The sequence below is a fragment of the Cantharellus anzutake genome (genome assembly GCF_015039405.1).
Source record: "Cantharellus anzutake strain C23 chromosome Unknown EI90scaffold_98, whole genome shotgun sequence".
In the NCBI taxonomy this organism is placed as follows: Eukaryota; Fungi; Basidiomycota; class Agaricomycetes; order Cantharellales; family Hydnaceae; genus Cantharellus; species Cantharellus anzutake.
In genome coordinates this window covers 162,344-301,378 of record NW_024067048.1, presented here as the reverse complement: position 1 = coordinate 301,378, position 139,035 = coordinate 162,344, and the positions used below count along the sequence as shown (strand labels likewise).

At 49.0% G+C, this 139,035-nt stretch overlaps 19 protein-coding genes across 19 annotated transcripts; 10 read left to right on the top strand and 9 right to left on the bottom strand.

Moving 5' to 3' along the window:
- The first annotated feature begins 21,745 nt into the window (after positions 1-21,745).
- Positions 21,746-23,042, top strand: EI90DRAFT_2709147 (uncharacterized protein). Its single transcript, XM_039053496.1, has 4 exons — positions 21,746-21,886; positions 21,939-22,467; positions 22,533-22,598; positions 22,652-23,042. The coding sequence occupies exons 1-4, from the start codon at positions 21,864-21,866 to the stop codon at positions 22,703-22,705; spliced, it is 672 nt and encodes a 223-aa protein (XP_038909757.1). The 5' UTR covers positions 21,746-21,863; the 3' UTR covers positions 22,706-23,042.
- An 8,640-nt stretch (positions 23,043-31,682) lies between these two features.
- EI90DRAFT_3083512 (uncharacterized protein) lies at positions 31,683-32,808 on the bottom strand. Its single transcript, XM_039062067.1, has 2 exons — positions 32,326-32,808; positions 31,683-32,269 (listed from the first exon to the last, which is right to left on the bottom strand). The coding sequence occupies exons 1-2, from the start codon at positions 32,647-32,649 to the stop codon at positions 31,724-31,726; spliced, it is 870 nt and encodes a 289-aa protein (XP_038909756.1). The 5' UTR covers positions 32,650-32,808; the 3' UTR covers positions 31,683-31,723.
- A 6,346-nt stretch (positions 32,809-39,154) lies between these two features.
- On the top strand, positions 39,155-40,573 carry EI90DRAFT_2706658 (uncharacterized protein). Its single transcript, XM_039053495.1, has one exon. It carries the CDS (start codon positions 39,346-39,348, stop codon positions 40,426-40,428), a length of 1,083 nt encoding a protein of 360 aa, XP_038909755.1. The 5' UTR covers positions 39,155-39,345; the 3' UTR covers positions 40,429-40,573.
- A 64-nt stretch (positions 40,574-40,637) lies between these two features.
- EI90DRAFT_2978840 (phosphoribosyltransferase-like protein) lies at positions 40,638-42,346 on the bottom strand. Its single transcript, XM_039055959.1, has 6 exons — positions 42,092-42,346; positions 41,989-42,028; positions 41,604-41,925; positions 41,500-41,547; positions 41,289-41,383; positions 40,638-41,229 (listed from the first exon to the last, which is right to left on the bottom strand). Exons 1-6 carry the CDS (start codon positions 42,123-42,125, stop codon positions 40,800-40,802), a joined length of 969 nt encoding a protein of 322 aa, XP_038909754.1. The 5' UTR covers positions 42,126-42,346; the 3' UTR covers positions 40,638-40,799.
- Positions 42,347-44,933: 2,587 nt separating this feature from the next.
- Positions 44,934-46,672, top strand: EI90DRAFT_3293256 (uncharacterized protein). Its single transcript, XM_039067366.1, has 10 exons — positions 44,934-45,301; positions 45,390-45,422; positions 45,490-45,506; positions 45,559-45,608; positions 45,676-45,720; positions 45,771-45,809; positions 45,860-45,929; positions 45,979-46,107; positions 46,175-46,206; positions 46,269-46,672. The coding sequence occupies exons 1-10, from the start codon at positions 45,173-45,175 to the stop codon at positions 46,586-46,588; spliced, it is 864 nt and encodes a 287-aa protein (XP_038909753.1). The 5' UTR covers positions 44,934-45,172; the 3' UTR covers positions 46,589-46,672.
- Positions 46,673-54,659: 7,987 nt separating this feature from the next.
- EI90DRAFT_3147290 (peptidase S8/S53 domain-containing protein) lies at positions 54,660-56,018 on the top strand (the record flags this gene model as incomplete). Its single annotated transcript, XM_039065517.1, has 4 exons — positions 54,660-54,784; positions 54,841-54,947; positions 55,005-55,288; positions 55,353-56,018. The coding sequence occupies 4 exons, from the start codon at positions 54,660-54,662 to the stop codon at positions 56,016-56,018; spliced, it is 1,182 nt and encodes a 393-aa protein (XP_038909752.1).
- An 18,301-nt stretch (positions 56,019-74,319) lies between these two features.
- Positions 74,320-76,170, top strand: EI90DRAFT_3133168 (uncharacterized protein; the record flags this gene model as incomplete). The annotated part of the gene is made up of 3 exons (XM_039064557.1): positions 74,320-74,659; positions 74,721-74,797; positions 74,869-76,170. The coding sequence occupies 3 exons, from the start codon at positions 74,320-74,322 to the stop codon at positions 76,168-76,170; spliced, it is 1,719 nt and encodes a 572-aa protein (XP_038909751.1).
- A 7,152-nt stretch (positions 76,171-83,322) lies between these two features.
- EI90DRAFT_3083444 (uncharacterized protein) lies at positions 83,323-84,094 on the bottom strand. Its single transcript, XM_039062066.1, has one exon. It carries the CDS (start codon positions 84,024-84,026, stop codon positions 83,436-83,438), a length of 591 nt encoding a protein of 196 aa, XP_038909750.1. The 5' UTR covers positions 84,027-84,094; the 3' UTR covers positions 83,323-83,435.
- A 3,511-nt stretch (positions 84,095-87,605) lies between these two features.
- EI90DRAFT_3257805 (uncharacterized protein) lies at positions 87,606-88,073 on the bottom strand (the record flags this gene model as incomplete). The annotated part of the gene is made up of 1 exon (XM_039066610.1): positions 87,606-88,073. A coding segment is annotated over exon 1 (207 nt), but the record flags the coding sequence as incomplete, so codon positions are not given.
- On the bottom strand, positions 87,963-88,280 carry EI90DRAFT_3257797 (uncharacterized protein; the record flags this gene model as incomplete). The annotated part of the gene is made up of 2 exons (XM_039066609.1): positions 87,963-88,210; positions 88,262-88,280. Coding segments are annotated over 2 exons (267 nt in total), but the record flags the coding sequence as incomplete, so codon positions are not given.
- A 2,194-nt stretch (positions 88,281-90,474) lies between these two features.
- Positions 90,475-90,890, top strand: EI90DRAFT_3133165 (uncharacterized protein; the record flags this gene model as incomplete). Its single annotated transcript, XM_039064556.1, has 3 exons — positions 90,475-90,507; positions 90,557-90,673; positions 90,738-90,890. The coding sequence occupies 3 exons, from the start codon at positions 90,475-90,477 to the stop codon at positions 90,888-90,890; spliced, it is 303 nt and encodes a 100-aa protein (XP_038909747.1).
- A 4,174-nt stretch (positions 90,891-95,064) lies between these two features.
- Positions 95,065-98,056, bottom strand: EI90DRAFT_2706512 (uncharacterized protein). Its single transcript, XM_039053494.1, has 2 exons — positions 96,540-98,056; positions 95,065-96,481 (listed from the first exon to the last, which is right to left on the bottom strand). Exons 1-2 carry the CDS (start codon positions 97,959-97,961, stop codon positions 95,078-95,080), a joined length of 2,826 nt encoding a protein of 941 aa, XP_038909746.1. The 5' UTR covers positions 97,962-98,056; the 3' UTR covers positions 95,065-95,077.
- Positions 98,057-100,498: 2,442 nt separating this feature from the next.
- On the bottom strand, positions 100,499-101,034 carry EI90DRAFT_3021010 (uncharacterized protein; the record flags this gene model as incomplete). The annotated part of the gene is made up of 2 exons (XM_039057596.1): positions 100,499-100,695; positions 100,794-101,034. The coding sequence occupies 2 exons, from the start codon at positions 101,032-101,034 to the stop codon at positions 100,499-100,501; spliced, it is 438 nt and encodes a 145-aa protein (XP_038909745.1).
- Positions 101,035-101,553: 519 nt separating this feature from the next.
- Positions 101,554-102,400, top strand: EI90DRAFT_2978810 (uncharacterized protein). Its single transcript, XM_039055958.1, has 3 exons — positions 101,554-101,911; positions 101,961-102,118; positions 102,201-102,400. Exons 1-2 carry the CDS (start codon positions 101,777-101,779, stop codon positions 102,075-102,077), a joined length of 252 nt encoding a protein of 83 aa, XP_038909744.1. The 5' UTR covers positions 101,554-101,776; the 3' UTR covers positions 102,078-102,118; positions 102,201-102,400.
- Positions 102,076-102,400, top strand: EI90DRAFT_2941807 (uncharacterized protein; the record flags this gene model as incomplete). Its single annotated transcript, XM_039055272.1, has 2 exons — positions 102,076-102,118; positions 102,201-102,400. Coding segments are annotated over 2 exons (243 nt in total), but the record flags the coding sequence as incomplete, so codon positions are not given.
- A 3,558-nt stretch (positions 102,401-105,958) lies between these two features.
- On the bottom strand, positions 105,959-107,309 carry EI90DRAFT_2706444 (uncharacterized protein). Its single transcript, XM_039053493.1, has 4 exons — positions 106,594-107,309; positions 106,381-106,520; positions 106,192-106,330; positions 105,959-106,134 (listed from the first exon to the last, which is right to left on the bottom strand). The coding sequence occupies exons 1-4, from the start codon at positions 107,200-107,202 to the stop codon at positions 106,045-106,047; spliced, it is 978 nt and encodes a 325-aa protein (XP_038909742.1). The 5' UTR covers positions 107,203-107,309; the 3' UTR covers positions 105,959-106,044.
- Positions 107,310-109,200: 1,891 nt separating this feature from the next.
- On the top strand, positions 109,201-109,630 carry EI90DRAFT_3133161 (uncharacterized protein; the record flags this gene model as incomplete). The annotated part of the gene is made up of 2 exons (XM_039064555.1): positions 109,201-109,311; positions 109,364-109,630. 2 exons carry the CDS (start codon positions 109,201-109,203, stop codon positions 109,628-109,630), a joined length of 378 nt encoding a protein of 125 aa, XP_038909741.1.
- Positions 109,631-110,307: 677 nt separating this feature from the next.
- On the top strand, positions 110,308-111,154 carry EI90DRAFT_3257783 (uncharacterized protein). Its single transcript, XM_039066608.1, has one exon. It carries the CDS (start codon positions 110,448-110,450, stop codon positions 111,126-111,128), a length of 681 nt encoding a protein of 226 aa, XP_038909740.1. The 5' UTR covers positions 110,308-110,447; the 3' UTR covers positions 111,129-111,154.
- Positions 111,155-122,818: 11,664 nt separating this feature from the next.
- EI90DRAFT_3083408 (uncharacterized protein) lies at positions 122,819-123,864 on the bottom strand. The gene is given in 5 exon segments (XM_039062065.1): positions 122,819-122,987; positions 123,113-123,274; positions 123,332-123,590; positions 123,696-123,754; positions 123,765-123,864. 3 exon segments carry the CDS (start codon positions 123,578-123,580, stop codon positions 122,922-122,924), a joined length of 477 nt encoding a protein of 158 aa, XP_038909739.1. The 5' UTR covers positions 123,581-123,590; positions 123,696-123,754; positions 123,765-123,864; the 3' UTR covers positions 122,819-122,921.
- Between the last annotated feature and the right edge of the window lie 15,171 nt (positions 123,865-139,035).

The window sequence follows — 139,035 nt, the reverse complement described above, 5'->3', positions numbered from 1 at the left end:
ACTGCCACTCGCCTTCATTTTGTAATTTTGTATTTTGTATTTTGTTATTTTTATGTTCACTTTTTAACCACCTGAGAGAGGTGCAAGGACTCGAGGGGTTGGTTGTTCTTCCTCCAACTACAGCGTTGTGAATTGCCTCATTGGACCGTCAAACTGGTGCAGCATGTGCGGCTAGCGCCAATTAGTCGATGCTGGACGTAGCTCAGTTTATGTAAGCAAACGATGCGCCAATGAACACTTGAACCTCAGTGACTGAGTACATATTGTATTCGCTGCATCATATGAATTATATAGATTCACAGGATAGATGAGATGTATATCCAACGCATGGAGTACGGCTAGGCAGGATCCCCGCCTCGGCCCTCTAAGATTTTCCTAGACGCTAGTACTTAACCTGCCCCAAGTCTTGCCGATCTGATTCAGATTCCAGTGGGGATCGACGTGGGCCACTTGTGTGTATTGTCAATCGAATAACAAACAAGTGCCATTGCACATAGAAATAGAAATGGCTGTTTGAGGAACAGGGAGGCAGTTCAGGCAAAAATGCCAGCCGGTCGATTCGGCCAATTCCGCTAGTATAAGTCAGATCGTCGGGAGTCACGTGGCCGTAGACTCTTCAGCACTTCTGCCCGTCATGCAAGGTCCTCCAAACCGCTTAGGATTAGGCTTGAGGCCCCCAATGTCCTCGTATGGGCAGGGCCCGCCCATTGGATCTCTTCCGCCTTCAAATGTTATGTATGGGTATCCCCAACCAGGCGTACCGCCTTCAACAGAAAAACTCACGACTTTGTTCGTTGGAGGTATATCTGCTGGCGTTACGGACGATTTTATGAATTCCTTACTTTCTGTGAGTCGAAAAGGCTTCAATGAATGCTTTGAATGGATGGGGGGATTCAGTGGTGACCTTCTTTAGGCCTGTGGTCCTCTTCAAAGTTTCAAGCGATTGACGAATCCAAATGGCAAGCCTCAAGGTTTTGGCTTTGCGGAATTCGAGGAGCCAGATTCTGTCCAGCGCGCATTGACACTTCTTCATGGGAAGACCATTCCCGCCGTCGAGCCGGGTGCTCCCAATAAGAGTTTGGTGGTGAGTGCACCCAGTTGTCCCTCCCGGAGCTCACTTCATCCTCTTTGTGCTACCACTCGGCCAGGTGAGAGCAGATGATAAAACTAAAGCTTATCTGCAAATGTATGAGTCACAAAGAATTAGAACCGATGTGAGTTCATGATTTTTTCTGTACTCATCGCCTCCGCATTACTTACCTCAACCTTTCAGCAAGACGATGCTGCGGATATGACCGCCGAAACTCTTATCTCCTCCATCATTGACCAGTCGGCTGCTGCTGCAAGAGCCAGTGGCAATGCCGCCCTAAATGAGGCACAAGCTGCCGTTCCACCCCATCTGCGCGACCTGCAAGAATCTGATCTACCCGAAAACCAGCGTGGTCTTGTCATTTCCGAGATAGCCCTCTTCCGAGATAAGGCCATGAAGCGAGACAAAGAAGTCCCAGACACGACCCGAATGGCGTCGCGTGCTGCTGGGGTAGGCGGTTTCTCTCGTGGTGCAGGCCCAATCCCCAGTGGTCCTAAGGAGCGAGTTTGGGGTAAGCCCCAGGGAAAGCCGGCCCCGGAGCCCAGCCAACCGAGTTCGCGCAAAGGCAGTTGGGACAGAGGACCCATTTCGCGTGATCCCCGTCTGCCAACTGGGTTCGTCAAGGGTCATGATGCAATTCCTGCAGAAGATGGTAAATCTGATGAGGAGCTAGAGAGGGAGAGAAAAGCTACGAGAAGACGGGAGGAGGATGAGTCATTTAGAGATGTACGCAATTTCCGTCCCAAAATGGCTAGAATTAACAGTATTATCCCTAGCGTGAGCGACGGTACGAGGCACGTGAAGATCAGCGCCTTGCCAGCTTGGAGCGACTCATAATGCGCACCCAAGCGGCTGCAAAAGCCAAGGAGATCGACAGGGTGGAGATAAGAGAACGGCTGCACGTTTGGGATGACGACGAGAGCGATGAACTGTTCTACACAGACTGGTGAGTCTTCAGTCACGAAATTTCACGAGATCGAATTCGGACTTCCATCCAGTGCTCGATGGCGCTCCCAGAGAACACGCCACTTAGCCATCGAGCGTGCAGCTGATGAACGATCACGGGAGATAGAGGCCCGCCAAGCGGAACATCTCCGAGTCGAATCGGAGGCTTTCCTCGCGCGACAGAATGCTGAGATACAAAGTCTTGCAGAAGAACAACGCAAAGCAGGGATGCTTCTCGACGACAAACCTATCAAATTATCTATTGGCGGCACTGCAACAGGGGCAGGTAATGCCAGTGATGCGAACAAGAGTGGTCTGGCGGCTGGTGCGAAACCTAAAGTCACTGCTCCTGTGTTTGGTGCCGAGGACGAAGATGATGACACAGTGCAGAAAAAGAGGGCGCCATTACAGAAGATCGATTTTGGTGGCGTCGAGGCTTCTGGAAGGCAGGAGCGCTTGGAGACACTCAAAGCGTCTGTCAAGAAGGACAAGGAGTCCGTTTTCAAGGCCAAGATTCGCTGGGACGGTATTACTGATGTATGGAACTCTTTCTGCATTGGTAACTCCTGTTCTGATCCTCACCTTCATTAAGGAATTGATTGAGGGCAAGTTGGAACGTCTGATAAAGCATAAAATGATCGACTATCTTGGCGAGCTGGACGATGATGATCTGGTTATGTTCGTTATAGAGCATCTTAAAGACCACAAGCCAGCCTCTAAACTTGTCGAAGGACTGGAGCCGGTGGGTTGCCAACAAACTGTTCTTGGATGCCGTACTAAGTGCAATTTCCCAGGTGTTGGTGGAGGAAGCCGAGGAATTTGTTCTCGTCATTTGGCGTCAGCTCGTCTTCGAAAGTCTTTCGTACAGCGAAGGAATGGAAACAGACAACATCATGGTGGAATGAACGAAACGTGGCCAATGACGTCGCACCAGTCCGTCTCTTATCACTCACATTTCAGTTTGCTTTGTACATTACTGCCACTCTTTCCTCTACGTTCCGGTCGGTTCCTTGACCATCCCTCCAGCTAGCCCCTAGGCATCCAAGATTCCTGGGCCGCAGTGCCATCTTCATTCGAAATATCTCAGATGACCTCGCATATAGTGAGTACCGCAATATTATTCCATGCTCCGTCAACTACCTGTAGGAAGCACGCGTCCCACTAGGGACAAGGACATGGTGTTTGGCATACTCGTATGCCATCCTAATTAGGGTATTGCGATGCGGGAGGTTTCACCTGTAGTCCATACAACGCATACTATTGGAACAAATGCTCTCGTAGCTCTCTAAACGACAGTATTATTCAATTACATTATTACGCAGCATGAGTTTTGCTGTGGCAATGCGACTGTGGATCAGGATGATTCGAGTGTCGAGGCTCGGAGGACAAACCTGCTTTGCCTTCTTGTAAAAAACCTTGCTGGATGCACTCAATGCATTTGATCGATCGACCAAGTCGTCAAGTTTGGTACCTCTTTCCAGGACGGATTCGATTGTCTTGTGCTGTGCATCCAGGCGCTTAGAGTGGATTGTCCTAAAGTTTCGAGAAAAATACGCACCAGGATAATCTTTGTCTCATCCAATTCTTGCTGAACTCTCAAAATAGAGTCTGCTTGTCTTGGGTCCTGATATTTCTCAAGGTACGCCTGCAGCTGAGGAAAGGAAATGGATGATGGATTAGAGTATGCCGTTTTCGGAATAGTGGTGGCGAATTCATCCAATATTTTCTGGAGCAATGAGAACGCTGGTCTAACAGGGTATTCCTGGTCCGCAATGATGGTTGCTATTTAATAATAGGTCGGTTCTCAACAACTTCAGCGAACGACGCGTTGCTCTCCTCAGAGTCAACAGTGCAGTGGTGGGGAACACATCACTTACCAGCCAACTGCTCGGTACCACCCCTATTGTAAGCATGGAAAGTATACGAGCCCTCCTGAACACTCTGCCGTTGGCCCTGCTGGGTCCGTTCGACGACAGTCTTCGAGAAGAAAGTCATAAACTCTTGCACGCTTCCTTTCTGATAGAATGAGTACGAGGAAAGATCGGAGACTGTTGCCAACGAAACAACATTCCCCTTGGGAAGGGCTTCAAATATGGAGATTGAATAAATCTTCATGATGATCTGCGTGAACGCTCAAGCTCAACGTTGGAGGAATTGCGATCGACTAAGTGGGCAGTGCTATCATCGGCGGAATTTTGCTTCCGGCATGAAATGGTTCGCTCAAAACTACGCAAACATGCGCGCAAGAAACTGGAGCCGTCAACTTTTGATGCAGAGAGACCTGATCGAAAGAATCCCTCACTTGCCATAGATCAGGATGGTTCAGATGATGAAGCTCCAGAAGCCGTCGGAATCTCCGCCGCAAGAGCTGATGCCTTGAACCGGGAACAAGAAGTGCAAAGCTTTCACGTACAGTAAGCTGTCATAGATACCTGCGTATGTACGGAAACAATGATTATGTTCCCTAGAGCTGCAAAAAAACGTAAGGAGGCCAACAAGGCACGCGCTCAAGCCCTACTGGCTAATGCTCAAAGGCGAAAGGCGGCCACAAACCAACGTAGCAGACCGGACCGTAATGAGGTCGAAGAGGATCCTGACACACTTCGCCTTCGAAGTCGGATGCAACGGGCTATGGAAGAAGCTGACCTGGAAGCAGAGATTTCTGACGACGCCTCAGAGTTCGCCACACCAGCTGATGGACCCCTCAACCTCTCGGAACGCTCAGGACATCCGAATCCAGTTGCTGAGTTCATTGATGCATATGGAGAAGGCGATGAAGATGGCGAAGCGTCTCACATGAAAAATTCTGAAAGTATGGACGACTTGCCAGTTATCCCGCCCACATCATTGGCCCCAAAATCTCTCTCTTCCCACTACCGAATGCCATTAGAACTTCCTGACTCGGTATTCGCTGAGGCCGCTGCAGAAAGGACACGTCTTATTACAGAGAGGGAGAGGGATGAACAACTGGAGCGTAGCCGAGCCGCCGCGGCGGAGTCCAAGATAAAGCGAAGAGCCACTCGGAGTAACAAAGATTTGATCGTAGGGTAAAGTATCTGACCATGATACCCAATTCTCCCTCTTATTTAACCTCCCCATAGTTCTCGAATTGTCAGGACGCTCCCAAACACTTTACTCCTGGATCCGGCTCCGGCAGCGGAGTCTGTCAAGAAAACTGCTGGAAACTGCCAATCAGCCAAGGCCAAGGGCCTTTCAACGGAAAGCAGGTGCGCTAATCTGTATTGTCGCCGGGGGACATGTCTAACTACGCGCTCAACCTTAGCTTATCTCGCGGCGGCAAAACGAAGCACCACTCTTCGCCCCGCATCGAGTTTCTCAATCTTGATCGGCGATGAGTCCTCCGCACAACTTTCATGGCCTGCTGTGAGACTTTGAGCATGTGCACCTTATTGGGTTCTAGTTCTTATGCTTGAACATGAGTGCTCCGGGCTGGGATCTGAATACAATATGATGACCAGTTGTTGCTCAGTGCAATATTTGGGGCTGCCGGGTTGAGACGCGAGTCTCTAGTGATAATTGACACTTCTGTCCATACCGAACATAAAAGGCTGCGATTGGAAGATCTGCGTAACATTCCTCGGCGGCGGTTTTGTTGATGAGGGCAATGTGCTAGGTGCGAAGGTTGCTTCCTGAATGGTTAGTACACTGGCGTGGGAGGGGTTCTTCCACAGGGAATGAGCTGTGATGCATTGAACATAGGCTTCGGATGAGAACACACCTATGGAATCTCATTGAGGCGCATAAGTTAAGATCAGTGACCATAGTGTTGTCACCTGAGGTCAAAGCGTTGTATCGGTCGATCTATTTCTCTGGACGTCAGCACGAATAACACCCCAGTGTTCCATTGCATGTGGCGGCCAAGTCGAGAGGAATGGACCGCAACGTGCCATGCTAAGTCTGTGCACAGCTAAGAAATGGGCGTATATATCATGTTCCTGACAATTACCATGCAAATCTATGTATCCTAAATACTACCGAGCCGTAATGTGCTACCGACAGAGTCCGATTTCGATTACAATGAGGGTGGACTCAGGTGTATTATTTCTAATCTTCTTTTTGCTCCGCGAGTTCTGCTTTTGGCCTTCTCTAATTGCTCCAGTCGCAGCTGTTCCGTCCGCCTTTTTTCTCGCCGCTTCCAACCCTTCAGAACGATTGGTTTCGTGCGAGATCAGCAAAGAAGGCTTTACAAGCAACTTCGACCACCCAACATCCTGCAAAATCAAGGATCATCGCGGTGGTGAGGCTGAACTTGAACTATACCACATAAGCATTAGTCTCACTCATCGTCAATCAAAAGGACGGGCTCACGGAGTTTTGCATTTCCACGATCTGCAGCCATCTATTCAGCTCAGAATGAAATCTGTCGCACCTGAGAAAGCGACGGCTGAGGCACCGACAAGGCCCCACCACAGGGCACTGTTCTCCTGATGCCTTCACGGAAAGGACGACCCTATAGCACCAAACATCAACAGTTAAGAGGTTCGGCGACAACGCTATGCCAGCGCTTACCTGGAAAATTAATGGCAAACGTTGAAACTTGTTGCGAGAGGCTGAGGAGGTATATGGCAGTGTTCAGGAGGTTAGGCTCAAACTTGGCATCAAGATCGATGGGTCCTCGACTTATCAAGAATCAGAGAGACCATGTTTTAGGAGATGCCTGTTCGCTACACTTCGAATAATTGACAGATTGGTGATATAAACCAACGATGCAATATGGATCGCAAATTGAATGAGAACGGAGAGAGAACATAGAAGTTGAAAAATGTTTCCGAGAGGGCGCTCGCGGGAAAGCTGCTCCACAGGCTGAAAATGAGACGTAAATTTCCGTTCCGGCACCAGGGAAATACCAACAGACCTTGGCTCGCGATATGCAAAGGAAACACACAGACATCAAAATCCCCGTTATCGTCACTTGATAATCACCGAACTTGATTCCATCTAGTACTGGAACGCTCAAGCTATACGCGGTGATGAGACAGTTCAAAGCCAAGATCTTATACATCTGGATAGTAGCAACTAATGTGCAAGCGGCCTTGGCGAATTATATTTGTAACTGATCCAGTGATGAGCAATGTTGGGTCGAGCGATGGACGATCCATACTCACTAGCCGAAACATTGGACAATTTGGAAGTGAATGGAGCAGCGCAAGAAGCATCCCCCAGTTTAATTTTGGGAGCTCGTTATCGTCATCTAAATCAGCCATTGTGTTTGTAATGGAAGCCAAATCGAACTTGCAGCACGAGTTGAGCATACAGCCTTGAAAATGCTAATGAAAACTTACTTTCTCCATTGGATTCTTCTTCCTTGCGTCAGCTTGGGCCTCCTTTGCTTTTTGCTGTGCCGCAACAAGCTCGGGATAGAGCGAAGCGATGGCTGGTGGAACAGGGGGAGGTGGCTGGTTGAATCGTTGTGAGATCTTGAGTTGACTCTCGTAAACGGACTTGACGCGCTCATTTCTCTGGTGCTCAGCAATCTTTTGCAAGTCTGCTGGAGTGCCATCAAGCAGTGCTACACCAACATCGGCCTGTTTGAGGGCACCAACGTCATTCGTTCCGTCTCCCGCCATGAGTGTAGTGTAACCAAGATTCTTCAGCGTGGTAAGGATATACTCTTTCTGAGTAGGCGAAACGCGCGCGTAGACCCAGGTATTGTTGACGAGATCGTTAATTCCCGCCCTCCCTTCATACTGCCTGAGAGCTGCACCAGTGACACAGATGTCGTATTCGTTGAACAACGACACGTCTATTGGTTCCGATGGGTCCACAGAAATGATCTTGCTCTCATCAACAGTCCCGCCATTGCAAGTCTATAAGAACTAGCTGTATGGCATACCAACTTCAGTCTACAAGTCACTAACCTGTGGGATCAGTTGCACCCTCCCGAACATCGAGTATCAAGCATCCCGATCGACGATCTCGACTCTTTTGGCAACGTGCACGGCGGTGAGAGGGTTATCACCTGTAATCATGATACACTATTATTAAAGTATGTTAGACCCAGCCTAAAGTATAGAATAAATCCCGGCATACCCTATGAGACGAATCCGCCAGCATTTTCAGAGACACTACGGCATCCTCCTTGAGCGGGCAGTGGAAGACCAAAAATCCCGCGAACCTGAGCTGGGATTCAACTCGCTCCCTCTGAAGTCGGTGGATCTAAGCAGAGATCATCAGGAAAGACCAGCTAGACGAAGTGGCGCAAATCACTTTATCAGCTCCCATATTTGGTAGTTCCTTCGTTCCGAGAGCGAGCACGCGACTCCCTCTACGAGTGTACCACTTGAAGGTCTCGTCGTAATCCTTGGAATGCTGGAAAGCATACTCTTTATTGTCTCGGGGGCACCTTTTACAGCAACGAGGACTGCGCCGGTGGGCAAATGCGAAACAGTGGACATGCGCTTCAAAGCAGAGGAAAATTGGAAGCGTCGACGGATTGAAATAGACGTCCGGTGTGGCGCTGTCTTCTCCCTGGCAGTTACCACGTCTAAACGCAACGCATATTCAGTTAATGTAGAGAAGAAACCCAAATGCATACCCCTAGACACGGCCCAGTCGAGTGACTCTAAGGTCGTCTTCTCCATAGGGTCTCCAACGATGGTTCCATCATCCAATTGCACAAGGGCGTGGGCAGCGGCTAAACATAGTGTTGTGTCACGGCTTGCCTCTTTCACATTAACCAGCTTCCTGGGATTAGATGGGCTACATGGCGCAGTTAGTCATTGCACATCAAGGTGAGGCAGATGCAACTTACTCGACCCCTGCCACTCCTTCTAACACGAGATTTTCCGCAGTTATCGTACCAGTTTTGTCAAAACAACAGACATCCACTCTGCCTGCGAATGGAATACGGAACGGCTCGGTACAAAAGATGGCTGTGGAGATGGGACAGTAAAAAACAGTCCAGATAAAGTGAGTTCAACTTACCAAACTTAGACAATGCCACTAGAGACGCATTGACAGCAAGTGAGAGCTCCATAGGTAGCTCCGGAGGGACAACACTGGTGACAATGAGAATGCAATCAAGGAGCAACTTTGACTTCTTCAAGCCTCGTTCAATTCCTGAGCCAAGCCCAGAATCAGAACTCTTATGCGCGGAGACAGAGACAGTGGCAATGATCAGTAACTGACCTCGGACCCAGACATACCAGCTTGCAGCAATAGCGAAGATGAGCAAGAAGCCAATGAATAAGAAAGACTCTAAATTATTTGCCGACACTCTCTCTGTGGAAAAGATCATCGTTCGAACGAGTTGTCCTTGTGACGTCCCAAAGCCAGTCCTTAACACAACAGCAAAAAACAGCCTCCGTCTGGTGTCGTGATCTTCCGATCTCCAAGACTCGTGCCACCACTAGCTTGAAGAATTTTAGTTCCAGAGAAAAGAATATTGCCCTTGTCTGAGAATCAACATCGAGCCTTTCATCTCCTTCTAGGAGCTCAACGGACTCTTTGAGCAGAGGAGTGGGATTCTCCGGAAAGCATTGCTTCGTTTACAATCACTGTGCCTTGGATGAGAAGTAGATCGGCTGGGACTGTGGTCTCTTCCTTCACCCCTCGGACTAAGTTAGGTCACATAAACAAATTAAATAACGCCTTTTGACAAGTGAGGACGCACCAATAGAAACGAGATCACCTGGAACAAGCTTGTCTGTTTGGATCTGTTCCCATTTGTCATCCCGCAGAACTTGAATAGAGAATGGCGTGATGGACATTGTACGGAATTCAGTTAATGTTCTTACTCGCTATAGAATTTGATTGAGCAGTTCCCTTATAGCAGGAACACGAAGAAACACGCACTTGCCAAACAACGGTGCATTCAAACACGACGAGCATGAAGGCAGTGAAGAGACTGTAGTACCAGTACTCATCCAAACACCAAAGTGCAACACAGAATAGCTGGAAGACGAAAAAAGGGGCGGTGGCAATGTTCACCGAATAACTCCGTGAAGGAAGGAATAGGGATATCGAATTCATTCATCCCATAAAGTTCCCTCAACGAGTCTACGCTTGTGCCCGCCACACCAGAAGGTGAAGCGAAAGATGAAAGAGGAGGCCGAGAGTCGGATGGATAGGGGCGTGCTTCGAAAGAATTTGTGGTTGGGTTGTACACATACGTGTCTCTTGATAGTTGAACGAGTAAGCCGGTATGAGCGAACCTGAAGACTGGCATAAAGGAGCATGAGTATGCCATATAAAAGGCCTAGCTTAACACCCTCACCCGCTTCTTCGTTATGTGTACAATCTCTCCTTTACCTCTGTGTTTGAAAGGTACCAGACGGATGAGATCCGCTTCTTCAACGTTCTGTGCCTGCAGTGCATGTCAATGTCAGCGAGAAGTTGCCGTTAAAAGAAATATTGTCCATACACTGCCTGAGGTTATAAGTGCCTTCGCACCAGCACTCCATCTAGTCGCCAGGAAACTGAGCGCATGACCGGCACCGAGGGCCACGCATCCGAGGAACGTCCATTCCTCGCTCTTCACCCAGTCATCATATTTAAAGTAATACGCATATGCCCAAATTGGATATAGTAAAAGGAAAGGAACGGCGTAAGCATGCGCCCACAGTGGCCGGGAAGTGTGAAGCGAGGCTCGCTCGATGTCTTGCGAGGAGACGTGTATCGCCACCCTACGGAGCAGGCATTGAGTTTAATGAAAAATGCGACAAAGAGATGGTGGGCGCACATGGTTGTAAGCCAGAGGAAACTGCAGCAGTCTCTTTTAACGGTGCGTGAGTGCAACTATGTGCAACTGTCAGAGCAGACACGCAACCACAATTGGGATAGAATACAATCTCGGATGCAAACTTGCTAAACTAGCGCCTGGGTGGAAACATCCAAGTCTATGGGAGGAACGAATGACCTGCTATGGTCGCTGGCGCTCTTTTGGGGGGTAACGCACCTTCTCAACCGCCTTGTCATCTCAAAACGATCGAATGCATATTACAATGTGCTTCCTCTCACTTCTCGTGACAGGACATCGGCCCGTCTCCATTTCGTTTCTCCCTCGTTTTCTGGGCACAAATCTATTCTCGCTTGGGCTTTTCACCCTTCTCGCACGACAGCTATCGTGCATGACCTGAGGATAACTATACACACGACTTCCCTGAACTCTTTATCCCTATCACTTTCTGAAAAGCTATCCAATAGCCCAACTGTTCGTGCATTTTATGACGCCGGTTCCTTACTTTGCACCACTGCGTCGTTCTTATGCTTGGTGTGGCTATCGTGGTGCGCTTTTGGTACAATATGCAGTCTTGTTCGCGGAGCAGAAGTTCCCAATATTATACCACCAATGGGTGGGCTTCCCGATTCGCTGTGTATTGATCTCGATGGTCCCTTCAGCTACTTGAGGCTTGTCGTAAGATCTGGGACATATTTCCGGATGTCCCTCCACTCACATCGATTCTGCTTGTAGATACCAGGATTAACTGTTCCCCTATACCATTTTCCAGTTCTAATATCTGCTGGCATCTCTTGTCTCCTAACCCACGAAGCCGGACATGTGATAGCCGCGTCGCTTGATTCCATCCAAATAATCTCAACCGGAATCGGAATCGTAGTTGCCGTTCCGTGGGCTTACGTCTCCTTGCCCCCGTCATCCGTCTCTGCCTTGCCTCCGCGAGCGCGTCTACGGATAGCTACTTCGGGGAGCTGGCATAATTTAGTTGCATTATTGCTACTGTGGCTCGGGGCCTGGAGCGGAATCAGTGAAGCGTTGGGGAAAGTCATAGGGTGGCCATTATGGGAGTACACTGGCGACTCGGCTGCAATTGTGGCGGGAATTGATTCGGTAAGCGTTTGGTGCAAAGCTCTGGAAGTGGAATGCGACAGTTATTGAACAGCGTACTGGATTCAAATCAGGATTCGTCTCTTGTACAACATTTGCCCATTAGTTCGTCGATTGTAGCCCTCGACGATACCTCAATATTTTCCCCAGAATCTTGGCGAAGCTTCTTTTCTGATAAGGCTGGAAGCGCGAGAAATGACAGTGGCTGGTGTGTGATGGACCAGTGGTCAAACGGTCAGTTCGCTCCGCAACCAACTTTGAATCCCCGCACCAACTCACTATTCCTGACAACAGCTCACGCTTCCTCTTGCTGCTGGGATCCAGACTTCAATTCGAAATTATATTCGTCTATCGATATACCTTCCAACAAAAAGCGCCCGCAATTTGCCTGCTTCTTCCAGGGACCGGATATCCCCGGTATTCCAGGAGTCTGCCTTGACCCACTGCTTATTCTCGATCCAGCAACCCCACCTCCACTGCATCGAACTCTGGAGCGATGCAACCCACAACGTGCTGACTCATGTGAGGAAGGATGGTCTTGTGTTCGCCCTAGTCCGAAAGAACAACTCGTGAGGATATCTGTGAGGCCCCCGTCGTGGATCGACCCTCAGACTTTCACGATCGTGTGGAGGGGGCCCAAAGAGGAAGTGCTTGATCAAAGTAAGCGATTTATCATAACCCCATGACCTACCATTATCCCTATTTTTCCTTTCTATCGGGTATGGGAACCGTTCAACGCTTTGTTTCAGAAGCAGTATTCAGAGATTTCAACTGATTGCATCGGTCTCTAGTAGTGATTGGTAAATTTCAACCGCGGCACTGGATTGTCCCACCAAGTATTCCGTTAATTGTAGGCCTCTTCCAAGCGTGAGTTGTCTCCATTCAATGCCTTATGGAATGGAGCCTTCTCCATTTGTCCACGAAGATGATGTTACCATTTTTGTTAAAAACTGCCCTACTATGCATCACTCGCAACTACCTTGCTCACCAGATTATGCTTTCTTCCGTAGGTATGCATTCGCGATATCACTTTCGCTCTTCGTTCTCAACCTCTTGCCCGTTCCAATACTGGATGGTGCACAAATCTGGGAAGCCATTTGGGAATTGGCAGGAAATAAATCCCCCACACATCGTAATCCGATCAACAGAGACCTCCAGGAGGAAGCGCGCGAGACGGACAGGAGCCTCTCCCGTGTTGCAAGTCTACCCCACGGTGGCAGGATAAGACCAACAAGTCGTGGAGGGACCCGGACGGCTTGAACAACACGGCCAGGCAAGGGCTTCTACCTCCTCCGCACGTTAGAAGATGTTTATGGCCACTGGAGTGCGCTGTCTGCACTCCATCACATGATCTTGCAGCCCCTCCATCCCCATGAACAAAATCCGCTGCACAAACGTTGCCAGTTGCTATGAAACCGGAGCTTGTGTCGTGGCCCATTGAACGAAGTCGACTACAGATAAACTGGTGCCGCACCCGAGACCCCAACCTCGCGCCCTGGATTCGGGCAGCCGGAATCAGAAGGCTCGATTCTTTGAAGGATACCTGATACGAAACAGCTGGCCCAACTTTGCCCGAATATTTGTGATTGACACAGGCAGCCCTGGGAAGATTTTTGCCTATCATCTGTATATGCAGCCAAATTATCAACCTTTTGAGCTCGACCAGGAATGTTGAGAGAATGAAATATGGGATGCAGCTGTTTTGCACTGATTATCGACCGAGAATTCGGGCACTCGCTAAAAATCAATTCGTCTAGAGACCAATTATCGTATGCTCGTATCTCTCTGGTTGCTTCCTACTGTCACAGCTGAGCTTATACCTGGATGCACCCGCTTCATTTCCCCACACCCTTTTCGGAAGGATCTTGAACCAGTCGCTCGCACATCCCGTAATGACTTGCTTCAATGCAGCTGCTGCCGTCGAGGGTTGTTACCTGTTACCTCAAATCGAAGGACGGAATACGAGGGAGCTGATGGCATCATTCAAGCATAGCAACACCCAGGTCACACGCACCAGACAGTGTTAGCATGAAACTAGGCAGAAGAGGCTCCCCAGAAGGAAGCAAACTCTAGTGATGCCAACACGAAGCATGATCAGAGTATCACGAGGGTGTTGGCTTCTCTCTTGCCCTCCCTGCCCTGTAGTGCCTTGATCGGTTCAAGCGGTTCACCATTTGCTATCAGTGACACCTTGTAATAGTTCATGCTCGTAACGGATCAGCATCATGATCATGATAAGTGCAGACACCGACGCTAATATATTATCCCCCTGTGCCAACACACGAAAGTCATGCAGATCACACACAAGATGCTTGAAGATTGCCATAAGTTAAGGCAAGCAGCAGAATCATAGCGGGATTGTGGGCGTAGCCATAGAGATCTTTGATGTCAGAAAAGGAGAGTTCTTAACCACGATACCAGAAGTCAAAATGACATAACATTGCTCATCCAGTCAAGAGCAATACCCCACCCAGCGACGTGATAGGGCCCAGAGGACGGAACCTATTATATACGTATTCACAATACGGAACCACAACATGGTTTCCAACAAGGACAAAGGCATCAGTATGGCCAATCGCACACCGGTGAAAATTGCATCTCGATCTGTGGCTCAGCAACGGATACTTCACCTTTTACGATCGAGGGTGAGGAATCATAGGTCCCAGGGAAGAGTATGGTCCCAACCCCAATAGAGGGACCCGCAAACTTGTGAACGCTGAACCAAGGGTGGCGCCAACAATCCTAGTCCACGAATCAAAAATCGCCATGGATGGGTAGGAATAGACCAGTTATAGCGTAATTAGACGCTGTGACCCAGCTGTCGATCTGGGTAGGCGTGATACCCTTCACCAACCTCAAGCCATGAGCTAAAAAAGCACTAGTTGCGGTGCCTAGGAGAATTAGACTAGCATCACTTTTCCACAGCAACGTTGGTGTGATAGTATATCAGGACAATTATCAGTATAGAAGCAAAAGCGGTGATGGACCATGGCTGATGTTGTGGATGAGCGTGACATCGCGGGAACTATGCACCATTACAGGCAAACTGAATCACTGATTGCACACTGCCAAGTTACTCACGCCCTCGGGCCGCCGAACGATTCTGCAGCCTTGTTCACGAGCCTCTTCCGTTATTGGCACTTGCTTGGAGAGCTTCCTATTTAGCTTGGTAGAAGTGTTGGACGCGCTCACCAGGTAACGCTCATGCTATAAGTGCTGGGATAAACTCTCTTCACCCAAGCTTGCAAGATTCGGACCTCGAACACTCTAACCAATACTGTATGATGAACACGGTAAGCCGTATAGAACGTCCTGGACTCGGTATCCATCCACAGTGGGCAGACCTGGACAGCATATTTCAAAACGGCTAGGTCCGTGAACCAGCACGTAAAAAGAAACGCTAAACAACCTGCATCGACACTGCCAAGTGGTTGCTCACTATCATCGAGTCCCAGTGCAAGTTTAAGTAGATTTGCTGAAAGGCAGAAAACGCGGACGTGGATTGCAAGGATGAGTAGAGATATTGTAATCATAGCTAGGCTAGAACCTGGATTGTTGATTCTTGTGTCAGAACAAGTGGGAAGTATGCCGCCAGCATTCTTCACAAGACAAAGCAGTACCGAGAGTGTTCCAAACGATTCGACTACAGGGAACGGCAGCCAGACGGATAACTGGAGGCACTCTGTGTTGTCATTCAGGGCTGGAGGCAGCAGAAATAACTGGTCCAATGAGTTAGCAAGGTATAAACGACAACAAGGGGTGACCGGGAGGCGGAAGTGGCATGCTCAGAAGCATCTAGTGTGATTGAGGGTGAAGTCCAAACAATATCATTAACGCTCTTGTAATCGTGAGCCTCATTGTTCTCAAAACGATCACTAATCTCTAGGCAGGACCCAGCTCACTATTGGAAGATAGAAATGATCTTAGCCTTCCGCTGTAGAATTGAGAAACTGGAGGAGGTTCGCGCGCGCTTCCTCCATGTTATCTTTAGGTGGCCTGAGTTTGATCTGGGTAATGAACATCGGGGTTAACGAGAGCTATTATGATGTGAATGAACGGGCGCACTCTTTTCCCTGTCAGAACACTCCGCCTTTCCTGTGCCTTCGGGGACCTCCGTTCTTTGTCACGCTTCCTGTCTTTTTCCCTGTCCCTGTGATGGTCACTTTTTCTCCTCTTGGCATCTGAGTGTCGGTGATGGCGCTCGTGACTGCGACTGCGACTGCTGCTGCGACTGCTGGTGCCAGTTCTTCCTCTCTTGCGATGGTCAGAACCATGCCGACGGGCGCGTGAACGTTCATCATCCCGACTGCTAGAGGCAGGATGGCGATGGCGATGGCCAGAGGACTCAGTTGATTCTGACTCAGACGATGAACCGGAAAGGGAAGGCGGGCGGTTGGAGCGTGAACGGCGCTGCAGAAGCTTCAGGGAAGCAGTTCGTGAAGCAAGATAAGCCGCACTCACATGATGACGATCAGCAGCCTTTCCACGGCTTTCCCTTTCATGATAAGAGTGGCGACGTGAAGGAGATTGGCCTCGGTCTTTATACCTCAAGCTGCTCTCTTGTTCGTTCTCTTTGGCGGTAGTGCGCGAGCGGCTGTGTGAGCGGCCCCGCGCGGAAGGACTGTGATGGCGATGGTGGTAACGCGATCTTTTACTTTCGGGACTTCGGCCGCGTTCGCGTTCGTGAGTGTCACCATGATGAGGACGCTCACGCCTTCGATGATATTCATCACCGTAGTCTAATCCACTCATGTTTGCCATGAATGAGAGGTTTTATTTTTGTCGCAGATGTTCGGATGGTTGAGGAATTTAAGCATGATGATCACCACCGATAATCAGGAGAAAGAATAGTGTGAGTCTAAGGTCGAGCGATGGAGAAACAAACAAGCAGCTCACCGTGTCCCCTAGAAGTGCGGCTATGACTGTCGCGAACCCTATTTCCACCGCCACGCCCGTCGCGGTCGCGATCCATGCGGTACTAGTCAGGTTTCAATTTGGCAAGCAAAGTCCAAGTTGCTTGTTAGCAACACGTGATCCTCTCGTTTCATCCGTCACTGCTTAGGTTAAACTGCAGCACGCTCATCGTCCACCGTCCTCACTGGGCCACCCCCCGAGGATCTCTGCTGCCTTTTCTATGACTTCAGGACGACGCTAGATGTTCTCAGTGAACCCTCTAACGCTCAAAGCGGCTGTCTCCCGTGGCTAAATACTCGCCTTTATGCTATTCTCAGGCTCGAAGGATGTAAAGATGTTACAAGGCGCTGGCGAGCGTCGATGACTCTTCAGAAAAGGGTTCTGTTATGTACAAAGAGAGAGAGAGCGCCACGACACAAAGACGAGAGGAACAATTTCCGGAAAACCGAGTGATACGAGGATGAGCTTAAAATATCGATCAAACAGTCACTGCGGCTGTACCATATTTGATCACTAGGATTCCAGTACGATCAAGGTCGAAATCGCTATTAAGTTTCTTCGCTGCTTTCCTCCCCCCAATTGCATTTCCGATCATGCACTCCAGCGCCGCGTTCAACGTAGAAAATTTGATCTGGTATGCTGGGTCCAAGAGCGTCGAAACGTACTCCAAGACTTCAGCAAGGTCTTTCATCTCTAGTTCGCCAAGGTCCTTCCCATGCCAAGCTAAGAGTGGAGATGAGTCGACCACTGGAATTGCTATTCCAGGCACTCCATTCATGACGTGGAACCACATCTTGCACTGGTCGGGCCTTCGACCTTGGGACCAAAGGCCTCTGAAAGGTGATATTCCGGCGATGCACACAAGCGCACGAGACGTTGAAGGGGTCTTGGGAGGTTGAAATGTGGGCGACGAATTTACAAAAGAGATGAGGCGTCCGAATATGGATTTGAAAAAGCCGACGAGTTGAAAGGCTAGGATCTGGTCAGCAGCGATGATTGGCCCGCGGAGTTGAACGAAGGAAATCTGGCGAGAAGAAACGTGAGATGTGTTCTCTCCGAAGGGGGTGCAGTGAACTATACCTCATTGATTCGTGACACCAAAGGTTGACGATGAGTGGAATACACGTAAGGGCAAAACCAACCCGGACCCGTGGAAACAATGCCCTTAGCCAGGGTCAATTTGCGGAAAGATGGCATACGAACAGGCTCCAGCTTCGCATGTTCTTCAAACAACTTGTGACACACGCCGAGTTGGAACTTATGAACTGCCGTCGTCTCGAGTCCCCGGAAACCATCGGTGCTAGGGTTGGCAACATGCCATTCAACAGGTGCATTCTGACGGGCTTTTCCATGTGCCTCGCTGGCGCGAGCCACGAGTGTACCCAGACCAATATTCACAATCATGTGTGCTCCGTGAGTTGCCAGAAAGCCATCTGGATCCACATGTGCAACGCCCCCGATTATCCCATTGATTACCCCATCGACTGGGAGCACATCTGAGATACCATCGACAAGACCAAGCGTTAGGATGTCCCGCCCTCTAACGTTCACCGGTTCAATGGGATTATTGTCCCCTTTCCAACCCAAAAAAAATATCGTCAGGCGGCGAAAGACGGCGAAGCACAGGACTTAACACACCCCAATGGGAGAAATTCATCGGAAGTTGTACGGTAGCCACCGTTCCTCGGACTGTGGCAATTACGGCTTTGACGGGAAGCTTGTTGCCTGCGAGGCGTTTGAGGGCGTTCGATTTCTGCTCTGACATCCTGGGGGAGGGATGATTGATGCCTATGGTTGCCCACCCGATTAAGTACCAGGAAATCACAGCCTGACAAGATATACACATGGGTACGTTCATGTGTAACCCCGTTCGAATGATTACATGTTTGGGATGAAAGTTTCTTGCAACGTTCTTCCGACACAACCAGACCTGAAATGTTAAAATCCTATTATAAAACATAGGTATAAAACTCTACGGTACAAAGATAGTTTCTCGATACTCTTTGATCGTATCGCTAGTTCTGACACGTGCGCCAAGTAATTGCATTGACAAATTGATCCCGACGAAGCAAACGCCAAAACCGTTTAAGTAGTCTTGGTACGTATCCACGATGAGATTTTGATACCACCCTCATTTTTGCCACGTGCAACAGTATCCAATACTCTAATTTTTCCCAGATGCCCACACTCATTTTTTTGAACTCATCATGTAGGGATTCCGTGCAAGTCCAATTCGCTACCTCAGTGGCTACACTCGCGAGATCAGATGTAAGCTTAGGGCAAAAACTGATGATTCCTGTGAGCGTCCGTCTGTGCGTATTTATGTACAAAGTGAAATGCATTGTGGAGTGGTCCCATGTGGGGTGACTCCTGTGCGACTACGCGATCAGTGATTCCCTCCACATAAATCTTCCACATAAACACCAGCTATGTGTATATATGCCCGGCTTCGGTGATTCGTCATTACAACATATCTATCTGAACTATTTTGGTACAATGCTTTGGTTTACAAGCGCTGAAAGGAAAGTTTACCATTGAGGCATCAAAAATTGGCGTCTCAAACTGTAATAACTCTTGATTTGTACGTACGCTGTAGACTGCTCATTGAGTCCTATGGATTATACGGACATTTCCCTACAGGATTCCCCGATGCTTCCGTTTTTGAAGTCCATGTTGATGGACGCAGTCGAGGATGGCTTACATAAAAGCTACTTCAATTTTCTTTCCTCTCTCCTCAGTTCACATACTTGGGACTGAGCTAGGTGAGATCCGCTTTATTTCTTGGAACGTAGTCTTCACATTTTATATATGTACTTGTATAGGCCGCCAGGTAATTATGAATCATACTAAGTTCACATACTTGCGTGGAACCGAGCACTAGTTATACACCACCGCTTGCTAGTTCATAATTCTAATAGTAACCATCAACTAACGATCGCAACCCTGTGGTGGCTTAGGGACTGGGACTTCCCCTGATGTGATTACACGTATTGTCCTAGGCAGGTGACGTCACCAGCCTAGTATTGTCCACGGGAGAGTTCCCAACGGACAAGCGCCCAACACTGAATGGAAAGGATCTTCATAAGATCATGATCGAATGATGGGTGTTCGTGCATTGCGATGAATACTTGCTCTCATATCACCCCAGTTTACAGCCGCCGTAACAAAAAAAAAAAAACAGCGCATCCCCGGTTTGAGTGGATATATCGCGCGGGCAACAACTGATCCGATTGATGATTTAGGTAAAAATTGAGCGCCCACCGTATCCCAGTGGCACCGACAAAAATATTGGAGATCAGGCCCTTAACCACATGCCCATCACAATGGGCAAACACCGCAAACCTGCGGCCAGGGACCTTATCGTTACAATGTCTAACTCGATGAGCACACAGGATATCTCGACAGCAACACAAGTGCCTGTACACACCATCCAGGATGTTCTCCATAACCCACAAAGGCACCACCGTGAGAGACGCGTGACCGACCACACTCTCTCAGTAATGCACTGCTGAAGTTCCTAGATAGTCTGATTGGTATGAAACCAGACCTCCTAGTCTCTGAGCTACAAGAAGCTGTCGATGAAGAGTTCCATCTTCAGACCAGTGAAAGCACAATTCTCTGTGAAATGGAGCACCGTGGCCCGTATGATACGTGCGCTGTTGAATGGTACACGTGAAGTAGGATAGATCGAGGCTTCTGCAATAGCTGCGAGCTTGAAGACCCCGGCACACGGAGCGCTAAAACGTCTGAGATAATATACTGTGACTTATCTCAAATTTGACCCTACGAGACCCACCTGGCTGTTTATTTTTGACGGAGGCCGTGAGGTTGAAGCCGGGCAAAGATATGACAGAAAAGACTGAGCCCTCCATTCGAGATCAGCAGCGCTCCCTATAAAGGGAAGCCCTTGGGAGGCGGCGAATAAGATATGCGTGCAAGCCCCTCACTCAGCATGCTTCTAAACCAAGAAATAACGTAGTCATAAGGCGGGGGCCCTCGTGGCGCAACTAATAGTGAAGCAAAATCGATCCGCAGACTCGGGCCATCAGGAAAACAACGCCTTCAACCTAGCAAAGAGTAGCCGCACAAGCCTGATTCGTAGTAATGGGCAATGGGGAGGAACCGAGTGAGGAAAATACAGAAAAGGCCAACCCTTCCTAGTCAGGTTGAAAGCTAGGTTCGAAGTAAGTAAGCCTTCATAGCCATGAACAGAGTCCCTCAAAGGGAATCGAAGGGTTAACACCAAGGAAGCCGGAACTCTGGTGAGAACAGTGTCCGAGATAACGCTAAGTAGCAAAGTTTGTTGTTTTCTCCTGTTTGGTTTTTCGGCTCTTTCCTGTCTTCTCATCACTTTCCTCTCGTGTGTTGCTATTTTTTGCGCTTACCCGCCACCATCCCCTGTCTCCACCTCAGTATATTTCGCCCGGATCGCTTGCAAATCCATAGGCTTCGGTTGTCGGGACCGTGGCTGGTCGCACACACTCCATCTGCACCAAACTCCGTCATACACCTCCAATCTTTATCACCGTTTTAAAAAAAAAAAAATCGTTCACTCATGACCGCCCTGTAAAATAGAAAAGGGAGCAAGGAAAGCATATGAGCCTGAGGATGGTGATAAAAGCGGGGGCACGGTACCAGAGCCTTCGGGAACTGCCGTTTTGCAGATAATCAGCACGATAGCGTTGTACTTTGAGCCCTCCCAAGACCAAGGCTATCACGAAGTTTCCCTTGCGTATCCCTACCTCTGCTGCGATGGTTATTCGCACTGGCCCCAGTGCGGTTGCGCTAAACGGTGACATCTACTATCATATTATAGAGCAGCTCGCCGCATCACCATTCAATTCTCTTCTGTCTGTTAGTCTTGTCAGCCGTGCCTTTTATAAGTTCACTACCGTTATCCGGTTTCGGGTCATTCAAATAGGTGGCTCCCAATGGGGCCCAGGGGGTGCGCCGGAGTTTGAACTCCACCTCCTCAAGCGATTAGAAGACAATCCATCACTCCTCTCATACGTCCGCAAAGTAATCATCGATCCTGCATACGTGATTGATGAGGACGGTGAGGAGGTGGAGAGGCGAATTCTAGAAAAGACCCTGCATCTGCTTCCCCGCATGATATATCTGACGGACCTTTGGTTCGTTGTGTTATCTTCTTGTCACTCCTTTTCCAATGCCAAAAACAATTAGCTTTCATATTGTACCTGACATTGAGCGCAACAACACACTTGAAGAAGGACAAATCCTCTCATCCCTTCGGAGACTTTCTATCGACAGTGTTCACACCGATGAATCGTGGCGTCATGGTATCCCATGGGATAGCCTTAAAGAATTACAGTTCACATACTTTTCTGATATCCTCCTTGACGTGGTTGATCAAATGTACTCCCTTCGTTCCATCAAGCTGACGGGTCAAGTTCCCCCTTGGCAAATCATGAGTGAAGACCATTTGGGAGTCAAACGCCGCATTGCTGAGTTCCTTCGCGAGGTCCCTTCTGCCCTGGAAGAGCTCGACCTTGAGGAACTTACTGGAGATATCCCTGTCTCTATCTTTGCCCGGTTTGGCCGCTCGCTCAAAAGGCTCAGGCTCTACAACCGCGGAAATGATGGGAAGGTGGGGTCGCGATCAGTTCTTTCCCCAGAGCAGCTCGATGAGATTTGTACGGGCTGTCCACACCTGGAAGAGCTCCTAATTGACATCAATCGCGATGGTGATTGGGTATGTACGAGGAACATTCATTCTTCGGTTGTTGAACGATTGAAATGGTCAAATTTAAAATTCAGCCACACGAGATCTTAGACAAGGTAGCTCAATTTCCTCGAATAAAAACGGTTACTCTATGCCTCGAGGTTGGGCCCAGTGCATACAAATGTGTCAAGCCTTACCTTAGCCATTACACCAGCATCCAGCTCTACAAATACATAGCCTCGCAACGGACATTCGGTCCTCTGGCTGAACTCCTCGTCACGGTGGATCCCCATGGCTACCGCGCTTATCCAGGTTTCTTCCCCTTCAAGCCAGGACAATACATGAGGACGTACAAAGTCGTGCCATGTCGGCGACTCAAGGATGCTCATGCAAGGGGACTACTTGATGTGCGCTCGTCAGGGATTGAGGGCTGTCACGATGATAAAGGCACCGAGGCCTTCTATGGACCTGTAGGTGGGAATACGGAAGATGACAACGTGATTGCGGCACTTCATGAAGATCGTTGCGAACGGCTTAGTGCAATGTGGCGTTCGAATCGTGTCATCTAGTGGTGAGGCTCCAATATGATGTAAAAATTCGAAATATTGGCTTTAACATACGTACGCCGTGACGACTCATGTTGTTGAGCTTGCTGGTATTCTTGTTACCAAGCTTGTGCTTCGCTTGCTAACAAGCAGAATTGTTTGGTTTTACATATTTCCTCAGTTCACGTGCAACAGAACTGAGGTGAGAAAGTCACTCCCCCTTCTCTTGTCAAAGTGTTGTTCGTTAGCTCCTGTAACATGCTAGGTAAATATAGTTAATGGTGTCCAACTTGTCCAACTTGTAGGACCCAGGATGCCTCAGGTTGTGATGTATAGGCCCTGAGTTAACGGGGTTGAATTCGGCTGACCTGAGCTGTATAGCTACACATCGTATAGTCAATTCAACAACCAACCCCGTTTCTTGTCTGGACGGGAATGACGGGAATGACCTCGCGGTCTACTGCCTACTGGCGTGGCGGCAGCCTTAAATATCTTCGTATCTGAAGAGGCGCATGATGAATGATTAAACCTGCAACAAACACGTTCTAGATCGATTACTGCGTCATGATTTTTGAAGCGTAGCAGCCGCATTGCTGATAAGCCCCCAAAGAGCAAACTTTACAACTCAACTTGTGAGGACCCGTAGAACTGATTTCGGGCCTTGCAATAGCCAGAAGTGAATCCAAACACGGAAATATACGCACCGGAGGACGGCGTCACGACAACGCACGGCACAAAGCCACCGGTTGTACCACACGAGCCGCCCGGATCAGGGAGAAGCAAGGGAGAAACCAGCCCATCCTTCAGCTCTCACAACAACTGGATGCGGTTCGGTGCCTCCTCACTTTCGATTCAAGTTACCGACGGACAGATAATGAGGGTGTACTACAGAGGCAAAGGAAAATAATCGGGGAAAGTGTATAAGACATGGAGATCGGTTTCAAAGGGTAGATAGGCCGAGTCACCATAAGCTTGCGCTTGCGGCGCGATTGCAAGCCACGCCAAGAGAATTTTTGATCCGGTGCCAAGAAAAACCAGAAAGGAATACAATTGTAGCCACACACACTCCCTGAGCTCCGCTCTGGACTGATCCGTATTTCTCAAGATACATCCTCGATCCTATAATTCGGCTCTGTATTGTTGACTCGCTGCAGCCAGCCGCCCGCCCTTTTCTATATATAATATATGTAGCGCAGGCATCAATCCACATGGCCGTCGAAGTTCGCTGTCGTCTGTGACCGGGAAGGAATGGACGAATGAAAAAATGCACTCGGTCTTCGCATTGTTCACCTCCGTCAGGCTAAAAAAAGTCATCATCACCAGTGAGTCTCCCAGAAAAGGATAACCTGCAGAACGGAGAATTAGTAACCCAACCTAACCCTATTCACCCACAAAAAATTGAACATTACCATCCCACGTATACGCCCTTACCTATTTACTCCAGAAAGGAGGCCTCCCACGGCTCCCCTGATCCATTACTACCCACTTCGCCCCATCATTCACTCCGCCCCCACCGACATCGCCCGAGCTTCAACCTCAGGAACTCACGACCTCTGCACCAATGCAAGAGACTTCCCCCCCATTCGATTCCGAAAAGTGCCATTTTCGATCCCTGCTCTGGCAAAATATAGATTCTACGTGTTCGGAGCGCCAACTGCCCACGTGGAACATACTGGTATGAAGGAGGGAATGTCCTTGAAAGTACCCGCACAAAAAGCAAACCTTGTCTTCATAATCATCTGAATGAATTGGAACTAGACTTCGGGATGATGGCGTGCGCAAAGGTAATGATAAGGGAAAACCAGACAACTACGGAGGGCGGCACAGAAATGCTTCAACGATATGACCGGGCACGAGGAAAGCGGCGCCCCCCAAGAATGCGAGGGTTGGGGGCAACAGGTGGGTGGAATGAGACCGGTGTCTCCGAAGCTAGCAGAGGCTGAAGCCAAGACACGGGGCCTGTCAGGAATGCGCCGAGCTTGCCGAGTCGAGTCCGACGCAGTCAAGCCCGCCACTCCAATCAGTCTCACACACTTCGGACTTTCAGCTCCCTTCATTCGTTCGAAAGGAATATGTATTGTTTTGTCGAGATAATAGCCTCGAATCGAAACTTGGAGCCAAAGAGTTGAGCTAGCTTCACTATTTCTCGACCCCACACCCCCCCTCATAATACACCAGGCAATGTGGGCCTGCCGATTGGGTCTTTTGGTTGCATCAACATTCATCACTCATCAAGCCTCGACGTCGTCACTTACGATGATATGCAGAAACATGGACCAGTATATCGGTGATGGGCGATGGGAAGGAAAATGTGCCAGATAAAGAAATGAGTATCCTTCATATGAGATTATAAGTTGCAACTGCGATCTGTTGTGGGTGTAGCGGCTGTAACTACTTATTCATAGTGTCCAATAAAAAAAAATTGAGGTTGGATTTGTCAGCGTTCTCCATGAGCACGTAGCAAAGAAACGCAATGACAGGATGAACCACGGGACTTGGGTGGCTCAACTGTGGACCATTTGTGCCTCGGAATGACGTCCAAGATTGGAAAGAGCGTTGCGAAGGTTTTTGAGTGAACTGGCCAATTGTGGGGTGGATGCTCCTGGGTTGATTTCAACCAGCTGGCGCCAGAGTTTCACGCTTTCTTCGATGAATGGGAGCGCCTCCGAGTGCTGTCCGAGTTGGGAAAGAGCAAAATACAGATTGTTGAGTGACCGGGCCAAATATGGGGTGTATGATCCTGGGTGAACAGCAACCAGCTGGCGGTAGAGGCTGACGCTTTCTTCGATAAATGGGAGCGCCTCCGGGTGCCGTCCGAGATTGGAAAGAGCATCATATAGATTGTTGAGTGACAGGGCCAAATCTGGGGTGTATGATCCTGGGTGAACAGCAACCAGCTGGCGCCAGAGGCTGACACTTTCTTCAATGAATGAGAGCGGATCCGAGTGCTGTCCGAGTTGGGAAAGAGCAAAATATAGATTGTTGAGTGACCCAGCCAAATCTGGGGTGTATGATCCCGGGTGAACAGAAACCAGCTGGCGGCAGAGGCTGACGCTTTCTTCAATGAATGGGAGCGCCTCCGAGTGCCGTCCGAGATTGGAAAGAGCATCATATAGATTGTTGAGTGACCGGGCCAAATCTGGGGTATATGATCCTGGGTGAACAGCAACCAGCTGGCGGTAGAGGCTGACGCTTTCTTCGATAAATGGGAGCGCCTCCGAGTGCCGTCCGAGATTGGAACGAGCATCATATAGATTGTTGAGTGACAGGGCCAAATATGGGGTGTATGATCCTGGGTGAACAGCAACCAGCTGGCGCCAGAGGCTGACACTTTCTTCAATGAATGAGAGCGGATCCGAGTGCTGTCCGAGTCGGGAAAGAGCAAAATATAGATTGTTGAGTGACCCAGCCAAATCTGGGGTGTATGATCCTGGGTAAACAGAAACCAGCTGGCGGTAGAGGCTGACGCTTTCTTCAATGAATGGGAGCGCCTCCGAGTGCCGTCCGAGTTTGGAAAGAGCATCATATAGATTGTTGAGTGACCCAGCCAAATCTGGGGTGTATGATCCTGGGTGAACAGAAACCAGCTGGCGGCAGAGGCTGATGCTTTCTTCAATGAATGGGAGCGCCTCCGAGTGCCGTCCGAGTTTGGAAAGAGCATCACATAGATTGTTGAGTGACCGTGCCAAATCTGGGGTGTATGATCCTGGGTGAACAGAAACCAGCTGGCGGTAGAGGCTGACACTTTCTTCAATGAATGGGAGCGCCTCCGAGTGCTGTCCGAGTTGGGAAAGAGCAAAATATAGATTGTCGAATGACCCAGCCAAATCTGCGGTGTATGATCCCGGGTGAACAGCAGCCAGCTGGTGGTAGAGGCTGACGCTTTCTTCAATGAATGAGAGCGCCTCCGAGTGCCGTCCGAGATTGGAAAGAGCATCATATAGATTGTTGAGTGACAAGGCCAAACTCGGGGTGTATGATCTTGGGTGAACAGAAACCAGCTGGCGCTGGAGGCTGACACTTTCTTCAATGAATGGGAGGGCCTCCGAGTGCCGTCCGAGATTGGAAAGAGCATTAAATAGATTGTTGAGTGACAGGGCCAAATCCGGGGTGTATGATTCTGGGTGAACAGAAACCAGCTGGCGCCGGAGGCTGACACTTTCTTCAATGAATGGGAGCGCCTCCGAGTGCCGTCCAAGATTGGAAAGAGCATTAAATAGATTGTTGAGTGACAGGGCCAAATCCGGGGTGTATGAGCCCGGGTGAACAGCAACTAGCTGGCGGCAGAGGTTGACACTTTCTTCAATGAATGGAAGTGCCTCTGAGTGCCGTCCAAGTTTGGAAAGGGCTGAATAAAGAGCCCCAAGTGATCTGGCTAAATCCAGGGAGGACCCCAAGTCCACCGAAAGAAGGTAACGGCAGAGTACAACGGAATCGTTCGCTGCCTCATATGCCTCCTGGAATCTTGCAAAAAAGTTCAAATTCGATGCAAGTTGGACAAGCACACTGGCCAGTGTGTGGACAGCACCTTTTGACCTGTGGCCAACAGCCAACTGAAAGATCTTAGATAGTCTCATTAGCAACATTGATAAACCACACCTTAGCCCACTCAGGGAGTAACGAGATACTAATGTAGCCCTCCATTCTCACGCAGGCCTCCACCCAGCGAGTTGCTTGCTGACTGAGAAACACGCCAACTAACTCATCGAGCTCCTGTGATGGTTCCTGGACTCCACTGAGGTGATGGACAATATAGCGACATGCATAATGAGAGTGCTCAGATGACTCCGAGGGAATGAGTGGCAGCTCATCTTTTTCAGACAAGTTTTCAATCATTCCTAAGCCCTTTACAAAGCGAAGATCCTGGTTCAGGATCTCAGTGCATCGCAGGGCAACTCTGGCATTCTCCGACCCTACATCTACTAGGATGCAACGAGGGCTGATTGATGGGGGATCAATCCGATCGACGATAAAGTCGCGGAAAGATTGGTGTAAGATGCGAACCGGAAGGTGAGAATCCTCAACTCCTGAGAGTAGAGGAGCAAGTTCAGCCAATGAATATCGAACAGAAAACTTGAGGAAAGGTGACAAAATTGCATCCCAGGCTGTGATGGACAGAGGCTGCTGTGCGACAAAAATTGCACCCATCACGATTGGATAGTCATGGGCAAAATCTTCATCTTCCCAATCGCACTTCTTCAGAATGCTTGTATATAAGCGGTCCATCATTCCCTCGGCAGGGACCTTTGATCGTTCGGCACCAGTGTTGAGCAAGCCCTCTAACGTCCTCATGGGATCCTTGTTGGCTGTCTTCATGTAGCGAAAGATCGTGCTGATCCAAACAAACAAGCCACTTGCGCGTTCCAGGATTTCCCGAACTGTTTTATCCTCATCCTGAAGATTACGCCGTAAATCAGGATGCCAATCCTTCAGCTTTTGCAGCTCGAAACGTATATATGTAGCACAGTCCTGCACATTTGTGTCATCCGAAAGGTCAATAGCGAGACGACCAATAGGGAATTGGGGTGAGAGGGAGCGTTTAACAAGATCAGTATGTCTTGATGTGATAAAGAATTTTATGGAAGATGGTAGCCTGGGCACTTCCTTCCGAAGGATATCGGCAAAGGGCACGAACACTTCTTTGTCACACTCATCTAAAGCATCGATGATAACCACCATGGGACGGTCGGGAGGTGGAGGTTTATGAAGGAGAGGCAAGGCCACAAAATTTTCGAATTGCTTTGCAAGTAGGGCCGTTGAGAGGGAAGGGTCGTTTCGAAGAGCAGAGACGATGAAAGTGCGGTAAACCGGGTCATGGTCTGCCAGAGTTCGAGCTATGCTGCTGAACAGAAAATCAGGCCGCGACCGTTCTCCCGCTTTAAAGAAGAAGTGCAGTAACAGTGCAACGTCCCCTTCACTAGCACATCGTTCTGCTATCGTGAGTGCAATCGAAGTCTTTCCGGCACCAGCCACAGCAGTCAATAGCATTAGCCGGTTCTCACACTCTCCAGTGTTGCGGCACCATGACATGATACGCTCTGTGAGATCAATCCTAGTTCCTTCTAGGCACGCCTGAGTGAAATCATCCTGGGCGATATGAGGGTACCGGAGACTATCAAGGATTTTGTCATCCTGTAGACGACGTTCTATGGCCGCTAATTTTGCACCACCTATTAGATTCGCCTTAAGCTGCATCGACCGGAAATGAGGATGGTTATGGAACGTATACATAAGGAAAGCTACCTGAAACGACGCCAATGCTTTGTCAAAGTCTTTCTTTAGGCCATCAATTTTTCCTGGGTCTCTGAGGTAGGACACTACGTTTAGGACAGCCGGTCGTTTCTCTACTTTTTTCAGTCTTCGTTCGATTTCGGACTTAATCTTCTGTAGCGCCCTGAGACTTCATGTGAGTAACGATCCCAAGACCACCAAAAACAAAAACAACTTACCTATCAAGCTCTGTGACACTCTCCACCCACGGTTTTGCCTCTTCCGCTGACGCATCATAAGATTTCATGGCTGAAACCACCTCGGCTACGGTGTCGACCACGTATTTCCCAAAATCCGTCCATTCCTTCTTGTTGTCCTTGAACTTCTACATGGTGCAAACTAGAGTGAACTTTCGTTCATGGCCAGGCAAAAAATTTGCCAACCTTAACCTCGTCGAGGATGGAGAGTGCACCACCAGTCGCCATCTTTAGAGGGGACACCAATCAGCCGTAGCATTGACGACCTTGAGAATTGGGACCGCGATGTCAACCCCCTCCACGAGGAGATCATCGATCTTTTGCCTGAGAGCTTGAGCATTTTGCCGCACCGACATGGTCGATAGCGGACAAGGTGATGGAGGAGAGGAAGCTTTGGGCATGCAACGCACGTGTGAGCCCCTATACACTCAGAGCCACGAGGCCTTCCGTCTGATTATGGAAGGATGAGGAAGAGCATAGCATATCTAATCCAAAATCAGCGGCGAATTCTATGAAATCCGCGCGGTGACATGACTCGGAGTGGGACGGACGATGACATCAAGTCCTGGCTTATTTATTGCGAGAGAAGAGCTGCAACAGGACGAGTATTGACCTGGACGCTTCTGGGACATCATGACAGCTCGCGGATCGCTTCACACCGGGGCCGGCGGTAAGCGTAGGTGTGGCACGCACCCCACGCAGAGGCTGGAATCCTGCCGGCGTCTCGTCACGGTCTTATCTGGCACGGAGGGGCAATCAGATTCTATACACGGTTTCTGGATACAAGGAAGTGACCGTCGGCTGTGCGTCAAAACCTATCGGAGAGGGAGAGCTTATGATTTTCCAGCTATCATTATGTAAAAACTGTTCTCTGCAACCTTTTCGCGCCTCGCCGACAGCGGCCTGAAACTCTACAAGGTCCATGACCCCACTGCGCATCACTCTCAAGCGTCTTGCGGGTATGTAACAACCAGACTCGTACCCAATCGTTTTCGCTCCGTGGACGCGCGCGTCTGTGTAACAACCCTAATTGCTCAATTCACTTCTTTGTGTCCTCGTCCTTCAGCATTCCCCGATCACTGTCCTCCGCAGAATTGTTAATCTCCAAGATTCGTGCCCGTGTGTCTCCATCGCCTTGCAATCTCGAATTTCCTCCATTCTGCACGCTCAGTTTCCCTTTCCTTCTAGCCTTCCGGCTAACCTGTAAGGTTTGGGGCTGCCCTCTGTTTCCGATTTCAATTCTTGTTTGGCGTTAGCAGACCTTCTCCGTGATTTAAATCATCATATTCCCATTTTCCGTAAAATGTTCCTCATCTCTTTAGCAGACTGGCAATCCATTTTACCTTGTGTTTCGCCTTTTGAGTCCTGTGGGCTGTCATCTAATTTTCTTCGCTACCAGCGTTCAACTCCCCTTTTCTGTTGTTCTTGCTCATGACAGCCTCCGTTCTTTGGGCCTCCAGATTCAGAATCTCGATCAATCCGACATCTTTTCCGGCCTCGTGTCTTGTCCTACTTGCAACTCGGGCATGTGCTTCTCCCCACTCAACCATTTTTCATTGTATCGAGGTACAACACACGCTTTCCTGAATGCCTAGGGTGGAGCCACTTACCAGTTGAAGGTAGCCACGCCCCCTCTTTTTCACTCACCTTGCCAGATCCTTTCCACAGTTTTATAACCATTGGGTGGTGGTCTCCTGGCTTCGATCATCGTCCCCTTTGGATTTTGTCTCTCTGGACCTATTTCCTGTGCACTCCCTCGCGCTATCCGGCAACGGCTTGTCCCCGTGGATTTTCTGCATGTCAAGGCTCACTCCAGCGGTTCCGATGATTCATCCATCTAGAACTGGAGGGCAGACTCCGCAGCCTCCCTGGGTCACTCTCGGTCCTCTTTGGTGCCTTTGGCTCCGATCCCCGCCTTCTTCATGGGCACATTCTCCCTTTGGTGTCCACTGGTTAGTTTCATTGAGAACAGTGTGTTGTCTTTTCTGTCTTCGTGGCATGCCGAGAACCCAGCAAAGCACTTATTCTGGAACTCGACCCAGCGAATGCCTTGTTTGATGACTATGCCATGTCCAACATTTCCGTATGAGCGCGTATTCGGCGTGTGCGTTATATGTCCGCACCTCCCTAATGTCTGCACTATGGAATAAGTTTTCCTCATTTGGAAATTTTTATTTTCTGTGCTCAACCGAAATCTCGAGGAAAATGGACATGAACGTGAGAGAAACAATTCCCGGAAAGCCGAGCGATACGAGGATGAGTTTAAAATATCGATCAAACAGTCACTGCGGCTGTACCATATTTGATTACTAGGATTCCGGTGCGATCAAGGTCGAAATCGCTATCAAGTTTCTTCGCTGCCTTCCTCCCCGCAATTGCATTCCCGATCATACACTCCAGCGCCGCGTTCAACGTAGAAAGGTCGATCTGGTATGCTGGGTCCAAGAGCGTCGAAACGTACTCCACGACCTCAGCAAGGTCTTGCATCTCCAGTTCGCCAAGGTCCTTCCCGTGCCAAGCCAAGAGCGGAGATGAGTCGACCACTGGAATTGCTATTCCAGGCACTCCATTCATGATGTGGAACCACATCTTGCACTGATCGGGCCTTCGACCTTGGGACCAAAGGCCTCTGAAAGGTGATATTCCAGCGATGCACACGAGCGCGCGAGACGTTGAAGGGGTCTTGGGAGGTTGAAATGTGGGCGACGGATTTACAAAAGAGATGAGGCGTCCGAATATGGATTTGAAAAAGCCGACGAGTTGAAAGGCTAGGATCTGATCAGCAGCGATGATGGGCTCGCGGAGTTGAACGAAGGAAATCTGGCGAGAAGAAACGTGAGATGTGTTCTCTCCGAAGGGAGTGCAGTGAATTATACCTCATTTATTCGTGACACCAAAGGTTGACGATGAGTGGAATACACGTAAGGGCAAAACCAACCCGGACCCGTGGAAACAATGCCCTCAGCCAGGGTCAACTTGCGGAAAGATGGCATACGAACAGGCTCCAGCGTCGCATGTTTTTCGAACAACTTGTGACGCACGCTGAGTTGGAACTTATGGACTGCCGTCGTCTCGAGTCCCCAGAAACCATCAGTGCTGGGGCTGGTAACATGCCATTCAATGGATGCATTCTGACGGGCTTTTCCATGTGCCTCGCTGGCGTGAGCCTCGAGTGCATCTAAACCAAGATGCACAATCATGTGTTCTCCGTGAGTTGCCAGGAAGCCAGCTGGATTTACATGTGCAATGCCCCCGATTACCCCATCGACTGGGAGCACATCTGAGATACCAGCGGCAAGACCAAGCAATAGGACGTCTCGCCCTCTAACATTCAACGGTTCGATAGGATTATTGTCCCCTTTCCATCCCAAAAAAATATTGTCAGGCGGCGAAGGACGGCGAGCACAGGACTTAGCACACCCCAATGGGAGAAATTCATCGGAAGTTGTACGGTAGCCACCGTCCCTCGGATTGTGGCAGTTACGGCTTTGACGGGAAGCATGTTGCCTCCAAGGCGTTTGAGGACGTTCGATTTCTGCTCCGACATCCTGGGGGAGTGTAAAGGGAGGGATGATTGACGCCTATGGTTGCCACCCGATTAAGTACCAGGAAATCAGTATATTTCACAGCCTCACACGATAGGGACCCTGACGTGGTACACATGTCGTCCAGGGGAGATCAGTTCCCGTGGGAGCCAACAAACAAGCGCCCAACACGCTAGATCTTCATAAGATCATGATCGAATGGCGCTTTTGCGTATTTGTGAATACTTGCGCCCTCATGGTCAGTTTAAGCCGGGCAAAGAGGTGGACAATAAGATATGTGCGCACGTCCCTTACCCAGCATGCTTCTAAACGAAGAATCATAAGGCGGGGCTCTCGTGGCGACACCAATAGTATATTGAGACAGAAGCAAAATCGATCCGCAGGCCCAAGTCATCAAGAAAACAAAGCCTGATTCGTAATGGGAAGGGACAATACATAAATAATCAAAAAAGGCCAACCATTCCTGGTTAAGTTGAAAGCTAGGTTCGAAACAATCCTTTATAGCCGTGAACGGAGTCCCTCAATGGAAATCGAAGGCTTACATAACCCATGATAACCCGTATCTGATAACGCTAGCAGGTTTGTCTCCTGTTTGGCTCTTTTATCACTTCTTCTTGTGTGTTGCTATTGTCTGTGTTACCCGCCTGTCTCCACCTCAGTATATTTTACCCGGATTACTTAGAGGCTTCGGCGGTTATTGGGGCCGTCGCTGGTCGCACACAACACTTCTGCACCAAACTCCGTCATACACCTCCAATCCTTATCTCCGTTTTTTTGAACCGTTCACTCATGATCGATCGCCTTGTAAAATAGAAAAGGGGAGCAAGGAAGGCAACACGAGCCTGAGGATTGTGATAAACGCCGCGACAGACCACCAGAACCTTCGGGAACTGCCGTTTCGCAGATAAAGACTGGACGCCACGATTGATAGCGTTGTACTTTCAGCCTCCCAAGCTCAAAGTCCAGACCCAAGGCTATCGCCAAGCTTCCACTACCTCTGCTGCGATGCACAACTCGGTTAAGCGCACTGGCCCCAGTGCGGTTGCGCTAAACGGAGACATCTACTGTCACATTATAGAGCAGCTCGCCGCATCGCCATTCAATTCTCTTCTGTCTGTTAGTCTTGTCAGCCGTGACTTTTATAGGTTCACTACCGTTATCCGGTTTCGGGTCATTCAAATATGTGGCTGCCAATGGGGCAGGGGAGCGCCGGAGTTTGAACTCCACCTCCTCAAGCGATTAGAAGACAACCCATCACTCCTCTCATACGTCCGAAAAGTAATCATTGATCCTTCCTACGTGATTGGGGAGGACGCTGAGGAGGTGGAGAGGCGAATTCTAGAAAAGACCCTGGATCTGCTTCCCCGCATGATATATCTGACGGACCTTCGGTTCGTTGTGTTATCTTCTTGTCATTCCTTTTCTAATGCCAAAACAATTAGCTGTCATATTGTACCTGGCATGGTGCGCAAACGCACACTTGGGGAAGGACAAATCCTCTCCTCCCTTCGGAGACTTTCTGTCAACAGTATTCACATCGAGGAATCGTGGCGTCATGGTATCCCATGGAATAGCCTCATAGAATTACAGTTCGCATACTTTTCTGACATCCTCCTTGACGTGGTTGATCAAATGCACTCCCTTCGTTCCATCAAGCTGATGGGTCGAGCTCCCCCTTTGAGTAAAGACCATTTGGGAGTCAAACGCCGCATTGCTGAATTCCTTCGCGAGGTTCCTTCTGCCCTGGAGGAGCTCGACCTTGAGGAACTTACTGGAGATATCCCTGTCTCTATCTTTGCCCGGTTTGGCCGCTCGCTCAAAAGGCTCAGGCTCTACAACCGCGGAAATGTGTGGTCGCGATCAGTTCTTTCCCCAGAGCAGCTCGATGAAATTTGTGCGGGCTGTCCACACCTGGAAGAGCTCCTAATTGACATCAATCGCGATGGAGATTGGGTATGTGCGAGAAACATTCATTCTCCGGTTGTGAACGATTGAAATGGTCAAATTTAAATTCAGCCACACGAGATCTTAGACAAGGTGGCTCAATTTCCTCGAATAAAAACGGTTACTCTATGCCTCGAGGTTGGGCCCAGTGCATACAAATGTGTCAAGCCTTACCTTAGCCATTACACCAGCATCCAGCTCTACAAATACATAGCCTCGCAACGGACATGCGGTCCTCTGGCTGAACTCCTCGTCACGGTGGATCCCCATGGCTACCGCGCTTGTCCAGGTTTCAAGTCAGGACAATACATGAGGACGTACAAAGTCGTGCCATGTCGGCGACTCAAGGATGCTCATGCAAGGGGTCTACTTGATGTGCGCTCGTCAGGGATTAAGGGCTATCAGGATGATGAAGGCACCGAGGCCTTCTATGGACCTGTAGGTGGGAATACGGAAGATGACAACGTGATTGCGGCACTTCATGAAGAACATTGCAAATGGCTTAGCAGAATACAGCTTTCGAATCGCGTCATCTAGTGGTGAGGCTCCAATATGATATGAAGTTCGAAATCTTGGCTTTAACATATGCTGTGACGACTCATGTTGTTGAGCTTGCGGCATTAAACGTCTATTCTTGGTATTCTTGTGCTTCACCTGCTTATAAGCAGAATTGTTTGGTTTTAGATCTTTCCTCAGTTTGCGTACAACAGAACTGAGGAGAGAAAGCCGCTCCCCCTTCTCTTGTCGAAGTGTTCTTTGTTGGAACCTGTAGCCTGGCGTAACATGCTAGGTAAATATAATTATAGTGCATAATGGTGTCCAACTTGTCCAACTTCCAGGAGCCAGGATACCTCGGGTTGTGATGTATAGGCCCTACGCGCCGACCTTGTTAATGGTTTCACTGGCGTACCGTCTCTGTCCGTCTTTTTAGGCATTTATAACCGAATTAATGGGGTTCGGCGCCGCTCTTTAGTTTGACCTGAACTATGTACACATCGTGTAGTTGGCTGAATGTTGTTGTGATTGGAACTACTGCATGTCCCCACCGTTCCTAACACTCGACTATTCACCATCAAAACATTAGTCAATTCCACAACCACCCCCCTCTGTATTGTTTCTTGTACGGGAATGACGGGAATGACCTCGCGGTCTACTTTAGTAGAGGCTGGGATCCTGCCTACAGGCGCGGCGGCAGCCTTAAATATCTTCGTATCTGCACGATGAATGTTTGAACCTGCAACAAACACGTTCTAAATTACTGTACACCTGATGTAGATGGGTACAATATCATCCGCCACCGCTCAACGACAACGTAACCTTGCACGACACCCACCCTGCTCCTTCAACCCCTTCTAGTTCCCCATCAGGACTGTTTAATCAAACGTCCGCTGCCGCTTACTCATACGCTGAAGTATAAACCCTAGCTAATCCATAACTTTACACATGTTATCCACCGTACTTCACGGACTGGCTCCAATTCACCCTCCCCCCCTCCAGTTTCTCATTAGGATTGTTCACTTACACGCTAAGTAACAAACCTCGCTAACCTGACTTTCCCTTCGATCAGTCTCAGTCATCTATTCCTTTCTGGTTTTTCTTGGCACCGGATCAAAAATTCTCTTGGCATGGCTTGAGGACTAGCGATTGCACCGCAAGCCTATGGTGACTCAGCCTATCTATCCTTTGAAACCGATCTCCATGTCTTATACGTTGTTTTCCTTTGCCTTCGTAGTACACCCTCTCATTATCTGTCTGTTGGTGACTTGAATCAAAAATGAGGAGGCACCGAACCGCATCCGGTTGTTGTGAGAGCGGAAGGATGGGATGATTTCTTCCGTGCTTCGGTTGGCTCGTGTGGTACAACCGGTGGGCTTCGTGCCGTGCGTTGTCGTGACGTCTTCCTGTCAATTTGGATTTCTTTCGCGTGTGCATATATTTTCGTGTTGGATTCACTCTGACTATATATTGCAAGGCCCGCAATCAGTTAATTCTCGCAAGATGAGTTGTAAGGTTTACTTTTTGGATTTATAAGCAATGCGGCTGCGTTGTACAATCTCGTGGCCCTGAGCTCCGCTCCTGCCCGCTGCAATGAGTCAGAGTGAGTCCCTTTCTCACAGTGCTGCGGGAGGGCATAGTCAAATAGCACCAACTTAGGCATAAGCGACGCGATGTCAGTAGCCCACAATGCCGCAGTACGACTATGCTTGCTGACTACAAGAACGATTATTAGTCATTTGCTACGTTCTTGCAGGGTCACTGCGCTCTACGCTACATCTCCATGAAATATGGCCCAAATCCGTTCCCCACAGGACCGCTACCCCACTTCCAAAGTGCACGGGAAGCGTACAGAGAAGGGTTTCTAATTAACTATGATGCACAGGATACCTGGCTCCCAGACCAAGCTGAGGCATCCCTTGCGCGATTTAGAGCTCTGGAACATGCATTGGCTGAAACAGCGACAAGACGCCGTGACGCGTTTGTGAGATATCAAATCGGACGCGTCTTCAACTGGGCCAGGGAAGTTCGCCATGGCTTGGTGCAGGATGTTCTTGGGTTGGGGGAACAACTCCGTCCCCAAGATATCACTGGAGAAAATCCGATGGATGCCATACAGAGGATACCGGGCCTTTTAGAGGCGCTTTGGATTGTGGCGATGGGGATATTATTATCGACGTTTTATTTTCAGGAAGCTCAGCAATCCCGCCCTGAGGAGAAAGCAGTACACCATGGATCGTCACTGGCGGGGTTAAGAGGGTTCCAAGAATGGGTGGTTGGTGTATTACACCGAAAAATGAGATGGAAAGTATTGATCTCGGGGGGTTGGAATGGAATCCGATAGCGGCTCAAGACGAGCAAGTAGCTTAGAGTGCGCGCGCAGTACCATCAACCTCGAGCCATTCACGGCTCGGCAATAGAGACATCAGCGAAGGTTCCACAAGTCAGCATTCATGCAGAACACCACGACACCGTCCTGGAGAAGGAGTGGAGAAGGAGCAAAGGATTCTTTGTCCAGCACGATGCGTGGGAACTAAAAGAGACGCCGGATTACGTAAGCTTCCACCAACATCTCAAACCCACCATCGTTTCGCGTTCCTCAAGCTCTCGAACTTAAGTCTCCGTTTCTTTCTTTTCCCTTTTCTCCCATCTGTTGAAGCTGTCGTTGTGCGCTATGGCGCCTTTTGAGCCTTCATCAATCGAGGCATCAACATCCACGTTAGATGCTGATCGAGCTAAGCACTTCTCCTTCAAAAATATCTCCATCGAAGACGTTCTGGAAGACCTTTCGAGGCGCGTCTAGCTTTTTTTATCTCTCCTAGTACTTATCTTACGCTCAATCTGCCTCCCGTACCAATTTCAGTCGGTTTATCCTCAATCTTCCAGAAGAGGAGCTCGTGTCAGTTGAGCGGATATGCTTTCAGGTCGAGCAGGCGTGAATATCTTTGCTTCACCATAGTCACAATCCCAATTTCTCACTGATCCATATCTACAGCCATTGGTACTACGAGGATTACATCCGCGATGAAGAGCCTAGCCTCCCTTCTCTCCCCCTCAAGACTTTCTCTGGGATGCTCTTTCAATCATGTCCCTTGCTAGTTCATTGGAGTCCTGCTCATGACCAAGCCTTTCAGGATTTCATGGCATATAAGACTACGGTCCCTGTGTGTGGTGCCATCATGATAGATCCGTCATGGACGAAGGTAAGATGGGTGCCGAGAGATCAACTTCCCCCATGTTTATTCAATCTCCTTTACCAGTGTGTATTGGTGAAAGGGTGGAAGTCCAGCGCGGCTTGGAGCTTTCCTCGGGGAAAGATCAATCTTGATGAACCTGAACACGAGTGTGCTGCTCGTGAAGTAATGGAAGAAACTGGTTACGATATCTCGGACAAGGTCAACCTTGATGCTGTCATTCGGGTAACCGTAAAAGACCAGCGCACATCCTTGTTTGTGATTCCCAATGTCTCCGAGGACACAGTGTTTGAGACCAAAACTCGAAAGGAGATCAGTGTATGTGTCCCTGAGTTTCGGCCATGGTATCCCTTCTTAACTGGTAGCCGCAGAAAATTCAATGGTTCAATCTATCTGATTTACCTGCATGGAAAAAGAATACAAAGAGTCCAACATCCTTCAAATTCTATGCAATCTCCTCTTTCGTTGGGTGAGTCACTCTGATTCGTCTGTACTCACTCGGCTGGTTACTGATACGAGATTTTACAGACCTCTTAAGTCAGTTATCAAGCGATTAAGAGCTGCCGAGGCGGCAAAACATCCACCATCCCAAGCACTTAGTGACCAGTCCTATTACGTAGCCCCTACTTACCACCGGTTGAATGACCCCGCAATCGTTTCTGCTACACTTCACAATCCTGAAAGTGGTCACCTGTCCCGTCTCTTTGGTTCATTGAATATGACCGCTCCTGCTAATTCTCCGTCTCCGGTCACCGCATCATCTACACAAGGCGCCCTTCCAACACCTCAGACGACCCCATCCATGGTACATGCTGCCAGAAAATATTTAAAACCCGCTTCGTCAAGGCCGCTGTTTGAAGAACATGTCAAAGGCTCGTTTTCCTCACCTACGCCGCCAAATTCGGAGATTGATGATAACCCAAATGAGTGTTCACGTCCGCCAAGTGCCAAACCAAAGCTCAAATTCGATTTCATCTCCCCGTTTGATGCATTTGGCTCCACAAAGGATGCGAATGAATTGCCTGCTCAACCCGCCGCGCCCCCTACTCCGGGTACTGTAGGAACAAAGCCACTAATGTCTCCGACTTTGACCTCGACAGCCTCCACATCACAACATTCACCCTCGGCCCTTCGCTCTAATGACTCCTCGACGCTTGAGCACTTTGCTCCGCCTTCGGTGGAGGCGAGACGAATTTCAAATGCCAGGAAAGCATTGGCATCTTTGGTGACCAACTCAGTGTCCAGCGGGGCAAAATCGACTACGAATGCGTCTCCTGACCCTCATTCAAATCGCCAGGCACAGCGTATTGCGTTATTACAGTCTCTCAGCACACAGTTATTGCCAAAGTCGTCCTCTCCGCATCCTTCTGCTTCCAGCCAACCTCGCATCGAGGATTCGCCATTCGTCGTCAATCCTGCTCGAGCTCCCACCATTTCACCCTCTCAGCTATTTACCCCACGAGCGCCGCAATTGCACCCATCTCCACTACACATGGGCGCTACCCTGCCTCGCCACATTACCAGCTTCCCAATCTATCCGATTCTGGCGCAGCCTCGAGAACCAGCCATTCCGTTGCAGCCAAGCCTTGACCCCGTACCCAACAACTATAGAATGATTAGTGGAACTAAACCTTTGATGCCTTTCCCTATCCCTGGTATCCCACCACCGAATTCACACGGCAACGTCGCACCAAGGAATGATATATTGAATTTGTTGAATGGACCACAAGTGAGGTCTACCCCGTTCAAGCTTTCCCCCTTCACAATACCACCCTTTACTTACCTCCAGCAGAGCATGTAGAGCATGTACATACGATGTTCCAAGAGTAACAGGGCCCAGAACTGGCTTCGTTTATCGAGCCTGAGCCAAGCCATGATACGCAGAATCATTCATTTGACAGGATGACTCTGAGTTGCGATAAACCCGACTAATCCCAGGGACTTCGAGTGCCTCAGACAATGACTGAAATGACTGAAGAGCGCTGTTCAACGGGAGAGCAAGAAGCTTTTGGAGCCAGTATATTTGAAAGCCATTGGAAATTCAAAATTTAAGAATACGTTGTTCAATGGTCTTGGTATAGAACAATGTCCGATACTTGTCTCGTCATGATCACCAATCCAGGCCAGTGATTATACATGTACTATGTAATGGAAAAAAGCAAGCGAAATGATCTAGTAGGGGACTTCATGAAACAGTCTGGAGACGCTCTCGCCGTAGTGGCTACGTCGAATGACCTCACCCAAGACCGAAGCGATGTCGATGACTTCAATTTTGTTGCAAGCGCGTTGGTTATCACATTGTGGTATGGTGTTTGTCACCACCAGTTTTTCGAGACCTTTTGTTGCCTCAATCTTCTTGAGTGCGTCACCGGACAGGATTCCATGTGTTACAATAGCGATGACTCGTGAAGCTTTACCCTCGACGAGATAGTGTGCCGCGAGGCATATGGTACCACATGTATCCGCCATATCATCGACAAGGATCGCAATCTTTCCCTCGCATTGTCCGACGAGCACCATACGCGAGACTTCGTTAGCCTTCTTCCGCTCCTTATGAAATATGGCGAAATCTACCCCGAGCCGATCGGCGATTGAAGTGGCTCTAGCAGAAGCACGCATGGGCTTAACCAATAACGGCAACCCAGTAAGGCATATACGCACCGTTTTGCACCTCCAGCATCTGGAGAGACAATGACTACATCTTTGATATTGAAGTTTTGTCGGATATAGTGGAGAACGGAGGGTTCGGCGTATAACTATGCCAACAATGAGAGATATGATGTTCAAACACCGATTGCTTACACTATCAATCACGATCGTCAGCTCTACGGCAGGAAGGGGAATTGGGAGGAAATGACACAGACTTGTCGACAGGGACATCAAAAAAGCCCTGAATCTGCGATGCATGCAAGTCCATAGTCTAAACCAGAACATGGTCAAAGCGCACTGAAAAGCCACAAGCATTGCATAGCATACAATGACGTGGTCGCAACCGCTGTTCTGCAGCATATTTGCAACAAGCTTTGCCGTTATTGGAGCACGACTTTTGTCCTTTTTGTCTTGACGAGCATAGGGAAAGAGTGGAATAACGGCAGTGATCCTTTTAGCACTCGAAATCTTGCAAGCATGAATCATGATGCACAGCTCCATGAGGGAAACGTTCACAGAGAGTCCAGGCGGTCCACAACCAGTGTTAACGATGTATACGTCAGCCTCGCGAACAGACTCTCCGAGACGGACTGAGGTTTCTCCGGCCCCATTGCGAGTGACCAGTGCTTTCGACAGCGGTAGACCAATTCTGGCGATTGTAATGGGGTCAATCATCAGGCGGGAAAAGCCACAGAAGTGAAGCTCCGCGCACCTGTGAGCGATAAGCTCTGCAATCTCAGGATGGCTGGTGCCTTGAACAATTTTTTTTTCAAGATGAGACCCAAGCGCTTATCAACGGTCTGGAGCTAACCAACCAGAAAACACTTTGATGCTACTGCCCCCTAGCATAGTGGCAGGCAAGAAACGAGTTGTGGTTTGTGGATGGCGATCACGAACAGAGGTCCATGCGTTTAAGTATGTATTATATGAGGGTCTGTGAGAGACCTTGAATCGGCGAAGGCCGATAGACGAGCTTAGAGATCGTGAACTTAACTCAAGAGATCACTAGACCCAAAAGACTCGATTTACACTAAAGAGGGAGGTGTAAATTACAAGATCGCTCTCCTACTAGCTAGGGGTCTTTTATCTGTCGCTTTGTTACATAAGCCGCTCGCTTATAGGGTCGAATACTTCCCCACGAACTTACCATAAACAGAAAGCATTCAATTGCTACAAACGTGCAAGGATGATGCGAAAGGGCAACCTCATCTGTAGAGGGTGGTATCCTGCCTATGCTTTCGACCACCTGCTCTGACCCGTTAAAGAGAGGCTGGTCACTTATTGCTCTGAGCTTGGATCGAAGCCTTCTATCTGATTATGGAAGGATGAGGAAGGCGCATAGCATATACATTGGTCGACAGCATACGGACACCTAATCCAATATCAGCGGCGAATTGCACGGTGGCACGACTCGGAGTGGGACGGACGATGACATTAAGTCATGGCTGATCTATTGCGAGAGAAGAGCTGCAACAGGACTCTATGAATTGACTGGACGCTGGAACATCGATCGCTTCATACCGAGAGCCGGCGGTAAGCGCCGGCGTGGCGGGCTGTCATCCAATTTTCTTCGCTACCGGCGTTCAACTCCCCTTTTCTGTTGTTCTTGCCTCCGTTCTTTGGGCCTCCAGATTCAGAATTTCGATCAATCCGACATCTTTTCCGGCCTCGTATCTTGTCCTACCTCGCAACTCAGCCATGCTCCCCACTCAGCCACCGTTCGTTGTTATTGAGGTGCAACACATGCTTTCCTGAATGCCCGGGGAGGGTGGAGCCACTTACAAGTCGAAGGTGGCTACGCCCCCTCTTTTTCACTCACCTCGCCGGATCCTTTCGAGTTTCCCTCCGCGGTTTTATGATCATTGGGTGGTGGCCTCCTGGCTTTAATCACTGTCCCCTTTGGATTTGGTCTCTGGACCACTCTCGTGCACTCCCTCGCGCTATCCGGCAACGGCTTGGATTCTTGGCATGTCAAGGCTCACTCCAGCGGTTCATCCGTCTGGAACTGAAGGGCAGACTCCGCAGCCTCCCTAGCTCACTCTCGGCCCCTTTGGCCCCTCTGGCTTCGATCCCTGCCTTCTTCATAGACACGTTCTCCTTTTGGTGTCCACTAGTTTCATTGAGAACAATGTGTTGTTGAAGTGGCATTCCGATGCCCTTGTGTTGCGGTTATTGTTCCCTTTATGGGAAGTCTTGTTGTCCTGACGTTTGAGCCTTTGTTCATTTGCGTCACACAGAAATGTATATAAGTATGATGTGTGAGCTGAGTGCGATATCTAATGACACAGTGATATCGCACTCTGAGTGTCCGGCGCGATTGTAACATGTGTTGTCTTTTCTGTTCTCTTGGCATGCCGAGAATACAGTGAAGTACTTATTCTGGAACTCGACGCAGCGGATGCCTGGTTTGATGACTATGTCATGTCCAACAGTTCCGTATGAGCGCGTATTGGGCGTGTGCACTATACGCCCGCACCTCCCTAATGTCTGCACTATGGAATAAGTTTATCTTCATTTGGATGTTTTCGTTTTCTGTGCTCAACCGAAATCTCGAGGAAAATATCAACGTCGGAAGAGTAGCAGGCACTTGCCACGTCAGACGGCATTCACTAGTTATTTCGCCAGTTATTTTTCTCTTGCTCAGCTGGCACTTTTGATCGCGCAAAAGTCTCTCCCAATTCTCTGGATTGTAACTCTATAGTCATCCAAACTCCATCGTAATTCCTCCCTGAAATAAACCACCTGTCCAGCGGTACCCTGCCTTAGACGCGAAGGATTCACTGCGAGCCAATACGTAAGCATGTCTGAACAGATCGCTTCGGGATGATGAAGTCCCAAAACATAACTAACGCACAGACCCGACCACGTCAACCTGCAATCATATGCTGACCGGCTCATCCCTGCGGACCTGTGATGTGTTGCCGGTGTATTGGGAACCCGATTTCGGCGGCAACTGTCCAATTCTACATACTACATAGTTGAACTGCCTTCGGCTGGTTGCGATAAGCGCAACTGAAAATTGAAATGAGAAAAAGAGTGGGACCACAGATACATACTAGGAACATAAAACCATGTAGAGCATGTTCTCCCCTGCCTTGCGTAAATCAATTTTCCCTGCTAAATCTTCTGGGGCATTGCGCTCTTGTGTGTTGTCACTTGTTAGTTGCTCGCACTGAAGTTGTCTGGCTGAGCGCTGCCTTCTCGATCTTGTTCTGTCCGAGTTGTCGTTGACGTGCACGCCAGGGTTAAAGACAATATTAATGTAGAATGGACATTACTGTGCCACAGTCTCTGTTTACAGTGAGGGTGAGGCACGGACAGGGCACCATATTCCACTGCCGGAATGCCATACATCGGAACGATGGTCAAAGTCCGCAGCGCTCAAGAGTGATTCTTGGCCGTTGTGTGCATAGATGCTGCCTAAGTGAGGCGAGTGAAGACAATGTGAAAGTTGCTGGGCAATCTGAATGTCGCGAAACCAACCAATGAGAGTGTGAAGTCAAAACTCAATGAGAAATCGAGCGGCATCGAAGAGTCGGACAAAGGGACGACAGTTTCATTCTTAACAGTCCTCAGTCCTCAAGCAGCATGCGAACTAATGAGTCAGTACCGATACGTAAAGAGATGGCATTGAGGAATGAAGCATTAAAGTGGATGGTGATGAGTCACTGTTACTCGAGTCGGTGACAGGTATTACGCTTTTATATTGATTATGTGAGAATCCGTTCCTTAATGCGATTTGAAATGTTGGAAGGGGTGCCCAGCCTCATCTGCAGAGGGTGGTATCCTGCCTATGCAAACGCAGTTTTCCCTCGACCTCCTGCTCTGACCCGTTAAAAAGAGGCTGGTCGCCTACTGCTCTGAGCTTGGATCGAACTGTGCCAATCACGCAAAGAATGCCGTCTTTCCAGTCACAAAATGTAAAAGGGTTCACTGGATCTCTTGTAACTACCTTGATTATCCGCCAAGCTTGTCTCTTCGAGCTCTTCCTAGGTTTAGGGGTCGACAAGGTCTCGGCTCAAGAGGTGCGTGCCTCTGGGAGGCGGCTGTTTTTTTAAGCCTTTGAGGAAAGCTAAGCGCGTGGACCCCCTGGGATTGTTGGGTGCCCCGTAGGCCAATGTGACTTGTCCCCATGACTTTCAGTGGGTGAATAACATAGAGGCCTGCATCGTTCGCTGAGTTGCGCAACTGATCCTCTTTCCTATTTCTTTAGGCTTTCAATTCCCAAGGGTAAGCCGATGGTGGCACGTATCAGCTGCAGCGCTTACGATTCAATGACTAGAAAATCTCCTTGCAAAGTCGGCTCGGAACTTATTGCAGTAGGTGCTGGAGGTGGGGTTTCCGTTACATAATACACATCATTTTTCTGCGCTGACAAGAGCTTTGATGACTTCATCAGGGAAATGGCTCGTGGGTCCGCTCCCTCCGGGAGGGGAATACATCGGTATGCGCAAATTCCGATTTACGTAGCCTTGAGCTCACTGAGGGACAAAGGCCCGTCGCTAAGTTCATCGGGTTACTTCCCAAATGCTTGTGTGTGCTCCGGCGCCGGCAGTGGCTTGGATTCTAAAACTCACCCATAGGCCTGTGTTCTTCCGTGGTATACCAGCTGATGGCAGCTTGTGGAGCATGTCAGAACCGCTCATACACGTCGTATGTGGATCGTGTTTACTTACTCTTCCATGTCTAACAGGTAATATAGGTATCCCCTCTGGGGACATTATTGCGCTGGCATTGCGAATGCAGAGGGTGAATACCAACCATCGCTGATACCCACCGGAACCCTTATACCTCGATGGGCCTACATGAAGCCCTCCGACTTTGCTGGACTGTCAGTTCGCTATATACTTCTGATCAGAATTCACATCCTGATAGCTCGCTTTCCCCGTGATCCTTAGCTTCAACTTGGATGCAGCGAAGACAATCAGTGGTGCGTTTTCATTCTCGGAACACTCATCGCGTATTCACGGGATCGTTTGACTTGACTATTAGATAGACCCGAAAGCTCTCGAGTGTTTTTACTCAGTAGCACCGCATCAAGCACTTCCACAGCTTCCAATGGTGCACATGGGAGCAGGGGCTCGAACATCGGTGTGACTGTCGGAGGCGTAATTGGAGGTGTGATTGCCCTTGGCCTGGTTGCAGTTGTTGCGATGTGGATCTTCAAAAGGATGAGTTCAGACGGAAGCCCTGCTGTCCACTCGCAGGGACGTTCCGTGTTGCCCGTGGTAATGGAGACAAACCACGGGCATGCTCCTCTGTCGCCTGGATCCCCGGTCTCACGATATTCAGCCCAAGGACATGATGATTGACATGCGGCTCGTCACCCTCCTCGCGGTTCCTGTGGAGGCAGACCACTCTGGGTTGTAGCTTGTGTTTTGGTTGAGGATTTGGGTCTAGCAGGAAAGGAAGGTGGATTTGTTATTGAAGCAATGGCACGTAGTCGATAAACTTACACCTTCCAATGCATGAGTCAATGTCCATCTCAAAATCCACCCCCGTGCGCGGCAGGCGTCACTCATGTAATGTCCTTCATGTCGTTTTGGGGGGCACCCTCCACGACTGTTAGGAATTCTGTTCTCTGCCATTGCGAGTTTCCGCATACGCACAAAACCCATGGTAAGGTATTATATAGTGCAGCTATCCCAGCAGAGCTCCCCCACTAAACCCGACCAAAACATTCGGGTAGTTGCCCCTTGGACTTAGGTCCGTCGACTTCAACTCAGATTGTGGCGGCCCGGGATGAGGGAGTCAAAAGTGGGGGGAGGATTTTTCAGTAGCCTGTAGGAGCGTTCGAAACCTGGCTTTGGGGTTGACCAAATCGGATGTTAGATTGCTGTTGCCTAACCGCAGGATTCCGGTTAAAGCCGTGCCTGATTCATGGCGGGTGCGTCAACTGATGGAGGAGTTCACTCTGAGTGTTGCACATAACCCACGGGCTCGTCAAACAACTCAAACGGTTTTGTACTTCTCGATCGCCCGTTCAGGGGAACAAGGGGCTTGTGAGCCCGAAAGAAGCTGGGAAATTCAAGGCAACATTTGGGAGAGGGAGTTTGTTGGTGGTTCTGCGCACGGATTGAGCTGCCCCTACTGAATTCATGGCGAGACACTGTAAAACGAGAACGATAACCAGAATGTGCTTCAAAAAAAAAGCTACCACTGCATGTCTGTCGCCTGTGTTGCATTCGTGCGGTTGCAAGAGTGTGTGACCGTGCGGCTGTTCCCACGATGGCCATCCAATTCAGCCGAGTCTTCTTGCAACGTCACAGTCGTCAGTCAATATGTGTAATCTCTCCCTCTGCATCACCTCTAGGAAACTTTCTCCTGCCCTAGTGGAATCGCCAGAGTTTCCTCTAGCAGCGATATAAAGCGTATCAGGGCTGCGGCCACTTTTGTCGCCAAAAAAAACTTGCCGCTCGTAGTAACTGGGTAACTTGCGGTGCTTAGCGGTGCCTTTACCAAAAAAAGCCGAAATCGCATATTTCATACCTGCCCTTGAGCCTCTTATATCCCAATACCCGTGTTGAAGGTCTCCAAACCTATCATTCCTCTTCCTCTTCCTAGCAATTCCCCAGTCATATCGAGCTTGTTGTAGCTGACATGAGCACTAATATGGATGTCGAGGTGAATCTTGCCGATCGAGCCTTTCCAGTCTGGAAAAATCCAACATGGTTGGCCTGAGGATAGTTTGCTGATCTTTTGGTCTACATACTGTGTGTTTCGTAGTCTCAAACATTAGCAGAGAAAGCTAATACGTCGCATATACTGGAGTGGAAGAACTTATCACTATCAGTCAATGCCCCTGCCATCAACGGGACCGACAAAAAAGCCCTCAAGATGATCTTGTCTCCACAAAGCGGCTCTTTGAAGTCGGGAAAATTGTTGGCCGGTGGGTTTCCTTGTTGAACCAAGTAAGAGAGACCACTCATTCATCGGCAATCATAGTGATGGGTCCCTCTGGGGCAGGGAAGTCTACGTTTCTGGATCTCATCAGCCAACGTGTCCAGCCTTCAGATCAGAATGCCTCGGTAAGCTGAGGAGTTCACACATGTGCGATTCATTGGTCAATGATGACGTTCATTTTCAGATTTTATTCGATGGGACTGCCGATTTTAAAATGAGAGATATAGGTTCATACGTGGAGCAGGAAGATGCTCTCATAGGTGTTCTCACTGTCCATGAGACGGTGGACTATGCAGCCCGGCTAAGGTGGGCCGCCGTTCATCCGTCCGATAGTGCATCGCGTTCTAATCACTCAATCCACAAACTTCTTCATACCAGTCTTCCCCCTTCAGCGCCCAGACCCGCCATATCACAATTGGTCTCAGACACATTAACTTCGCTAGGTTTAACTTCAGTACGAAATAACCGAATCGGGACCCCCATTCAGCGAGGTATCTCGGGTGGCGAAAAGCGTAGAGTTACGATCGCATGCAGCGTTGTATCACGTCCCAAAGTATTGGTGCTGGACGAGCCTACCAGTGGGCTGGATAGTACGGGTGGTTGGGGTGTAGTTCAGTCAAGTTGAGTATGCATTCCAGTTTGAAATAAAAACTATATCATTTCGGTCTTTGAGTACGTATAACTTTCTGACGAACCGTTCGTCCCAATAGTGAAGAAGCTGGCTCGGAAAACGAATACGATCGTTATTGCGACCATTCATCAACCGAACTGGGAGACATTTTCGCTATTTGACGAAGTCCTATTTCTCGCAAGAGGAAAGTGCGTTTACCACGGTCCGATAAGTGAGTTGTTATCCCCTACCTCCCCCCCGGCGCAATTATACACACTCATTGGAAACAAGGCGGAGTTATTCCATACTTCTCCCAAGTTGGCCATCCTTGTCCGCCACACTCAAATCCCGCAGACCACGTTATCAGTCTCATTAATGTCGACTTCTCACACTCAGTCACCACCACAAGTCCACCCTCAGGACAGGAGATTGAAGTTCGTCCTACTCCAGACGTTCCCCTTACCCAACCTGGTGCTTTGTCACAGGAAGATCATGAGAGACGGGTGCAGTATCTTGCAGATTCTTGGTCTGAGAGAGGAGCTGCATTCATTGCTTCTTTGCCTACTCCGGCGGAAGGAGAGCACGGAAATGCCACAGGGGAAACCGTTGGTAGCGAGGAACCTCAACTTCCGGAACGCGTCCTACCAATGGCGTTATCAATTCGTGTGGGGAGTGGGGGAAGGGGTCTTGGGAATGCACTGAATTTGTCGGTATATCGGACGGGGATTCTCATGGAGAGGAGCGTGCTTAATTATAGGCGGAATTTGCTGGCGTATGGAATTCGTGTTGGAATGTATGGTACGCGTCATCGCTCTCTCCTTCGAAACGGGTAGTTTTGACATGGGATTACTTTGGTTCACCAAGCCGGTATAGGTTTGCTTCTGGCTACTATTTGGATCAATCTTGGCACGAAGGACACTAAGATTAATGATAGGCTTTCGGTATGTATCCCGTTGTCAACTAGGTTCTCTCAACCTTATCATCACAAACATTAGGTCCATTTCTTCTCCGTTGCATTCCTTGGTTTCATGAGGTGAATTTAATTTACTCACTGTCCGCTTGACTTTTTAATTCTTGTTATTTTTTTGGCACCCCATCCCCACAGTGTGGCGGGCATTCCATCTTTCCTTGAAGAGCGAGCCGTGTTTGTTCGAGAGTGAGTTCCCCTCGGGAGTTGAAGGGATATGGGACTTGATCATTCCATTTCTAGGAGGAACAATGGGCTTTACGGTCCAGGCGCATACGTCATTGCCAATTCACTCGTGACAATACCATTTCTCTTCAGTTGTTCGGTTCTTTTTGCTGTCATCTGGTTAGCACACCACGCCCAAACTCTCTGCGAGACAATGCTGATTTTATGTTTTGATGACAAAGTTACTGGGCCATCGGCTTGCGTCCGGGAGCGACCGCTTTCTTCCGTTTCTTATCGTTTCTCTTCCTGGGAGTTTACAATGCCGAGGCACAGTCCGTTTTCGTTGCTGCTGTCATCCCTATATTCGTGGCGGCGCTGGCTATCGCGTCATTCATGAATGGGTTTTGGATGGTGGGTTCTTTCAACTTTGAAGGCAACAAAGTTTCTGATTGCGATTCAGTGCGTCCAAGGGTATTTCATCCGTGCTGTCAGCTTGCCGAGGTTCTGGTATTATTGGGCACATTGGATTGATTATCAGGTTTGTTCTTGGCTGATTTGCTCGCCTGGGGTGTAGGGATCTGAAAGGGGATCTTTTTTAAAATAGACATTCGCGTTTAACCTGCTAGTGCGGAATGATTTGACGGGACTGGTCTTCCAATGCACAAGACTTGACAACGGAGGATGTCAATGCTCATATCCTAGTTCACTCGTTGCCTCTGGGCAGTGCGCACTGACTGGCGAGGATGTTTTGGATGTAAGTTGTGGATTTCATTCTCTCCCTCCCATTGGGCGCTCGAAACGTTGATCATGACTTTTTTGTTTTTCAGAACCTTGGTATTGGAGGATTCAGTATTGGGTTGTACGCGGGGATTATGATTCTGATCGCGGTCATTTATCGCGTGTTGTTCTATGTCGCGTTGTTACTACGGAAGCGATGACATACGACACCTTTCTCAGCGATTACATACTATAAGTAAGGTGAACAGTGGATGTCGCGGCTGTTGCACCCTACGTGCCTGATCAACAAAAACGGACTTTTCGTTCTGCAGATCCATATACATATGTATGTAATTTGATATTTGATGCACGCTTGTCTTCATGCAGAAGTGGCTCAAGGGAGATGTAGCGTGTCGGCTTGCGCCGAGACTTCTGAATTGAGGACACGACCCAGTGCAACGATAAAGAACTCTGACGCAAGGTTCCCCTCAAACTGAATGGCCAAGCTTTCGGCGCGCAAGCACCGAAATGAATAGATACTCTTGGAATCACGATCGAAATGTCTGAGCATGTGTTGGATGACATGAAGACGCTCATTAAGTTTTCTTTCTCCCACCACGTACGAGGGCACCCATCCAGAAGCTGGACTTGGTATATCCAACCACTAAATTAAGAATGCCAAGGAAACTTGGTTATTCGACTTCGATTGGTGAGACGAGCCCTCCCACTCCAAATGAACAAACGTGGAGATATCACTTACTTAGGAGAAGCGTATCAATTTATAGATAGACTATTTATCATGTCCATTTCATTGGGGCCTTCTCCCACGACGCAAATGCTGTTCCCCTGGTTTTGTTGCACGGATGGCCTGCAGGTACGTAACATTGCCTATGTGTGTTGCTGGGTATTATTTAAAGCAGGTCTTTAGGATCGATCATCGATTTCCTTGACATCATTCCTATCCTTCAGCAACCGAAATACCTGTCATTCCATATCATTGCGCCTTCCCTCCCCGGTTATGGCTGGACGTCTGGCCCACCCCCGCACGTCGACCTCAACGTTTCAGGAACGGCGAGAATTGTAGACAAATTGGTGACTGGAATAGGCTTTCAGGACTACGTTATTCAAGGTGGAGATATGGTACACCCGAAGAGCCCGCCTTCCCACGCTATGTCGTTCAGCTGGCCTTTGGTCACGAGTTCAAACCGAGTTCCATATTGCTGGACTTTCCTTCGCGCCATCCTGACGATCCCCCCTGAGTCTGTGCTATTGCAGCATGGGTGGCTTGGTGGCTATACTGAGGCCCAACTGGCTTTGGCTCCACGTGAGTGTGGGAGCCAGCCACAATCTGACTTGAACGACCGACCCACTACAAAATGGGCGAACGCACTCCGCATTCCTGACCGCTTGTGAAAATCACGTTCAACCGAAGTTTGAGGTTCGGGTTTGGGTTCCATGGCAGTTACCGTGTTTTGGTTCTCGATTCAGTCGGGACATCCCAAATGTAAGGCCGGTCCGTGAAAACTACAGAATGCACCATCCAGGACACTCCAAGCAATGCTATCGAAGCTATATAACCCCAACTGACCCCCCCCAAAGCTGACATCCATCTTGGAACCCGGAAGATTATCCAACGAAATGGCTTTCAAAGGACCTCTTCAACCTCAACCATTCACGATCGAAGCGCCTGAGCAAGTGTTGGATGACATGAAGACGCTCATTAGACTTGGACGTCTGGCTCCAACTACGTACGAGGGCACGCATCCGGAAGCCGGACTTGGTATATACGATGAGTGGACAAAGAACGCGAGGGAAATTTGGCTGACTAATTTTGATTGGTGAGATGATCCTCCCCCCATTCCAGGATGCCAAACATGGGCATATAACTCACGCACGGGTGCAGGCGGGCTCACGAGAAGCGCATAAATGCTTTTCCCAACTGGAAGGTCGACGTTACGGACGATGATGGAACTATTTATAACATTCATTTCATTGGTGTCTTGTCCAACGATGCCAATGCTGTTCCCCTGGTTTTGTTGCACGGGTGGCCAGGTAGGTACAGTGTTACTTGATATATGTTGCGTGTTACTGGCTGTGTATTAAAGCAGTTTTTTAGGATCGATCATTGAATTCCTTGACGTCATTGCTATCCTTCAGCAGTCAAAGTCTCCGTCATTTCACATTATTGCGCCTTCCCTTCCTGGTTATGGCTGGACGTCCGGCCCACCCCCGCACGTCAACCTCAACGTTTCAGGAGTGGCGAGAATTGTAGACAAATTCGTGACTGGGCTAGGCTTTCGGGACTACGTTGTTCAAGGTGGAGATATTGGCTCTCATGTTGCACGCGTCATTGGATCGAAAGCCCAAAATTGCAGAGGTAATTATTTGATACCATGACACACATATTTCACGCTCATTCATATGGTGTCGCTTAACGTGTCAAACTAGCGGTTCACAGTGAGTTTGGATTCGATCTCTCGCCGATTGGGATAAACTATTGATCCCGTTTCTCAGTCAACATGTTCGTTTCTAGGGGAGAACCCGCAACGAAACCACCTCTCCCGCGTGCACACGAGGAGAGACTTAAAAGCACACGGGGATTTATGACGGCAGGTTACGGGTATGGAATTCAGCAGGGTACTCGGCCCAGCACCATTGGTCATGTATTGAGTAGCAATCCTCTCGCTTTGTTGGCTTGGTAAGTGTTCTCGTCGGCGTTCCCACTGGGGGCTACTGATCGGGGAGTATGGTACCCTAGGATTGGCGAAAAAGTCATCGCATGGACCGATTCGACTCCAACGTTAGATACCATCCTTGCGATGGTGACAGTCTACTGGGTAACGAATAGCGCTTCGACTAGTCTCTACCCATACAGGGCTGTCAGTTTTTATTCATATCTACTGCAATTGAATGATAATCCTATCTGACATTTCTCCAAAATAGTTGGCAGCTGACGACCCCCCACCTTATATCAGCATCAAGAAGCCCCTCGGATACTCCATCTTCCCAAAGGAGATTCTATCCTACCCTCCAGGCTGGCTGGGTCACAATTCAAACCTCGTGTTTGTGCGGGAACATCAAAAGGTGAATCCGGCAAATGATGTAAACATCCTTTTCAGACATCCAACTAACTTAAACTTGAATGCTTTATCCGCTTGGAGGGAGGACACTTTGCGGCCCTTGAGTGCCCTAACGAGCTTGCGCAAGATATTATCGAATTCGTGTCCGCACTACCCAAATTTGAAAAGTCCCCTTACCCAGCGTTGTGAAAGGGGCAGGATACCAGCCTCCGCGGCATCTCGACAAAACCAACAACAATAAATAGCCATGAATGTAGCACCTCCTGTATATGTACATCAGTCATAAATCAAGTTGCAGTCATGCAAGAACTATTTGGGGATGAGACGAAGCCTTTTCGGAGATTTCCGAAAGAAGGTTGCACGCTTGTGCCATTATGCGCTGTTCACGCAGGTGGGATCCCCACGCTGACAACATGACGCAATACGCCCGGTAACAATCATGCGCAGTGTTTACAAGTGTTTACATGATTGTGGCCTCACACAATTGTTTCCCACGGAGCCACGGGGTTGTATTATGGCGGAAGTTGGCAGAATTCATTTGTCTCAATTGTCCCACACCGAGCCTGCCAAGATGACGTTCCAAAATTGTCAAGTGTCACTCCCTCAGTTCGGTCAGAGGTTACACCCGTCTTACCACTCCCGCTGTGGCGGGATTATGGCATACCTTACAGATCGCCGATTATGCGCAAAGAGGAACAATTTTACGCATAATGCTTAACCACGAGACATCCGTGCTCCGACCCGCCACATGTGGCGTGAATCCATCCGCGTCGTCCAACTCACCGAGACTCTAATAAGCTTTTCCGTCGAGTTTGATAGGTTATAAATATGGCTCTTTGGGAGGTTCCTTCTTGCTCCCCAACAAGTTGTCTTTCCATCTTGATCCCCGCCTACACTTAAACAACTTTTCCTTCACAATTTCCATCCATTGGCTATAAACGATGAAGTTCTCGGCAGCAGCAACTATTCTCGCTGTGATATCCACCACCACAACGGCCCTGGCTGCTCGTCTTCCTCTTCCTATCAAGACGTCGAGTGGTCCAGTCAAGCCCAACTCGTACATAGTGTATGTCAACCCTACAGGTCTCTCCGATTTGAAAGCTTAGCTAACTCGTTGATTAGCGTGTTGAAACCTGGCACAAACATGGAAGCTCATATCAAGGAACTCACTGAACTAGCCACTCGGAGCCCTGGGTCAGAACTATCAATCACTCACCAGTATGATGAAAGTTAGTATCGGAGAATCTTTCCCCTTGAAAAAAAATCTCATTATATCGTTATTTTAGGGGTTCTGCACGCTTACTCTGTACAAGCAATTGGTCCACCTCTTAATCGCATCCTCATTTCCCCCGACGTTGACTACGTTGAGGCTGATGGCATAGCTTCCATTAAATATGATGTCCACGAGGAGAATGAGGTAGAGCGCGAGGATGCTCCTTCTGAATTGACGGACGGTTTGGCTGAATTCGGGGGCCGCGCTGCGGGTGGGGCTGGTGTCGTTGTTTACGGGATAGATACCGGAATATACACTGCACACTCCTGCTTCGGTGGACGTGCTTCTTGGGGTGCCGTGCGTTTGCTCCCTTACTCGTTCCATCATATATGTTCACTCATCTCTGTTTGTCATTTTGCAGACCTTTGGCGGTTACGCCAGCAGGGATGGTAACGGCCATGGTACACACACCGCTGGGACAGCCGTCGGAACTACATATGGTGTGGCGACTTCGGCACGAATTGTCGCGATCAAGGTTCTCTCCGATCAGGGTAGTGGGTCCTACTCCGACATCATCTCAGGCGTCAACTTCGCTTATAACCAATTCCGAACGACTCGTGCTCCTTCCATCGCTACGATGTCCCTTGGCGGACCTTTGTCCACTGCGCTTAACAGTGCCGTCAATAATGCCATCGCCGGTGGATTGCACTTCACAATCGCTGCAGGTAACAGCGCGGTGGACGCAAGGAACACAAGTCCTGCATCTGTTATCGAAGCTAACACCATTGGCGCTATCGACGGCAGTACGAACAGGATAGCGTCCTTCTCCAACTACGGATCCATCATCGACGTTTTCGCCCCTGGTGTTAACATTTTGAGTGCTTGGATCGGTAGCACGACTGCCACAGCCAGGTTGAGCGGCACTAGCATGGCAACTCCATACGTTGCGGGTGTGCTTGCCCTTGCTCTAAGTGAATATGGTCAAGTGTCTCCGGCTGGCCTAAGTAATGCCTTGAAGACGCATGCCAGGCCAGTAGTCACGGGTCAGCCAGCGGGAACGACGAATTTGAGGGCATATTTTTGGTGATTTCCGATTCCATCTGAATGGACGTACATGCTGCCTGGTCTATTTTATCTTTACGTTTGCTTTGACATGTCTTTTCTAGTTACTTATGTCCAATAATTAGCACGCTTGCTTTGTTATGCATTCTCCTTCCTTGCTTCAGGTTTCGGCAACATAACTTGAAATCCGATGATCGTCTCAAAATTTTGCAATTTGTGAAAGCGGGAATTACTTGCTTTCTTTGAGCGGCTGGAGGTAAACCTGGTTGGCTTGAAGATTTACGCAGATGCACGAAAACGTATTCGCTCCGTGGATACTCATGAAACAAGTTGATTCGGACAGCGCTGGGCTGTCGGATTTATAAACCACGAAACAGTTCACCCTCGCGTGGACCGACGGACTTGTACCCAGTCCCACCCGCCGATGCTAGGAGAATAGCCAGAGGGGGAAGGGTGCGAGCCTGGTTGACCGATGAAACTAACTCAAAACAAATGTAAATCAAAAACTGCTCTCTCGCCATCATGCTGGTTTGAATACTGATTGTCCGCATTTACCAGTCATTCCATAGGTCTGGTGTTCCGCGCAGACGTTTAGCGTTAGGTCAGATACCTTCGGTAAGTGGGTTCCCGGTCATTTGCAATTCGGTGCTGGGTTTCACGTTCATGAGCTTGTCACCGTCTTTTCTCCCCTCGTTTAGATCTTGTTTGTTACCCCTCGGTCATGTGACAACGCGACAGCGTGCTCCCTGATGTAGCCTACAGCGAGTTTATAAGTAGGTATCATGAGGATGGGGATGTCGGGTAACAGTGGTAGGTCCCATGGCTTCTCTCGTGCTCTCCTCTATGCATGATACACTCGGTATTATTTGATATCCGGGACTACTTCGTTGATCTCTCTGTTTTCTGTCTGCTCTCCCTTTTCCTCGCTACCCTATCTCCTATCCGTCTTGTTGTGTATCTTGCCAATTTTGTGTATCTTTCTCGTTGCCCCTTTCATGTTTATACCCGGCTCACGTTATACCCGGCCCGACAATCGAGGTCAGTTTCATGTGGCTCGGGAAATCTCCATCGGAAGAGGTTCCACTTTAGCCCCTTAGGATGACGACATTCAGTGCCAAGTTACTTAACCCTCCCCCCTTAGCCGTCTTGGGACCTAAACCATCACTCAAAGAAATGGCTTTCAAAGGACCTTTGCAGCCCCAACCATTCACGATCGAAACGCCTCAGCAGGTGTTGGATGACATGAAGACGCTCATTAAGCTTGGGCGTCTGGCTCCAGCCACGTACGAGGGTACCCATCCAGAAGGCGGATTTGGTATATCCGACAAGTGGATTAAGGAGGCTAGGGAATTTTGGTTATCTGGCTTTGATTGGTGAGATAGTCCTCGTGCATGAAGGCTTTGGCATAAATCTCAAAGTATCACCTACGCAGGCGGGCACATGAAAAGCGCATTAATTCTTTTCCTAACTGGAGGGCCGATGTTACGGACGACGATGGAACTATTTATAATGTTCATTTCATTGGGGTCTTGTCTGACGATCCCAATGCTGTTCCCCTCGTTTTGTTGCACGGGTGGCCGGGTAAGTGAAGTCCCATTTCGTCTGCATATTGTCATGTATTTAAAGGGATATTCAGGGTCGGTCCTCGAATTCCTTGAGATCATTCCTATCCTTCAGGAATCAACGTCCCCGCCATTCCATATTATTGCGCCTTCCCTCCCTGGGTATGGCTGGACGTCCGGCCCGCCCCCACACGTCAATTTCAATATTTCAGGAATAGCCCGAATCATAGACAAATTGGTGACTGGGCTTGGCTTCCGAGACTATGTTGTTCAAGGCGGAGACATTGGCTCTCATGTTGCACGCGCCCTCGGAGCAGGGGCCCCAAATTGCAGAGGTAATTCTCACACACATGTTTCATGTTCACTCATTGATGTCTCCGAATGCGTCACTAGCTGCTCACAGTGAGTCGAGTTCGTTCTCTCCAATGGAGATGGGATACTGATCCCGTTGTGCAGTCAACATGTTTTTCGCTAAGGAGGCTCCTGCAGAAGGACTTCCCCTTACGTCTGCAGACCAAGAGAGACTTAAAAACATACTAAAGTTCAAGACAACAGGCTTTGCGTATGCATACGAGCATGCCACTCGGCCTAGCACCATTGGCCATGTTTTGAGCAGCAATCCTATCGCTTTGTTGGCTTGGTAAGTGCTCTCGTCGGGGCACTAGCATCTACTCAACCAGCTGATCGGAAAATTTGGTACTCTAGGATCGGCGAAAAATTCCTAGCATGGACCGATCCCGAGTCGACTCCATTGTTGGACACCATTCTTGCGATGGTGACAGTATACTGGGTAACGAATAGCGCTTCAACTAGTCTCTATCCATACAGAGCTGTCAGTTCGAAACATCTAGATAATAATCTTAACTGACACTCCTCAAAATAGACGGCAAGGGACGACCCCCACCCATATCTCACCATTAAAAAGCCTTTCGGATACTCCATCCTCCCCAAGGAGATTCTACCCTACCCTTCAAGCTGGGTGGGTTACAAATCGAATCTTGTGTTTGTGCGGGAACATAAAAAGGTGAATCTTAGGACTCAACAAAATCCTCTTTCAGCTATTCAACTAATTGACTGAACACTTTGAGGGAGGACACTTTGCGGCCCTTGAATGCCCTCGTGAATTTGCGGAGGATATTATTGAGTTTGTGTCCACACTGCACAAATTTGAAACTTCCCCCGAGTCAGGCTCAGACTGATTGCAGGGCACGGCTCGAGCATCTCGACATGACCGATAACGAATGGTTGGAGGATGAATATAACGTTTTTTGTATATGTATACTAGTTGTAAATCAAAGTCGCAGTGATGGGGAAACTAGTGTCGATGACCTGAATACCCTGCGGGCCACGACATCACGAGGCACACCGTAGCGTAACATGAGAGGGGGACTTTCTATACATGATGTGAGGGTAATGTGGTTGGTGTCTGGTGTCAATGATACTCGGGTTCTAGCTGTGTGTTTGTTTTTTGGTACGGTGTGTACTGATAGATGCTCGAAATCCCTGTCACACTCGCTATTCCCCTCCTTAACCCTAATATTCGATTATCGGCTGATTTCCATTTATCTTTGTCCAATACCCTAACATCGATAGGCATGTTTATAGTTATCAGGACGTCTCGGATTTTCCCACAGTCCGGCCATGTTGGTAGCAAGCCGCTTCACCATTGAAATAGGCTGTTTAGGCCCTATCTGAAGCATAAAAAACCACCCCTTGATAGGGTGGGATAACTGCATAATGAAGAAGCGACTAATATAGAATATTTCATCACTTTCAGCATCAGAATTTGACTAATTTCAGACCTCTGCTCTGCAGATAATACACTCGGTTGGTATTATTTGATATCCGGTACTACTTCCTTGATCTTTTCTGTTTGCTCCCTCCCACCCTATCTCCTATCCGTCAGGTTGTGTATCTTGTCAAATTTCTATGCACCCGGCCCAACAATCGCTCGGTCTCTCAAGAAATCTCATTGAAAGAGGATCCACTTTACCATTCCTAGTGCCACTCGTCCAAGTTATATAACCCCCCCTTGATCCCCAACCGTCTTGGATCCTAAACAATCACTCAAAGAAATGGCTTTCAAAGGACCTTTACAGCCTCGACCATTCACGATCGAAACGCCTCAGCAGGTGTTGGATGACATGAAGACACTCATTAGGCTTGGGCGTCTGGCTCCAGCCACGCACGAGGGTACCCATCCAGAAGGCGAATTTGGTATATCCGACGAGTGGATTAAGAATGCTAGGGAATTTTGGTTGTCTGACTTTGATTGGTGAGATGGTCCTCGCCGCTTTTCCCACGATGGCATGAATCTCAAAGCATCGCCTACGCAGGCGGGCACATGAAAAGCGCATTAATTCGTTTCCTAACTGGAGGGCCGATGTTACGGGCGATGATGGGTCTATTTATAATGTTCATTTCATTGGGGTTTTGTCCGACGATGCCAATGCTGTTCCCCTCATTTTGTTGCACGGGTGGCCAGGTAAGTGCCATTGCCATTTCGTCTGCATATCGCTATGTATTAAAAGGGATATTCAGGATCGGTCCTCGAATTCCTTGACATTATTCCTATCCTTCAGGAATCGACCTCCTCGCCATTCCATATTATTGTGCCTTCCCTCCCTGGTTTTGGCTGGACGTCCGGCCCGCCCCTACACGTCAACTTCAATATTGCGGGAATAGCCCGAATCATAGACAAATTGGTGACTGGGCTCGGCTTCCGAGACTATGTTGTTCAAGGCGGAGACATTGGCTCTCAGGTTGCACGCATCCTCGGAGCAGGGGCCCCAAATTGCAGAGGTAATTTCTGTCATTCACATGTTTCATGTTCGCTGGCTTAATGTCCCCTAATGCGTCACTAGCTGCTCACGGTGGGTTGAGTTCGTTCACTCCAACGAGGATGGGATACTGATCCCGTTGTGCATCAGTCAACATGTTTTTCGCGAAGGAGGCTCCTGCAGAAGGACTACCTCTTACACCTGCAGACGAAGTGAGACTTAAAAACATACTAAAGTTCCACACAACAGGCTTTGCGTATGCAAACGAGCATGCGACTCGGCCTAGCACCATTGGCCATGTTTTGAGCAGCAATCCCATCGCTTTGTTGGCTTGGTAAGTGCTCTCGCCGGGGCACCCAGTATCTACTTGGCCAGCTGATCGGGGAATTTGGTACTCTAGGATCGGCGAAAAACTCATAGCATGGACCGATTCGACTCCGTCGTTGGATACCATTCTTGCGATGGTGACGGTATACTGGGTAACGAATAGCGCTTCGACTAGTCTCTACCCATACAGAGATGTCAGTTCGAAACATCTGACACAACTCCGATGATAATTTTAGCTGACACTCCCCAAACAGGCGACAAGGCAGGAGCCATCTCTCAGCATTAAAAAGCCTTTCGGATACTCCATCCTCCCTAAGGAGGTTCTACCCTACCCTCCAAGTTGGGTTGGTTACAAATCGAATCTTGTGTTTGTGCGGGAACATAAAAAGGTGAATCTTAGCATCAACAAAAATCCTCTTTCAGCCATTCAAACTGACTGAACTTGATTAAACACTTTGAGGGAGGACACTTTGCGGCCCTTGAATGCCCTCGCGAGCTCGCGGGGGACATTATCGAGTTTGTGTCCACACTGCACAAATTTGAAACTTCCCCCGAGTCAGGCTCGGCCTGATTGCAGGGTACGACCCGGGCATCTCTACACGAACCAATAACGAATGGTTGGAAAATGAATGTTATGTATACTAGTTGTAAAATCAAGTCGCAGTGATTGCGATGACGGTTCTGTACACAATGGAATAGATTCGGCCAACTCCGCGTCATCCTCTTGTTTCAACCGAGCAGAACTCGGTCAGTTCTCGATCAAGAACCATGACACCTTTATGTTATGGGGAAGTTTGTCTGACTAATCAAGTGCTTTACCAAGCTGCATCATCCGGCATACTCCAGCAGTACTGTTAAAATCCAACCTGATCTTTACGGCTGACAGCAACTCGGGCAATCGAAATGACTTTCAAAGGACCTCTTCAACCTCAACCATTCACGATCGAAACCCCTGAGCATGTGTTGGATGGCATGAAGACACTCATTAGGCTAGGACGCCTTGCTCCAACCACGTACGAAGGCACTCATCCAGAAGCCGGACTTGGTATATCCGATGAATGGATTAAGAATGCGAAGGAAGCTTGGCTATCTGACTTTGACTGGTGAGATGATCCTCACGGCTCCTCCAGCCAGGATGGCATCAATCTCAAAGTATCCCTTTACGCAGGCGAGCCCATGAGAAGCGCATAAATTCTTTTCCTAACTGGAAAGTCGACGTTACGGACGATGATGGATCCATTTATAATGTTCATTTCATTGGTGTCTTGTCTGACGATGTCGATGCTGTTCCCCTGATTTTGCTGCACGGGTGGCCAGGCGCGTGCAATGCTATTTTATCTGCACCTCGCTGCATACTGAAGAGCATGTTTAGGATCGATCATCGAATTCCTTGACATCATTCCTCTCCTTCAGCAATCGAAATCCCCGTCATTCCACATTATTGTGCCTTCTCTTCCCGGTTATGGCTGGACGTCAGGTCCACCCGCACACGTCAATTTCAATATGACAGGAATCGCAAGGATCGTAGACAAATTGGTGACTGGGCTCGGCTTCCGAAACTATGTTGTTCAAGGCGGAGATATTAGCTCTCATGTTGTACGCGTTATTGCATCAAAAGCCCTACATTGTAGAGGTAATTGTGTCATACGATCGTACACATATTTTGAGTGTTTACTCATTTGGTGTCACTTAATGCATCACTAGCTGTTCATGGTGCGTTGAGACTGTTCTCTCGATTGAGATAGCGTATTGATCCCGCTGCGCAGTCAACGCGTTTTATGCCAAAGAAGCACCCGCAAGGGGACTACCTCTTACGCCTGCAGATGAAGAGAGGCTCAAAAACACACGGAACTTCTTTGAAACAGGTTCTGCGTATGCATTCGAGCATGCCACTCGGCCTAGCACCATTGGTCATGTATTGAGCAGCAATCCTATCGCTTTGTTAGCTTGGTAAGTATTCTCATTCGGGGGGTTACCCGGCGTCCCTTCTGATTCGGGGAGTAATGGCACTCTTTAGGATTGGCGAAAAGGTCATAGCTGGGACCGATTCAACTCCATCGTTGGATACTATTCTTGCATTGACGACGGTTTACTGGGTAACGAATAGTGCTTCGACTAGTCTCTACCCGTACAGGACCGTCAGTTTGAAATATCTGTTGCGCGATTGGATGTCCTGACGCTTCCCATAAAATAATAACCCAAAGGACGACTCACCATATATCAGCGTTAAAAAGCCCCTCGGATATTCCATCTTTCCCAAGGAGGTTTTGTCCCCCCCTCCAAGCTGGGTTGGTTACAATACGAACCTTGTGTTTGTGCGGGAACATCAAAAGGTGATTTTCTCGCACTTGACGAAAAACCATTCAACTGACTGAATGCAGGGCGGACACTTTGCGGCCCTTGAGTGCCCTCACGAGCTTGCGAAAGATATTATCGAATTCGTGTCCACGCTGCACAAATTTGAAGAGTCCTCGAGCGCGAACTTATGAATGGTGACAAGACCAACAATAAATAGTTCAGGAAATCGTAGATGTAGCATTTCTTGTATGTACATCAGTTGTAAATCAAGTCGCAGGAACTGTCGAACGACAGTGCGAGGGGCGAGATTGTGGGGACTTCAAAATCAGAAGCCAAGATAGTCGGTCACATTTCAATGTATGCTTGGTTCGCAAAAAAAAACTTGTCTCCCTTTCACAGTCATCGCGGGCGTAAGCCCTTCCTCACACAACTTGTGTTGCAACCCACTCAAGTCCGAACTTCGGTGCTTCGACTCACGAAAAGCAGCGCCCCTGGTTGGTGGCCTCATGTCTTCCCCGCCTGATTCGAAGTAGTGAATGAAACCGCTTGATTTACATTATTCCACGCTGGATGAAGTTACAGGTTACACAGGTGGTCGCCTCATCAGTCGCTTATGGCAATGACCACCCTACAAAATTGACATAGTAGAAGCCCTAGAATGGAGCAAGGAGCTCCTCGCTAAGTCGCCACAACCTTTCGGCATTCTCCTATAGACACGGAGATCAGCAGACGAAATTTCAACAGGGACAACCAAAAAAACGAACGTACATCTGTTATCACCGGAGCGACGTCCTTGCTAGCAGCGGGCTGGTTATCTAGTAGGAAGGCCCCACTATGTGGCAGGAGTGAGGGGTCTAAGGCGGCTACGACTTCACTGAACCATTCCAAACAAATGACATCACAATCCGCTCACGAGGACAAAGGACAAAGATGACTTACGTTCCAGCTCCCTCAGCCATGGTCCTCCAGTGTGGATGTTCCCTTTTGGTACCATCCTCATTCAAAAACCCCAAGGCCACTCGTTCATCCAAAGGCATAGACAAATTCATGTTCGTCTCCACTATGCCAGGGGACAAAGAGTACGCGACAATGTTGTCCGTTGCAAACTTCCTCGCAATCCCACGAGCATGAAGGATGTTTGCTGTTTTGCTTAGCATATAACCTTCAGCCTTTGTGTATTCTTCCGGTCGTTTGATGAATGCAGGATCGTCCCATCGGAAGCCGCCAGGAGCTTGTGTGAAGCTGTAGACAAAACTGGAGACCACGACAACACGGGCCGGATATTCTGGTGTCGCGGCCTCGCGTAGACGTGGCAAGAGGAGGTTGGTAAGTAGAAAATGGCCGAGGTGATCTCCTCCGAACTGAGCCTCGAACCCTTCTTTGGAGCGGTGGAGGGTCTCGAACAGTGCCGTTGCAGCGTTGTTTATCAGTATCTACAAAGGAACCTGGTTTTAGGTCGCACTGCCTTACGGACCGACGAGATTCTCTGAGCACTTACATGAATAGGTTCCGTGATTTCTAAAGCGCCACTGCGAATGGACTCCACAGATGTCAAATCAGCTACTATCGGGATGATGTTCGCTGACGGCACATCTTTCTTGATGGAAGTAACGCTCTCGTTGATACTATGTAAAATTAATTCGTATCTCGAGAACGGAATTCCACTATGGAGGGAAGCATACCGATCCTTGTTACGACCAGTCACATAGATCAACTTGGCATAAGGAGCAATTGCACGAACGACTTCAGTGCCAAGTCCTCCGGGCGATACGCCAGTTACAACGACTATAACCAACAACCAGCTCGAATTATCCGGTTTAGAGTATATGTGAGGCTACCGACCGTTTTTCCCTATGAGTCGGTCTTTGAGCTCGTTGACGGCGTCTTCGGCAGTTGTTTTGGCATTGTAAGGTGCCATGCTGGTGGTTGATACTTCAGGTATTACAAGTGAGGTTTAAGGGACTGGATGAAGTTGATGAAGTTGAGGATCCAAAACCTTGGGCTCCTTTATACGTTTTGAACGCTTTCTTAGTAAGAACGTGGGGTTCAATATTGCTACGGTGCTGGGCTCGTGAATGCCGCTCATATTATGTTGTACAGTTTCTTATCTAAGTGAGTCAAATGACCCGGACGTTACGAATGACGTAATCCATCATCTGAGTCATTCAGTTCTCAAGTTGTGGTGAGCGCAAGATAAGCCATCAGTAAGGGGTTGAAAAGCAAAGCTGAGCAAGTCAGGTAGCCAAAACGTCAGTCAGCGGTGACGATGGGTCCTACAAGCTGAGAAAGAGAAGTTTGATGCTAGATTACAGAAAGTGGAGGCTAAGAGGGCTCGAGATACCCCAACCACGCCTCAGAAACGAGCAGATAATTCCAGGGGGTGACCATGCAATCGAAGTGACACATTGGGTGGAACAGTCATGGGGGACACGATTGGAGAGCTCCGTTTGTGGCCGTGGAAGAGCCAAGGCCAGAGGGAGGTCTGCATGGTTCAAAGCAGGCAGGCCTGTGCGGCAGCGCCGAACAGAGACACAAACCACAGAAGGGATGCTCACATCACAGAATATCTTGGCATCAAGGTGACGTGACACGTCGGAACCCTCAATGTCTTCAAAGATGACACTTACATAAATGGTGTTGATAATCGTTTTAGTTCCGAGGTCCGTCCATATTAACCATGCACGAAATAACCGACTGATTCACTGTCACCAATCACTGAAAAGAGACACAAAATTGAAATGTCCAATTATCAAAGCAGGTCGTCACAAATTGCAAACGCGAAAGCCGTTCGTTCAGCTTAGCCACTTCACCCCAGGAAGTAGTGCTGCGCGCAAGTGCTAAGAAAGACCTCATCATCTCATCGTTTCTGCAGTACTACTAGCGTAACATAAATCAGCACACGGCTGATATCCGAACGGTCCGAGGCCAGATCTTTGAGTGCCATCTGGCATCCGTGCAAGTTGCTAAGGTCAAGAGGACCTCGGAGCCTTGGAATGTTTATGTGCATGCCGGACTAGCGGCGGGCCCCCGCCGTGATGACGATGGCCAGAGATGGCCAGATGATCATCCCATCAAGCAGTGTCTCGACAGCTCGTCTGGAGCTTTGCTGGCCAAGTTCACGCGAAGGCAAGGGCCAGGCCGTGGGAATGATTTCCGTGAACAAATGAATCATCATATCTAGTTATCAAAGTAACCTGAACCCTAATAGCCGACAGCTATCTTGGAACTCGAGTCATCATTTTGCAATCATTCAGCAAAATGTCTTTCAAAGGACCTCTTGAGCCTCAACCATTCACGATCGAAACGCCTGAGCAAACGTTGAATGACATGAAGACACTCATTAAGCTGGGACGCCTTGCTCCAACCACGTACGAAGGCACTCATCCAGAAGCCGGACTTGGTATATCCGATGAATGGATTAAGAATGCTAGGGAAACTTGGCTATCAGACTTTGATTGGTGAGATGATCCTCATCTGTCCTCCAGGATGACACAAATCTCAAGAATCCCATACGCAGGCGGGCCCATGAGAAGCGCATCAATTCTTTTCCCAACTGAAAAGTCAACATTACGGACGATGATGGATCTATTTATAATGTTCATTTCATTGGTGTCTTGTCTGACAATGCCAATGCTGTTCCCCTGGTTTTGTTGCACGGGTGGCCAGGTACGTACAGTGCAATTTCGTTCTTTGATATTTCCGTATCAAAGCAGTTTCTAGGATCTATTTTTGAATTCCTTGACATCATTTCCATCCTTCAGCAGTCGCAATCCCCGTCATTTCACATCATTGCGCCTTCTCTCCCCGGCTATGGTTGGACGTCCTGCCCACCCCCGCACGTCAATTTCAACAACACGGGAATAGCGAGAATCGTAGACAAATTAATACGTTGTTCAAGGGGGAGATATTGGCTCCCATGTCGCACGCGTTCTCGGATCAAAAGCCCCGGATTGCAGAGGTAATTCTACCATACATATTTTATATTCACTCATTTGATATTGCAACTACATAGCTGTTCACCGTAAGCTGGGATCGTTCGCTCCAATTGGGATATGATACTGATCCCACTGCGCAGTCAACATGTTTTTCGCTAGGGAGGCACCCGCAGAAGGATTACCTCTTACGCCTGCGGACGAAGAGAGATTCAAAGTCTCACAAAAATTCAGGATGACAGGTTTGGCATATGCAATGGAGCATGCCACTCGGCCTAGCACCATTGGTCATGTGTTAAGTAGCAATCCTATCGCTTTGTTGGCTTGGTAATTATTCCCATTGGGCCACTCTGCGTCCTACTCGACCGGCTGATTGGGACTATGGTGTTCTAGGATTGGCGAAAAGCTCATAGAATGGAGCGATTCGACTCCGACGTTGGATACCATTCTTGCGATGGTGACGGTTTACTGGGTAACGAACAGTGCTTCGACTAGTCTCTACCCATATAGGGGTGTCAGTTCGAAATATTTGTCACAATTGGACGACCCTATCTAACCCCAGACAGTCAGGTGACGATCCTTCAGCATATATCAGCATCAAGAAGCCCCTCGGATACTCCATCTTCCCTAAGGAGATCCTCCAAGCTGGCTCGGTTACAACACGAACCTTGTGTTTGTACGAGAACATCAAAAGGTGAGTCTGACGCCTTGGCGCTTTTTTTCAGCCATTCGACTGATCAACTGAACGCTTCATTCGCCTCGAGGGAGGACACTTCGCAGCCCTTGAATGCCCTCAAGAGCTTGCGGAAGATATTGTTGAATTCGTCTCCATGTTACACAAGTTTGAAAAGGCCGGATGAATATCCCCTTGTCAAGGGCATAGCATCTTGGCCAATAACCTGAATGTACGCATACCAGTTGTAAATAAAAGTGACAATGATGCAGTTGAGCGATGGTTCGAGGGATGAGATGTGCGACACGACTGAAGCTTTGCGTATCAGGGTTACATTAGAAGACCTTGCGTCCGAGGAGGGTCAACATCAAGTTGAACCCGTGGAGTAGAGCCGGAAAGAGGCACAGGCCCCACCCAGAAAGGGATCCTCAGATCACAGAATGTCTCCGCATCAAGAAGACCGACACTTCGGGACCGAGTTGCGCTGTCCGGGGACCATCCGAATGCCTATCATGGATCACATCCCAGTGACAGTGACCCTCTTGACCTCAACGTCCACTGCCAGTGTTCGCCTCGGGAGGCGTACTCGAAAGTTAGATTTGGCCTCGGCCGTTCGCCACCAGAGCGCTCCACTAGGCACTAGGCGACAAGAAGACACTCATTCAGAGGTGAATGGGGACCACAAATCCTATTAGGCGGGTTAAATCGTCATGACCCCGACGTGGTACGTTAGGCGCGCTCATGAAGAGTGCATTGATCCACTCCCGAGTCGGAAGGTCCACATTGGGTGAAATGATGGCTCATTTCTAACGTCCATTTACTGGAATCCTATCAAGATGCTGATGCTATACTGCTAGAATAGTTGCGAGGATAACCAGGTAATCCTAGGTTGCGTTAGGAGATTTAGAGCACTACCCTAGATCCCTAGCTTGGGGAACCCAGGCGTTCTTTGAAGACGCGTCTCGTCAAAAACCTGGCCCAAGAATACGCGCGACACAACTGACGGGGGTTCAAGGCGCTTAATCATAGATAGCGATCAAGGCGGCTTCGGCTAGGACAACTTCTTGACGATCTTAGATGTGAAGCCCTGTTCTAAATAGGTATGATAGCCCAGCACATTCCACCGAGAAGGAACAGTGCATGTGATGAAGCTCGGAAGCTGTCCGGCGGACCCTGAGTGTGGATCCCTTGGAATTGGCACCGTGATGGTGAGGACACTTTACGGGAGTCCCCGATTTGCGCCTCACAGCCAGAAAACGCCCTAGGGTGCGGAGGCCGTATTTCCATCACGGCGACAAAGAACGAATCTCTTTTGAGGGGCGAGATTCCTGGGCTCCCTGAAAACGGTTATCCTTTTCCGAAAGCTAGTTGGGCGCTTTTCTATTCAAGACTCGGGACTAGCTGGAGTAAGGAGAATGCGTGTTTGCCTCCATGGAAGAATAATAGCTTCCCTGAGCCGGGACGTGCCTTGAAGACAACACCGAGTGCGACCCGGGTTGGCGCCCGGCGCGCACATCCCTCCAAAACACCCCAGACTGGCAGGCATCGATAATAACGCTGTACTAGAAAAGAAGCGATGTGGTGAGGATCTGTATGCCAGGCCAGCGACGTTAGCAATAAAGGTCTGTGGATTGTGGCCAGAAGGAAGCGCAAGGCGCCGCCCACCCCAGCAGTCGGGTTTCCGTCAACTAGGCGGAGCTCTGCCGTAAGAAAGCAAGCAAATCAGTGACGCGAAGAGGAGCAGAAAAGAAACGTTGGTGCTTCCAGCCTCCCGTTCCCAGCATTCTATCTGAAGGGGAAATCCGGCCAAGGGAACAGCGTTGCCATAAAGCTGTCGGTTGAAAAAAAAAAATTGAACGATTTTTGGGTCCGATCGTGGGAAACGCACTATGTTCGACAAATTTGAGGCTACACCATTCCATGGCAGAGGTAACATTTTTCGGTTCAGTTTTGCCCACTGTGGTCTAACGTGGAAAACAGGCCATCGAGCCTCTAAAACGGTGGGGAAGAGTTACTTCGTCGTTGCCGAAGCGGCATGCCTTGGTAGTTCTCGTCCTCGCTTGGGTATTTTTCCTCCAGCTCTCTGGCCTTTCTCTCTTCACGAGAGGGTTCCTCTTAACTCGGTTAGCCCTTGAAACGAAATCCTCCTGTGAACCGAAAAAGGAGTGTTCCCTGGGGGCTACTCACAAAAGGGCCCTTTTTCTCATCATCGACGCTTTGCGATTCGACTTCATCTCCCCGAACCCACCTTTGCCGACATCGCGATACTCCCACAATGTCCTTACTTTACCACGGGAGCTGACTGAGGCTTATCCAAGACACTCGTTCGTATTCAATGCATTCGCGGATCCACCAACGGCGACGCCTCAGAGGATCAAAGCTCTCATGACTGGATCATTACCAACTTTTGTAGATATTGGGTCAAGTTTTTCGGCTTCAGCCATTGAAGAAGACAATCTCATTTTCCAGATGCGTGCTGCCAACAGGAACGTGGCGTTCGCTGGCGATGACACTTGGATGCATACTTTCGCGAATTCCTTCGCTCAAAACATGACATTCCCTTATGATTCTTTCAATGTGGAGGACTTGCATTCTGTTGACGAAGGAGTGATTCGCCACCTGTTTCCTTTGCTTGACGCTGGAGAAAACTGGGGTCTCATGATTGGCCACTTCTTGGGAGTTGACCATGTTGGGCACAGGTTAGGACCAGATCATCCGGCTATGAGGTCAAAACTTGAACAAATGGATGACGTATTGCGACGGGTTGTCAATGAAATGGATGACGACACGCTCCTGGTTGTCCTTGGTGACCATGGTATGGACGCAAAAGGCGACCACGGCGGCGATGGAGATTTGGAAACCTCCGCGGCGATGTGGGTATACAGCAAAAGCGTTCCTCTTTCCGATGGATCAGCAAACGTACCATCTCTAATGCGCAGCACCCGCACCTTCCCGAGGTCTTCAGCTCCTCATCGGTCCATTCAGCAGATTGACATTCTTCCGTCCATTGCATTCTTGTTGGGTTTACCAATCCCGTTCAACAATCTTGGTTCGATCATCCCCGAGTTCTTCATGCGATCTACCACCTCTTCCTACTTCTCATCTCCTACGTACATCCTCGACGATGTCATGCGACTCAACGCCAAGCAAGTGCTTTCGTACTTGCGCGCTTACGCGGCGAGTCCTTCAGGTGGAGAACTTCAGGATACGATTGCTGCGTTGGAAACCGCTTATTCCGAGGCGGAATCGTTGAGCGGTAGAGATGCTACCCTAGCATTCTTTTCTTTCACCCGTCAGGCTCTGACCCACTGCCGTTCGTTGTGGGCTCAGTTCAACGGTGTATTGATGATGACTGGGCTCGTTATCTTGGTTGGCTGTCTACCTGTCTTGGCAGTTTTATATTATTCGCTTGCGAACTGTAGGGATTCGTGGGAAGAGGTGGGTCAGGGGGTCATTATATTGGGATGGGGAAGTGCTGTCATCGGAGCACTGGTTGGAGTGTTAGCAACGAGCCTTCGCGCACGATATGCGCTATCATGGTATAAGCTTTCGGCAATGGACATCATTCTTGCCTCCTCTACCGTCACTTCCCAATTCGCAATGCTCGTTGTCAACCTGCCATCAATCCTCCCGAACGCTCGAGGACACCTGTGGACAGCTTCCAAGTCAAAAACCATCTTTCCAGTTATTGTGACCTTACTTCATTCTATCTCATTCACATCTAATTCTTTTATTTTATGGGAAGATAAAATGACGCTCTTCCTACTGGCATCATTAGTCCTCCCTTCAGTCGTCGCTGCGTTCTCAGTACCGTTAATTACCCTTCGTCGGCGCATCCTCTTCTTGTCAGCAGTATTGACTGCTCTCTTTCGCTTGTCATCCTTCAGTACTGTCTGTCGCGAGGAGCAACATCCGTATTGCCATGTCACCTTTTATTCGTCGTCGACACGCCCTTTGTCTCCAACTCTTGTGGTGCTCCTCTCACTTCCAATTGCGTATTACCTCCCTTATTTAATCCTTCAAAGATTCCTAGCGCCATCTAAATCCGATAAAGGCGCGGCACCCTTCATTGTTGGGACTTTATGGAAGTATTGTCTTCTTGGTGCGACCATTTATTGGCTTATGGAGTGGTCCGAAAGTTTCTTTGCGGATGCAATATCCTTCGGGTGGTTACAGTTGAGCCTTTCTGTTCGCACCGTCATCGCTAGAACTGTGCTTGGTGGGACATTGTTTGGGGGATATGCCTATTGGTGGTCCGCCCCGCTCAACGTCGAGTTCCGCAGAGAGGATGCGAACGGGACAGACGCTATGTCTAGCGGGAGGGAGGGAAAGCAAATCGTTATATTGGGATGGGCGAACATGTATGGGTCAATGTACTTGATGTTCATTTTGCCCCTTTTCGGTTTGTTGTGGCTTGTGACGCAATTAACTGGCCAAGTGGTCCTTTCCTTGGGTCTAGCGAGTATCATGTGTTTTGTGGAATTGGTTGATGCCGAGCGGGATGCGCGGACATTACGTACCTCCGTGGAAGGAGTCAGTGGAGACGGAAACCCATCCTTTGCATCAGATGCTACCAATGGTGGCTCTTCGCCTGTTATGTCCTCCTCGGATCCTGCGAGAAGCCCAACCCTGGCGGAACCAGTAATCCTTTCCCTCCTCGCTCATCTTATCTTCTTCGGTACAGGCCATCAGGCTACTTTCTCCTCAATACAATGGAAAACGGCTTTCGTTGGTTTCCCTACTCTTACATATCCTTTCTCTCCAGCCCTCGTCTCGCTTAACACATTTGGACCCTTTTTGTTAGCTCCTTTGGCCGCTCCGCTCCTTGCTACATGGGCGATATCACCGCCCCAAAAAGGCCGCGTGCTCGTCTTGTCCGACTCGCTCCGTATTTCCGTCGGTGTCATCATATATTTCACTTCAGTCCTTATTGGCACTGCTACTAGCGCTGCGATTCTAAGGCGGCATTTGATGGTATGGAAGGTATTTGCGCCGCGCTTTATGTTGGCTGGCGTAGTGACTGTCGTGGTTGATATTGGTGTTGCACTGGCTTTGCTCGTTGGCGGAAAGAGAGGCGTCGATAAAGTGCGAGAAATATTTACAACAGATGTATAAAGGGTGTACGCTACCGTTTGTTCAATTCCTCGGTCGTCAGAGCTCCATGGAACGGGGGGACAGCTAGTGATCATTGCACTGATTGGGCATATATCAGGAGCTAGGCGGTCGCCCGGGGGACTTGAGCATATTCTTAATGAAGGATAATAGAACCAGACATGTGCATCTGAATGAGTGATTATGCCCGCCTTCGAGAAGACAAGCTCAACCAAGCTCAACTGCCTTCCATGTGGCCGGTGCAAGAGCGGCAGTGCCCGCTTGCTTTTCTTAGATTGGTTTACATAACAAGTTACATGCAACCTTCTTCCCGCTACTACAGCTCAGGAGGGGAGCTCTTGTTCACGATAAGAGCACGATAGTGGGGAACATTCCACACTTCCTTTTCGAACCATTACGAATCAAAAATAAACCCAAATGGGGTTGGTTGAAATGTACGATAAATGTTCTGACAGGAGACGCGGATGACACGTCAAAGAGACTGTCTGTGCGCGAATCAAGTCGTCTTCCTGGTGAGAGAAAATGATAATTAATCCGATTCTCCTGACAAAAACTTGTCCACGCTCCACTAGAACCATGTGGCCAGTGATGCTAGATATAAATGAGAAAAAGCGGATGATTACAGGTGAAATGCCATCCCAGCTCAAATCCACGCATTTGACCCTTGGAGGAAGCCCAAACCCCTTCATTTATGGAGTTTTTCCGAGGGTTAAGCAACACGTTGCAAGCGCATTGGCGGACGAGTTTTCTGGCATCTGCGGAAGGTACGAACGCAAAGTGAGAATCGACTGAGAAGAAAAAAAGCCAAACTCCTGTCTGGAAAACCAGTGTGTTGATCAATATTTACGGCTCCGTGAAGATGGCCATATGGCCGGTACGCTTTGTGAAGATCGTCCCTGGCCTATCACCCATACACTTCAGACCTGTACGCGTCTAGCCACGCTCAATGACGAGAACTAGGGGCGTGATGATTGTGTTTGCACGGATAGCAAAACCCCATTGGAATTGCGCGACAAAAAAACTCAGGGGTCCTTTTTGGGACTGCCACGGAATCAGTTGATTTGCAAAACATCCCAACGTTCTTTCTTTCTCCGACCTTTGCGACTCCTTTGCTCCTTTGCCGGAGATTTTGCTACCACCGCCAAAGACCAATATCTTTGCCTTGTTTCCATGTTTTCGTTCTTTCCCCCTCCTTTCTTCCTATGTCCTATTTGGGCAATCTCGATGGACCTAGAACGGCAAGTCCTGTCGGGGCAGTGCCTTTCGGAGCAGTCAGGAGTAAAAGCCAACCCTTGGTTACTGTGCTCGTTTCGATGGCTCACACTTTATGTCCTAATCCAGCGCTTTGCTTTTTCCTGTGTTTCCATCCATATAAGCCCTGGGCTCTCGGGGATGAGAGAAGGGAAGCATTGAGACCCGTTCCTCTTGCCTCGCATGCGCGCTCTTCCACTTATTCACTACGTGACTAAGAGGTATTCAGTGGTTCTGGCGTAATACTGCACTCACTAGGGTGTCGGTATTGGCAGGGGTTATAAGGATAAGGCCCTCAGCATTCCCGCACCGTCTATAACTTTTTTACTCCCCCCAGTGAAAACTTCCGCATTTCTTAACCCTCCCAACCCAGAAGTGCCCTACTTAAGCGATGTCTGCGCTGGCTGATTCCCCACCAACCATGCGTTCGCCCTCATATCAAGACACACCGCGTCGACCTGTCTCGCCCTCGAACAAACGGCATCTCACTATTCTGCCTCGGTCCCTGAGCTCTAACTCCCTCGTTTCTGTGGGAGCCGTATCCCCAACAAATGTGACAGCTATGGATCGATTGTCTTGGACGCGACCGTCACCCGAACTTGACGCGTTCGACAACGCGTCAAATCGCGACATGTGTTCGGCTAGCGCATCCTCGCTCTCTTTGCATTTGACCTCGGAGGGACTTCAGTACTGTGTCGATCCTGATGATCTCCCATTTGCTGCCAGCGATGGTTCGTCCAATATTTACGCGCATGACGCAGCCAGCACTAAATGACTGATACGCTGGTCTAGGCTTATCTCTCAATGACGGATTTAGCGCCATTCCTTGTACTATGGGCGTTAGATCGAGGATTGACCTCCTTTCATTGGTCCGTTCAAATTTGATTTTTGGGTTAAAGCGTTGTTTTGATGTGCTTATTATTCCTCATTCCAAATGTAGATGGCTGAAGAGGACGAACTTTTTGCACTGCCTCCTCTAGAAAGCCCAAGTCTCCAGGAATCGTATTACTCTTCATCTTCTACCTGGTACAACGAACATTTCGAGATAGACCCCAGAACGTCACCGCGCCAACCCACTGAGTCATGGACGTCACAATTTGTCGATGCCTTACCTATATATCAAGGCTCTCCTCATTCAGTCATCTCCTCCGTACCTTATGACAATCCAAACGACGATCAGCACGAGCTTCCCCGCTCTCCATCAGTACTCTCCTTGCTCGACGCCGACTTTCAGGTGGGCGATCGCAGCGATGGCCAAAGTCCCCAATTTTTTAGAGGTTTGGGGGAAGAGGATGACTATCTCGATGCCATCGAACCACTCAGTGCGGCAGCGGAAATGTTTTTCGAATATCCTGAGTATCCACTGCCAACAGAAGAATCGTATCCGTCATCACCTCTTCCTTCACCCCTTTCCCCACTAGCCCCAAGCGATGCCATCGCCGACGTGGATGACACGGATGTAAACATCACCGTGGCGTTCAGCGCTAACGACTTGGTAGGAACGCATCCCGTGTCCACGTCGCGCATATCCTCGGCTCGAAACATGTCGATACGAACTCAAACTCGCGTCGAGGATTGCACAGCTGAGAGCCAAAAGAGCGCAATCCGAGCATTCTCACAGAAACTATCTCAATTGTTAAGAGGAAAAACGATTGCTAGTGGTTTAGGTGCACGATCATCGAAAAGGAGAGACCGAGCTACGACCCTCACATCACTGCGTTGCTGTGATTCGCCCAATTTGGCTATCCAGACTGCTACCGCACCATCAGGACAGCTGGTCGTACGGAGAAAGTACACGCTATCTATCGAAGTGGAAGTTGACGTTCCAACAAAGCCCAGCTCGACTACAATCTCAATAGAGGAAGGTGACTGTCATGATACCCCCCCATTCTCTCCACTCCCTCCGATACCTGCTTCCCCACTTCTTCCACCCCAGCCTCTCACATCTGAATCAATGCCCACCCGCGAAAGCGTTGATACCACCCGAACATCAGGTACAATGGTTCATTTTATTGACGGATGTAAGGCTAAATCCGATGGACCCTTGGAAAAATTCTTTCGACGCATGAAACGCCGAACTTGGAGTGGCCAAGGGTCTAGTCTCAATGCCAGTGTCAGTGCCTCCATGGCGATGGGTCGTGATGAGAACGGACGGGGACGCGGGGCTAGTCTTGCTTTGGATGAGATGACAGAGACGGAGATGGAAGAGCTGCGAAGACAGATGAGGAGGTATTCTACATGACGAATCCCCCTGCACAATCAGACTTTCCGCCTTGACGTTTGATGCTGTATTTTGTGATCTTTTGGTTTCTACCAGACGTTTGCATCGATCGGCGCATTGGGCTACATTCGGTCTTTGTTAGACTTTGTATTTGATGTAAGACTGATTTTCCCTCCGTTTGTTCTTTTTTCTTTTGAGCTGGCCCGTCAAATTTTTCGTCGTTTTTATTTATTTGGTCGTTTCCTTGCCAAGATCAGCGCCTCCTTTTTTAGTTTGTTGCTCAGTTGTAAACCAAAAGCTTTGTGCATGTCCATGCCATTATTTTGTCTTGATTGATTCGATTCTCTGATCTGTTAATTTGCCCTGGGTATCGACGCTACACCATACGCGGATCACCTTTTGTGAATAACTGTTCCCTTTGTTGGCTTCTCTCTCGAATTTCTTTCTAGTTTCATCCCTACTTTTTGGGTTCTGGCGACATTGCTGCATGAATTTATTTGTATTCAACCATGTAGAATAGTGCCAGCGGTATATAACGCTTCGACCTTTGTGCTACCATTGTCGGGATAGAAATTCTGAGGACTAAAATCCTACCTGGGCGGGAGACGCCGTTAGACTCCCATTGTGCCGATGTGTAAAAGCCTTGGGTACAGAGTCGCGTTCGAAGAGCGAGCGTACCGTATCAGGCTCGCAATGGGCGTGTGGATGTAATCGAGGTTGTGGGGGTTTTGTGCTTGATGTCCAGGGACAATGATTGTTCTTTCTCAATCGACCGCATGTAGGCCACCTCGCAACACGATATCTGCGTTGTGACGATAAAATTATCCTCTGCTTTAGGCAGGATCCCTACCTTTGGTTTCGAGGGGAAAAAATCAGCTTGCAGACCGGAGCGTCAGGAACAGGAAAGGCCCTGGATGGGGCATAACGACCATGTAAGATCTATCGAACATGATGGTTAACGGTTCCACATGATCTTGTCCAGCTGAGCAGGCCTGCGCGCCCAACAAGCTCTTCTTGCTGGGGTCAAATGAAGGATCATTGATATTGCAGTGCCCGTCTGTCCCTGACTTTTACATAAATACAGTAATACACATGTACAACGAGACACAAACAATGAAGGAAAAAGCATCATAGTGAGCAGCGCAAAAGAACTAGACAACTTGGCTAATATCGACAACGATCGGAGCTCGCATACGACCTTGGACCAAGAACCGAGTCCCATCTTTGCTAGCGCAAGGAAGGTAGAGGCCATTATTCCTCAATATTCGATCCCCGTACCATACTTGACCGTTAATCTGGTGCTTGTCAAGAATGATCGGGCGGTATTCTGGTGGGAGAAGCAGTTCAAGTCTACCATTGAGCCAGATCGTCTGTGTTTTGGCCTCACGTCTTTGCCTAGGGATGTAGGGGCTGCGGACACTGCCGGGGTCGAAGGGGGGGTCAGGGTCGGGGTCGTAGGGGTTGGGGTCGGGGACGGTGATATAACGAGACTGACACATATCCGCAGCCTGTGTGAGCCTTGATGGGAGCTCGCAGAATAGTAGCTCTAGCCACAATCGATCTGCATCATGCCCAGCCACGAGGCTCTGTACACGAGGGATGTCATTCTCCAGGTGCAAGGGGATTTCCGTTCGGGTTTCGATTATAAGATGTGGGAGAGAGTATGTGTTGTAGGAGACGGGAAGTGTGAAACCAGACTCGCCACAATGAATTAACTCGTGCGTTTCAGTTGACCAAATAGAGATATTATTCTCGTCATGGACGACGACGTACTGTCCTGTGGGGGAGAGTCCAAGTGTGCAATGGCTAGGCATGGCTGGCCTGAGGGCCCGAGAAGCGGAACGAGGGGGAAGAGGAGGGGGAAGAGGGTGGATGGTTGGTTCATTTGAAACATCTAAGATCGCCAAGTTTTCATACCAACTGCGGTCAATGTTCCGAGGAATTCGTATGATGAATGAGCCGTTGTCTGCGACCAGAGTAACCGGGGGGTGGTGCCCACTGGGGAGGGTACCGACCTTCACAGGCGGCGAACCATGGCTGAAGACTGTGATGTTTCCCTCATTATCTTCGGTGACAATCCGGTGGCTGCCACAGATAAATTCAATCCAAGCTGGAACATTGGGTGGGTTACATCGAAAATGAGCGACGGTGTGTTGATGGTCAATGTCAGCAACTTCAATAACGCCGTTTCCAAAGCCGAGTGCGATGTAACGGCCATCTTGTGAGAGTGCTGCAGCGGTCACAATACCATTACGAATATCAGGATCAAGAACTTCAGCTTTGTGATCAATCCTGTTCGTCTCATCCATCTCGAATCTACCAACCTCTATCGGTAACGTGCCGAGTTTCGCCTCCATAACCCTTTGAACATTAAGAGTATCCCCGCTCAATGGGATTGAATGGCTAGAGGATTCTCCAGTGATGCTGAAAATTCGAACGGGATCAGAGAGATGCCCATATGACTTGAAAAGTGGGGATGAGGATGGAGTGAAGGGAAGAATTGACCGAAAAATATGCCAGGGGGAGGAGCTGAGTTCATTCTTAGTTATTATATCCTTCACCCTCTTGACTTCTTGGAACCATTCGGTCAAATTGCAATTCTGCAAGGCATAAGTGATGTCATATTGTTAAGAGGAATCAGTAGAATTGAATGAAGTCAAACTTACGACTTACGTTAGATCGAGGTAAGTCACCAGGCAACTCAAAATCAAATTGTGATAGCACCAAGAATGAAAGTAAGTTTCGGGTAAGGAAGACATTAAACTCGCTGCTGAATCCATTGGAGGAGAGTCTTGATGGATCCGAGTGGTAGAACAGGTAGCGGAGAGCATATTGGACATGTTCAGGCTGCTTCTTCCCCTGAAATCCTTTCCGCTTCTTGCCATCTCCGAATAAACTTATTTTGGATTTATTCCGTTCGATAATGTCATTTACAAGCCGAAGAAGCGGTGGTCCCAAGAAATGCCCCTTCAAATCACTGATGAAGAATGGCTGGTCACTTTCATGACCCAATGGGCGATCCGTGAGGAATTCCTTCATTGTTGCATGGTAGAATTTGGGGTATACCGCATCAGGGGCAATTCGAAGCACCCGCATCAAACCTTGGAGGGACCGTGATTTCTCTGAGGACAACTCAATAATTGAGCTGATCGGCTCTAGGGTTGCATGAACTTCATCCTCAGCTATCCCTAGGAGCTGCGACATCGAATATAAACTGAGCGGCCCACGTGCTGCAGTGATCGTCCCAATTACTTGGTGGTAATTCTCGATTACGTGTGGACGAATGCCAGATTGATTGGACATGTATGCTCGCCGCAGTATTCGCAAATACTCCGACTTCAGGTCGAGTGGCGCATCTGTAAGATTGCGAAAGTACTCAAACTCCCGCTTGAGAGTGGAACCGCGTCGAGTCTGATCATGGACATCACGTATGCGGATTGAAGCAATAACGGGCAATCCACGGCAAGCTGAGGCAAAGCTGTCAAAATCCTCATTTGATGGCTTCCAGGCAGATTTCTTCACACAGTCCCGAAGGCCATCCTCCACCATATGACGAACGGTGTGCAGAGTCTCCTCTCCAACCTTATCAACATCCTCGCAAGGGATATCAAGACCCCCATCTATGGCATCGTCCCAAGCTGAGATAACCTCCTGTTCCGGGCGAGAACTGATAAGCACAGCAAACGTGGGAGGTAAGGTCTGAAGCATTAGTACGAGCTTCATCAAGGTTTCAAGTGCCCCCTGATCCCCGCACTCATCCAACCCATCTAGGATGATGAAGAAGCGGTCCTTACTAGACAACAGTAGATCCTTGAGATCGCCCATGGGCTCAATAACCAGCGCCTTCATTTGTTTCTCTAGAGGAAGTTTCTGCGCTAGATCAAGATTCCGCTGCTGAAGGCGTCTGACAAGTGAGAGCTTGAATTCTTCGTTGAAGGAAGCAATTTGATGAGCAAGAGTAGAGGGAAACTGTTTGACAGAGTCTAGCCCCGTCCCCGGTTGATTCTTATCCCAAAAGAAGGATGCCGCTAGGGTGTGTTGTTTCTCAAAGTAGGATGCAATGCTCAGACAAATCGCCGTCTTCCCCATTCCAGGTGAGCCTCTCAACCAGACAAATCTGTTCCCTGCTTTCTTCAGATCTTTGATGATAGATGCCTGTATCTTCTCCCGAGTGCCTTCAAGGCACTCCGACTTGGCCGTAACATAGGTGTGCTCAGCAGCGACCCGTGGGAGTCTTACGAGTTCGGCTAGCAGTGGGCTTTAGTAAAGAGTCCAAGATCATGTGAATAGAAATGTACCTCGCACCGAAGACTGAATTGTGTGAAGGAGTGTCAGAATTGCTGCCTCCGTCTATGGGTATGTTTGCATCAGCTAACATGTTCATACTAGGCACTAAGGAAACAAACCGAGAATGAGATGACAGCCTTGCTGATGCAAGTCTTCACAGCGTCTATGTGCTGGGTTACATCGAACACTGAGAGTAATCTCCTCGGAAGCTTTTGACGCGAAAGTTCCTCAATTTTCTTCATCTGCTCGTTCAAGGCCCTGGGTACGAGATCTGAATTTGAATGAGTAACTGAAGAACACAATGTGCGTACGAATGAAATTCCTTGATTAAAACCGTTACTTCGGGAGGGATATTGTCCGTCCACAGTTGGAGCGGTCGCAGGATAGTGGTGTAAGCTTTATGGACCTCGTCATTTAGCCCTTTGAGGTTTTCGCTATTACTATCAATTGACTGTGTGATAATCAAAAGCGGACGAACATAAGTCACATGCCACCGGTCCTGAAATTAAAACGCTGCTCACCTCGCAGACTTGAAGAAATTTCAGGAGTAAATTGGGAATCTCTCCCAGAAGCGGAATGGGAGAAGCCTTGAGAGCGAAGGCGCCGACTTGGAGAAGGAGCTTCGTAGTGCCAATAATGACCGGTTTCTTTCCATCACCAGCTGGTGCCGGCGACAGAGCCGTCGCTTCTAACAATGAGGGCACATCTGAATCCAATCCCATGCGTTCTAGTTGTGAGTGGAGACTCGAAGTGGTGTCGGCGGCAGTTTGGATGCTGGGCGTTGACCGACGGTTACCGTCAACATTCTGTTCAGGGTAGAGATGAGACAGCCGCGAGGTGTCAGGAGCCGGATGAAGACGTATCTTTGCCACAGACGGTTCCGGATGGGGTGGAGGTGACCTGTGACGGCGATTGGGACTTGACCATTTCCCAAACCAATTGCTTATGCGGCGGAGTGGCGACGTCTCCGAGCCGCCAAGGCTGCGGGAAGACGGCGCAGTTGGCACGATCGCAAGAGATCGCTCGGGGAGAGATCCTGTGGACAAATCATCGAGGCTCTGGGTTGCCTCAGGACCATCGATCTGAATTTCAGGTGCAGCTTGCGACGACTGCGGAGCATGAGAAAAGGGCCGGTAGGCAGGAAACTTTCCTTTCTGACGTCGAGAGGCGGGTGGTAGCTGGTCTTTTCCAGACATCGTGCTAATGATGCGGACGACAGTGAATGCAGGGATTGAAGTATGAAGCCCGGAAAGCCCGCTTAGCCCTCACACGGAATATATGCGGAAGCACCTGAGGAAGGACGAGAAGCAGCTTTGCATTGACCACGATGCAAAGCACAACCGATTGGACGATCCTAGTAAAGTAGCATTGCCTTGATTGGAAACGTGATGAGTCCGGACGATCCTTTCGACGATATTAAGGCCCAGATAGGCATGAAGTTGCGTAATCAAACTGAAAACGCCGAAAGGCCATGGTTTATTTAAGTGTCCAGATTCAGATACGCTGACACTCACGTTTAAGTTCGAGTTGGGATGCTGTGCCTGGGTGCGACTCCGACAACGCTGAGATCTGGGAGCATACTTTCGTCGGCGTCCTTGTGAGCGGTTGTTGAACCCGAGGATTTTCGTAGCCTCGCTGGGTCGACTACCTCACGATGAGGCAACAAAAAGGTAATTGAGCCAAGCCACACTACGTTTGACTTCCTGTGATGGGCGGTCCGGCCCTCGACCCGATTTCTTGGGGGTGACTGCAACTACTGCTAGTGGAAGGGCTTCGTCGATTCGCCCTCACTGAAATTTCGGGTGGCAGTCGGCTCTAGCACTGATTGATTCTGGTGATATATGCGTAGTTTATCATTTCGAAGTCAACTTGGAAATTGAATCATCGCACGTTGGGGAAGTCTTCAGCCGTGCAACAGCTCAAAAGTGCTCCGATTTCGGATTCATTATGGCAAGATGTAGCAGTCATGATGACTCCTGTGCATTCACTTACGGCCGGCCGAAAAGTAACATACCGCTTCGAGCGTTGTGCTACAATTGTCGGGATCGGGATCTTGAGGATGTCTAAAATCCGACCTGGATGGGAGACGCCATTAGAGTGCTCTCGGTGTGCTGATGTGTGAAAACCTTTGGTACAGAGTCGCGCTCGCAGATCGGGCGTGCCGTATTATGCGTGTTGATGTAATCGAGGTTGTGCCTGATGTATGTCCCAGGGACAAGATTATTCTTTCTACATCGACCGCAGGTCACCTCCCAACACGATATCTGCGTTGTGTCGACTGCTTCAGGCAAGATCGAACGTACGACACGTTTCTGAGCTGCATGTTTGGCGTATATATGGCAATATGGGGTTTGACTAAGGCCAGGTCTTACGGGTAGGCAGGACTCCAACCTCTATGACTTCGTAACATTATATAGAGGCAATGGGATCGATAAATCACTTTCTCATGCTGCATACTAGCCCCGAAAGACCCCGAATAGCAGGTTGGAGAACGATCAGCATGTATGTTGAACTCGACACCCCTCATGAACAACAAGGTGAAATTTGTCTTTCCCCTTACATATTAGAATATCAACGTCGAGTTACATCGAAAGGGTAATGAGTGGCAGGGAGCTTTGGCAAAGTTCTTGCTTGTTTGTGTTCCCTTCCCTTGTTTTGTCCATTACGACAATCTTGCCGCTGAGCGTTGGTCGGGTATAAAAAGGGTGAATCTTTGGAACTCTCCATCAGTTCTCACGTTTGAGTCTGAGGTAAAAGTCACTATTTATTTTCCACACATTAACTCATGTATCGCCCATGTCGCAGTTATGCGACATAGGTATTTACAACATTATATTATGCACGAGAATCCGGGGGCAGGAAATAACGGCCATCACCGTAAGATCTATCGAACATAATAGTTCTATATGATACCAAGCAGGCCTGCACGCCCAACAAGCTGGGTCTGCCAGATGAATATTCAATGAAGGAAAAAAGGACCAGTGAAAACCGCAAAAGAACTAGACAACTTGGCTAATATCGACAACGATCGGGGCTCGCATATGACCTTGGACCAAAAATCGAGCCCCTTCTTTGCTAGCGCGAGGAAGATAGAGGCGATCCTCATTCCACAGCATTTGATCCCCATACCATACTTCTTGACTGTTAATCTGGTCCCTGTTGCCAAGAATGATCGGGCGGAAGTCTGGTGGGAGAAGCAGTTCGGGTTTACCATTGAGCCAGATCATCTGTGTGCCGTCCTCATTAATGGATGGGCGGCTGACCCTTATTGACATGGGACTGGGACTGGCGAGCCACGATGGGAGCTCGCAGGATAGTCGCTCCAGCCACAATAGATCTGCATCATGCCCAACCATGGGGCTCTGCACACGAGGGATGCCATTCTCCAGGTGCAAAGGAATTCTCGTTTGAGCATCGATTATGAGATGTGGGCGAGGGTATTTGTTGTAGGAGACGGGAAGTGGGGACTTAGATACATGAAATTGAACCAACTCACGCGTCTCTGTTGACCAAATAGCGAGATTTTTGCCATCATGGACGATGACGTACCGTCCTTCGGGGGAGAGTCCAAGTGTGCGATGGTCAGGCATGGCTGGCCTGGAGGCCGGAGCAACGGAACAAGGAGAGGAAAGAGGGTGGAGGGATGGCTCATCTGAAACATATAAGATCGCCATGTTTTCGTACCAATGGAAGTCAATGTTCCGAGGAACTCGTATAATGAATGAGCCGTTGTCTGCAACCAGAGTAATGGGAGGGTGATGCCCACTGGGGAGGGTACCAACCTTCACAGATGGTGAACCACGGCTGAAGACCATAACGTTTCCTTCATTATCTTCGGTGGCAATCCGGTGGCTGCCACAGATAAATTCAATCCAAGCTGGAGGATTGGGTGGGTTGCATTGGAATTGAACGGTGGTTTGGCGATGATCGATGTCAGCAACTTCGATGACACCATTTCCAAAGCCGAGTGCGACGAAACGGCCATCTCGTGAGAGTGCTGCAGCAGCCACAATACCATTGCGAATATTAGGGACAAGAAATGCGGCTTTGTGATTGATGCCGTCTGTCTCATTCGTCCCATTGGACTCATCTATCCCATCAGACTCCTCCATCCCATCAAACTCATCCATCAGATCTGTCAAAGTCTTTCTTGTCCTAAATCCATCAACCTTTTTTGGCAATTCACGTGGCTTTAGCAGCTCAGCCTCCATGGCCTTTTGAGCATTGAGCATATTCTCACTTAGGGGAATTGAATAGCCAGAAAATTCTCCTGTAATGCTGAAGATCTGAATGGGATCGGAAAGGTGTCCATAGAGCTTGAAGAGTGGGGATGAGGGGGGAGTGAAGGGAAGGACTGATCGATAAATGTGCCAAGGGGAGGACTCGAGTTCGCCTTCAGTTATGAAATCCCTCACCCTCTTAGCTTCTTTTAACAATTCAGTCGAATTGTGATCCTGCAAGGCAAGGTGATGTCATGATGCTGAGAGTAGAATTGAAAGGATTTAAACCTACATTTGAGTTAAGGAATTCATTGGGTAACTCGAAATTAACTCCCGACAGCGCAATGAACGAAAGTAAGTTTCGCTTGAGAAGGGTGTCAAACCTACTCAAGAGTTCATTGGGATTTTGTGAGGACAGCTTCGATGGGTCCAAGTGGCAGAACAAGTAGCGGAAAGCATATTGAACATGCTGGGGTTGCTCCTTGCTTTTGAACCCTTTCCACTTCTCACTATCTCCTAGAGGGTGTATTTTGGGTTCATTCTGTTTGATGACGTTATTGACAAGTCGGAGGAGTGGCAACCCCAAGAAATACCCTTTTGAATCACTGATGAAGAAAGGCCGATCACTTTTACGACCATTTGGGTGACCAGTAAGGAATTCCTTCACCGTTGCATGATAGAATTTGGGATATAGCGGACCATCATGGGACAATGATTCCTCGAAGGGATCGTGGGACAATGATATCTTCGGGTAGCGGTGGTACAATGATTCTCGCCGAGGAAATGATACAATTGAACTGATTGGATCCAGGGTTGCACGGATTTCATCCTCAGCCACTCCTAGTAACTGCGACATCGAAGATAAACTGAGTGACCAATATGCGGCAATCATCGTCCCAATCACTTGGCGGTAATTCTCAATCACACGAGGACGAATACTGGATTGATTGGACATATACGCTCGCCGCAGTATTCGTAAATACTCCGACTTCAAGTCAAGTGGTGCATCCGTAATATCGCGAAAGTACTCAAACTCCGACCAGAGAGTAGAACCACGTTGGGTCTGACCACAGACATCACGTATGCGGATTGAGGCCATAACAGGCAATCCATGGCAAGCCGAAGCAAAGGTATCAAAATCCTTCCCTGACGGCTTCCACACAGATTCCTTCACACAATCCTGAAGGCCCTCCTCCACCATACAACGGACTGTGTGGAAAGTCTCCTCTCCAATCTTATCAACATCTTCGCATGGGACGTTGGAACCTCTACCCTCAGCATCGACCCATGCTGAGATCATCAGCAAAAAATTGTTATGCTCCTGAGTGCTCTGGAGTATCGAGAGCACTGGGAGAATCAGGAGGAGATTGGCCGGTCCAGGAACAGCCCATTTCCTCTGGAGTTGGCTAGGTACTCCAGGGCACTCCCAGGAGGGCCTGGAGCATTGCTTTGTGTACAAACATGTCCAGTAAATACAATTTAAATGCTTCAAAGTGTATAGGGGTGAGAAGCTTCTGGGAGCTCCTGGAGCATTTGAAAATGAAAAGGAAAAAAAAGAGGGAAGATCCCCCATGAATACCTCCTACCACAAGACTAACACAACAAGACACTGCTTAACATTTAGATCAAACACTATACTATATATCAAGGACACTGAGACTCACCAATACACAATCAAAATTTATGGCCTGATATATGATTAATCTGGCAACTTAATCACTTTTGGGCTGGCAGAATATGGGGGAGGGGGAAATGGGGGAGAATGAGGGGGGGAAATGAGGGGAAATGAGGGGGAGAATGAGGGGAGAATGAGGGGGAGAATGAGGGGGGAATGAGGGGGGGAATGAGGGGGGGAATGAGGGGGGAATGAGGGGGGAATGAGGGGGGAATGAGGGGGGAATGAGGGGGGAATGAGGGGGAATGAGGGGGGATATAGAGGGAAATGAGGAAAATTTGAAAAATAGGGACTTCTAAAAAGTTGAAAAAAATAATTAGGGAAAAAATCAAAAAAATTCAGGAACTGTAGTGCCTTTGAAGTGCTTTCAGGATATATAATTATTTGCAAAATCGAGGAAGAAATGATGGAGAAAAATGGAAAATACTTTCGGAGACCCAAGAAATAATGAGAAGTGAATTGATGGGAAAGTCTGAAAATTGAATGGGGAAGTGAGGGGAAGCCTTGTAGCATTGTTATTTTCTGCTGTTCTAATTTTTCCTGATTGTTCTTGGTCTCACTCCCAGCTGCTACTGGATACTCCTGGATACTCCTGGAAGCTCCTGGGAGGGTCCAGGAGCAGCTAATGGAAAATACTTTTGGAGACCCAAGAACTGAATTGATGGGAAAGTCTGAAAATTGAATAGGAAAGTGAGGGGAAGCCTTGTAAGCATTGTTATTTTCTGCTGTTCTGATTTTTCCCGATTCTTCTTGGTCTCATTCCCAGCTGCTCCTCAATACTCCTGGAAGCTCCTGAAAGCTCCTGGGAGGGTCCAGGAGCAGCTGGGAGTGAGACCAAGAACAATCAGGAAAAATCAGAACAGCAGAAAATAACAATGCTTACAAGGCTTCCCCTCACTTTCCTATTCAATTTTCAGACTTTCCCATCAATTCAGTTCTCATTATTTCTCGGGTCTCCGAAAGTATTTTCCATTTTTCTCCATCATTTCTTCCTCAATTTTGCAAATAATTATATGTCCTGAAAGCACTTTAAAGGCACTATAGTTCCTGATTTTTTTTTGATTTTTCCCGAAAATTTTTTTTTCAACTTTTTAGAGACCAAAATTTTCCTCCCACTGCTCCTGGCACATTACATACTCCTCACCACTCCCAGCTGCTCCTGAACCCCCTCCCAGGAGAACACTATTGGCTCCAGGAGTGCCCAATCTGCTGTTTTGTCTCCCACATGCTCCAGCCACTCTTGATGCTCCGGAGCATAACGGACTTTTGCTGATGATAACCTGCCGTTCTGGGCGAGAACTGACCAACACAGTAAATGTAGGAGGCAAAGTGCTAAGCATTAGCACAAGCTTCATCAAGGTCCCAAGTGCATCCTGATCCCCGCACTCGTCCAAGCCATCTAAGATGATGATGAAGCGGTCCTTGCTCGATAACAGTAAATCCTTGAGATCGACCATAGGCTCAACAACCAGAGCCATCATTTGCTTCTCTAGAGGGAGATTCTGCACCAGCTCAAAGTCTCGCTGCCGAAGATGTTTGACAAGTGAGAGCTTGAACTCCTCATTGAAGGACGCGAGTTGATATGCAAGAGTGGAGGGAAACTGTTTAATAGAATCGAGTCCCGTTCCCGGTTAATTTTTATCCCAAAAGAAGGATGCAGCTAGGGTGCCCTGGTTCTTGAAGTAGGACGCAATGCTCAGGCATATCGCAGTCTTCCCCATTCCGGGCGAGCCTCGCAGCCAGATGAATCTGCTCCCTGGTTTCCCCAGAAGTCCGACTATAGATGCCTGCATCTTCTCCCGTGTACCTTCGAGGCACACTGACTTTGCTGTAACGTAGACGTGCTCAGCAGCAGCCCGCGGAAGTCTTGAGAGTTCGGCTGCAGTGGTCTTTAGTAAAAAATCCAAAACCTCGTATAATAGAAACCCGCCTCGTACTGAAGACTGAATTGCGTGAAGAAGTGTCAAAATCGCTGCCTCTGTCTTTGGGGTATGTTCCAATCAGCTAACCCGTACGCTTTAAACGCAAAGGAAACAAACCGAGAATGATGTGACAGCCTTGTTAATGCAGGCCCTTACATCATTTAGGCGCTGCGATATGTCGGATGCCAAGACTATTCTCTTCGCAAGCCTTTGATGCGAAAGTGTCTGGATCTGCTTTGTCTGCTTGTCCAAGGCTCTGGGTACGTGGTTTGAACTCGAATAAGCAAAGAGAGAAGCGAATGTACGCACGAATGGAATTCTTTGACGAAAACTCTTACTTCGGGAGGGATTTGGCCCGTCCACAGCTGGAGCGGTCGCAGGATGGTGGCATAAGCGTTATTAATCTCATCGTCTAGCCCTTTGAGGTTTTCGCTATTACTGTCAACAGTCTACATAAATCAAGGTCGGACAAACATAAGCCATATGCCATCACCGATCATGAAACTCAAACGTTGCTCAAACCTCGTAAACTTGGAGAAATGACAGGAGCAAATTTGGGATCTCTCCCGGAAGCGGAATGGGAGAAGCCTTGAGAGCGAATGCAGCAGCCTGGAGAATGAGCTTCGTGGTGCCAATAATAATCGGTTTCTTTCCATCACCAGCTAAGGCAGGCGGTGGGCTCGTTGGCTCTAACACATCTGAATCCAATCCGATGCGTTCTAGTTGTGAGTGGAGACTCGAAGTGGTGCCGCCGGTCTGGATGCCGGGCGTTGACCGAGGGTGACCAACATTTTGTTCAGGGTAGAGATGAGACAGCTGCGAGGTGTCAGGAGCCGGGTGAAGATGTGTATTTGCCACAGACGGTTCCGGATGGGATGGAGTTGACCCGTGACGGCGATTGGAACTTGATGATTTCCCGAACCACTTGGTTATGCGGCGGAGTGGTGATGTCTCCGAGCCACCGTGGCTGCGGGAAGACGGCACAGTTGGAACGATCGCAAGGGATCTCTCGGGGTGAAATCCTATTGACCCATCATGTCCACTGCTGCGGAAATCATCAAGACACTGGGTTCCCTCGGGACCGTCAATCTGGATTTCAGGTGCGGGCCTTGATGCGTGCCACGACTGCGGAGCACGAGAAAAGAGCCGGTAGGCAGGAAAATTTCCTTTCTGACGTTGAGAGGCGGATGGCAGCTGGTCTTTTCCAGACATCGCGCTAACAGCGATCTAGACGATAGTGAACGTAGGGAACGAAGTATGACGCCCGGAAAGTCCGCTTAGCCCTCACACAGAATATATGAGGAGGCACTTGAGTTAAGACAAGAAGCAGCCTTGCATTGACTACGATGCAAAGCACAGGTGATGATTGAACGTTCCTAGCAAAGTGGTGTTGCCTCTTGCATTGCCTTGTTTGGAAACGTGGGCGATAATCCTTTCGACCGTACCAAGTCCCAGATATCCCAGATAGGAACGAATTCAGATATGCTAACGCTCACGCGAGTTGGGACGTTGTACCTTGATGATGATGATAAATCTATCTTAATACCCTCGTGATGACGTGGCAGTGCGGCTATCCCGTCCTAACACCGGAGCGTACATGGGGGGAATATCTATACATGGTGGTATTCTGGTTGGTGTATTCGGGTGTCAATGATCCTCGGGTTCTGTGGTGTCCATAGGTATTGTCGTGGTGATAAAAAATAAAAATAAGAAATGGAAAAAATGAAAAGGTTCCGTCTGTCCCCTGCAAATTCTGTTCTGCTTCGTCTATCCCGTGAGTCGGTCGGGCGATGGCGGTCCTCGCGGTGTGTTTGTTGTCGTCGGTTTGTCGCCTGTCTTGGACTTTTTGATGAAATTGGCAAGCCTTTCTGTGCCTTTCATCTTGCCCATGAGGATGTGGAATTTCGTCTGGTTTCCGCGTCCTAGTAGGTATCTGTGTCTACTTGTCCGGGGGACGTTGTGCCTTGGTGCCACCCGATCAAGGTTGAGATCTGTCATTGTCCGGGAGCATGACTTCGTCGGGAAGCGCCGCGCCCTTGTGAGCGCCTCGCTAGGTTGCTATGTACCTCGCAATGAAGCAACACAAAAGGCAATTGATCCAAGCCACAGCTCGATTCGCCCTCACTGAAATTCAGAGCGCTGATTGATTCCGGTGATATGTAGTTAAGTTTGACAAAAAACCTCCCGTCCAGAGGCTGGCTAGCCTCCGCGAGATGAGGCCATGTGTCAATCCGTAAATTCGGTCGAGTATTTAGTATGTTGATTAATCGATGTCAGGGGGACGCACTGACCAATCCCGTTAGGGGGAAGAAATGACCGCTGCCCTTATCGGGGCACTTTTCGAACAGGTATACGAACGCCTCGGTCATAACCCAAATGACGACCTCGAGACGCAAATGTGTGCCTGGTCATACAAATCTGTGTCGCGTGGCAGCTAATCGGCCTCTTGCAACAATGCCTGATGACCTGGTGGTCTGATGACAGAAAATTATCGAGGACGAAGACCTTAGTGAGATCGATGAATGGCATAAGGAGCTGTATCGACACTTTTGCTTGGAAGCGATGAAGAATCCGGCGATTGATCTCCAGGGTCTTGGACATACGACAGGTTCATCGTTGTATTTGACGAGTGCATAAACATCATATCTCGGAGTTCAATGCTCGAACTAACTGAATCGGAGTTCCTATCTCCCGCTTATGGGACACCGATATTAACACTTCAGCGGATGATTAAGGCCCAAAATGAATTTCCCATCGAAGGATTTAATTTTTCCTCGATACGGGTCCCACGATATGCTGAGTTTTTTCATCCATGTTACGAAGCATCATTAGCCCGGCACACTGATCTCGCGACGCTCCCGCCTCGGCCTCACTTAGGTTTTGATGCGATGATACAGTCACCATCGAGGACTCCCAGAGAGGCATTGCCGTTCAGTTACCTGACGAATCACGGCCGCCCGGTACGCCTCATTAGCCCTCCACTGTAGTTTAATCCCATCGATGTTGGCCATGTTCTGGCAATATTTCCCCAACGATTCCCTGTTGAGCTTGCGACCAACGAGGCTGGGTCTATTCTTGCTGCCTCAGGCGTCCATGGCCAAATCCAGAGGGACGTCATTGGCTGTTCGCGTATTGAAACTGTCGCCCCTTCCGAGCCAGCACTCGCGATCGCGGCCATGGATATTGCGGGAAACATACAAGAGGGCCCCTTGAGACATTTGTTGATAACCGATGATCAATGGATCCATCCTCAAGCGAAGTCGTCAAGCCGAGTTGTTCAGTTGCATTCAGTTGACCCTTGCGCGGGATTGGGCAAGTGCATTCAAGAGCATTCAGCAGGTCCCCACGATATCGTCGAAAGTGTTCTTGACCGCCCTCCTTGGTGGGTGGCTCCCCAATGATCAGAGCCTCCAGTTCTTGAAAGAAATGGACAACGCCCATATCAACTTTACGCATATCGTCCGGCTGGCGGAAGACGTTGACAATTTATCGTTCGATTCCCTTTGCAAGGCATTTGAATTGGAACAGTTCAGTTACATAGCGGAGCTGCGTGTTGATTCATCTACTTCTGGCCTTCCTTCGGAGCTTGCTGGACCTCGTATCGGGTCAGAAGCCTCAGTCGACTGCGTTGTTGTTCGTGGATCTGGGCACTAACTGCGATTTTGGATCAACGGCAGGAACACTGTGTCAACTCCTTCTTGGGCCCGCGCAACATCCGCCCGTCCCTAGCCATCGATGGGGAGGTTATATGTCCACCCAAGACGAGGAACCCGCTTGATGGTGCATCCATGCTCGAGGAAATACATCATGTACCCTGTGATTGAAGGGGTCGCTTGCAGCTCACCGCCCTCTTCAACCGATCTTCGCCCTGGACGGACCGGGCTTTGTCCATGATAATGGGGGAGCAGGCGAACCCTTTCGCTGTGCAGTTGGACCCATGCAAAGGTCCAGAGACTCCTCGATCTGAGGCCGAATAAGCATCCGCTGTTCATGTACAAAGGTGTGGGATTTTAGCGACCCAAACTGTAGTGCTGTATTAACATACTCCGTTATGATGTTCTTCATGAAAACGAATGTTGTCTGCGACTCCGATCTAGGCTGGGTTTCAACTTGAACATCATTATCGGGAGCACGACCCCGGGCTGGGCGTTACATTTAAGTGGTGCTCGTCCAAGCACTGCAGGACGATCCCGCCGCGATACTACAGGAGTCCTGCTCAGTGACTGTGCCACCATACTTCTGAGGATGACCGTACCTGTGTTCTTGAAAAGTCTCGAGCTTGAGTTAATAGCAGTGTCGGTCAGGGCTCATGGGTTCAGCAATGCATCTAGAGTTTCGTTCGAGCCGTGTAGATACAGAAGTGAATATAGAATAATCCGAATATAACGCCTATTCCGTTTGTGAGTGATGGAAAGGGGTTTCATGCATGAGAACCGTGCCAATTGTGTGTGTCTAAGGACCTAAACGGACTGCATGTAGGAAGCTGATATCTACACATATAGTATTCCTCCGACGAAAGGGGAGTTGATGCGGCCTCGCTCGATATTACTGGGGGCCAATGCGATATTAGGGAAACTTGATCCTGATTGTCGTGTTGTGTTGTCAGTCCTGGGTAGTCGGCAAACATGACGTCGTTGAGTGTGAACAGGATTTGAACGCAATAAGGGTAGGAAGGGAAAGAAATATAATGTGTTGCTGATAAATGGGTGAAGCCGGGGGAAATAATCGGGGAGAAAAACATACCGTTCCAAGCACACCCGTTTGAAGTGTAGAGTTCGTCGTTTGATTTCCTGGCGTCGTCAAATTCACAGGTAATCTCAACATCACGTTATAAGCCTTCGACCCAGTGTTCGCTAACGTTGCTTCCCACAAATCGATCCCACCAACATCGATGCCCATCCCACTGGGTCCAACTGGAAAGTTACCCCAACCCTAGTCCACCACCTACACCAGGGACGGAGGCAACTACTGGAACAGGGACCCCCAAGTATGATATGCTCAACCCGGGTGAAGGCCATATCCCGAAGAGGGTAGGATTGAAGGTTGTTTTGGATGTAATTTTGACCTGGGTGGAGAACGGTGGGTGCGGAAATGCTGCCGACAAGGGCGAGAGCTGGGGAGATGAGGGGGGAACAAGATGCTAGTATTCATTGTGCGAGTGTCTCGATGGGACAACGCGATGTTGATGTTTCCCGTAAGGACCGAGATTCATGTTGGCCTGGGGGTTGCGACCTAGGCAATATTGACCCTGACTGACACACCTTGAGCTCAGGTCTTGAGGATCTGTCGAAGACGAGCATCGTATAACCCAACACTATTATAAAGCTCCATAATGCACATGCACACTTCCGGCCGAAGAACCGTCACCCAGTTTTGCATGTGCTCATAGGATCCGCCCGCCGTAGCACGGGAATCGGCAAAGAATATAAAATACGTCACAATATTGGAGTGGGGCGCGGGGCGCGGCTCAGAATAGGTTTGAAATGCGCGGGCACTTACATAAGCAAACAGAGTTCGACTTGGCGTGATTACTCGAGCTCGACCTACTTAATACGTTCCAGCGATACCCCTAAATTTGGTCATTGAACTTCACCTTATAGCATGTAGCTCGTGACACGTTCTTCAGTGCTTGCCTTTGCCTTCTAGTCTTCGATTCGCCTCGCGTTCGTTGGCGTTTCAGAGCAGCACACCTGACCTAATTGTCCCGTCACAGTGAGGGAGGTATGTATCTATCGAACCTTCCCAACCGGTGAGTTTACGCCAACCCCGCCGTGCCCACTCCCATTTCATGATCACGGACGTCTCCAACTTTCCAGGAGCATCCACTTTTTTACCGCCAAAGATGGAATTCTTAACCAAGATGTGGCAACCCTAATAGTTCTTGATTGGAATCTCTGTGGGGTATTCGCTGGCGAGTGCAATCTGGTTTACGAGGTTTGCATCTCGATCCTCGTACGTTGATTACCTTCCCACTTTCAGATTTTTTCAAATTCATTCGCGACACTTTCAGCATGATCGGGGTACGGAAAAGCCAGTGAACATTGGTTACCCATCCATACTGTAGAGACTATTGTGGGTAGTCAAGCATCTGCTCCGAGTTCATCACTTCTCGCTTGAGCCCCAATAACATCGCTCTCCGTTGGGTTGCTCGTATTTGTTCTTAATGCAGACCTCCCTAGCCTTGATAGTCCCGTCAATGTCGATGCTGCCGTAAGCCACCCTTGCGTTTTTCCTTACGAACCCTTTTTCGTCCCATTTTTGCCGTTATCCACCTATAACACCGGGCCCATAGAGAGACAAGTGCGCACAGATCTCTCCGGATACCGCAAGAAAGTTCGATGTCTTGCCCGTGAAAGCGCCGAAGAGACATGAGTAGCCCACATACACATCAAGTGCCACACGGTGGAAACTGGGCGCTCTCCATATGCTGTGGCGTTATCTATAATCGTTCAAGGAGCTGGCACGGCCTGCCTGGGCAGCTACTGCATCTGCCGGCCTTTTCATGTTTTTGGTCATTGTCCCTTGTACGACAATCTCACCACTGAGCGTTGGTCGTGTATAAACGGGTGACTCCTCTTCCTCGGTTCTCGTATTTAAGTCAGAGGTGGGAGTCAGAATTTTACATTAATTCATGTATCGCTCATGTCGCAGTTATGCGACATAGCATTATGCACAGTTCAATCCAGGGGACAGGAAATAATGACCATCACCAAGCTTGTAGTAAGATCTATTGAACATGATAATTATCGTCCAGCCAAGCAGGCCTGCGTGCCCAACAAGCTCTTCTTGCTCAGATGAAGGAAGAAAGCATCATAGTAGAAGACCTAGACAACTTGGCTAATATCGACGACGATTGGGGCTTGCATATGCCCTTGGACCAAAAATCGAGTCCCATCTTTGCTGGCGCAGGGAAGGTAGTGGTCAACCTTATTACTCAGCATTCGATCCCCATACCATACTTCTTGACTGCTAGTCTGGTTCTCGTCAAGAATGATCGGGCGGTATCCTGGTGGGAGAAGCAGTTCAAGTTTACCATTGAACCAGACCATCTGTGTTCTGTGCCTATGTATTACTTCGTCTTCGTCAGCGAGGAAACCACCTCGATGCATATTCGAGTGTGATGAGAGGGCACGGGATAGTCGCACCAGCCACAATAGATCTGCATCCAGCCCCCATGGATCTGCATCATGCCCAGCCGTGAAGCTCTGCACACGAGGGATGCTATTCTCTAGGTGTGAAGGAATTTCCGTTCGGGTTTGAGTTATGAGATGTGGTCGATGGTATGTGTGGTAGGAGACAGGAAGTGTGGAACCAGATACTTTGTGGGATTGAACCGATTCGCGCGTCTTTGTTGACCAAATAACGATATCACTGTCATCATGGGCAACGACGTACCGTCCTTCGGGGGAGAGTCCAAGTGTGCATCGGTCAGGCATGGTAAACCCTGTGAACAGCCACTTCTTAGGGGGAGAAAGAGGGTGGATAGAAGGTTCATCTGAAACATATAAGATCATCATGTGTTCGTGCCAATGGCAGTCAATGTTCCGAGGAACTCGTATGATGAATGAGCCATTGTCCGCGACCAGAGTAATGGGAGGGCGATGCCCACTGGGGAGGGTACCAACCTTCACAGGCGGCAAGTCATGGCTGAAGACCGTGATGTTCCCCTCCTTATCTTCGGTGGCAATCCGGTGGCTGCCACAGATAAATTCAATCCAAGCTGGAGGATTGGGTGGGTCGCATTGGAATTGAAAAGTGGTTTGGTGATGATCAATGTCAGCAACCTCGATGGTACCATTTCCAAAGCCGAGTGCGATGAAACGGCCATCTCGTGAGAGTGCAGCAGCAGCCACAATACCATTGCGAATGTTACGAACACGAAACGCAGCTCCGTGATCGATGTCTGCCTCATCCGGATCCGTCAAAGGGTGTATTGTCCTGGATCTATCGGCTTTTTTAAGTAGCCTTGGCAGCTCAGCCTCCATGACCTTTCGAGCATTGAGCGTATTCTCGCTAAGTGGAATTGAATAGCCGGAAAATTCTCCTGTAATGCTGAAGATTTGAACGGGATCGGAAAGGCGTCCATAAAGCTTGAAAAGTGGGGATGAGGGTGGAGTGAAGGGAAGGACTGATCGATAAATATGCCAAGGGGAGGACTTGAGTTCGTTTCTAGTCATGAAATCCTTTACCCTCTTGGCTTCTTTTAATAATTCAGTCGAATTGTGAACCTGCAAGGCAAGGTGATGTCATGTTGCTGAGAGTAGAATTGAAAGGATTTAAACCTACATTTGAGTTAAGGAATTCATTGGGTAACTCAAAATTAAATCCCGACAGCGCAATGAACGAAAGTAAGTTTCGCTTGAGAAGGATATCAAACTCGCTCCAGAGTCCATTGGAATCTTGTGAGGACAGCTTCGATGGGTCCAAGTGGCAGAAAAAGTAGCGGAAAGCATACTGAACATGCTTGGGTTGCTTCTTAATTTTAAATCCCTTCCACTTCTCGCTATCTCCTAGAGGGCGTACTTTGGGTTCATTGTGTTCAATGACATTATTGATAAGTCGGAGGAGTGGCAACCCCAAGAAATACCCCTTCGAATCACTGATGAAGAAAGGCCGATCACTTTTACGACCAAACGGGCGATCCGCAAGGAATTCCTTCATTGTCGCGTGATAGAATGTGGGGTATAGCGGATCATCGTGGGACAATGATTCCTCCGAGAAATCGTAGGACAATGATTCTTGCTGGGAAAGTGCTACAATTGAACTGATTGGATCCAGGGTTGCACGAATTTCATCCTCGGCCACTCCTAGTAACTTCGAAATCGAATATAAGCTGAGCGGCTGATATGCAGCAATGATCATCCCAATCACTTGGCGGTAATTGTTAATCACACGTGGACGAATACTGGATTGATTGGACATATACGCTCGCCGCAGTATTCGTAAATACTCCGACTTCAGGTCAAGTGGTGCATCTGTAAGATCACGAAAGTACTCAAACTCCGACCTGAGAGTAGAACCGCGTTGGGTCTGATCACAGACATCACGTATGCGGATTGAGGCCATAACAGGCAATCCACGGCAAGCCGAAGCAAAGGTATCAAAATCCTGCCCTGACGGCTTCCACACAGATTTCTTCACACAATCCTGAAGGCCCTCCTCCACCATACGACGGACTGTGCGGAAAGTCTCCTCTCCAATCTTATCAACATCTTCGCATGGGATGTCAAGACCCCCATCCTTAGCATCATCCCATGCTGAGATAACTTGTGGCTCTGGGCGAGAGCTGACTAAGACGATGAATGTGGGAGGCAAAGCATCAAGCATTAACACGAGTCCCATCAAGGTACGGAGTGCTCTCTGATCCCCGCACTCATCCAACCCATCTAAGATGATGATGAAGCGGTCCTTGCTCGACAACAGTAAGTGCTTAAGATCACCCATAGGCTCAACAACCAGAGCCCTCATTTGCTGCTCCAGAGGGAGATTTTGTGCAAGCTCAAGACCTCGTTGCCGAAGACGTTTGACAAGTGAGGACTTGAACTCCTCATTGAAGGACGCAAGTTGATGTGCAAGAGTGGAGGGAAACTGTTTAATAGAATCGAGTCCCGTTCCCGGTCGATTCTTATCCCAAAAGAAGGATGCAGCTAGGGTGCCCTGGTTTTCGAAGTAGGACGCAATGCTCAGACAAATCGCGGTCTTCCCCATTCCGGGCGAGCCCCGCAGCCAGATGAATCTGTTCCCTGGTTGCCCCAGAAGTTCGACTATAGATGCCTGTATCTTCTCCCGTGTACCTTCGAGGCACTCTGACTTGGCTGTAACGTAGACGCGCTCGGCAGCAGCCCGCGGGAGTCTTGAGAGTTCGGCTGCAGTGGCCTTTAGTAAAAGTCCAAAACCTCGTATAATTGAAACCCGCCTTGCACTGCAGACTGAATTGCGTGAAAGAGTGTCAAAATCGCTGCCTCTGTCTATGGAGTATGTTTCAATCAGCTAACCCATACGCTTTAAACGCAAAGGAAACAAACCGAGAATGAAGTGACAGCCTTGTTAATGCAGGCCTTCACATCATTTAAGCGCTGCGTTATGTTGGATGCCAAGACTATTCTCTTCGCAAGCCTTTGACGCGAAAGTGTCTGAATCTGCTTCGTTTGTTTGTCCAAGGCCCTGGGTGGGGGGTTTGAACTTGAATAAGTAAATGAAGAAGTGAAGGTACGCACGAATGGAATTCCTCGATGAAAGCCCTTACTTCGGGAGGGATTTGGCCCGTCCACAGTTGGAGCGGTTGCAGGATGGCGGTATAAGCGTTGCGAATCTCATCATTTAGCCCTTTGAGGTTCTCGCTATTACTGTCAACGGTCTACATAAATCAACATACATAAGCCATATGCCACCACCGATTGTGAAACTCAAACGCTGCTCAGACCTCGTAAACTTGGAGAAACGACAGGAGTAGATTTGGGATCTCTCTCAGAAGCGGAATGGGAGACGCCTTGAGAGCAAACGTAGCAGCCTGTAGAAGGAGCTTTGTGGTGCCAATAATAATCAGTTTCTTTCCATCGCCAGCCAGGGCAGGCGGTGGGCTCGTTGGCTCTAACACATCTGAGTCCGATTCGATGCTTTCTGGTTGTAAGTGGAGACTTGGAGTGGTGTCGGCGGCAGTTTGGATGCTGTGCATTGGCCCCGATGCGTGCGACGACTGCGGAGCACTAGAGAAGGGCCGGTAGGCAGGGAACTTTCCTTTCTGACGTCGAGAGGCGGATGACTGCTGGTCTTTTCTAGACATCGCGCTTATGGCGGTGTGGATGATAGTGAACGTAGGGATCGAAGTATGAAGCCCGGAAAGCCCGCTTAGACCTCACGCAGAATATAAGCGGAAACACTTGAGCTAAGGCAAGAAGCAGAGCCTTGCATTGACCACGATGCAAAGCAACAACTGATTGAACGATCCTAGTGTAGTGTTGCCTCTTGCATTGCCTTGTTTATGAGTCCGATATGGGCAGCCCTTTCGACCGCACCGAGTCCCAGATAACCCAACTAGGCATGAAGCTGCGTATCGTTCATTCGGACTGAAAACGCCGAAAGGCCATGGTTGGTTTACGTGTCCAGCTAGATATCCTGACCGCTCACGTTTAAGTTCAAGTTGGTACGTTGTGCCTCGGGTGCCACTCCGATCAAGGCTGAGATCTGACTTGGAGTATAACTTTGTCGGGAAGCGCTGGGCCCTTGTGGTCATGAGCGCCTCGCTGGATCGGCTATGTACCTCATGATGAAGCAACACAAAAGGCAATTGAGCCAAGCCACAGGGGGAGTCTACAATTGACCCCCTGTGATGGGCGACCCTCAACCCGATCTCTTAAACTACTGGAGGGCTTCGTCGAATCGCCCTCACTGAAAATGACAGTCAGTTCTAGCGCTGATCGATTTCCAGTTTCTTTTATTCCTGGCTCCCAGTCGAGAAATATGGGATTATCATTTTCTGTTAGCCATGAGCTTCTTCGCCCATCCAAGAATATCACGATCCTGATTCCTTAGACGTCAGTTATCTGTTCCCTCATCCCTTCCATCTGCGGAATGCCAATACACTTCAGCCTACATCTGCATCGTCCCGCGATGGAGGTATCCAGACGCGTCTGGGCATTGTTACCCATGTACAAAGACAGACTCGAATGAGTTTCCTCCTGTTCGCCGCTCGGCTATGATCACTCTGAAACCCTCAGGCTTAATGACCCAGAGCACAGCAGATACGCTCCTTCACACAACAAGCATGGAGAGGTGGTGTACAACGTAAGAAATAAGTTGCAGTGAAATCGTGACGAGGTCCGGGGCGATCACATAAGAACAGGGATAACAATCCCATCCGAAAGATCTGACCGATTCTATACTTGTAAATTCAAGACCAGTGGCTTTAACTTATATAATTTGGGCAGCCTCATCTCGAACCGCAATCGGTGACTAACTAGTATTTGAAGCCAGCCGCCTGGAGCAACTGCCAGTGGAAATTGAGTCATCAGAGATTGGGGAAGTGATTTTGCTGCGGAGGGTCGAACAGTGTAGGGAGCGTCGGGTTCGGAGTAAAAAGTTGTATTAGTCGTGATGACTCCTGTGCATTCACTTGCGGCCGGCCGAAAAGTAATATGATGCCAATGACATTTCAAGATCAATCTTGAGTTATGTATCGGAGTCGTCCAGAATGCCCAGTGTGTGCATTCGCTATTGGATTTGGACAAGGTGTGAAATAAATTGAGCTAACTGCGCCAATGCGTTAATGGGTTTGATAGAACCCGAATAAAAAGGGTCCATTCCGTTTGTGAGTGATAGAATGGGGTTTCATGCATGAGAGCCGTGCCAATCATATGTGTGTCTGAAGAGTCGGGGCCACCGCGAACTTGGTCCTGATTGTCATGTTGTAAAGGGACAGTGTTGCCAGTCCGGATGCTCCCACCTGGATGGCCGGTATACATGACCTCGTCGAGTGTGGACAGGATTTGAACGTAATCATGTTAATAATGATGCGTGAAGCCGGGGGAAAGTAAAACACACTGTTCCAGGCGAAGTGTAGTTCGTCATTCGATTTCCCGGCATCGTCAAATCCACAAAATAAGCGTTCGGTCGAGTTCGCTAACGTTGCTTCCCGCAAATCGATCCCCAACTTTCCCGTTCCACTGGGTCCAACTCGAGCGTTACCCAACCCTAGTCCACCATCTGCGCCAGGGACGGGGGGAAACTGCCGGAACAGGAACCCCCCAAGCACGACACGCCCAAGCCGGGGTGAAGGCCACATTGAAGAGAGCGTAGAATCGAAGGTTGTGTTGGATGCAGATGGATGTATGGAATGTTACAGTGAAATTTTGACCTGGGTGCGGAAATGCTGTCGACCAGGGCGAGAGCTGGAGAGATGAGGAAGAAAGGACAAGATGCTAATATTCATTGTGCGAGCATCTGGATGGGGCGATTTCCAAGAGGACCGCTAGGCAGGTTACCAGCCTCTATTGATTCGAGCGAGTATATAATGGTAGATAGGATTGGCTTGGGTCTGAACCTGAGCTCGACCTAGTTAATATTGACCCCGATTAAGCTGAGGTCTCGTCTTCCCTTGAGGTTAGTGAGGATTATATATATATTTACGATGTCGTAAAGGTTGGGGCGTCTTATATCCCAACACTATTGCGATGCACACGCGGCCAGATATATATCGTAAGAAGATACGTCAGAATGGGAGGTTAAATGTTACACAAATGGATTTGAAATGCGGGGGAATGGAGCCGTTACATAAGCAAACACGTCATTTTTAGACTCGGCTATGATTATGCATGCGTGCTCGACCTCGACCTAATGCCTCCACGAGCGATCCAGCGATGTGCCCCATACCCCTAAGTTTGGTCATTGGAATTCACCTCATGGCGTGTAGACCGTGACACGTTATTTCCATGCCTGCCTTTACCTTAGTCTTCAATTCGCCTTGTGTTCGCTGGCGTTTCAGAGCAGCACACCTGATCTAATTTTTCCGTCGCAGTGAGGGAGGTATGTATCTATCGGGCACAGCTAAGTTTCCCTCCTGTGAATTTACGCCAACCCCCGCCGCGGATTTTCCAAGAGTATCTCCTTTTAATTTTGTCGCCAAAGTTGAAATTCTTAACCAAGATCTGGCAACTCTAATGGTTTGTGATTGGAATCCCTGTGGAGTATTCGCTGACGAGTGCAATTTAGTTTACGAAAATGGCGAGGTTTGCATCTCGGTTGATTACCTTCCCACTTTCAGATTCGCTCCAACTCATTCGCAGCACTTTCAGCATGATCCGGGAGACGACCAGTGGAGGTACCTGAACGTTGGTTACCCATCCACACTGTGGACACTATGGTGAGTAGTCAAGCATCTGCTCCAACCGAATCCATCTCTTCTTGCTTGAGCCTGGTTAAACGGAAATGATGTCGCTCCCCGTTGGGTAGCTTTTATCTCTCTCTGCTTAGCGCAGACCCCCAGCCTTGATAGTCCCGCCAATGTCGACGCTGCCGCAAGCCAACTCTTGCATTTCTATGTCTGTTCCTCACGAACCCTTTTTCGTCCCATTTTCGCCGTTATCACTGGGCCCATACAGAGACACAGGTCTCTCTGGAGGCCGCAAGAAAGTTCGATGTCTTGCTTGTGAAAGCGCTGAATAGCCCACATGGGCCTCTGTCACACATCGCTGGACAGCAGCCAGCTTTGTGGTACACGTCAAGTGCTGCGCGGTGGAAACTGGGCGCTCTCGTGGCGTTATCTATAATCTTTCAAGCGGCATGCACGACCGGCCTGAACAGCTACTGCATCTGCCGGCCTTTTCATGTTTTTGTCCATCATCCCTGGTTCGACAATGTCGCCACTGAGTGTTGATCGTGTATCAGAAGGGCGACTCTTTCTCAGTTCTCGTATTCGAATCTGTGATGGGAGTCACTATTTTACTTTCTACACATTAACTCATGTATCGCTCATGTCGCAATTACGCGACGCAGGTATCTACAACATTATGCACAGTTTAATCCGGGGGACAGAGAATAGTGACCATCGCCAAGCTTGTAGTAATATTTATAGAATATGATAGTTCTATAGGATCTTGTCTAGCTGAGCAGGCTTACATGCCCAACAAGCTCGTCTTTCAGATGAAGGTTCATGGATATTGCTGCTCGTCCCTGACTTTCAAATACATTAATGCACATGTACAACGGGACACGAACAATGCAAGAAAAAAGCACCATAGTGAACGCCGCAAATGAACTAGACAACTTGGCTGATATCGACAACGATTGGGGCTCGCATACAACCTTGGACCAAAAATCGAGTCCCATCTTTACTAGCGCAAGGAAGGTAGAGGTTATACTCATCCCTCAGCATTCGATCCCCGTACCATACTTCTTGACTGTTAATCAGGTCCTCATCAATAATGATCGGGTGGTAGTCTGGTGGGAGGAGCAGTTCAAGTTTACCATTGAGCCAGATCGTCTGTGTTCTGATGGGTCCTCCGATGAGGGAATCAAAGCTGTATAAGGTGGTGACACGACGCCGCTGACGCATATCCGAAGCCTGTGTGAATCTTGATGAGAGCTCATGGGATAGTCGCTCCAGCCACAAGAGATCTGCATCATGCCCACCCATGAGGCCCCACACCTGAGGGATGCCATTCTCTAGGTGCGAAGGAATTTCCGTGCGCGTTTGGGTTATGAGATGTGGACGAGGGTATGTGTTGTAGGAGACGGGGAATGTGGAACCAGATACATGAAATTGAACCAATTCGCGTGTCTCTGTTGACCAAATAACGATATTATTGCCATCATGAACAACGACGTACCATCCTTTGGGGGAGAGTCCAAGTGTGCAATGGTCAGGCATGGCTGGCGTGGAGGCCGGAGTAACGGAACGAGGAGAGGAAAGAGGGTGGATGGATGGTTCATCTGAAACATACAAGATCGCCATGTTTTCGTACCAATGGCAGTCTATGTTCCGAGGAACTCGTATGATGAATGACCCGTTGTCCGCGACCAGAGTAACGGGAGGGCAAGGTCCGCTGGGGAGGGTACCGATCTTCACAGACGGCGAACCCTGACTGAAGACCGTGATGTTTCCCTCGTTATCTTCGGTGGCAATCCGGTGGCTGCCACAGATAAATTCAATCCAGGCCGGAAGATTGGGTGGATCACATTGGAAACGAGTGACGGTGTGTTGATGGTCAATGTCAGCAACTTCAATAACGCCGTTCCCAAAGCCGAGTGCGACGTATCGGCCATCTCGTGAGAGTGCTGCAGCGGTCACAATACCATTACGAATATCAAGATCAAGAAATTCAGCTTTGTGATCAATCCTGTTCGCCCCATCCATCTCGAATCTACCAATCTCTGTCGGTAACGCATTGAGTTTCGCCTCCATAACCCTTTGAACACTAAGAGTATCCCTGCTTAATGGGATTGAATGGCTAGAGGATTCTCCAGTGATGCTGAAAATTTGAACGGGATCAGAGAGATGCCCATATGACTTGAAAAGTGGGGATGAGGTGGGAGTGAAGGGAAGAATTGACCGAAAAATATGCCAGGGGGAGGAGCTGAGTTCATTGTTAGTCATTATATCCTTCACCCTCTTGACTTCTTTGAACCATTCGGTCAAATTGTGATTCTGCAAGGCAAAAGTGATGTCATACTGTTAGGAGGAATCAGCAAAATCGAATGAAGTCAAACTTACGTTAGATCGAAGCAATTCATTGGGCAACACGAAACGGAATTGCGATAGCACAAAGAATGAAAGTAAGTTTCGGGTGAGGAAGACATCAAACTCGCTACTGAATTCGTTGGAGAGTCCTGATGGATCCGAGTGGTAGAACAGGTAGCGGAAAGCGTATTGGACATGTTCAGGCTGCTTGTTCCCCTGAAACTCTTTCCGCTTTTTGCTATCTCCCAAAGTACGGATTTTGGATTTATTCCGTTCAATGACGTCATTTACAAGTCGAAGAAGTGGTGGTCCCAAGAAATGCCCCTCCAAATCACTGATGAAGAATGGCTGATCACTTTCATGACCAAACGGGTGATCCGTAAGAAATTCCTTCATCGTTGCGTGGTAGAATTTGGGGTATACTGCATCGGGGGTAATTCGAAGCACCCGCAACAAACCTTGGAGGGATCGTGATTTCTCTGAGGAAAACTCAACAATTGAACCGATCGGCTCTAGGGTCGCACGGAGTTCATCCTCAGCTATCCCTAGGAGCTGCGACATCGAATGTAAACTGAGCGGCTCGCGTGCTGCAATGATCGTCCCAATCACTTGGCGATAATTCTCGATTACGTGTGGAGGAATAGTAGATTGGTCAGACATATATGCTCGCCGCAGTATTCGCAGATACTCCGATTTTAGGTCAAGTGGTGCATCTCTGAGATTGTGAAGGTATTCAAACTCCCGCTTGAGAGTGGAACCGCGTTGGGTCCGAGTGCGGACGTCACGTATGCGGATTGAGGCCATAACAGGCAATCCACGGCAAGCCGAAGCAAAGGTATCAAAATCCTCCGGGGATGGCTTCCACGCAGATTTCTTGACACAATCTCGAAGGCCCTCCTCCACCATACGGCGAACTGTGTGCAAAGTCTCCTCTCCAATCTTATCAACATCTTCACATGGGATGTTGAAATCTCCATCCTCAGCATCGACCCATGCTGAGATAACCTGCGGTTCTGGGCGAGAACTAACCAAAACAGTAAATGTGGAAGGCAAAGCGCGAAGCATCAGCACAAGCTCCATCAAGGTTCCAAGTGCTTCCTGATCCCCGCACTCGTCCAAGCCATCTAAGATGATGATGAAGCGGTCCTTGCTCGACAACAGTAAATCCTTGAGATCACCCATAGGCTCAACAACCAGAGCCCTCATTTGCTTCTCTAGAGGGAGATTCTGCACCAGCTCAAAACCTCGCTGCCGAAGACGTTTGACAAGTGAGAGCTTGAACTCCTCATTGAAGGATGCAAGTTGATGTGCAATAGTGGAGGGAAACTGTTTAATGGAATCAAGTCCCGTTCCCGGTTGATTCTTATCCCAAAAGAAGGATGCCGCTAATATGCACTGTTTCTCCAAGTCGGACGCGATGCTCAGGGAAATCGCAGTCTTTCCCATTCCGGGTGAGCCTCGCAGCCAGACGAATCTGTTCCCTGCTTTCTTCAGATGTTCGACTATAGACGCCTGTATCTTCTCCCGTGTGCCTTCCAGGCACTCTGACTTGGCTGTGACATAGGTGTGCTCAGCAGGGACCCGTGGGAGTCTTGAGAGTTCGGCTGGTAGTCCCCTTTAGTAAAGAGTCCAAAAGCATCTGCATAGAAGCGTACTTCGCGTTGAAGACTGAATTGTGTGAAGGAGTGTCAAAATCGCTGCCTTCGTCTATGGGGTATGTTCCGATCAGCGAACGTGCATGCTTTAGGCACTAAGGGAACAAACCGAGAATGATGTGACAGCGTTGTTGATGCAAGTCTTCACGCTGTTTACCCGTTGGGTTACGTCGGACGCTGAAACGATTCTCGTTGCAAGCTTCTGACTCGAAAGTACCCGAATCTGCTTCGTCTGTTCGTCCAAAGCCCTGTGCATGTGGTTTAAAATCAAGTGTGGAACTGAAGCGCATATACGCACAAATGGAATTCCTCGATTAGAGCCTTTACTTCGGGAGGAATCTCGCCTGTCCACAGTTGGAGTGGTCGCAGGATGGTTGTGTAAGCTTTAACGACCTCATTTTCTAACCCTTTGAGGTTTTCGCTATTACTGTCAACTGTCTGTGTGAATCAAAAGTGGACGAACATAAGCCATATGTAATCACCGATAGTGAAACTAGAACACTGCTCAAACCTTGTAAATTTGGAGAAATGTCAGCAGCAGACCCGGAATTTCGCTCAGAAGCGGAATAGGAGAAAATTTAAGAGCGGAGGTAGCAGCCTGTAGAATAAGCTCCGTGGTGCCGATAATGATCGGCTTCTTTCCGGGAGCCGGTTCCAGTAACGAATCCACGTCTGGGTCCAACTCCACGCGTTCTTGTTGTGAGTGGGTAGTGTCGATGCTGCGCGTCGAACGAGCAGGTTGTTTGGGATCGAGATGAAATGGCGATAGCCGCGAGGTATCAGGGATTGGGTGATGAACCGCAGGCAGTTCTAAGTGGGGTGTAGTTGACTTGTTACGGCAATTGAGACCTGACCACCGCCCGAACCACCCAGTAGTACAACATAAAGGCGATATCTCCGAATCACTAGGAGGTTCCTCGAGATGTGATCCTGTTGGTCTGTTCCTGCGGATACTGTTACGGTTTTGGGTTTCCTGGGGACCAGTGATATGAATTTCAGGGGATTGGGGAAAGGACCCCGATGTGCGCGATGACTGTGGACCACGAGTAGAGAGCTGGTAGGCAAGAACCTTTCCTTTCGGACCTCGAGAGGAAGATGGCGGTTGTTTTTTGCCAGGCATCACGCTAATGGTATGGACGATAGTGAACCAGGGCTCGAAGCATGAAGGCTGGAAAGCCCGCCTAGCCCCTATAAACGATACACGCAGAGGCAGCTGAGTCGAGGCAAGAAGCGGCCTTGCATTGACCACGATGTAAGGCCCCAGTGAGGCAGTCGTGCCTCTTACATTGCTTCATTTGGAACATGTTGATTCTAATACGGGAGAGCGGCCCTTTTCAGTCCCAGATAGGCATGAAGCTGCGCAGTAGCAGGTCACTCCCCCAATGTTGAAGTGAACGGCTCATTGATATTAGAATGACATGTACGATAGGATATCTCTGGGGGTCGGCAATCCATGTTGAAGCGTGCCACCCCCACGTGACCCACTTTTCCCCGTGAAACCTGGCGAGTCCTTTGATCATCTAACAAAGTGCTCAAACTCTCTCCAATCTCTTAATTATTGTTATTAACGCCAATATATGGTCTCTAGTAATCTAAATGGCCAGTTATTTTGAAAATTACTCTGTGGGATTGTGCTGATCGGCTGTCATCATCTCGCTATCTCCCGCATCCTCCATTTCTCGCCCTCTCCTGCGCTCAATTGCTAGCACCAGCTCTCTAACCTTGTCATCCTGATTTGGAATGCAACTGCTGAGAGGAACCAACGCATCTTGGAGCCTATATGTATTTAGCTGAGGCTTAGGCTGCCAGCTGCGCGATAGTTGTCTTTGGGTTTCTTGCCCATTCTATGTCATTGGTGAGTTCAACCACCTTTAATGCCTCGATTCTAGCGGTGTATTTGAGTTCCTTTATCTGCCTTTCCCTCCTATTTTCTGCAACCTTCGCTATTCCAGCATCTGCAAGCAATTTTCTACAAGCTTTCTCGGATCCTGACGCGCTGATAGGGGCTGTCCGCAAGATCTTGTGTTTTCTTGGTGTAAGCTTTGATGTGATGAATTCGTCGACAATTGATGCAGCTTTTTGATTATGAGAAGGGCCATTCCTTTTGACCCGGTTCCGCTGTGAAGCCATGATACAATGGGATCCCTCATCAGTACCCGGTGTGTGAATGCACTTAAAAGATTGTATTGGATGTATCTAGGTATCCGTAGGTTTCGTTTTCAAAATTAATGGCATCTTTCATGTTTTTCACTGTGATTTCTCGCAATATCTCAACAAAGAAGCATATTCAAAACGAAAAAAACCTAAGGTGCACTGGTATGGGTCACCAAGAACACTATTTTGCAATCACTTGAGTTCTATATTTGTTGTGTAGAGAGTTAAATGTCCCGCCGTTCCCAGCTTTATTCGCAATAAACAGCACAGCCACGGGTGGGTGAACAGTCGTCAACCTGAATTGCCGACCCCCAATATCTCCGCCAACAGCTTTAGTGGTGGAAACAGCCGAGTACCATCTATTGCAAAGTCTCGCCTGATGGCTGCTTCGCTAGACTCGGAATTACATAGGACCTAGATGAATTGGAGAAGAAGCCTTCCTTCTCTTCTACATTGCTAACGACTAAGGCATCTCACGCTTCAACGAGCAAAGGCTCTCATTCGTAATAACCACTTCCTCGAGGAAATACTACAGAAATCCGCTCATTTCAACAAGTTCAGCGTCTAGCCCTCTCGGTCCTGGTTTCCCTGCCTCATCGTTTGATCAGAAATCCTTCGACCACTTGACTTGCATGAATCACTTGCACCAGAAGTAGAGTGTCAACGTCTGGCTATCTCCCCGTATATTTGGTTTGTTATGCATCCTAGCTGAACGAGGGGATTAGGGAGCAGTGCCGGGGCCCAACTGGAGGCTTCTTTCTGTAGGGATTATTGGGGAGATAATGCTCAAATCTTTCCGCAAGCACTCGGTGTTTACGACAAGATACATGATAGCACCCTATATTACAGACGCAGCATTCCCATTTTGCAATCAAACAGAATGGGAAAATCACGCCTGGTAGCAGAAGTGTTGAAAAACGTGTGTCGCAATCAACAAATCTCTCCAGCTGGGCTCTGCTGATTCATGCTCCAACCTGGCTTAAGTATTTGCTTCCGCGACTCGAACAGCCCGGAGGCCAGCTGGCCTCCACGAGATGAGGCCATGTGTCGATTCGTAAATTCGGTCAAGTATTTAGTATGTTTGATTAATAGAGGCCAAGGCAATGCGCACTGACCGATCCCGTTAGGGGGAAGAAATGGCCGCTGCCCTTGTCGGGGCACTTTTTAAACAGGTCTACGAACGCCTTGGTCGTAATCCAAATGACGACCTTGAGACGCAAATGTCTGCCTGGTCATATAAATCTGTGTCGCGTGGGGTATCGTTTGAGTCAGTTTTCGAGGTAGCTAATCGGTCTCTTGCAACAATGCCAGATGACCTGGTGGCCCGATGGCAGAGGATTATTGAGGAAAAAGACCTTGATGAGATCGATGAATGGTATAAAGAGCTGTACTGACACTTTTGCTTGGAAGCGACAAAGAATCTGGGAATTGATCTCCAGCGTCTCGGACACGATAAGTTCATTGTTGCATTTGACGAGTGCACAAACATCATATCTCAGAGTTCAACGCTCAAACTTGCTGTCAAGACTAGATCAAAGTTCCTATCCCCCGCTTATGGGATGTCGATATTAGCACTTCGATGGATGATTAAGGCTCAAGATGAATTTCCCATCGAAGGATTTGACTTTTTCCTCGGTACAGGTCCCATGATTGCCGAGTTTTTTCACCCATGTCGCGAAGCATCATTAATCCGGCACCCTGATCTCACAACGCTCCCACCTTGGCCATACGTAGGTTTTGATGTGATGATACACTCACCAGCGAGGACTCCCAGAGAGGCATTGTCGTTTAGCTACTTGAAGAGTTACGGCTGCCCGGTACGACTCCTTTCTCACTTTTAATCATCTGGGACATTCCATCGTGTTTGGCTTCACTATTGGTTAACGTATGCTGCAACTAATTTTCTGTCAGGAGAAATTTATGCATGTGCTCAAGGCCACCGTATTTTAATCCCATCGATGTTGACCATGTTCTTGCAACATTTTCCCACCATTCCCCGTTGAGCTTGCGACCAACGAGGCTGGGTCTATTCTTGCTGCCTCAGGCGTCGCGGCCATATGTGAATCCAGAGGGACATCATTGGCTGTTCGCGTATTGAAACTGTCACTTCTTCCGAGCCAGCACTAGCGATTGCAATTTGCAGCCATGAAGGAGCTAATGGCATCGTGAGAAACATACAAGAGAGCCCTTGAGACATTTGTTGATAACCTGATGATCAACGGATCCATCCTCAAGCGAAGTCATCAAGCCGAATTGTTCAGCTGCATTCTGTTGACCCTTGCATGGGATTGGGCAAGTGCATCCAATTGCATTCAGCAGGTCCCCACGATATCGTCAAAAGTGTTCTGGACCGCCCTCCTTGGCGACAATCTTGGGTTGCTCCCCAATGATCAGAACCTGAAAGAAATGGACAATGCCCATCTCAACTTGACGCACATGGTCCGGCTGACAGACAATTTATCGGTTGGTTTCCTCTGCAAGGCATGGTGCTCTGGTGCTGCATTCCAATACAAACCTCAACAGCCTTGTATTGATGGGCTCGTTCTTACTTGCACTGGAGCGCTTGATGACCCATTTGCATCGAGACAATTCAGTTACATAGCTTGGTTATCGGAGCTGCGCGTTGATGCATCTACTTCTGATCTTCCTTCGGAGCTTGTATCGAAGGAGTCGACTGTGGTGTTCATGGATCTCCACACTAACAGCGGTTCTGCGTCAACGGCAGGAAAACTGTTTCAACTCGCTCTTGGGTGTGTGCAACATTCGCACGTCCCTAGGCATGGGTGGGGAGTTTGCATGCCCACCCAAGACGAGGAGCCCCCTCGATGGTGCATCCATGCTCGAGGACACACATGCATCACGTACCCTGTGATCGAAAGGGTTAGCTTGTAGTTTACCGCCCTCTTCAACCAATCTTCTCCCTGGATGGACCGGGTTTTGTCCGAAGAAATGGGGGAGGAGGAGAACCCTTTCGTTGTGCAGTTGGACTGACGCAAAGGTCTGGCAGGGACTCCCGGATCTGAGGTCAAATAAGCATCGGCTGTTCATGTAACAAAGGTGCGGGATTTTTAGCGACCCAAAACTGTAGCGCTGTATTATCATCACACGCACTCCGTTATGATGTTCTTCATGAAAAACGAATCTGAGCAACTTGTCTGCGACTTCGATCAAGGCTGGGCGACTACAACTAGCGGAGGGCTCCGTCGATTTGCCCCACCAACATTTCGGCCATGGCAGTCAGTTCTTGCGCCGTCAGCCGATACTGTATCCTGCACAGTAGCAGTCTGTACCGATGATGAGGTGCGGACAAAACACCTCTGGTTTCGAACCTACTTGCGTCTTGTCCGCACCTCAGCACGTCCGTCGTCGTGAGGCTTAGTAAGTACATTTGCTTTCCTCTTCTAGCCATGATCTTCTTCGGTCGCCCATCCGAGAATGTTATCATGGTTCTTCAGGCATCAGCTATCTGTTCCTCATCCCTTTTCCGTCCCACGTGACACCACCTCGAAAAGAGAGGGTAAACGTCTAGCGAGATCAGATAACTCCTAAAACCCCCACAAAGTCCCCAAAGCCCCCAAAGCCCCCATCTCCCACGCAAGATCTCTTCACAATGGACAAGCATAAAAATCCAGATCCAGGAGGAACAACAGGACCGAATAGGACCAACACCCACCAGACTAGGGTAATGTATAACACCAGCTCAACCACCCCCAAACAACCCCACCATGTTATGGAAATGGGAATTTCCCATTTTAGACTCTTATGGGTTCTGTATCATGTGATTTATATAGTAATATAGTTTAACCAATCAATAATCAACAAAAACCCGCTGCCACACTACCTGTTCAACAACATGTTAAACCATCTGTGAAACCACCTGTAAACCATTATGTCCAACCCCCTTCCCTATTCCTGCGCCAGAACGGACGAAAATGGGCGCTTCCGGCCCCATTTTGTAACACACCAGGTGCTCCCCAGATGCAGCAAAAAGTTCACACTGAGAGGGCAGACTGGACAAAACACCTTGGAAGATCCCAGCCCCTGGGGGAATGCAGCGGCCAACTGGAACCGAACAGCACAACTGGACAATGCTAACCAAGACACCACCCCGCAACCGCCCCCAATCCAAGAAACACTAATTACCACCAGTATCCCAACACTCGGTCCCAATTCACCAGAACTGGTACAGAACCAAGATTTAGAAGATGGAACATATGATGAACCCGACCTACATGACCAGGAAAACCAATCCCAATCACCCTCCGATACGGAGGATGATGAGATGTTATTCTTAGAACCGAGCCCAGAGGATAGATTAGAAGACGAAAACCACCACACCATGGATGAAGCCAATGAATACATGCATGTTGCTGCAGAAAGAATCCTACATGTCCAGAAAGCAGGACTCTGGCAACGCTTCCTCCCAGCATACACCCACTGGTACCTAGGACTGCCCAAGGCTACATCCCCCAACCCGGTGAAGGAGCGGAGCTGGATCACCTTATGTAACCAGTTTCCTACATCCAATAACGATATTAGAGTTTGTGCTGATTTGCGTACTGACCGTGTTTTGGTTGCCAAATATATAATTGTTCACTGTCTAAACAACAATAAACACCCCCCAACGATCTCACCTGACATATAGATCGTCTATGGATAAAATTCTATATTGACTTTACTATGATTTCTAGTCAATATTACACCTAGATATACCACTTTTCAGTAGGATGTGATTTTCCTGATAATTTACTGAAGGAAAACTACTAATAAAATAATTCCGCAATAAATGTTACTCAATACAGGAGTGACCAAACTGCTCTTTCTATCGCTTAGAGTGTGTGCTAGTTATCTAGCAGGTTCAGGATCGCTCACTTTTCTCCTGTGGTGTGATAACCAAGTATTGCTGAGAGATTATTCAATTAAGAAGTCCCTCCACCAAATTCTCACTAATTCTCACTATGACACTTTTGTTCAGCTGTGTCTAACTGACCCTAACTCACGCTTAGAGTGACGTGTTAGTTTTATATTAGCTAACAACTAATATTTGCTTTTATCTTTTGGAGCAAACGAACCAACCACTGGTGAGGAGAATTAAACTTTTATTTCTACCTGAGGTTTGAGAGGGGGCAGAAGCGGCAGCCTTTTATGCTTTTCAGAGGCCTCTCTACTCCCATGCCTCGCACTAGTTACATGTGCTACATTTGTATTATAGATAGTTCTAGAATGATATAGGGGCTTGGGCTGTGTAAGCTTAATAATGGACTTAGGACATGACTCAGCAATAAGTAATTCAGTTCTTTGTCTTTTGGGCCGATCTTAGCGGGGTCTTGTAGCGCTAAAGCTATGCTCTACACCGCCTTAATTACGAACGGTTATCTTTAGAAATGACTCGGCTATAAAGGAACTTTCTAGACTGTTCCCTAATTCACCCCTTTTTGTGAAGCCGCATCATTACTAATGTTCTAGAGCTTTCCCAATTAATTAACTGATCCGCGGACTTCTGAATCACTTTATGCTTATGATCCGAGATCCAGATCATCAATCATTCCTTTGTTCCAATTTATTTGAGCTTAAAATCAAAAAGTTTTGATGAATCATGGGAAAATATACAAGATCTGGTTTTTTAGCATTTTCTCCTCTTCTGATGCGATCAAAAACTGTCCGCCCGCGTCGGGGAATACTCTGTCATATGGTATTTGTTCTGCCAGACTTCCGGGTGCCAATATATTTCCCTTGAGTCACATTACCTTTTATAAGAATTAGCAAATAAATATATATGAATTATAAGGTATTTCGCCGTTTGAGCGATATCTCCGTCAGTTTTGAAGCTTTTAGAATGAAACAAAACCGTGGATAAAGTTTAGAAACAGTCCTTTTAGATGGTAAAAAGATTACAGTCAAAGGTCTACTGGTTCCCGAGATATTCACATTTCTTTCCCAATGTTCCTTCTTATTCTGCCGTCTATGTGCTATTTTCTTGTTGTAGGGATATATTCTTTGAATATTACACCTATGCCAGGTTCTAGGCATGCTTGTAGTAGATTAAATCTCATGCTACATGGGTGTAGATAATTTATAATGATCTTCTAATGTCTGTCCAGTCTCATAAAGATCATGAGATCTGTTAAACATCTGAACTTGTCACCTTTTTGTTGACTATTCTGATAGATCATTGTTTTATTCTTTGAATATTATTTCTCCTACACCGGGCTTCACAAAGCTGGCGGGAGGAGACCTTGAGGAACGCCTCGTGGAGGCCGAAGCTAATGTATCATGCTTAACCAGAACATGCGAGTACCTGACCAACAAACTAGAACTCCTTGAGTCAGACCAGAATGCCAACAGTGTCCCGTCTCCTCCCAGGAGGGACCCAGACACTGTAGCAGCGCCGATGGGGAAACCAAAGAAAACCTGGGCGAGCGTTGCAGCAAGAAACCCCCCAAAGCCACCCCCGCCCTACAGCGAACCAAAGCAGCCAAATACCGTGGTGGGCCCACAGGGGCTGACTGCCAAACAGCTGGTGGAACCCACAGTGGACTCACACTGCCTAATCATCCAGGTGAACCCCCCAATTCGCCCAGATCAGCGCCCAAACGGCATAGAAACCCGGAAAAGAGCTAACGAGCTGTTGGAGAGGAAGAATCTCCCACACTACCTCAGGATCATGGCAATCGGATATTTGGTAGCAGGGAACATTAAGCTCACGACCGCACTGACATGTAAGGCCTCCAACTTAATCCAATATGGCCACGAAATAGCGGCACTCATCACAGAAAATGAGGTCCTTGCTGTACTTCCCGACATGGAACACTACAGGGTCAAAATAAATAAAGTCCCAACACATAGCGGGAGCAGTCCAATGCCCATCAGCATGGTACATGAAGAGCTCTCAACATACATAGCCATGTACAGAGATCTGAGCACTTGGAGGGCACCCAAGTGGCTTGGATCAGATGAGACCATACGTGTTACAGGAATGGGTTCCGGGGAACCCAACCTGAGCTGTTCTGCTCACGGACAGAGGTGGCTGCATAGCCGTTGAAGGGAGAGCAGGAGATCTGAGACCAGGTGTACTAACGGTAACTTGACGCTCTGAGGAGCGTACCGGCAGCGGGTATAATGGGGGCTCCTTGAGGGAGCCACCTAACAGTTGGCTAGCGGCAACTTGGCGCTCCAAGGAGCATACCGGCAGCGGGTATAATGGGGACTCCTTGAGGGAGCCATCTAACAGTTGGCTAGCGGTGACTTGGCGCTCATGTGAGCGTACCGGTAGCGTGGGTAGTTGGCACTCCTTGAGGGAGTAGCCCAGTGGTTGTCTATCGGTTACTTGGCGCTCAAGGGAGCGTACCGGTAGCGGGATTTGTTGGGACAGACAGGTTGGTTGACCAGTGCACGGTAGTGAGTGACCGTGGGAATTTGGGCCCGCGGGTACGTGGCCAGGCATCCTGGGGCTGCCTGGGTCACTTCTCCCTCCCAAGAAGGGAGGAAGGGTTGTAGGACCCAGTAGGGTACTACAGGAAGGATAGGAATAGGAGCTCAACCACCCAGTGGGGGGGTGGGAGCGGGAAGAGTGAGGTCCGGTGTCTGAGCACTCACCGGGCCGATGAGGTTGTCTCACAGATTGTAAGAATATCGATGTAGACATCGATATGGACCAATTCAGATGTTACAGAGAAGGCTTACAGTGGTGGCACAATGGTGTGGCAGTTACAATCGCGGGTACAAGGTTTTGTGGGTTATGTATTAGATAAGGAAAGACATTTTTCGGCATCTGCCTTACACATCATATGACTTCTAACTATCTAATATAAAAGTCACAATGGTCAAGGGAAGTCCCTTGAAACTCAACAAATTCCCCAGCCAGCACCAAAACCCAGTGGGAAAGCTTGGCATGGGGTTTGACAGTGAAATAAAGGTGAAGGGACCAAAGGCTTGATTGTTCATAGTCATGGACCATAAGATTCTAGGTCCATTCCTATAACAATACGCGCTAAGAACTTCGCCTCCATTGTACTTGACCTCACTGTCATATCCTGGAATCCAGACCCTGCGCACTCCCACCACATCACACCTTCCTAACAACTTCACCATCCCCTACACCATTCCTCCCCACTCCCCAAGTCACCTTCCCTCCTGACTGTCTCAGCTCTGGTCTGGTTGCGGTGCACCGAACCTTGGCCACTCCCACCCCGGAAGCTCGGTCCTGAGTCAGAACATTTGGAGACTCCGGATTTGCTCCGATATCCCGACGGACCTCCGACATCCTGTGACACACCCTTAAACCATGTCTCCACCCATTTCATTTATTTGAGTCACCCAACATCCTTCGGATACGCAACTCCGCTTTCAGAGTTACCCACATCCTTCGGTGATCTCACTCACGTCATCACTTATTAGTCACCTTCCATTCTTAGCACGACTATCTTCTTCTTACCATTCAGTTGGCTAACCCCCCCTTACCCATTTCTCGTTCCCATTCATTTTCCAGCCTCTTACTCCGTCCTCCATGGTCCGACACCTCAGTTCCCCATTAAAGATATCGTTTGGGACCTTTTGGTACCTCTCGGTATCATTCAGCACCTTTCGGTGTTGTCCCATTGTCATTCGGACTTTGACTAAGTCCTTTCCATTCCCCTTTATAAATACCTGTAGGTTAGAATGTGTAGTTCCTCAGTTCTAATCTCGACTAAAATGCTACCCAAAGTCCCTCTGAGTGAATCCCGTTCCTGTTCTACAAGATACCTCAGACATAAGAAATACAAGGACTAACTGAGACGTAACGGAGGCACAGTGCTCCCTCCGAGTCGCTGAGGCCGCGTTCTTCTTAGAGCCTCTTGTACCATCCAGCAGAACTGGGCTTCCTGGAGAAGCTTCAGTCCACCACCGGAGCTCTCGGACCCCCCTCTAGTTGAGCCCCGCCTGCATTCGGACTCATGCATTTACCCCTACAATCCAGGTTTTTGACACTCACAAACAAAGATGACAGGGACAAACTTTTAGAATTAAAGACAGTCTACCTCTTCAACTACAGATGCACCATCACACCATATGAAGACCATGTACAAGTCTTCACATGCAGCAAATGCGGGATGTTCTCACACCGCACCTCAAACTGCACACAACCCCGCTGCCTTAAATGTGGTGCAAAGGACCACTCCACAGATGACCACCCATCAGATGCCTGCCTCCGCTGTATTAACTGCAAAGAAGCACATGCGAGCTTCTTCAAAGAATGCAAAGCAAGGAGAAGCAGAATGGGGCTTAACCCCATCCCCAAACCCCCAGCCCAATGCGCAGCCAATGCGCAGCCACCAGCTCCCCAGCCCAAACCCTCAAATAGGAAAAAAGGCAAAGGAAAGGAGAAGGAGAACTCCACATCCCCCCAAACAGACCAACTGCCCCAGGCTATTGGCCTATCCGCGGAAGACATAAACACCATCCTAAGCCAAAACACAACCCCAGAATCCCAAAGGGAACCTACGGCAAGGTTGCTCCACTCCAAACTACAGGCGAAGCCGTTGAAGCCACCCTACTTGACCAAACCCTCACATCCCAACCAATTGACCAGTCCACCGTCCGAGGAAATGATGGATCTAGAAGAGCTGAGCACACCTAACCCCATTACTCAATGAGGAGAAACCGCAAAATCAAAACCTCCCTTGCAGTATGCAGCATTAATGTGAACCGATCTAACGTGGCTACCCAAACAGCCATGCAGATCGTCTCCAACTGCACCAACCCGCCACTCGACATCCTCCTCATCCAAGAACCCTGGTGGGAAAGGATCAACGGCACCTATGCTTCAGTCACCCTAAAGGGGTGGCAAACGGTCCTACCAAAACTACCAATCGCCGAAGGTGAACGTCCCAGGACCATTGCCTACATACACCAAAAAGCGCAGATTGAACTAACCCTCAGGAACGACCTAGCCTCCGACCTGGACTTCATGATCTTGGATGTCAGGCGCCAGGGTTCCACACATCCCCCGACCAGGCTGATCAACATCTACAACCAAAAAACACTTAAAAACCCCCAACGCCATGAATTCACAGTGGATAGACTGGAGAACATAAGGCTAGAGGCCAACGTCCCCACAGTCATCACAGGCGATTGGAACATGCGTCACCCAGAGTGGGATGACCAAGTTGAATCTCCCTGTAACCGCACAACAACAACCCTAGAATGGCTTGAAGGGAACACGTTTACAATCTGCAATGAACCTTTTGTCCCCACCCGCGAAGACACACAAGGCCACTCATCAGTCATTGACCTGACCTTCACTAACTCCGCTGCCCTCAATGCAGGTGTCTTAACGGGACACCACGTTGACACAGAGGTTGGGTGTCTATCGGACCACCATGCCCTCATATTCCAATTAGGCCCCCCCAGAGAGGCAGTAGACAACCTCTGTGAGGAATACCTCAACTGGAAACACGCATCGGAAACAGCCTTCACAGCAGCCCTTGAGGATGTCATCGAGTCCAACAGAACAGCACACGAAACCCTCGTAGCCAACACACTCAACGACCACCGCACGACAGCATCACCGGAGGAACTGGATGCAGCCACCGAAACGTTACATGACTACCTAGCCAAAGCCGCAGAGGCCTCAGTACCGGAGAGGAAGCCGAGTAAGGCTGCGAAACCGTGGTGGACAGAAGAACTAACAGCCGCTTACTGGGAACTCCGCGCTACAAAGGAGGCACTCAAATCCTGGACAAGGGACTTCCACTGTCCCTCCATCGTCCTGGCAGACCGCGTAAAGAAGCTCCACAAGAGCATCCTGAGCAGCATCCGTAAAACCAAACAGGAATACTTCCGCAACATCACGGAGAACGCCAACCCGAGCAACCTTTGGGATATCAGGAAATGGACGAAGTGCCACAGGACCTACATCTCCCCACCCCTGCAGCGCGGAGAGAGGCAGGACCCGGCAACTACACATGAAGACAAATGCACTGCTCTACAGGAAAACCTCTTCCCACCCCCACCCCACCTTACTAACCAACCACCCATCTCCAGTGTCACGAGGAGAGAGATCCGTGACGCGATATTCACTGCGGCCCAGCTAAATGCTCCCGGCATCTCAGGCCTCACAGGCTGGGCCTGGAGATGGGCGTGGAAGACGCTAGGAGACGAGATCTTCCACCTCCTGAGACTATGTGCGGACTCAGGACACCACCCGAAACTATGGCGCACGGCGATAGCGGTAGCCCTGCAGAAACCGAACAGAGATTACTCCTTACCGAGATCCTACAGACTGATCCAACTGCTCGAAGTATCAGGAAAAGCCCTAGAAAGAGTGCAGGCCCGCAGATTGGCATACCTAGCTGCCAAACACCGCCTATTCCCAACCACCCAATACGGTGGCATTCCAGGCAGATCAGCACAGGACGCCCTACTCACCGTAGTCCACGATATCGAGGCGGCATGGAATCATGGAAAGGTGGTATCCACACTCACCTTCGACATCACAGGCTTCTTCGACCATATTCCACACTCCCACCTTATCAACACCCTCAGATCCTACCACATCCCACTGCCCATAGTAAAATGGGTACTCAGCTTCCTCCGAGACAGACAGGCAGCCATTTGCCTGGACGGTAAACGGGACCAGCTTAGACCCATTTCCACCGGTGTACCCCAAGGCTCATGCATATCCCCCATTCTAGCCGCTTTCTTCACCTCACCGATGTGCAAAGCCATCACTGAAGGAACACAAGCCAGAATCGCGAGGAACACAGAGCTAAGCACTAAGTTCAAAAAAGGCCAAATCACTATCTTACCCCCCACCCTATATGTAGACGACGGCTCACTCTCAGCAGCAGCACCCTCCAGAGCAGAGGCCACGGAAGTCATAAGAATGGCATTCCAAGCGGCACATGAGTGGCTGAGAGAAAGGGGCCTGAAGACCGACCCAACAAAGAATGACCTAATGCACTTCACAAAGACGAGAACGGGGAGGAACGCAGGCCCCGGTCCATCAATCACCATGCCCTCACACGAAGCCAACACAACCAAAACTATCACACCGTCAAACCTGATGCGCTACCTGGGCATCTGGTTCGACCCACAACTCAAATTCACGGAACACATCAAAAGAGCCACCTCAAAAGCAGCCGGAGCGGCACAAACCCTCCGCATGCTCGGTAACTCAGAAAGAGGCCTCCACCAGACACACTTCCGCCGCCTGTACCTAGGAGCGATTCTTCCAATCGCACTATATGGCTTACCTGTCTTCTGGCGGAAGAAAACAGTACTAATCAGGAAACATCTTTCTACTCTACAGAACAAGTGCCTCCGCCTGATAACCGGGGCCTTCCGTACTACGAACATAAACACTATGGAGATAGAAGCTTCCATCCCCCCCATCGACCTATACCTCGAATACAGGTTAAAGATGGAAGCAACTCGCCTCTCACGTCTCCCAGAGGACCACCCAATAATAAACCGACTTTACTCATGGCAAAGAAGGTGGACAACGCCAACAGAGCCTCCCCCACACCCAGTTTTCGACCCACACAAAAGATACCGCACGGACCCGATGGACAGATTCTCAACATGCATCACCCACATCGCCGAACACATGATCCACGGCACCGAACGGATCCGCCCAAACCTAGAGGCACCCTGGCACATCTCAGAACACGACATCGAGGACAGGATACAGATATACCTACCAGACGATGCCCCAGGATCTTCATACAAGAAGGAATGGACAGACGACCACTTGGAATTCACCACGGAACACGAGGAAAACCCCGATATCCTCTTCGTATACTCAGACGGTTCCAAAATGTCGGAAGAAGGAAGAGTTTACACAGGATTCGGAGTCGCAGGCTACGTAGCAGGCGAGACAGCGTTCGGGGACAATGGCCCAATGGGACCATATGTAGAAGCATTCGACACCGAGATGCTGGGCCTGAGAAGGGCAGCAGAAGCAACCCGGCGCTTCTTCGACGACGACTCTATCACCCCTAAACCCACCCGAATCGTCTTCTACTCGGATAACACGAGCGCGATCAGAAGGATCTTCCAAGGCAAACCTGGGAAGGCCCAAGAACATACCAGAGCCTTCAGGAAGACCATCTGTGGCCTCATAAATGACAGAGACGGCCTAAAGCTCGCCATCAGCTGGTGCCCCGGCCATTGTGGTATCAGTGGTAATGAACGGGCCGATGAGCTAGCCAAAGAGGGCGCCCGTAAACCCACTGATCGCCCCCACTACCACTCACTCTCCTATGTAGAAAGCCTACATAAACGCGAATTGCTAGAGGCGTGGAGAGAACAATGGACTTGCACACCCAACCCACCCAAATCTGGATTCTACGCAGCAAACCACATCCCCCCTCGATCAAACCCACCACCAGGTTTAAATCCCTGGACCGAAAAACTTTCAGCAGGATCACACAGTTCCGCACCGGCCACGCTCACATCGGGGAATACTACCACCGATTCGGCATCCAAGCGGAGAGCAAGGAGTGCACTTGCGGCACATACATGCAAACCAGAGAACACATCCTACAGGTATGCCCGAAATTTAAGAGATTCAGACACATACTGGGCCGTGGGCGTCAGTCTAGGCTCGATATCCTCATGAGCAAGCCAAAAGGCATTCTCAGACTAGCGGAGTTCGTCAAGAAATCACGAGCACTGGAGAAGAAAGGCAACGGGAGCAGACCCGAGGCCCCAAACGGAGAAGGAGACAGTGATGGATGCAGAGCAGAGTGATGCAGTTGACCGACAAATATTTATTTTTATATATGTAACATACACACATTACCCCGACAACTCCCCCCGACGTCACAACTCCCGAGGATCCCACTCACCCGAAGACACCACCCAGACACCCATATCATGTAAGGATGATCCCCTCATGTACACACGCTGTAGCGAGTTGGGATGGCCGCACTGCCACGTTGACACGAGGCCGCGGGGTAACAAAATAGAGTACAACAACAACAACAACAACAACAACCCTTTTCCATCCGCGGAATGCCAATAAACTTCTGCATCGTCCTTTGATGGGGTTACCCGGACTGCATTATCACATGCACAAAGACAGATCCCTCCCTTATCTCGCCACCCGGCTATGGTCACTCTTCCCTCTTCCCTCAGGCCTAATGACCCAGAGATGTGCTCCTTCACACATATGAGCATGGAGAAGTGTGAGGAATAACACTGGAAGTTAAGGCCTCGCTCGGGCAATGACATAAGAACAGGGATGATGATCCCATCCCGAAAGATCTGACCGATTCTGGGTATTGGAAGTAGGAATAACTCACCCAGAGTGCCCGGTGTGTGTATTCGCTGTTGGACTTGTACGAGGGGCATAACGAACGAGCTAACTGTGCCGCTGGGCCAATGGGTGTGGCGATCATCTACGCCAATATGTATTCTCAGGGCACTCTAATTCCAAATTTAGACAGTCCAGAAATACATCGTCCAATGCGTCTGAGTTTCATTTGAGCCAATATAGATACAGAAGTGTATACAGAGGAATCCGAATATAACGTCCATTCCGTTTGTGAGTGATGGAAAGGGGTCTCATGAGAGGCGTGCCAATCGTGTGTGTCCAAGGACATGTAGGGATCTGATATCTACACATAGTATTCATCCGACGACGAAAGGGGAATCAATGCGACACTACTGATTGGGTCGATATCATTGGGGGCCACCGGGAGATTAGGGAGACTTGATCCTGATTGTTGTGTTGTGAAAGGACAGCGTTGTCAGTCTGGATGCTCCCACCTAGCCACCCGGTAAACATGACGTGAATAGGATTTGAACGCAATAATAGTAGGAAGGGAAAGAGATATAATGCGTTAATTATAAATGTGTGAAGCCGGGAAAATAAGCGGGGAGTAATAACATACTGTCCCAAGCACACCCATTTGAAGTGTATAGTTGGTCGTTCGATTTCCTGGCGTCGTCAAATCCACAGGTAATCTCAACGTCACGTTGAAAGCTTTCGACCCAGTGTTCGCTAACGTTGCTTCCCACAAATCGATCCCACCAACATCGATGCCCAATTTTCCCTTCCCACTGGGTCCAACTCAAAAGTTACCTAATCCTAGTCCATCTGCACCAGGGACGGGGCCAACAGCTGGAATAGGAATCCCCAAGTAGGATTCGCCCAAGCCTGGTGAAGGCCATATCCCGAAGAGAGCGTAGAATTGGAGGTTGTTTTGGATGTAGAGGGATGTATGGAATGTTACGGTGAATTTATGACCTGGGTGGAGAACGGTTGTGGGTGCGGAAATGCTGCCGACAAGGGCGAGAGCTGGGGAGATGAGGAGGAAACAACCGACGGAAAGGATGGAGGTCAAGATGCTAGTCTTCATTGTGTGAGTAATGGTAGGTCGGATTGTTGAACCTGAAGTGGAAGTTAATATCAATACACCTTGGGCTCAGGTATCATCTTCCCTTGAGGCTAGTGAGAAGTCCATCGAAGACGAGCGTCATATATCCCAACACGATTAATATTATCAGGATGCGGCCGAGTACGTACAAAACTGGATGAAGGTTCTTTGGCAAGTGTGCCGTAGCACGAGAATCCGGGAATCGGCAAATAAGATATGTATGTCACAATGAAATGGGATGTTAGGATGTGGATTGGGGTGCGCGGGCGCACGATGAATTTGAAATCCACGGCAGCCTCGGCACATGGAGCTTTACATAAGCAAATACGTCACAGAGAACACATACCCATGTGCTCAAGCTCGGCCTAATACGTCCATGAGAATGCTCTGCGAGTGCCACATGGAAACTGGGCGGTTTCCATATATTTATAATCCTTCACGCGGCTGCCACAATGAGTAGTTGCATCGGTGTTCTCTGAAATATAGAAGCAACGGTTACCACACTGAAGAGTACTATGAGACGAGCCACATGCATACTTACCTGGATTTGAGTAACCAAACGTACATGCCAATCTTATTTGTGTACCACAAACCAAGCGGCCGCGCCTCCATGAACTGCAGCCACACTCTTAATTGTGATCTTATCTAGACTACTTAATGCCCGTCCAGGTTAGGGCGGATGACTTGAAATAGCAGATCAAAGGAACCAGCCGTTATGCATCGACCACATTCCCACTTAGGATAACGGTAGCCACACACAATGAGCGCCTGGACTGGCTAGTCCGAAATGAATTGGTGCACTCGGTGCCCGGGTTGGAAAATTGAACCAGCTTACTACGAGGAATTGCCATCTCCAAAAAAACCTATCTTGGATTTGGCTTTAGTAAAGAGTCCAAGATCATGTGAATAGAAACGTACCTCACACCGAAGAGAATTGTGTGAAGGAGTGTCAGAATTGCTGCCTCCGTTTATATATGGGTATGTTTGCATCAGCTAACATGTTCATACTAGGTACTAAGGAAACAAACTGAGAATGAGATGACAGCCTTGTTGATGCAAGTCTTCACAGCGTCTATGTGCTGGGTTACATCGGACACTGAGAGTAATCTCCTCGGAAGCTTTTGACGCGAAAGTTCCTCAATTTTCTTCATTTGCTCGTTCAAGGCCCTGGGTACGAGATCTGAATTTGAACGAGTAACTGAAGAACAGAATGTGCGTACGAATGAAATTCCTTGATTAAAACCATTACTTCGGGAGGGATATTGTCCGTCCACAGGAGCGGTCGCAAGATAGTGGTGTAAGCTTTATGGACGTCGTCATTTAGCCCTTTGAGATTTTCGCTGTTACTATCAACTGACTGTGAGATAATCAGACGGGCGTGCCACCGGTCCTGAAACTGAAACACTGCTCACCTCGTAGAGTTGGAGAAATTTCAGGAGTAGATTGGGAATCTCTCCCAGAAGCGGAATGGGAGAAGCCTTGAGAGCGAAGGCACCGACTTGGACAAGGAGCTTCGTAGTGCCAATAATGACCGGTTTCTTTCTATCACCAGCTGGTGCCGGCGACAGAGCCATCGCTTCTGACACTGAGGGCACATCTGGATCCGGTCCCATGCGTTCTAGTTGTGAGTGGAGACTCGAAGTGGTGTCGGCAACAGTCTGGATGCTGGACATTGACCGATGGTTACTGTCAACATTCTGTTCAGGATAGAGATGAGACAGCCACGAGGTATCAGGAGCCGGATGAAGACGTATATTTGCCACAGACGGTTCCGGGTGGGATGGAGGTGACTTGTGATGGCGATTGGGACTTGACCATTTCTCAAACCACTTGGTTATGCGATGGAGTGGCGACGTCGCTGAACCGCCAAGGCTGCAGGGAAGACGGCACAGTTGGCACGATCGCAAGAAATCGCTCGGGATGAGATCCTATGGAAAAATCATCGAGGTTCTGAGTTGCCTCGGGACCGTCGATCTGGATTTCAGGTGCGGCCCCCGATAACTGCAGAGCATGAGAAAAGGGCTGGTAGGCAGGAAGCTTTCCTTTCTGATGTCGAGAGGCGGGTGGCAGCTGGTCTTTTCCGGACATCGCGGCTAACGATGTGGACGATAGTGAACACAGGGATTGAAATATGAAGCCCGGAAAGCCCGCTTAGCCCTTACCACAGAATATATGCGGAAGCGCTTGAGTCGAGACAAGAAGCAGCCTTGCATCAACCACAATGCAAAGCACAGCCGATTGAACGATCCTAGTAAAGTAGCATTGCCTTGTTTGGAAACGAGATGAGTCCGGGCAATCCATTCGACGGTATCAAGTCTCAGATAGGCATGAAGCTGCATAATATTCATTCGGACTGAAAACGCCGAAAGGCCATGGTTTGTTATATTTAAGTGACCAGACACTGACACTTAGATATGCTGGTGCTCACGTTTAAATTTGGGTTGGGATGTTGTGCCTTGGGCGCTACTCCGATCAACATTGAGATCTGACTTGGGAGCATAACTTCGTCGGGAAGCGCCACGTCCTTATAAGTGGTTGTTAAACCGGAGGATTTTCGTGACCTGGCCTAGCTCGCTGGGTCGACTACCTCATGATGAAGCAACAGAAAAGGTAATTGAGCCAAGCCACAGAGGTGGGGAGTCTACAATTGACTCCCGGCTGCGACGGGCGGCCCTCAACCCGATCCCTTTGACATGACTACAACTAGTAGAGGGCTTTGTCAATTCGCCGTCACTGAAATTTCGGGTGGCGGTCAGCTCTAGCGCTGATTGATTCTGGTGATGCGTAGTTTGGCCAGTCATCACATGTTGGGGAAGTCTTCGGCCAGGCAACAGCTCGAAAGCGCTCCGATTTCGGATTCATATATAGTACTAGTGCTTCTCTGCTCTTACTGTGGAGGGACGAACGGCATATGGAACGACTGGTTGGAGTCAAAAGGTCAAAACATGTACTAGTCATGATGACTCCTGTGGATTTACTTGCTGCCGGCTGAAAAGTAATATAACGCTCCGAACTTTGTGCTACCATTGTCGGGATCGAGATCCCGAGGACGTCTGGAATTCCTAGCTGGATTGCGAGTATTCTCGGTGTGCTGATATGTAAAAACCCTAGGTACAGAGTCGCACTCGCAGATCGGGCGTGTCGTATTACTGTACTGGCACGACCAACAACCGGTAACGCGTAACGCTGGCCTGCCGGTCCGGTTCAAATGTAAAATTGTAACGCGTAACGCGAGGCAGCCGGTTGGCTGTCCAGTGTAACACAGATTCATGGACGTTGTGATGGCTGTGCTAATGATAATTCAAATATTCCTTTTTTGTATTGTATATACATTCAAAAACGGAAAACGGCCATTTGCCTCTCCAAATTACGTGCCCACTTCACTCGCATTCCACGGCCAAGGTCCTGTGCAAGACCGGATGAAGGGAGCAATGCCGTATCACCAAGGCCCTCGGCCTCAGCTTCTTCAGCACAGGTTGAAGCGACCCGAAGGCCACCATGATCCACTTCCAGATCAGGATTGGTCCATCCGTCGATGTGCTGGAATACTTCATCAATATCGACATCAACATCGTCTTCTGGAGTAGGTGTGAATTCCTCTTCATGTCCAGTAGGTTTGGGAATGTCGCTGCCATCAATCGGGCACTTCCGTGGTGCCATTATCGCCTTACCAAGCTCCGGGTCATGAGCTGGAAGGTCATCGAGAATCAAGCGAAGTGGGCGGCTGGATAAGCTAGCTTGTGATAGATTGAACTCGTTCGAGCAACATAGCTCAAAGGCCTGTGAATAGTTATTGCACTTGTAAATTAGATTCCAATTAACGCACCTTTTGGACCCGATCGGGCTGATTCATGACATGGAAAGAGTGGACCAATGTCCCAGGGACACGATCCCTGAGTGCGCTGAGTCTCCTATTGAGTATCACATCGCATGAGTCGACCCCATTCCGTAGTTGTGAATACACTTCCTGAATGGTGGCGGTTTGCTGTGACTGCCTGACAGCATGCTTGAGTGGACGCTGAATACCAACGTCACAAGGTTGCCAGAGACCGGTACACCCTGAAGGGACATACTCGAGTATGATCCAGGGGTAATTCTCATACATCCAACATCGGAATTCGAGGGATGTGTGAACGGACCATACATCGAGCTGTCACAAACACTCTTGGAGGGGGTCCAGTGCAAGCCGCTGCTTCGCAGAATTGAAATAGGGGGCTAGAATCTTGTTCACGAAAGATTTCATTGTTGCTATACTTGCCCAGTATGTGTCATTGCCAGAGCACTCAAAAACGAAGCCAAGGTCCATAGCTTCCTTATATCCTGGAGCGCTGGCCGATGGAAGACTTGCAGATGTTTTCCCCCGGAAGATTGCTGGAAATGGTAGAAGTGTGCCACTAGCGGAGATGGCGACATTGAGGGTGAAGGCATGTTTCTCTTCATAGCCAACAGTAGACACCTGACATGAGCCTTTTGTTTCATAAGTTGATACAGAGCTCTGCTGGTAGACTATCTGCGTCTGGTCTGAATTAACTCGGAGATTGCTAGGGATTACATATTTGTGGATGGAATGAGCCTGGCGAAGAAGTGAGGCATGGATTCTTGTGGCAGCATCAGGCGGGATCTTTTGCGAGGCACGTGTTGCTTGTCGCAACGTCCAATTCATCTCGTGTTCAAGAAACTTGCGAACCCACTTTGTGCTCGCCATAAAAACGCTCCCATCTTTCTTGATGATGGTTTGGAGTATTTGAGGTTCGCTGTGCTGAATTTGGGCAATGATAATGCCTCGGATTTGATGGATGTCCAACACTGCACCCGTCTGCCGGATGCTCGACAACATTGTTTTGATTCCTGCAACCACATCTGGATGAGAAGCCTGGGCTTCATTGGTAAGTGAAATATCTTCTGGAATAATGCCCTAACTCACCAAAATCCCTTTCCTTGTCACATTTCCTCCTGGACAGTTCTGCCATGCGACTTTGGCCAGTGTCTCAGCCGACCAACATGGTTGCAATCTGGTGCGATCAATCCATTTACCGACAACATCGGCATGCAGGGAGTGGAATAGCCGCCAACTTCTTGCCTGACAACCTTTCACTATGTCAGTGGCGCTCATCCTGTGGCTCACGGTGGCCGCCACCTCTGCAATGATTGTCCAAAAAATCGGTTGGAACCAATTTGTTGCTTTCGCAGGCTCACCAACCTTGTTCCTGGGGGCTGGGATGTGTTGACTTGGGGGTGAGTTGTCTTCTGTCGCTTTCGTTCCTTCATCCACTCCTGAATGGCACGCTTGGGTCGTGACATCTCCGCAACAGGAAGAGGTGTTGCAATTGTGACCGGCTGGAGTGGTGCCATGATATCAGTAATGCTGGCCTGTTTGAATAGATCAACATCACTGCCGCTAGGAGCCAGATCACATACCCTATCATCTTTGTCATTGGACAGTATTCTAGAAGCTCGGTAACGTCGTTGTTGATCTCGCCCCAATTTGCGGAGTGTCTCTTTCCTTGATGTTGCCGCTTCTTGTGCAAAAATTCGGAGTTCTTCTTGTTTCTCTGCCATCCTTTCAAACTGTATAGCTGATTGGTGATCATATTCCTCATGACTTATAGGGCCAAAGAAACGTAGCAAGCCATAGCCTTTGTCTTCTTCCTGGATGGTGAGATTCAAGTGCAACTTTTCTCCCCTGCACTTGTTCACATCAAACTTGAATTTTGACATTGCGGTCACTGCTGCCACCTCAGGATCCATGGGATCCACTGGGATCACTGTTGTGGTTTCGGGGGCTGCTTTGGGTGTTGACACTTGGGTGATTGTTGCCTGGTGGTGGGTTAACGTTAATGGCTTCAATCATCAAAGGTGTGTTTGGTACACACATGTGCCATGTGATGTTCAAGGATTGATCCTAGAAACCTAACCTGCAGGCCTATCACACTGTCATTGTCGTCCGTGCAGAGTGAGTATTTTTCAGGGAGAAGATGATGCATCAGGGCATTCAAAGCAAAGAAGCCGCATGATGAAGAATCCTTTTGGTGTGCTGTTGGAAGCCACACAGCCTGAAAGGGAGTTGAATGCTGATTTGATTCTAAATAGGAAGCATCTAGCCACCATTGAAGGATTTTGGTGGCCTCCTTTGCAGTGTGGGAGAAATTAATGTCCTCCATCCGGTGGTATAGAGAATCAGCGAGGTAAATTGTTGACTCTATAGACGAAATAAGGAACCCAATCCAGTGATTACCATTAACAAGCATAATTCCACTGAACTTGGATATGGAGCCTGATATGAGCTTGGACCCCAACTGGTGGAGGGCCAAGTAGGTGTGGTCATTTCTGTATCTTTCCAAACCATTCTTGCCCATTAGTCTAACACATCCGGATAGGTACTGAATATGAAGTGGGCTCAAAAGACATGCCCTCACATTTCCACTCTCTAAGTCGTTGTGCAGAAGTTCAAGATGGAGGGTCACATCGGTTGTTGTAAGGCAGGACATAGAGAGGTGACGCATCAAGCCCCCGATAGTACTTGACACTGACTTTGAGAACCCTTGAACCCTAGTATTCCAGTGGCATGAAAGGAGTCTTTTTTGAGTTTCCAGGATTGCATGCTGCTGAGTTGGGTGGTGGTTTGCCATCTCTTTAACTTGCACTTGTGACTCCTTCCATGCCTGCTGTAGATTGTGTAGGCGGAATAGGGTTTCCCAAATTTGTAGGGTGTTGATGGGAATGTAGTGTGAACCGATACTGACTGAACAGGCTAGGTTGTCAAGGTCGGAGTCGTATTGGGCAATGAGCTTCTTTATGGAGGAATGGGATGGAGGACACATGGTGTGGAGGTCACTCTCAGATAACTCGTTGCTGGAGGGTGGATGCTGGCTAAGATTTGCAGCCAATGCATGAAGACTTGTTTGGAGGATGGGAAGCTTAAACTGGAGAAATTGGGTGACGGGCATGGCTTCCTTTGGGAAATAGGGGCCAATGAGGGCGCTTGGGATACTATTGTATGAGACAATCTCCTCTGTGTATAATGTAATGTGCCGTGTGAGTGCAAAGCCATCCATAGGTGACGAACAGGTGCTTGGAAATTTGCAAGTGGGCACAGACTGAAAATTTTTTTTCATTTGAATTTCATAATGCATTGCAAATGATGTGCCTTCCATTACCAGCACTAATATATAACATAATACTATTAGCAATATGACAAATATGCTTATTTGGGGGTGAATCACATGTGAATCTGGTCGGGTGTAACATGTAACGCTGGGTTGCCGGTTGGTGGTTTTCCAAAACTTTTTCCCACGCCTCCACATGACCCGGTTGTTGGTCGTGCCAGTACAGTATGCGTGTTGATGCAATCGAGGCTGTGACAACAATTGATTGTTCCACCTTGGACACCCAGTGGGCGAAGCCTCGTTAGGTGGATTATTTGTATAACTTTCGTTGGCCCCTAATAGGCCAAACCCGGCCTGTATATACAGTTGTATATCCACTTGTATATACAAGCGTGCGAATTAACTTCAGCGGCCGCTGCCCCTACTTACAGTTCGTGCAGAGTGGTACTGCGATATTGAACAGAAATGAGATTGCGCAAACAGAGTAGCATTGCGCAAACAGAGTAGCATTGCGATGAAGACTTGTGAGAGTATGTACAAATGATATCAAGACAACCATTAGCATGATATGGAGTATGAGTGCAATCGTATATACAAATGAAGCGATGACATTAAGATAACGAGATAAACGTTAGCACGAGGGGAAAGCTTGCAAAAATATTGTACAAATGGAATGATTATAAGAAGCTTACTGTACCCACGCGACCAACTACCAGTCACGCGTCACGCTGGCCTTGTGGTCTGGCCGAAATGATGGTCATGTCATGCGTCACGCTGGGGTGGTGGTTCAGCAGCCTATGTCACACAAATTCCTTGCTGGCGCTTGGTGGCTATGCAAATATATTTCAAATTTCCTTTTAAAGTAACATGTATATTAGAAACGAAAAATCTCCATCTCCTCATCCAAATTGTGTGCCTGCCTGACCCGCTTTCCATGGCCGAGATCGCAGTTCTGGGAGCTAGAGGAAGGGAGCAAGATGATATCAGTAAGGGTGTCGGACTCAGTGTTGTTATGTAGCTCTCAGCAGGGACACTCGGATAACGGGGGAACAACCAACTTGATATTGTAACCGCACAGCGGTATAAGTAGTTAGGGTAATTACACAGATATCAGACAAGAACAATAAAAGGATGAGATACATGCAAGCGCTACATGTGGAACACAGTCAACAGTGAGACACGCAGCACATGCTGAAGGGGTATCATATCGGCTAGCCGATATGGGCATGATATGTGTACCGGCGCGTTGTCATGTCTTGCTCAAACAACACTCCCCCTCAAGTCATGATGTTGTCCGTTAGTGAAGAAACAAATTTGGTGAAAATGGGGTTTGGAAGCGGTTTAGTAAAAATATCAGCCAAGTTATCTTCAGAACGGATGTGAAAAATAGAAATATTTCCACGTTCGACGTGGTTGCGAATAAAATGATGACGGATATCGATATGCTTACTGCGGCCATGGAACTGAGGGTCACGCGACAATGCTATCACTCCTCGATTATTGCTGTTAAGCCTGAATGGACGCGGGGCCTCAAAACCTAGTTCTGCCATAAGCATATTATGCCAAAGTATGTGCTGAACAGCGTGGCTGATAGCAGCATATTCGGCCTCCAACGTAGAAAGGGTGATAGTGCCCTGCTTCTTTGACGTCCACGCAATCGGTCCACCAGACATAACAAACATGGCACCGGTAATGGAATGGCGATCGAAGTCTTCTGCATAGTCAGCATCAGCAAAACCTTCGGCAGCGAAACCAGAGTTGGATTTCCTATACACGATCCTGCAATTGACAGTGCCTTTAAGGTAACGTAAGACATGCTTGACACCATGAACATGATCAGGTCCGTATGTCATGTTGAATTGGGCAAGATGTTGAGTGGCAAATGCGATGTCGGGACAGGTGTTAATAGCCAACCACATAAGTGATCCGACCATAGTGAGGTAAGGGTAGTTTGGATGGGGGCCAGGGAATGGGGAAAGCTTCCTCTTGGGTGACATGGGTAGGTCTTCGACGTTGCAGTCGGCCATCCCAGCCCGTTCGAGGACTTCGTGGGTATAGGACGACTGGGAGATGGTGATGGACTCGCGTGTACGATCTCGCATTACTTTAATCCCAATGAAATGATGTAGCTCACCAAGGTCACGTGTGTCAAACTTAGACTTAAGTTCATCCTTGACTTGGTCCATGTGAGCATCATTGGCGAAAATCGCGGAGTCATCGATGTGGAACGCAATCATAGAGATTTGGTCATCTAAGCGCCGAACGTAGACACATGAGTCCGTGAACAAACGAGTGTAGCCCAGATTGACGAGAGCAGCGTGCAAACGTCTGTTCCAGACTCGGCCTGCCTGTTTCAGGCCATAGAGCGTCTTCTTCAGCCTCAAGACCTTATCCGTCCCATCCTCATACCATGGTATCTGCTTCATATAGATTTCCTCCTCCAATTCCCCATTAAGATACGCCCCTACGACATCCATCTGGTGAATCTCCAGGTCTAGCTGCACAGCAAGTGCCAGCAGGAGCCTGAACGACTCAGTCCGCATCACTGGTGAGAAAGTCTCACCATAATCCATCCCTGGAACCTGCGTGAAACCCTGCGCAACCAACCAGGCCTTAAACTTCACAATCTCCCCCTCAGCATCCTTCTTCGTAGCTAGAACCCATTGACATCCAATAACTTTCCGATCTGCAGGTGCATGTACGGGTTCGAAAGTGTCCAGGTTTAGTAACTGTGCGACTTCAGCATCCATCGCAGCCCGCCAGTGCTCAGCATGAGGTCCTTGAAGAGCATCCTTGACCTCGGGTTTCTCGTCTGTGAACACTGCAAGGGCAACAGGGTCACAGTCCCCGCAATGGGAGTACTGTACCGTTGATTGAACAGCACCATGGTCGGAGACAACATTGAGGAAAGGCTCATTCAGAGGAGTGCGGCGTGTGTGGTATGGGCGGATGGGGTGGTTGGACTGTGTCAGGGTCCGTCCCTTGTCCAGAGGGGACGTAGCGATGAGGCCTGGGAGTGGCACTGGAGAGTCTTCTCTAGCCACTAATTCCTCAAAGTTGCTGAGGGGACTTGCCCTGGGCTTCACAGGGAATGAGTTGGTGCGCATTAGGAAGTCGGTAATTACACTTGCCTTCACAGGGAATGAGTTGAGAAGAAGGGTAACCTTCTTAACCCCCTGTGAGGCCGCTACAAAAGGAGCCTGAGAACTGTGCAGTTGTCGGGTCTTTCCCGAGTTTCCATATTAGGTACCATGGGAAGATTCTGGGTGAGCTGCTCACCCAGAACGTTCCCACGGGTTCGCGTACCTGTACTATTGCGGAACAGTGGAGGAAAAATGGGGAAAAATGGGGGAAGGGTGGTTAGGAGGGGGGAAGGGGTGTCTGAGGGTGTGTGGGGTCGAGGGCTGTGCCCTGACAGACTGATTGGAAGGAGGTTCAGAGTGTTTTGGAAGGGAAATGGGATTGTGGGTAGCATGCTCCCCCTCTTCCTGCATCGCCTGTCCACTTTCAGCAATCTCCCCCTCAGGCAATGGCAGTGGAAGAGGGAGGGAAGGTGGACTCTCAGGGGTGGGGTTAGGGAAAATGACGTTCCGTGACTTCGCAACCTCCCTGCTGGACTTGTAATACCAGTAGGTGGTGGTCTCCTCTGAGTTGCCTAAGAACCTGAACTTGTTAGAACGGGGATCTAACTTCCCATTCTTACCAGATTGGTCTAGGACCCAAACATCGCACCCAAATATTTGAACGCCTGCGACACTTGGCTTCTTTCCAAAGAAGGACTCGTATGGAGTTCGGCCATCAAGCGTGCACGTTGGGGTACAGTTTTTCAGGAAAGTGGCATATGATATGGCATAGGGCCAGAGGGACTTAGGGAGTTGGGAATCGAACAACATGGCATGCGAGTGGTCTAGAACGGTGCGGTTCAGACGCTCGGCAATGCCATTTTGGGTGGAGGAATGGGGAGCGGTTGTCGTGTACGTAGTTCCTTGTTCAGCAAGAAAAGACTTCATCAAATCGTTGAGATACTCGGTGCCGCTATCAAACCGGATGGCTTTGATTTTACAATTGAACTGAGTCTGGATGCGAGCAGCAAATCGACGATATTGAGTAACCGATTCGGATTTCTGACGAAGGAATGCTATGACGCTAAAATGGGTGGCAACATTGGTGAATGAAATGAAGTACTGATACCCGCCTTTGCCTAGAACCTGAGCCGGACCCCAGACATCGGTGACGATTAAGTCCCCGACTGATTTATATTTAGTTCTGGACTCTTTGGGGAAAGGCCTCGAGGTCTGCTTAGCTTGGATACAGGCTTCACAGGTGAAATTCAGAGTAGAATTGGGGGTAACCTCCAAGCCTTCAACGACTCCCATGTCCCTCATCGTCCTAAGCGAGGACGTGTTAAGATGTCCGAGGGCCTGATGCCACTCCTCCCAGGTATGACTTTTGGGCGAAGAATCACCTGAAATTGCAGCTAGTATGGAAGGGGCATCGGCCATGACAGTCTGCATGTCGAGACGGTAGAGGTGGTCTTGAATTCGGCCATCACAGAGTGGTGTGCGATCATGCGTGAGAAGTTTGATCTGGCCGGACTGTGTTTGCATGGTACCTGTTAAAAACCCGGGTTGTGGAAGAGGGGATAAATGCGTGAGTCCAAATGCAGGCGGGGCTCAACTAGAGGGGGGTCCGAGGGCTCTGGTAGTGAACCGAAGCTTCTCAGGGAGCCCGGTTCTGCTGGATGGTACAAGAGGCTCTAAGAAGGATGCGGCCTCAGCGACTTGGAGGGAGCGCTGTGCCTCCGTTACGTTGTAAGGGGGCAAGGGATCTACCACCCTAACGAGAAAGAGAGGGGGCCACGGAGTTGGTAGTGCTCAGGGGAGGTTCGGATGAAGAGGAGGGGGGGGGGGGAAATGGTCCGGGTGCGATGTGATAAAAATGAAAAACTCGTAAATCTCACTAGAAATCAAACCAATGGGAACTCTGTCCCTGCACTATGTCTTGAGCCTCTTTGGCTTCGTATTCGCCGCTCTGGGCGCTGGTAAACTTTGCTAGAACTTCATGTTCTTGTTGGGGAGCACCTCTCTCTGTTTGGGGGAGTCCTTTTTTGTAAATACAGGAAAGAGGGTAACTATAAATATGAAAGAAATACGTGGAAATCCGAATGATCCGACGGGTTTAGGACGGAAACAGATCCACAAGGAACACTTAAGAAAAAAGCAATATCAAAGAAATATTGATGTTGTTAAGGAAATAAGGAACCATGGCGATCGGAACAACCGCTGAACCAAATCCGTCGCTCGTAACATTGTTCGACTCGTGTTAACAAGGGCTTTCCAACGATACCAAATTCGTCCGGATCGGTGGAGAATTGATGGAGATACAGAGGAAGCGGTGGAATATGCGGGTGACAGTTGCCCAATTTGGAAACTGATGGTTGTCCGTGGTCAGGAATGGTTTGAAAAAATCAGAAAAAATATGAAAAACGTGGAAGGAATATATGAAACAATGGTAGATGTGTTTCGGGAGTGGGGTGCTTGACGTGGGTGGTAGAATCGCGATAATCGGCTTGTTTGCGTGGTACCGGCTCCGCCTACAACGTCTCAGTTAGTCCTTGTTTTCTTATGTCTGAGGTGTCTTGTAGAACGGGGACGGGAATCACTCAGAGGGACTTTGGGTGGCATTTTAGTCGAGATTAGAACTGAGGAACTACAGGTTCTAATCTACGTGTATTTAAAAGGAGGATGGGGAGGACTTTAGTCAAAGTCCGAAATGACAAAATGGGAAAACACTGAAAGGTACCGAATGATACCGAGAGGTACCGAAAGGTCCCGAACGATATCTAAACGGGGAACCGAGGTGTCGGGCCAAGGAGGGCGGAGTTGGAGGCCGGAAAATGAATGGGGAAGACAAATGGGTAAAGGGGGTTAGCCGACTGGATGGTAGTAAAAAGGTAGTCGTGCTAAGAATGGAAGGTGACTAATAAATGATAACGTGAGGGAGATCACCGAAGGATGCGGGTAGCTCCGAAAGCGGAGTTGCATATCCGAAGGATGTTAGGTGACTCAAATAAATGAAATGGGTGGAGGAAGGGTTTAAGGGCATGTCACGGGATATCGGAGGTCCATCGGGGTATCGGAGCAAATCCGGGGTCTCCGAATGTCCTGACTCAGGACCGAGGTTCCGGGATGGGAGTGGCCAAGGTTCGGTGTGCCGCAACCAGACCGGAGCTGAGACAGTCAGGAGGGAAGGTGACTTGGAGAGTGGGGAGGCATGGTGTAGGGGATGGTGAAGTTGTTAGGAAGGTGTGATGTGGTGGGAGTGCGCGGGGTCGGGATTCCGGGATATGACAGTACCACCAACATTGTCGAGACGGGAAAGGGATAGGAGGTTGGGTTGGGATGATGGAATGTGTAGACAATTGTGGAGAGTGACAATCCGTGAAGAATCCCCAGCATGCATTACCGTTGCAACAGTCCCGCATCCTCGGATGGGAACCTTAGCTCCCCCTATGCCAGTCACAAATTGGCCAGGGGTCTCTGCATAGTCAAAGAAGGCTTCTCGCTCAGATACAACGTGGTCATCCACACCAGTATCTCCAATCCATCGACTACCAGCCAGGACAGCAGGATTGGCAGATGCGATGAAGGAGAAGCTCCGCTCCTGCTCCTGAGAGGAGACATTTGCTGAATTCTTCTTCTTCTTGTCTGCTATCCGCTTCCGGCACTCCTTGGCCCAATGGCCGTGCTTGTGGCAGTAGCGGCACTTGGAGTTGGATCGATCGGGTTTCTGTTTGTCTTTGTTTGGTTGGTCGGATTTGGAATTGAATGCGGAGTTGGACGGCTCTGTATTGCGCGATTGACGACGATTGGCTTCGCCTTTAATCCTGTTAAGGATGTAATCAGCAGCAGCGCTCTTCACAGCAGTGTCCGTAGAGTCGAGATCTTTGAGTTCAATGGTAGAGGTGAAGCTATCCCAGGAGGTGGGGAGTGAGATAAGTAACGCCATTACAAACTCTGAGTCCTGAATGTTATCACCGGCTATGCGCAGATTATTATAGATCGTGCGCATCTTCTGGACATGCGTGTCCAGGTTGTCATCTTTGGCCATGCAAGTTGTGTATAACTCCCGGCGAAGGAATATGCGGGATGTGGTGCCGGTCACCTCAAATTCCCTTTTGAGGATCTTCCAGGCCGCCTCGGGGGTCTGAGAATCAACGACAAACGTGTGGACAAACGGTGATACTTGCAGATGAATCAACGTAAGCGCCTTGTGCTGTGCCTTCTCGGCTGTGGCCTTCTGAGTCGCATCGGTGGGCAACGTGTAACCGGTTTGAACGTAAGCCCATAGATCCGAGTAAGTCAGTATATCCTCCATGCTGGTTTTCCATTGAGTGTAGTTTTCCTTCCCAGACAATGTTTGCTGAGGGATACCAAGTCTTCAGCCATGGGTTAGGTCGACTAGAAGTTGAGTGCGGAGTTTAGATGTAAGCAGCGATCGAGTGTTTAGAGTTGCAGTGGTTAAGCCCTAGGCTGGGCTCATAACCTGTTGTTATGTAGCTCTCAGCGGGGACACTCGGATAACGGGGGAACAACCAACTTGATATTGTAACCGCACAGCGGTATAAGTAGTTAGGGTAATTACACAGATATCAGACAAGAACAATAAAAGGATGAGATACGCGCAAGCGCTACATGTGGAATGCAGTCAACAGTGAGACACGCAGCACATGCTGAAGGGGTATCATATCGGCTAGCCGATATGGGCATGATATGCATACCGGCGCATTGTCATGTCTTGCTCAAACAACACTCAGCTTCCTCAGCACAAGTCTGGCACGCTTGTAGGCCACCGTCAGCTTCTTCTTCAAGCCCACCAGGCACATTCCCAGCTACATGCTCAAAAACCTCATGTACCATCACATCAACATCATCATACAGAGTATTCGTAAACTCTTCCTCCTGTACAGTAGAGTTGGAATCTGGGCAAATGTCACCTTCAGCATGGGGCCGCTTTCGTGGTGCTGTGATTGCTCTTGCAAGGTCGGGATTGGTCTGGTGAAGTGTATCAAGGGCTAAGCATAGTGGGCGGCTGGTTAGGCTGGAATGGGAAAGGTTAAAATCACCTGAACAACATAGTTCAAAGGCCTACTTATGTTTCATTAGCGCCGGTGCAGCAATCATAATGTCATTCCTCACTTTCTGAATTCTATCCTGCTGATTCATAACATGGAAAGCATGAACCAAGGTTTCAGGAACATGGTCCCTTAGTACACCAAGCTTGGTGTTAAGTTTTATATCGCAAGAGAGAACCCCATTTTGTAACTGAGAG

Coding starts and splice junctions, on each gene's coding strand:
- EI90DRAFT_3293256 (XM_039067366.1), top strand. CDS start 45,173: ATGCCGTCTTTCCAGTCACAAAATGTAAAAGGGTTCACTGGATCTCTT. Junction 45,609..45,675: donor TATTGCAGTAGGTGCTGGAG/GTGGGGTTTCCG, acceptor TGACTTCATCAG/GGAAATGGCTCGTGGGTCCG. Junction 45,721..45,770: donor TCCGGGAGGGGAATACATCG/GTATGCGCAAAT, acceptor TGAGGGACAAAG/GCCCGTCGCTAAGTTCATCG.
- EI90DRAFT_3083444 (XM_039062066.1), bottom strand. CDS start 84,026: ATGCCTGACCATCGCACACTTGGACTCTCCCCCGAAGGACGGTACGTC.
- EI90DRAFT_2706444 (XM_039053493.1), bottom strand. CDS start 107,202: ATGCCTGGCAAAAAACAACCGCCATCTTCCTCTCGAGGTCCGAAAGGA. Junction 106,521..106,593: donor CATTTCTCCAAATTTACAAG/GTTTGAGCAGTG, acceptor TGATTCACACAG/ACAGTTGACAGTAATAGCGA. Junction 106,331..106,380: donor CTAATCGAGGAATTCCATTT/GTGCGTATATGC, acceptor CCACATGCACAG/GGCTTTGGACGAACAGACGA.
- EI90DRAFT_3083512 (XM_039062067.1), bottom strand. CDS start 32,649: ATGATTGTGCATCTTGGTTTAGATGCACTCGAGGCTCACGCCAGCGAG. Junction 32,270..32,325: donor TGGTGTCACGAATAAATGAG/GTATAATTCACT, acceptor TCTTCTCGCCAG/ATTTCCTTCGTTCAACTCCG.
- EI90DRAFT_2709147 (XM_039053496.1), top strand. CDS start 21,864: ATGATATATCTGACGGACCTTTG. Junction 21,887..21,938: donor ATATATCTGACGGACCTTTG/GTTCGTTGTGTT, acceptor AAAAACAATTAG/CTTTCATATTGTACCTGACA. Junction 22,468..22,532: donor TCAATCGCGATGGTGATTGG/GTATGTACGAGG, acceptor TTTAAAATTCAG/CCACACGAGATCTTAGACAA.
- EI90DRAFT_3257783 (XM_039066608.1), top strand. CDS start 110,448: ATGATCAACGGATCCATCCTCAAGCGAAGTCATCAAGCCGAATTGTTC.
- EI90DRAFT_2978810 (XM_039055958.1), top strand. CDS start 101,777: ATGTATCTATCGGGCACAGCTAAGTTTCCCTCCTGTGAATTTACGCCA. Junction 101,912..101,960: donor AAGATCTGGCAACTCTAATG/GTTTGTGATTGG, acceptor AGTGCAATTTAG/TTTACGAAAATGGCGAGGTT.
- EI90DRAFT_2706512 (XM_039053494.1), bottom strand. CDS start 97,961: ATGGGGAAGACCGCGATTTGTCTGAGCATTGCGTCCTACTTCGAAAAC. Junction 96,482..96,539: donor ATGAATTCCTTAACTCAAAT/GTAGGTTTAAAT, acceptor CTTGCCTTGCAG/GTTCACAATTCGACTGAATT.
- EI90DRAFT_2978840 (XM_039055959.1), bottom strand. CDS start 42,125: ATGCTAGGGGGCAGTAGCATCAAAGTGTTTTCTG. Junction 41,384..41,499: donor AGGGCTTTTTTGATGTCCCT/GTCGACAAGTCT, acceptor TTGTTGGCATAG/TTATACGCCGAACCCTCCGT. Junction 41,230..41,288: donor GATGCTGGAGGTGCAAAACG/GTGCGTATATGC, acceptor TGCTTCTGCTAG/AGCCACTTCAATCGCCGATC.
- EI90DRAFT_2706658 (XM_039053495.1), top strand. CDS start 39,346: ATGACCGCTCCTGCTAATTCTCCGTCTCCGGTCACCGCATCATCTACA.
- EI90DRAFT_3083408 (XM_039062065.1), bottom strand. CDS start 123,580: ATGAAGACTAGCATCTTGACCTCCATCCTTTCCGTCGGTTGTTTCCTC. Junction 123,275..123,331: donor CTATTCCAGCTGTTGGCCCC/GTCCCTGGTGCA, acceptor CCCAGTGGGAAG/GGAAAATTGGGCATCGATGT. Junction 122,988..123,112: donor AAATGGGTGTGCTTGGGACA/GTATGTTATTAC, acceptor CCGGGTGGCTAG/GTGGGAGCATCCAGACTGAC.